Source organism: Phyllobates terribilis, unplaced genomic scaffold (genome assembly GCF_046119375.1).
Source record: "Phyllobates terribilis strain yellow unplaced genomic scaffold, ASM4611937v1 Scaffold_4__5_contigs__length_816908805, whole genome shotgun sequence".
Lineage (NCBI taxonomy): Eukaryota > Metazoa > Chordata > Amphibia > Anura > Dendrobatidae > Phyllobates > Phyllobates terribilis.
Genome location: NW_027362764.1, coordinates 531,142,781 through 531,286,959, shown reverse-complemented (window position 1 = coordinate 531,286,959; position 144,179 = coordinate 531,142,781).

The following is a 144,179-nucleotide window of genomic DNA, read 5'->3' as shown; positions in this document are numbered from 1 at the left end:
ATTGATAGTGAGGGGAAATGCAGCAACCTTGTGAGTAATACATTTCAAGGGAGTGTTATCAATTGCAATCACAGAAATAGGTTATGACAAAGGTTTGGATTTCAATTTAAGTTTTCCCGAAAACCCTTTATCAATCATATTAAGTGTTGAACCACAATCCACAAATACCTGAAATTCAACCAAATTTTCCAGCAAAGTAGTACTCCCAGAAAGAAATACTCCTGCATAGCGTAAACAAGCTATACGAGCGTACCTGACATTTTTTTTTTCTTTACTTAAATGAAGCTCACAATACTTAATCAAATGGTCAGCTTTACCACAATAAAGACACAATCCCTCGGCGAACCTCCGGTCTCTTTCCTGAGAGCGGAGTGACATCGCCCCAACCTCCATCGGTTCTCCGCCGTCTGAGCAGATTTTCTGGGGACTAGGACCTGGCATTACAGGAGTCTTTACCTCATTCACCCTGGACCTCAGCCTCCTGTCCACAGGAACAGCTAATTGCATGGCATCCTGCAGAGTCTCAGGTGCGGGGAATGCAATTAGCAAATACTTAACCCTTTCACTCATACCAGCAAGAAATAAACATTTCAGAGCAGGATCAATCCATTTGACTTCTGAAGCCCCTCTTCTAAAGTGTGTGCAATAATTTTCAACATCACCTGACTCCTGATTCAAACGCCTGAGTTCTGCCTCAGCGGATGAGATTCGATCAGGATCGTCATATAATAGACCCATAGCAGAAAAAAATTTGTCTACCGACCTTAAACATGAATCATTAGGTTGGAGAGAAAAGTCCCACCCCTGTGGTTCATTGCGCAAAAGTGACATAATAAAACCAATGCACTGTGATTCATTCCCAGAGGACCTTGGTCTCAAACGAAAATATAACAAACAAGCATTTTTAAAGGAAAAAAAATCTTGCTGTTTACCATAAAAAACATCAGGCAGTCCTACCTTGGTTCCACAAAATGCGCTCCAGAACAGCTACTCACATGTTGCTGGAGCTCGGCCACCTCCAGAGACAATCCCTGCAAGCGTTGAGACAAATCCTGGACGGAAACCATACTGATCCCCGAATTTCTTTCCTTTTAGTTTTTTGGGCTGGACTTACTGTTATGATCTGCAACAAGTACTAAGGAAAGAAAGAAGAAAGCTGTCCCTACAGTAAGACTAAGCTGAATCCCTACAATGTAGCGGGCTGCCTGTTCCTAGCGAACAGACCCGCCTTAGTCCTCGGCTAGTCTGAACGAAGACCTATAGCATAAAGGAAGGAGTCCCTAAAAGAACTAAGGACTGGAACAAAAATGGGACACCTCCTGAACAGAGAAAGTTGTTGCAGAACACAAAAAGACAAACTGACAAAAAGGTACTACAGGTCCCAGAAGGACCAAGCGAACTGACAGAGATAGGCACCGAAGCACCAGGCTAGAGAAACAGTCAAACACTGAAGTCCAGCACAGCCAGAAGGGCGGAGCTGGAATATAAAGGCAGATGGTCACGTGACTGCAAAACACAAGATGGAAAAAAACAAACAGGAGGGTTCTAACACAGATGACCTGGTCGTACTGCTGACAATGCCGTGACCCAGAAGTGCCAGCGTTCAGGGCTTCAGTGGTACTCGCATTTGAGAGAGGCAAGTAGACGTGAGTACAATTGATTGTGACAGCCGGCACAGAGATCAGTCAATTTCCACTCTGGGGGGGTGGCAAAATGCAGTCACCGGGGAGATATGTCGGACTGCTGCATCAGGCGGACCGAAGGCGCCCCCCTGCCGACTGTGCCCGGGGCATATGTCCCATTCGCCATCCCCTCCCTAGATACATCCTTGCCTTTTGTTACAGACAAATATTTTAAAATTTTAACTCGCCAGGCCAGAGGACCTTTGGCTATTTTTAGCACCCAGTTTCTATCGAGCATAGTTGAATCTGTTGCCATGGTTTGCATGTCAAAGGTATGGCATGTGGCTTTGAACAGTAGATGGGTTTAGCTGGGTCCCACTGGTTGCTGGATATCTTGTAGTTTTGAAGTGAAGTAAGTATGATGTTTCTCATCAGCTGCACTAAGTTTCCTTGGCTGACCACTACATCTGAAGTCCTTCATGTTTCCCATTTCTTGGTGCTCTCAATGCTGAAAAATACAGGCAGATACTTCTACATCATGGAACACCATCAGGGAGGCCTCTAATTACCTCCAAAATCATTCTGTAGCAGTTCAACAACTCCGAACATACAGTCAATATCATTAATAACTATCTGCAGTGTAAAGAATAACAAGCAGTCCTGTAAGTAATGATATGCCCCTCACAGAGCCCTGATCACAATATCATTGAGTCTGTCTGAAATTACATGAAAACACAGAAATGAGACACAGAAATATTTGTGCAAGGCTATATCCACAGACGATTTCTGGCTAGTTCCCCAGATGTTTCGAACAATCTTGCTCCTGGGTTTGTTCAAAAACTGTGTGCAAGTGTATCTAGAAGAATTGATGCTTTGATACTCTTGAAGGCAAAAGGTGGTCACAACAAATATTGATTACATTTAGATTTTTTTTTTGCTCATTCACTTTGCATTTTGTTAATTAATATAAATTAACTATTAACACTTCTCTTTGCAGCATTTTTCCACTGTTGCCTAAAACGTTTGCTCAATACTAAAGAATAAAGAATAATGTCATGAACAAAGACATTTAAGCACAAGATTCAGAAAATGAAGAAAACAGGGGCTACCTTCTAAAAGGATGAGTCTGAGGTGCAGAGTGAACATGACAGATGTAGTTGACCGATATGGGAGGAGGGGATTCATTTCAACCAGAAGAAATTTCACTTGAGGAAGTGAACAGTTAAAATTTCATCAGCATAGAGATTACAGAGTACCAAACCATGATTGTGTGATAACATATAAAAAGAAAACAGAAGGAGGCTCAACACTCAACTATTGCGAACCCCTAACAGCAAGGACTACGCTGAATTGTAAAAAAAATTAAAACTAGGATTAGAATCTAAACATATTGGAGGAATTTATCAATTGCTTTGAGATCCTCTTTTTGTCAGAAAATGGAAAACTATGGCCATGCCATAGGCATCCATCATAATTTGTGATTTTTCTAAGATCACACCTCTTTTTAAAAGTGGCAACAAAATTGGGCATAAGTACTCCTGCATTGTGGTGGGATTTGAAGCCATTGGGTCCCAATGCAAACTCTCCAACGGGCCCCTATGTATTATTGGTCTTTATTAGTATTGGTCTTCTTATATCGGTCAAACTTCCTTAGACCCCAATGCTGATATACAGCTGCCACTCCTACACTCACAATAGTTACGCCGCTGCTCTTACGGATAAACGTAGATGTATCCTTGCACAAGACAGTGAATATTTAAATTTCTGTGCAATTAAAGATATCCAAGGATGGCAACCATAGGGTAATAAAGCAGAGCTTGGCCTTGAAAAAGAGACAGGTGCATAACACTTGCTTCGCATAAATGTCTGCCACAGTTTTGGCGTATTTTTTGGTGTATGGTGTCTCATACTAGGCCATGCCATTTCGGTAAACCATGCTTTTTTCAGCAAGGCCATTTCTCCTTGTTGAAAAAGTCAGAAAGTGTCTAAAACAAATAATAAATATGGTGCAAGTCAGAAAATACATAAAACTTCTACCACATGATACACAATTCTTATTAATCCCCCAACCCCACCAGCTAGTTAAAAGATTGTAAAATTCCAAACATGAAAACCTAATAGGCAATGAAATTCATCCATGACATTGTCGAGGAATGAAGTTACTAACGGTAGCAACAGTCAATAGTGCGCATCTTATTGCTGCAATTTGAACATTTCCAGGTACCCTGTATACTTGAAGAAAACAATAAACAATAAAATTGTATTTTATGTATCATTTATTAAAATTGGCAGTTCATTCATAAACTTCAATGGTGTTGTACAAGTAAATTACGAGAACAAATAAATCTGTATTCAGGAATTGCAGTAGGTGTACAATAGTCGTAATATCTTAAATGTCCATCCAATTGTTAGTGCCTGGGATCATTAATTGATGGTTTGCTAAAATGTTACATATTAAAGTAATGTTATGTTAAATTAGAACAGAAAGGGAATCTGTCACCAGGTTTATGCTTCCAAATTCGAGAGCAGTATAAAATAGGGACAGAGAGCATATTCTGACTGTTTTATCTGCTCTTCTCACTGATGAGCTCTGTATAACCCCACCATTGCCTTTATTGACAGATTTCTGTTTACATTGTGCATATAAAGACACCTGACAATCTGGAGATAGCCAGAGCTGATGAATATATACAACTATATAGCAGGATCTGTCACTGAGAGGACTAGAAGAGCTGCAGCACAATGTTTTATCAAAACGAACGTAAGAAACCCAGTGATACATCGCTGAATTCAGGATCTCTGCTCCTACTTTATGCTGCTCTCAGATGACATAGCAAAAACCTGGTAACAGATTCTCCTAATATCAACCATTCACCCATGAACCTAAAAGTGACTATAAATTTCAGTAGAATAATCACTATACTTGGTGCTCCACGTTTTTAAATTGAGGGTGGAGGGGTCACAGTAGCAAAGAGAATAAATTGGACAGCGGATAAATGAACAAGAGAGAAAAAAAGACACAGAGCAGTTGTATTATATGATAAATATGTAGAATGTCAGCGATAAAAATATATTTTTTAAATTGGCACAAAATTAGATCAGTGAGGCTTTATTCACAGCAGTAAGATTCTAATATGAATTCTATATTTTTATTCCTAAAAAAAAAGTATACTTTTTTAATGTTTTTTTATGGTATTGAATAACCTGGCAGACTACCCTTCTATACTGTCAACAAACAGTATTCAGATTTCTAAAATGTATAAAATATTGATTTCACATTGGAGAATTCTAGCTGGAGAATTGCATGTAGCTGTAATACGGCAGTGTGGATTGGTCCTAATCTTTAATTTAATAAGGATTTTTTTTTCTGACATTAGATTTTCTATATCACATTAGACTTTTTAATTCAGAGGCATGCAGAGAACATTTAGATGTTTGGTGTCTTTGGTAGACAACAGATTAATATGATAATATGATGTATGGTAATTATTATGACTTATTGCCATACGTCATTTAACAAGAAATTTAAGGATCTTCCGTTAACTGTCTCAACTTCATATGGACACTGTCAGTATTATTTGCTGTGGCTTTAAGATAGCACCACATGGTCTGGCAGATGTCTTAACACTAATCTCTGTATTCAGTATTTCATTATAATTAGCTAATTGAAGTAGGTGCTATATTAACGACAGACTATCAGTAGACAGCACCATGACTCCTCCGTGCTTTGCATGGTGAGTTTGATTATTTTTCCTTGCTGTACATATAATCGGGTATACATCGGAATAATACCAGATAATAATTAGGATTTCTATTAATTTCTATCTCCAAAACTATATATGTATGATTAGTAAAAAAAAAACAGTTGCTTAGATATATAGATTAAATATACGACAAGTGAGTGATATACGGGTCGCAGTCCAAGCAATTAGTAGAATATCTACATTGTTTATTCACCTATATCCAGTACAGTAAGATTTCAGCTCCTAATTGCAGCCTTTTTAAAGAAAACATAAATACGGCGCTCAGCCAAAAATCAGCAATATTAAGAACTGAATATTGTAATATGTAAATGACTCAGTATTACATATAAATCATATCACAACTGCAAAGTGGCAATTGCATCTTCACTATCACATCCTTAAAGGGGTATTCCAAAGGCAAAGTCATTTTGCTCCTAATTCCCTATCTATTTGATGCTATAATCTAAGCTATTTTTTAATATACTTGCTTTAAAAATTCCCTATCATTCCTTAACTACACTATCTAACAGCTATTGTATTTTTTTTCTATATTTCTTTTGTGATGACGAGTGCTTGCTGGGGTACTCAAACTAAGCATCATCAGAGCAGTGGTAGAGGCTGCGGTCACTGTCACAGCCCCTGCCTGAAATAAAGCGTCATTAGTGGCACTTGTCTCAGGGCCGGCACTGTCTCCCCCGTGCGCTGACTTCCCTGTGCGATATGCGTAGTGCACTGCTTCCCTTGTGTGTGCTCTGTTGTTTGCTTAGATGAATAGTAATAAGCCGGGAACAGAGCAGTGGCAGAATACCCGGCGGTGCAGAAGACTTGCGCCGCCCCCGCAAGTGACATCACTGGTCTCTGCCGAGTATTCAGACACTTCTCTGTTCCCGTTTTACTATTCATCTAAGCTGACAACAGAGTGCACACACATGCGCACATCGCATAGGGGACACAGAAGGGACAGCACCGCTCCTGAAATGAGTGTCACTGATGATGCTTCATTTCAGGGAGGGGGCAGGGGCCGTGACAGTGACTGCAGCCTCTGCCCCCTGCTCTGGTGATGCTTCTTTTGAGTTTCCCAGCATGCACTAGGGGCTCTCAAACAAATCGTCAAAAAGACAGGAAGTAGAGAAAAAAATACACTAGCAGTTAGACCGTGTAGTTAGGGAACAGAAGGGAATTTTTAAAGCAAGTATGTTCGAAAATTGCTTAGGTCATGGTATCAAATAGAATTTGGAGAAAATGACTTTGCCTTCAGACCACCCCTTAAATTATTGTACAAATTAATTTATCAATAATATTTGTCCTTCTTTTAAGGTCATATCTGTGCATATTAACGAAAAATCCTTTAACTATTGATTAAAAGTGATTACAAATATTGATGATCACATGTAGGGCAGAGTCAGAACGCCATAAATCTATATACTTCCCATGTGATATGAGGTCTCTGACAATACCGAACTGCACATATTTACATGTACAGACACCATGAGGTCACGTACGTTTCCACCCATGTAACCAGGCAACTGCTTGTCCATGGAGTTCTCATGCATAATAGCTCAAACTTTCTATCAATATCTTCAATAGCAGCAAAGTAAATGTTACTGCTCCAGCTTAACAGCACAAGTTCAGCTAGGGTCACTTATGACTGGGGCTGCATCATTGTTTCCATCCAATGTTTAACAAAAACGTCGGATGGAAACTACAAGAAGAACTGATCCCATCATTTTAAATGTGATTGTTCCCACCTGTCGGGATCATTCATTGGCTTCACCGGATAGGTACAGGTACCGATCTGGGGGGTGGATCACAATATTTAATGTAACATTGAGATCTGGTCCTAGACCAATGTCTTGAAGTAAATGGTTAAAAAGCCTGTGGTAATGGATTCATTTTTGCATTAATTTTGACATCAGTTCTGATCTGTTGATTTGCATCAGGCTCAAAATTTTTTGCCTAATGCAACATATACAGGGTGGTCCAAAAGTAGGTGGACAGAAAGTGTAATAAGATTATGAAGGGGGAGATTTATCAAACATGGTGTAAAGTGAAACTGTCTCAGTCGCCCTTAGCAACCAAGCAGATTCCACTTTTCATTCCTCACAGACTCTTTGGAAAATGAAAGGTGGAATCTGATTGGTTGCTAAGGGCAACTGAGCCAGTTTCACATCTAGTTTTCACAGATAGATCTCCCCCAAATATGTTTTCTTTTCAGAAAATTCAGATAACACATAATGGCAAATAATTTAAATACAGATCAAAGAAAATGGATTTTAACAGAGTCTTGGAAATCTCAAAATGCTGAGACCGTTAGAGCAAATTGGGTTGAAACATTTGGTACTCAAGCCCCAAAGAGACAAACCATTTACCGCATTCGTGACAAATTCAATGCCACTGGCTCAATCCTTAATGCTCCAAAAACTGGTCGACCCAAAACAGTCTGTACAGAAGATAATAAACAACTTGTTGCTGAAACATTTGTTCAGAGTCCAAAAAAGTCCACAGAAGAGCCTCTTTGGAATTGGGAATTTCACGAGCTTCTATCATGCGAATCCTGAAATCTATTGGGTGGAAAGCTTATCGTCCACTTCTAATTCATGGTTTATTGGCGGATGATCCAGACAGGCGGCTGCAATTTAGTGAGATTATGCTTAAATAAATTGAAGAAAATCCAGTAATTTTAGATAACATTATGTGGAGTGATGAAGCTTCTTTGAAATTATCCGGCCATATTAACAGACATAATTGTATTTACAGGTATAATGAGAACATGCATTTAACATTTGCGCAACAACTAAATGAGCCTGGTGTCAATGTTTGGGGTGGTATTTCAAGTTTTGGTGTTTTAGGACCAATATTTTTTGATGGAACAGTCACAGGAGATAAGTATCTCGAAATTCTAATGAATCAAGTTGTTCCCCAGTTACAGCAACAGCCTAATTCAAATGTTATTATTTTCTGTCCACCTACTTTTGGACCACCCTGTATTGGACAGTGCTATACAGACCACTGGCAGGAGAAAACAGATTCCAAATTAGAATAATTAACGTTTATTCTCTATATATACATCATATGCTGAAAGATAAATTCCAAGTGGGAGCCATACTCCAACTTATGTCCAAATCCAAGCGATCAGCCTAAACATTGGGAGAAATTTAGAGTGGCAAAAAAGAAAAATTGCTATCCATGCCTTGCACCACACTTTTTTGTTTAAGACATTTTCAGCACTTTATTCCACAAGGGAACATGATTTAGCAAGATAAGGGTGCAGCTTAATATGCTCAATATATTTCTGGAATGAAATAAGCCAACTAATAGGTGATGTAAACTTAAACAGTCAAAAAATGCACCAAATTTATCAAATAGCATGAGCTAGTAGGTTACACAGTAAAAGTGCCCCATTTTTCAAACTGAATCACTGAGCGCAGTGTACACATAAGTGCAAAGTTAGCTGACCCAGCCAATTTTGGTGGGGCCTCCTGACCAGTGCCGATTCTAGTTTTCCTTCTCTCTGAGGCTGAATGTGAAATGGCCCTCTCAGCACAGTGCAATAAAATCCATGATTAAGGATTGGTTTACTGTCAGAAACGCGTAGGAAATTTATATTACATTGTTGGATGAAATTGAAGATCTCATTCATTTTTTAATCGCACTGGAATAAAGTTCTATTTTTTACCTGGATGAGTTTTTTGTATTGGATCTACACAGCGCTGAGTCCAGGAGTGGCAGACCGCATGACGAGGATCTCAGTCATATAGCAGGGTGAGCTAGTTGTTCCTATTTTTATGGTATTTGAGAACAATTCTCCAGGTCAGTGTGAGTATTGCAGTGTACAGGACAAATCATGGGCTCCTATGAAGCTCAGCCTTTGTCGCAGGAAATCCAATTGGCAGCAACAGAGCCCATCGGTACTCAGACCAATAGAAGGTAGGGTGCACATGCACTTTTTTTCTGTACTTAGAATAAATGTGTATGGGCATTTGTATTATTAAGTCAGTAGGTCAGTATTGTTGATGGTCATCACTTATATAGTATTGTTGTCAATGGTTCTCAATTTACATTAAATTAAATAATTTTTTAGATCAACAAGAAAGCCTAAAAATTATTTGCTAATTGTAGTTTCCAACAGGATGGCTGCCTGGTCAGTTTCATATTCAGAAATGTCTATATAATTACTAGTTTGTTTAATCTAAAATACAAAAATCACAAAAAACACCATTCAAATAAATGTGCACATGTATACATATATTGTCAGTACACTTACATCTTTGTGATAGAACAAGATATTCAGTCGCTATAAAAGGGAAGGGAGGAAAGCAGAAAGAAGGAGAAATGTCCAGATCCTACACCTGTGTGAGAAATGAGAAAAGGTGGAATACAGCAGTGTCCTTAGCAATATGTAAACTGAAATATTTCATGTGGTGAAACCATCACCCAGCTGTCATGTTGGATGTGCATAAATTCATGAATTGACTTTTACCAGTTAAATCTCAGCCTGGAAAAGGGTACAATCATATTTATAATCTCCATATACCTGGGTAGGGTTTTTTCCTAGGGCAATCTAAAAAGAATATAAAGTCATTAGCACACAGGCTATTCAGTCCACACAAGTACATAAGTGTATGCCACTATGTGAGGAATTTTGTCTAATCTTAAGTGGTAAGGGCTGGATGACCCCAGCAAGCAGAAATGGAGACAGAAAAGACAAGGAGAGGAAAATAGAATCTAGGAGACCATCAGACAACACTGGAGCCAAATGAATCAATATATAATAAAAACCCACTTTATAAAGTTGGAGCCACAGTGATTTAAAGGGAACCACAGGCAGCACAAATGATAGCCTGGCTGCACAGACACTCCTGCATTTCATAGAAAACAGTTTGAAGAGCCAACTGGAAACTGTAGGGAGAGATCTGTCAATCACCTGGAGTGGGGAGAGAAACCAGCTGGGGGCAGTGCCGGACTAGCCTTCCCCTACAGTCCCTGACAAGCTATATTTTCTGTAGAGAAAAACGCACCTGGCTGCCATTGTGCCAGGCTCTGATTCATGCAGTCGTGGTCTGAGCAGCATGAATTCAGTGTTAGGTTCTCTTTGAGGGCTCGCTCACATCAGCATATAACAAGGCCAAGTACTATCCGATGTTTTATCAGATAGCACTCGGACCAATGTTATACTGCTGATCTGCCAGGCCCTTCTAACTAAAATGTCAGCTGTCAAATTTTAGAAGACCTCCTATGGTGTCCCCAAGGAGGACTTTACAATAAATGTTAGGAGACTTCCTTTAGCCCTGTCCTAATTAAAATGCAATAAATATGGTGCCTTCTCATTCCAGCTACAGACAGTGCTGATTACTGTGTACAGCCTACATACGGAAGCTGGCTCCACACACAGACTTTTTGTAGTAAACATTGTTCTACAGAATAACCAAAATATTAATAAGGGCTTTTTCAAATGATTTTAATAGGATTTCCAAACTAAGGAGCTTCTACATTTACACTCCAAAACACATCACACTAAAATAGAAAAAAATAGATTGTGAACCTCACTATGGCCAGAGACTGATGTGAATAATGACAACTTACTGCAATGAAAAATTAAAAAAATAGTAGTCAACAGCAGGCCATAGACATGAGATAGCTGTGGACCTAACGTTAGTTCGGCAGCTATCTTTCCTGATTCCCCAATACAAATGAAATGTTTGTGTGTTTCAGTGGGAAGTGAGGAGAAAGTTTTTTTATGTTAACCACTTCTAGACTGCCCTTAGACTAAGGGTATGGGCACACATTAAGTGTTTGTTACAGAAATTTCTGCACCATTTATATATCTCTTGGCAAGAAAATTGCAGCGGTAAACGGGCTTTTTTGCTGCGTTTTTGGGGCTGATTTTTCACCACTCATTAGTATGAATGAAATCTGCAGCAAAAATTCTGAAAGAATTGATAGTCTGCAGATTTAAATTTGCACCAAACCTGCAAGTCACAAATAAGCAACGTTTGCATAAGACTCCAGGACTCTCATTCACTTTTCTGGCATCAGGAAACCCTTAAGGTTTTGTGACAAATCTACAGCAAAAATGAAATGTGTGCACACAGCCTAAATGTCTGGGCAGTCCACACATTACTCTGCACTGACATTCTAAAATGTCAATGCAGTGTAAGCAGCTTGCAGAAGATCATGCAGCTGTGGGGTGGAGAGCAGACTGTCAGACACAGCCAGACTCCCAACAGAGAATAAAAGCATGGTTTATTACCATACCTATTTTAATAATAATTTTTATTTCTATAGCGCCAACATGTTCCTTAGTACTTTACATTTCAAAGGGGACTTGTACAGACAATATAGACATTACAGCATAACATAATTCAACAGATATCAAGAGGAGTGAGGGCCCTGCTCGCAAGCTTACAATCTATGAGGAAATAGGAGGGACATAATAGGTAAATGGTAAAAAGTGCTTGTATTGTACGGTCCGCCATCAATATAATAACTAGGGTATTCAAATAATGCTGCATGAACCAATCACCAGCCAGTATGTATACAGTATAGACACAGAGTGCTATTAAGTGCATGGAATGAATGTAATGAGATGATTCAAAGGACCAGAAGGAGGAATATTGGAAGGGCAAAAAGTGAATAGTTAGGTATGTAAGGTAAGGTGATAGGCCAGTCTAAAGAAATGCGTTTTTAGGGCATGCATAAAACTGTGGGTATTCGGAATTAATCGAATTGCCCGGGGTAGTGCATTCCAGAGAATTGGTGCAGTCTGTGATCACTGGGTGTAGGGAGGAAGCAGGAGCTACTGGGTCCTATGAGACCCAGTCAGCTCTGGCATGTAGTTAGGAGGCTGGAGTGTCCCTTAACTGGGGCTAACATACCAGCCCCAGTTACAGGAGAAATCAGCCATTAAAAGAATGTATTAATAAGTTAAAATGCCCCCAAAGTTCTTGTAAGTTCTTCTGGGGGCACAGTGTGTAAAATGTAATGAAAATATAAAGAAATAAAAAAGAAAAATGAGTTTAAATAAATAAAACAAAACCTAAAGAAAGAAAAAAAGAGACACTCCCAGTGTACATCACTTTTTCTAGCCCCACCCCATTGACATGTTTTTAGCGATACTTCGTGGTTTAAAAAAATTAAAGAAAAAAGTAAAAAAATAGAAATGAATCTGCTATTTTTCATTGCAATTTCCCTGATATTAGCAAAAAAAAAAGAATATAAAAATGACATAAAAATTAAGCCTCATGTCTTTTGGAATAAAAGGGCCAAATTTATTTAAATATCCAAAGGAGAAAATCTTTTAGAGCCATTAAAAGTGCATGTGTGATGAAACCCAAAAATGTGTATGGTCAGAAAGGAGGGGAAATGATTCAGTCAAGTTATACAGTGGGGAAAAAAAAATTTAGTCAGCCACCAATTGTGCAAGTTCTCCCACTTAAAAAGATGAGAGAGGCCTGTAATTGACATCATAGGTAGACCTCAACTATGAGAGACAAAGTGAGAAAACAAATCCTGAAAATCACATGTCTGATTTGGAAAGAAATGTTTTTCAAATTTTGGTGGAAAATAAGTATTTGGTCATTTACAAACAAACAAGATTTCTGGCTCTCACAGACCTGTAACTTCTTCTTTAAGAGGCTCCTCTGTCCTCCACTCATGTAGTACTGGCACCTGGTTGAGGTTGCAGACAGGTGTCTTTTATACTGATAACAAATTCAAACAGTCCCACTCCAAACTCCACTATGGTGAAGACCAAAGAGCTGTTGAAGGATACCAGAAACAAAATTGTAGCCCTGCACCAGGCTGGGAAGAATGAATCTGCAATAGGCAAGCAGCTTGGTATGAAGAAATCAACTATGGGAGCAATAATTAGAAAATGGAAGACATAATTAGAAAATACTTATTTTCCACCAAAATTTGAAAAAAAATTCTTTCCAAATCAGACAATGTGATTTTCAGGATTTGTTTTCTCATTTTGTCTCTCATAGTTGAGGTCTACCTATGATGTCAATTACAGGCCTCTCTCATCATTTTAAGTAGAAGAACTTGCACAATTGGTGGCTGACTGAATATTTTTTTTCCCCACTGTAAGCAACTTTGTAATCTATTTTATTAGACAAATTTGCTTTGTTTACCTCCTGGCGTGATCTTTCAGGCTGAGTTCACACGATGCGTTTTTCATGCGTTTCCGCGGCGTTTTTGCAGCTGCGTAAACGCCGCGGAAACGCATGAAAAACGCATGGTAGAAGGGCAGCAATGTTCCCCAATGGAAATCCGCATGTGCTGTGCCCATGATGCGGATTTTTCCGCAGCGTAAACGCTGCGGTCAAAAATCCGCAGCATGTCAATTAATTTTGCGGAAACGCTGCTCTTTTGCCGCCATTGACTTGCATTAGACCGCATGGAATCCGCATCACTGTATATGTTGATGCGCTTTTCATGCGGTCTAATGTGCGGATGGTACCCGGGTGTGGAGGAGAGGACTCTCATCCAGACCCAGGTACCATTAAAAAAAAAAGAATAAAATAAAAAATATATATATTCTCACCTTCTGACGGCCCGCGCTGCGTCCTGCCGGCTTCCCGCGCACTTCGCGGTTGAATGAAGGACCTTCGCTGACGTCAGATTCATGTGACGGGTCACGTGACGCTGACGTCGGAAGGTCCTACAGTCTTCACTGCCGGCAGCCGGGACCGATGAAGCCGGACACCGGGGGCCATCAGAGGGTAAAGTATATATTTATTTTTTATTTTTTGACATCACACACTATATAAATCCATGCCGGTTGCCGGCTGCATGGATTTATATAGTGTGAAGTTGACAAGCACTTTCCAAGTGATGCTAAAATCGCTTGGGAAGCGCTTGTCAACCCGCATGCGGAAATGAAAGTGAAGACCGCTTCATTTCCGCATGTCCCTGGCAGGAAACCGCATGTACAATCCGCATGCGTTTTTTCCTGCCAGAGAGATGCAGAAACGCTCAGGAAAAAATCCTGAGCATTTCTGCATCGTGTGCACATACCCTCACTCTCAATTCATGGGTAAAATAAAATCTGTAAAATTTGTGAGCCAGTGAGAACAGGCTCTCCCATCACTGATAAGAAACTAGCTACTGAACCCCTTCTACGCCTGTGTGGCAAGCATTTTTATTGGTATATGGTCCTCCATCTTGTTATGTGCTGCCCCCATCCTGTTATGTGCTGCCCCTATCCTGCGCCCCCATCCTGTTATGTGCTGTCCCCATCCTGGTATTTGTGCTGCCCCATCCTGTTTTGTGTTGCCTCCATCCTGTTATGTGCTGCCCCCATCCTGCATCCCCATTCTGGTATTTGCGCTGCCCACCATCCTGGTATTTGTGCTGTCCCCATCCTGGTATTTGTGCTGCCCAGTCCTGTTCTCCCATCCTGTTATGTGCTGCCCCCATCCTATCCTGGAATGCATGGCACCCCTCATCCCTATCCTGGTATGCATGGTGTTCCTTATCCCCAATCCTGGTATGCATGGCACCCCTTATCCCAACCCTGGTATGCATGGCACCCCATCCCTCATCCTGACATGCATGGCCTCCTCATCCCTAATCCTGGTATGCATGGCACCCCTCATCCCAATCCTGGTATGTATGACACCCCTCATCCCCAATCCTGGTATGTATGACATCCCTCATCCCCAATCCTGGTATGTATGGCACCCCTCATCTCCAATCCTGGTATGCACGGCAACCCTTATCCCGATCCTGGTATGCATGGCACCCCATCACTCATCCTGGTATGCATGGCTCCCTCATCCCCAATCCTGGTATGCATGGCACCCCTCATCCTAATCCTGGTATGCATGGCTCCCTCATCCCCAATCCTTGTATGTATGGCCCCCTCAGCCTTATCCTGGTATGCATGGGCCCCTCACCCAAATCCTGGTATGCATGGCACTCCTCATCGCCCAATCCTGGTATGCATGGCACCCCATCCCTCATTCTGGTATGTATGGTACCCCTCATCCCTATCCTGGTATGCATGGTACCCCATTCCTCATCCCTATCTTGGTATGTATGGTACCCCTCATCCTGGTATGCATGGCACCTCATCCCTCATCCTGGTATGCATGGCACCCCTCATCCCTATCCTGGTATGCATTGTACCCCATCCCTCATCCCTATCTTGGTATGTATGGTACCCCTCATCCTGGTATGCATGGTACCCTCATACTTATCTAGGTATGTATGGTACCCCCTCATCGCTATCGTGGTATGCATGGTACCCCCTCATACCTATCCTGGTGTGCATGGCCCCTCATCCCTATCATGTTATGCATGGTACCCCTTCATCCCTATCCTGATATGCATGGTACCCCCTCATCCCTATCCTGGAATGCATGGTATCACCTCATCCCTATCCTGGTATGCACGGTACCCCCTCTTCCCCAATCCTGGTATGTATGGCACCCCTCATCCCCAATCCTGGTATGCATGGCACCCCTCATCCCCAATCCTGGTATGCATGGCACCCCTCATCCCCAATCCTGGTATGCTTGGCACCCTTCATCCCCAATCCTGGTATGCATGGCCCCCTCATCCCAATATTGGTATGCATGGCACCCCATCCCTCATCCTGGTATGCATGGCCCCTTCATCCCCAATCCTGGTATGAATGGCACCCCTCATCTTGGTATGCATGGCACCCCTCATCCCAAATCTGGTATGCATGGCGCCCCTCATATCAATCCTGGTATGCATGGTACCACCTCATCCCTATCCTGGTATGCATGGTACCCCCTCATCCCCAATCCTGGTATGTATGGCACCCCTCATCCCCAATCCTGGTATGTATGGCACCCATCATCCCCAATCCTGGTATGTATGGCACCCCTCACCCCCAATCCTGGTATGCATGGCTCCCTCATCCCCAATCCTGGTATGCATGGCACCCCTAATCCCAATATTGGTATGCATGGCACCCTAGCCCTCATCCTGGTATGCATGGCCCCTTCATCCCCAATCCTGGTATGTATGGCACCCCTCATCCTGGTATGCATGGCACCCCTCATCCCAAATCTGGTATGCATGGCGCCCCTCATATCAATCCTGGTATACATGGCTCCCTCATCCCTAATCCTGGTATGCATGGCCCCCTCTGCCTTATGCTGGTATGCATGGTACTCCTCATCCGTATCCTGGAATGCATGGCACCCCTCATCCCCCAATCCTGGTATGCATGGCATCCCATCCCTCATCTTAGTATGTAGTATGTATGGTACCCCTCATCCCCAATCCTGGTATGCATGGCACCCCTCATCCCCAATCCTGGTATGTATGGTACCCCTCATCCCCAATCCTGGTATGTATGGTACCCCTCATCCCTATCCTGGTATGCATGGCACCCCTCATCCCAATCCTGGTATGCATGGCACCCCTCATCCCCAATCCTGGTATGTATGGTAACGCCTCATCCCTATCCTGGTATGTATGGTACCCCTCATCCCTATCCTGGTACGCATGGCACCCCTCATCCCAATCCTGGTATGCATGGCACCCCTCATCCCAAATCTGGTATGCATGGCGCCCCTCATATCAATCCTGGTATACATGGCTCCCTCATCCCTAATCCTGGTATGCATGGCCCCCTCTGCCTTATGCTGGTATGCATGGTACCCCTCATCCGTATCCTGGAATGCATGGCACCCCTCATCCCCCAATCCTGGTATGCATGGCATCCCATCCCTCATCTTAGTATGTATGGTACCCCTCATCCCCAATCCTGGTATGCATGGCACCCTTCATCCCCAATCCTGGTATGTATGGTACCCCCTCATCCCCAATCCTGGTATGTATGGTACCCCTCATCCCTATCCTGGTATGCATGGCACCCCTCATCCCAATCCTGGTATGCATGGCACCTCTCATCCCCCAATCCTGGTATGCATGGCACCCCATCCCTCATCCTGGTATGTATGGTACCCCTCATCCCTATCCTGGTACGCATGGCACCCCTCATCCCAATCCTGGTATGCATGGCACCTCTCATCCCCCAATCCTGGTATGCATGGCACCCCTCATCCCCAATCCTGGTATGTATGGTAACGCCTCATCCCTATCCTGGTATGTATGGTACCCCTCATCCCTATCCTGGTATGTATGGTACCCCTCATCCCTATCCTGGTATGCATGGCACCCCTCATCCCTATCCTGGTATACATGGCACCCCTCATCCCAATCCTGGTATGCATGGCACCCCTCACCCGCAATCCTGGTATGCATGGCACCCCTCATCCCCAATTCTGGTATGTATGGTACCCCCTCGTCTGTATCCTAGTATACTATGCGCATGCGCCAATTCCGGCGCCTCACTCCTGCCCCCGTCTCCGGCCAGAACAGAGGCGCCGCGGTAACGCTCCTCACGGTCAGGTAAGTATGCAAGTATGGTGCCGGAGATCGCGGTATGCGTTCAGTGCCTACGCATACCGCGATCTCCAGCACCATACACTTCTCTTATCTGTAACTGCTCGATGCGTCCTTCTGTCTGGAGTCAGACTGCGCAGGTGTGTCTCGCTTGCGCAGTCTATAAAGGCTTCAGACAGAGGGATCTTTGTAGCGTTATATTATAGATGACATTTGGTGCTTTCAAAATTTTATGGACAGGGGGAGGAAGGAGGAGCTACAGGCAAACACAAACATTCAGCTGCAAGTTCTCCTGAAACAACAGTAACAGTTCTCCATAGAACTTTATGAGCACCACCTGCCATCTCCTATCTTAGTAATGGGAAAATCTGTACTCACTGAATACAAATTTTACCTGTGAATTGAAAATATTGAGAATTAATAATCAGTCCAGGAGGAGAAAGAAGCAGATTTTTCGAATAAGAAATATTAGAAAATTACTTATTTTCATATGTACTATTGACTTATGAAAATAATTCAATGATGGTTACTCTTTAAGTACGGTAGTTGAGAAAGGGTTGTCCAATAATGGATAATCCCTTTAAGGGTACATTCACCATGCTTGTCAATGATGTATTTGGTCCCCTAGACACAGGTATAGAATACACCTTATGTTATAAGCAGACTTTTTTCTCAAGACTCTCATAACACTCATTTATTCATTTTCACATTATAATAAATATCACAATAACTAAAGTCATGGTCAAAAGTTTTGAGATTGACACAAATTTTATTTTTTTCACAATTTGTTGCTTCAGTGTTTTTAGATCTTTTAATCAGGTGTTTCTATAGCTACTGAAGTACAATTATAAGCATTTCATAAGTTTTTAGACTTTCATTGACAAATACAACAAGTTTATGCAAAGACTCAATATTTACCGTGTTGACCCTTATTTTTCAAGACTTCTGTAGATTACCCTGGCAGCTGGATATCAGTTTCTGGGCCAAATACTGACCTATAGCAACGCATTCTTCCTAATCAGTGCTTGTAGGTTATCACAATTTCTTTGTTTTTGTTTGTCCATCTGCTTTTTGAGTATTGACATATAGTCTCAATGGGATTGAGATCTGGGGAGTTGTCATGAACGTGGTTAGTGGAACCTCTGTACCATGGACCGCGGAGAGCCTGGAGGGGTGTGACTAAGCCAGCACCGGACTGTTTAATAGAGCCTCTGATGGTGAGGTTAGACTTGGCTCCTGATGAACGCCAGGTGCCACTACAGGACAGACCAACGGGCGCGCAGCAGCTGGACCCAGGAGGACAGTCAGGATGGTACTCAAGGGAGGCAAGCAGGATAGCACCTGAGTGCAGCAGGCTGTGTTTGCACCTGAGTGCAGCAGGCTGTGTTTGCACCGGAGTGCAGCAGGCTGTGTTTGCACCGGAGTGCAGCAGGCTGTGTTTGCACCCGAGTGCAGCAGGCTGTGTTTGCACCCGAGTGCAGCAGGCTGTGTTTGCACCCGAGTGCAGCAGGCTGTATTTGCATCCGAGTGCAGCAGGCTGTGTTTGCACCGGAGTACAGCAGGCGTAGTAGTGAGGACTAACATGCAACCTTTACAACATAGACTGCAGAACAGGAAGGTTGCTCAGGCACCCCCCGACAGGGAGGAAGCAATATATATGAAATGTCCCACAGCCATTGGCTGGGGAAGTAATAGCAAGTGCGCGTGCTATCCCTTTAAGAGGGCGGGGGCGCGCGCACGCGTGCCCTAAGGACACGGCTGGAAGCCCTGCTGGAAGCAGGCAGAGCACAGGAGGGAAAAGCGCCGGCTGCAGCGCGGGTGAGTGTGCTGACACACTGGAGTCCCTGCCTGTCAGGGTGGGGATCCGGTGTGGTACTAACAGGAGTTTCTTGGTCATGGACCCAAAATTGTAGTGTTTTGAACACCGAGCCACTTAGTTATCACTGTTGCCTTTTGACAAGTTGATCCATCGTGCTGCAAAAAAACATTGTTTATTACCAAATTGCTTCTGGATCATTGGGAGAAGTTGCTCTTGGAGGACGTTTAGACACCGTTCTTAAATCATAGCAGTGTTCTTAGACAAAATTGTGAGTGAGCCGACTGCTTTGAGTGAAAAGGGCCCACTCACACATGAATGGTTTTAGAATGCTGTACTGTTGACATGACACAGGACTCATGGTTGCTCTCACTTTTTTTCCTCTGGACAATCATTCTTCTAGATGTCCCAAACAGTCTGAAAGGGACTTCATCATAGAAAATAACTTTTCCCTAGTCTTCTGCAGTCCAATCCCTGTACTTCTTGCAAAGTTATTTCCTATGATGAAGCCCCAATCAGGCTGTTGACTGTTCATGACAGTCTCAAATCTTTTGGCCAATACTTTATATGCAACCTAAGTTTAAAGATAATAAAAAATTCCATAATGCTAAAAAACATTGCACACACAATGGTTATGTATACTATATATGCACACATACCCACTTAACAGACAGGCCCACCTGTGCTCTTTAACTTTATACAGACATGCTCATTTATCCAAACTCAGTGTACGTACAGCATATGCACATTCACCAAAATGCCGGCAAATCAACATTTACACACAACACATACACAAATTCATACACAACATATAATTGTAGTCAGACAGTGAATGCTGCTCTCATTTCTCACTTTCTAGGGTTCACCGCAGAGGTTTTGTCCTTATAGATTATTCTGTTGTCAGATGTCTTACTTTATAACACTACAAACTGTTAATATTTTACTTTGATGTAAAATGATAGCAAACCATAGCAACCAATCAGTAAATTGGCGTCCCTGTTATCATGTTCATTGTAGACACTAGCTAATTACTGAATGGTTTATATTGCTTACTATTAATTGCGCCTAAATAAAATGTTAACCCTTGCAGAATGAAGCCTATTTTATCCTTCACAGCCCTGCGTTTTCTTTTGTTTTTTTTCATCCCTGTATTCTGAGGACTATCACTTTTTTATTTTTTCATTAATATTACGATATGAGGGCTTGTTTTTAGGTTTTGGTAGCATTATTGGGTACCTTTTAACATTTTGATTAAAATGGGTTTCTTCTAGCCAGGGCAAATTTTCGGCAAGCACTGTAACATGCCGAACCCAAACATTAGCTATAATATGCACACTGTTAGGATTTGGCTATGCTTGCTGATTCGAGCAATTGTCACATGACCTCAAGTATGCAATTTACACACTTGAGGTCTCGCGATGACCGCTCAATCTGCCAAGCACAGTTGAATCTGTTGTTGACTGCTTGCACTGTTAGACCGGGGTCAGATGGCCATGTTGAAAACCAGACAAGTCACATCCACAAATTGTTGTTTCCCTGTGCAGATCCGTGTCCTCATCCACATGGCGGATGGTTGCTGCAGCCGCCTCTACATTGCAGATATTATTATAGTCTGGACCAGAATAATGCATGCTGTTATTTTTTCCCATTGGCGAATGTGTAAAATCAGTCATGAGCACTGGCACATTGGCTATAATGGATCTGTCTGCACACGATTGATTGTACGTTCATCTGAATGAACCCTTAGAATTTGGCTTGCTACAGCGCTTGCTGAAAACTTGCCCTAGCCTGGAAAAGCCCTTAAAGAGAACCGGTCAGCACAATTTTGTAACTGAAAGTAAAGACATGGCTGGAATGGGGCTGTAATACTGATTAAATTGATAACTATGTTGCAAAAATTCACATTGTGGTTCTTCTTTAATAACAATTTGAAGTTTTCTGCTGAGTAGATTTCGGCGCACAGGGGCCGGACTGTAAACGTGGTCTTCAACTCCATAGGTAGCAGGGTACTGAAAATGCAGTGACCTGTCATTCAGGGATGGGAGACAGTAGGTGTCACAAAATGGATATTAGATGGATATGACACTCTGTTTTCTTTTTTTACATTAAGGTCTATGGAAACGGATCATAGCGAATAATTATTTGTTACACTTTCCTTTGAACAAATCAGTTATTTAGCACTGTCCATGCAAACAACACTAGAGGTATCTAGGGACGCTTACTGTAAAAATGGACCAGTTCAGAATGGAATAAAAACAAATGTAAATGGATAGCAAACATATAACAAAATTTCTGATTTAACATTAAAAACTGAATCTTTGGCAATCCCGGTGGGACATCATATGGGTATCCATTGCTTACCCCCTTATAATGATCATGGGGTGCAAATGGGTTGCCAAAGGAGCAGGGGCCCAACTGAAGGCATCGATTGCCCCCAATTTTTTTAACTTCTATGAATCCTATAACTGGCCTTCATAATAGGTTGTTAATTTCACTCTCTACTGCAATACCAAGTGTCCTTGGGGTACAAAAGTAAAAAGGAAAGAAAGAAAGTAAGAAAGAAAGAAGGAAAGAAAGAACATTTGAATTACACCTTTTTCCCAATACAAAAAGAAAGAAATTGTATGACCACATCGGCAAACATCTGATCAATAAAATATATAACACAATTTTATCTGTATGTTAAATTAAAAATAGGGCCAGAATTGGTGTTTTTGGTCACTGCACCTCATACAAAAGATGCAATAAGAAACAATCAAAACATTGTATGTGCTCCAAAATAATACCATTGAAAATTACAGTTGGCCATTTTAACCCACACACTGAGTGCCATGAAAACAAAAGAAACAATGGCAGAATTGCACTTTGTTTTTCACCATTTCTCCTCACTTAGAATTTTCTTCATGATTTTCAGTACATTATATGATAAAATGAATGGTATCATTCAAAACTACAACTTGATGCGCAAAAAAATAGCTATGGAGATGGAAAGATAAAAAAGTTGCACCTTTCGGAAGATGAAGAAGGATTAATCAAATTATAAAAACAAAAATAGCCTACAGCAGGAAGGGGTTAAAGTTCTGTTTTTGACATTCGCTGTGACATAAAAATTACAATGTAACTTTATTCTGCAGGTCAGTTCTAAAATATCAAAGTTATATCAAATGTGTTATATCAAATGTGTTATATTTTATGACTTGTGCAAAAGAAAAATAGCCATATTCAGAGAGCCATATTTTTTTATTTCAGTTTTTACAAGAATTCTTTTACATTAGTTATATGCGTTTTTCTTACAAATTTTAAGTCCTAGTAAAAGCCTGAGTGAAAATTAAACCCCCACCAAGCCCAGAGCATGCTATTTAAAAAAAATACAAGCCTAAAAAAAGACATCAAAACGCCATTAATGCTGAACATTTAGACTTTTCAAAAATTTCCAGTAAACTTTAAAGTAACATCCAACTACAGTAATCTTGTCTTTAAAAAAAAAAATAAAAAACACCAACAAAAAAAATACTTCATCACTCGATCTTTGTATCCAGAGTCCAGACCTAAAATGAAAGCTAAATCCTCAGAATGCATTACTTGTCTAATTGTACATATTCACAGTGGTCATTTCACAACTTGACAATTAGTTTTATGACACTTTTTGTATCAATTCCTTGTGATTTTCCAGATCTTTGTGCTTGCCTTCATTCAATGGGAACTTTCATTGTTCACTCTGAAGTGATAAAAATGTGCCCCAAATCATCTAATGGCCATGAAGTTGAACCTGGCCATACACATCAGATAGTTTGCTGATACCAACATGAATCTCATTTTGTAAAGGCTGTCAGACAGCCCCAGACAGAGACATTGTGGTGGAGTTTAACTAGTCTAATCTTGTTGTTTCCCAGAGATAAGCAGGGCCAAAGTGTCCGACAAGTACTTGGAAATAATAGAGTTAAAAATATTAAACCCTGCAGGTAGGTAGAGTTGCTATTAGCCTCGCTGACAAGGTTAGTATTTTATTATAACTTCTTTTTTTTCCAGAGCTCCCACTATAGAAAACAGAGGAAGAAATAAATAATAATTAGTAAAATTTTTGAACTTAATGCCCTCACCCCAGGCAATTTTTTTTTTGGCCATGTATAGCTAAAATCACAGCTATTAAAGGCACATGATGGCTGATTAATTAATTCAGCAATCATCAGCCGGTAAAGATGCGAGCTCGCACATCGGTTAAAATAAAGATAAGTCAGCCTACTCTATAATTTTGCTTGTGACTTTGTTGACTTTATTTGCACCAAATTTATCAATGTTTAATACATTTTGCATAACTTAAGATATTACACTTCTGTCTAAAAATGTTACCCCAATTTTTATGCCAGCTCCTTACCAGAGTGAGATTGCCAATTTTTTTTTTAAAGTCACAATTTATAAAATCTTGTTTTCACAGCTAATCACCATCTTTGAAAAGTGGCAAGAGTGGGGTAAAATGTGAAAAAGTCACAAACTTTTGCACAAAAATAGCATTCGCCAAAATATGCAACTTTTTGATAACAACGAACTGATGCCAAACCCAAAATGAATTCCCAACTATATGCTATTCATCTGCCGATGTTTTGGACAAAGTGTTTACACAGGGCTAATTTTAATCACTTAAAGGAAGCTGGTCAGCACAAAAAATGACAGTTCAAACCAAACTGGGGCACTTGTTGCAACTTTGGTGTAGTTGATCAGCTCTTATCTGCTTGTATACCACCTTTTTTCTGCCCCCCATGCCTGTTCATTGTCATTTCTAACACTACAGCAGCGAGAGATGGAAAACCAATAATTGGCTCATTTAGACGCTCAAGCAAATCAGTCCGAGCATGAATTGCAATGCACAAACGGGCCGCGAGTCTCCCAACCCGAGCTTGACAGCTTCATAGAAATATATGAAGCTGTCATACTCTGGTCGGGAGGCCCGGGACCAGTCCATGAATTGCAGTCCATGCATGGATGCCTGCATAAGGCCTAAGTGGGAAGATGTACTGAAATACTGGGCAACCCCAATGTTACACCGAGAGCCTATTTGAATAGTCATTATTGTGCTGTTCCCCTAAGGATAATTACTATTCAGCTGTTTGGTTTGCATATCTTAAAAATCAGTTCTGCATTTGTTTATCTGCTAAATGTATTATCTTGCCATGCCACCATCTGCTGGCCAATATTTGATTACTGCTCACTCTTGTTCATTACAATTACAGTGGTGGCTAAAAGTATTGGCACCCCTGCAATTCTGTCAGATAATACTCAGTTTCTTCCTGAAAATGATTGCAATCACAAATTCTTGGGTATTATTATCTTCATTTAATTTGGCTTCAATGAAAAAACACAAAAAGAATTATCCTAAAGCCAAATTGGATACAATTCCACACCAAACCTAAAAAAGGGGGTGGACAAAAGTATTGGCACTGTTTGAAAAATCATGTGATGCTTCTCTAATTCGTGTAATTAACAGCACCTGTAACTTACCTGTGGCACCTAACAGGTGTTGGCAATAACTAAATCACACTTGCAGCCAGTTAACATGGATTAAAGTTGACTCAACCTCTGTCCTGTGTCCTTGTGTGTACCACATTGAGCATGGAGAAAAGAAAGAAGACCAAAGAACTGTCTGAGGACTTGAGAAACCAAATTGTGAGGAAGCATGAGCAATCTCAAGGCTACAAGTCCATCTCCAAAGACCTGAATGTTCCTGTGTCTTCCGTGCGCAGTGTCATCAAGAAGTCCATGGCACTGTGGCTAACCTCCTTAGATGTGGACGGAAAAGAAAAATTGACGAGAGAGTTCAACGCAAGATTGTGCGGATGGTGGATAAAGAACCTCGACTAACATCCAAACGAGTTCAAGCTGCCCTGCAGTCCGAGGGTACAACAGTGTCAACCCGTACTATCCGTCGGTGTCTGAATGAAAAGGGACTGTATGGTAGGATACCCAGGAAGACCCCACTTCTTACCCCGAGACATAAAAAAGCCAGGCTGGAGTTTGCCAAAACTTACCTGAGAAAGCCTAAAACGTTTTGGAAGAATGTTCTCTGGTCAGATGAGACAAAAGTAGAGCTTTTTGGGAAAAAGCATCAACATAGAGTGTACAGGAAAAAAAAGAAGCATTCAAAGAAAAGAACACAGTCCCTACAGTCAAACATGGTGGAGGTTCCCTGATGTTTTGGGGTTGCTTTGCTGCCTCTGGCACTGGACTGCTTGACCGTGTGCATGGCATTATGAAGTCTGAAGACTACCAACAAATTTTGCAGCATAATGTAGGGCCCAGTGTGAGAAAGCTGGGTCTCCCTCAGAGGTCATGGGTCTTCCAGCAGGACAATGACCCAAAACACACTTCCAAAAGCACTATAAAATGGTTTGAGAGAAAGCACTGGAGACTTCTAAGGTGGCCAGCAATGAGTCCAGACCTGAATCCCATAGAACACCTGTGGAGGGATCTCAAAATGGCAGTTTGGAGAAGACACCCTTCAAATATCAGGGACCTGGAGCAGTTTGCCAAAGAAGAATGGTCTACAATTCCAGCAGAGCATTGTAAGAAACTCATTGATGGTTACCGGAAGCGGTTGTTCGCAGTTATTTTGGCTAAAGGTTGTGCAACCAAGTATTAGGCTGAGGGTGCCAATACTTTTGTCTGTCCCATTTTTGGAGTTTTGTGTGAAATGATCAATGATTTGATTTTTGCTTCATTCTCTTTTGTGTTTTTTTCCTTGCAAGCAAATTAAATGAAGATAATAATACCCAAGAATTTGTGATTACAATCATTTTCAGGAAGAAACTGAGTATTATCTGACAGAATTGCAGGGGTGCCAATACTTTTGGCCACCACTGTAAGTTGGTTCAAACTGGGCGTGGCGTCGCATGGCAGTTGGTGGGTCACTTGCTCTAGGCAGCCATTTTATAGACAGAGTTGCTGTGAAACAGGGACCACTTGCTGGGCTTGTAAAGTTATTAATTTCTGACCAGCAGCAACCAATGCCAGTGGCCTCAGAGAAAGTTACAGTATTGTACCGACAAGTATTATTTCTGTATCTGGTTTTAAATAAACCAAGTCTTGAATTGCACCCTCGCTGTGGTTCTACATTCAAGTCTACGGTCACTGAGCCTGTGCTGGTCCTGTCTGCTCCTCATCATGGATACGGAGATGAGGGAAAAAAATCTCACAGCAGCTTATCAATCAGCTACACCTGCAATCACCTTATGTGGAGACAGAACAATTACATGTTGACAGAGTCCCTTTAGAAACAAATGATGGATATATCCATCATACGTGGGTGCCAGATCTCATAAAATGACATATACAGTACATCCGTCAAAATAATCTTGTAGGTACTACCAAGTGTACACATAAAATACCATGAAAGCTCAGTGACTTCATTATCTAAGGCGTCTTATAGAGGGAGAGAGCTCTTTTTCTGTGTGCAGCTCATGACCCAATCCCTGAGTTGCAATGGATTAACATTAGATATTGGCAAATTGAATTCTACTCAATATGTTCAAAAATTCGCATTCTGGAGAATATTTATTTATTTTTTATTTTACTCACTTATATAGCGCCATTAATTCCACAGCGCTTTAAAATACATTATCGCCATTGTCCCCATTGGGGCTCACAATCTAGATTCCGTATCAGTATGTCTCTGGAATGTGGGAAGAAACCGGAGAACCCGGAGGAAACCCATGCAAATACGGGGAGAACATACAAACAAATGTCCTAGGTGGGATTTGAACCCATGACCTCAGCGTTGCAAGGCTGCAGTGCTAATCCCTAAGCCACTGTGAATATTTTGTAAATTCAGCAAAATGGTGGCCAGCTAGGGTCATCATTTCGGTAAACAGTAGAAAGCTGGCAAAAGGTTAAAAATAAAAAAAAATAGTCACCTCACTGCTGACCTCTCTGGCTGCTCCCTGCTCGCTGCCCAGTCCTCCAAGCCTCTGTTGCATCACATCTCTGGATTGGTGGTCACTCTAGGCCAGGGCCTCTAGCTGCCAGCAGGCTCTGGAGTTCACTGTGCATTCTTTAGGGCCTACACACGACCAGTCTAGAGTGAATACAGGGCTGCAACTTCCTGCCACAGGACCCTTGAGGTCACTGCACTCTGGGGCCTTCCCGCAACTGGAAACCTCTGTCTAGATTGAACATGGGCCCGGAGAAGTGACATGATGGAGGCGCAGAGGACAGGAGAGGAGGCAGGCAGCAGGGGGGACATGCAGCAGCGGGAACAGGCAGCAGCGGGGACGACTATGAAAGTGAGCGGTGGGGTAAGTATGTTTTACTTTTATTTTTAACCTTTTTACAGGCCACATACCTATCTGGCTGTCCTCGACGTTCCCTGCCCACACTTCTGTGCCTCTATCGCGTTGCATCTCCGGCCTGGTGCTCACTCATTATACAACCATTTTGGAGTAGATTTTCAATTTAAGTATACCAGCTTCACCAGGTCAAGGAGATCAATTTTAAAACACGCAGTTGGGAAATCTGGTGACAGATCCACTGCAATGAACCTAAGATGAAAAGCAGCAAGCATCTGAGAGCAGCATAATGTAGAAAAAGGGACCCTGACTCCAGTGATGTATCACTTAGTTTAATGGCTGCAGCAGTTGTGATACAATCAGAGTTTTTAGATGCATCATGTATCAGAACTCAGAAAGCTAACCGCTTATTGGCCGCTTTTTGTGTACATTGTATATTGACAGTAAACTGCTAATCAGTGGTGGGCGTGTGGTCAGACCAGGATGCATGTGTGCTGCTAGTCTGGCAGTGACAATCTCCTGCTGCTAAAACACTCATTATATTGAAACAACAGCACACTGCCTAATAAGTGACACATCGCTGAAATCAGTCTCTTAGCCCCTACCTCATGCTGCTCTCAGATTTCATAGCAAAAACCTACTGAAAGATTCCCTTTAAAGGAGAAAAAAGGTAACCAAAAAAATTAGTAAGGCATTGCTCATGACTTCACAGTCTTTGGGTACATTCAGACGTCTGTACAAATTGGTCCGAGATTGGAGTGCAATGCAGGGACTGGCAGTGAGGTTCCCAACCCGAACGTGACAACTTCATATATTTCTACGCTCGGATGGGGAGACCCATTGCCAGTCAGTGCATTACGGTCCGATCTCAGAGCGATTTGTGCGGACTTCTGAATGCGTCGCTTCACAGCAGTGCCAAAGTATCCCATCATACAGAGAACTGCGACAAGTGAATGTTGTCCCTTCCCCTCCCAGTTGTCCTTGTGATGCACCGTCATTTTCTGTGATGGGAACACCCATTTACCTGTGGATATATGTCATTATACAATAAACTAAACAGGTTAATGTTTATCTACTATTATATTTAGATTATTTATATATGATGTTTTTACATTTATTCTAGATTTCAATATTTTTCAGTTAGCCAACTTTTAGCTTTCCCATTCACAGAAACAAACTATCTGCTAATTTAAAAGACCGTTTCCACATCTTATACAATTACACATCTTAAATAATTTTTGAATAAAAGGTTTGTATGTCAGTGTAAATGTTACAGACTTTTCTCTGAAATTAAAGAAATGTGAATCTGGCTTTAATCTCCCGTCACAATGAACCTTCCATTCCCACAAAAGCAGTAGGCATCCATATAAGTCTCATCGAAAGACCAAATGTGAATTTATTAGATGCATGTGAATTTCACAGCAGGTAGAAAATTTATAAACCTGTTTCTAATTTGCCCGAGCTTGAAAGAATTTCAGCAGCAGATGGTAACGAAAATAGCTAATACAGCAATGCACAGATGTGGCCTATGTCTGCTTTGCTCGTAGGAAGGGAAGAAAGGGTGCTATAGATTTCCATGATATGCTTAGTACAGATAAACCCCAGAAATGAAGTACAAAGTATGTCACTGGCCTAATAGTATGGAAAGTATTGGACTTTGGTGTTGCAATGCAGGCAGGGGGTGTATATATAAACTGGTAAGGCAGAATTACCAGCCCCTAGTTGCCGCTTTCTCACACAGTTCACTGTATAAATATTACAATGGAAGTTTCCAAACTAAACACTTGTAATCAGTATTTACTTAGGCAGGTTCAATGGTAAAATGCGCTCTCTTAACTGAATACATTGTATTAGTATAAGACTTTTTAATACAATTTCATAGAGTGCTTTCCTGCAGGGAAAAAAAAAGAAAATCGCTATTGTCTGCATATTTTAGGCACACATGACTGTTTCCCTCGGGCATGCAAAAAAAAAAAAAAAAAAATGAACATCAAAAGAAGAACATTTTAGTGTGGGAAGTTTTCAGACAGAACTGCAAGCATCACACAGACCCTTCCTTAACAAAACCAACAGAGCAGCACTGATGTGCAAACCAGTAAGCCGAGAAATGGCCGTGCTCCTGAATGAAGCAGCTGCTCAGGGCCGCGGCTGCCATATATATTCCTACAGGCCCAAGTGAGTTTTACCTGTAACGACTGTTGTGCTTGTTTTTTTTGCAAATGTCACCACACCTGTATCTTCGTAATATAATCGGCCAGTTCTCTGAATTGTCAGGCAAGCGGGCAGGGATTGTGTAGTCAGGCAAATGAGGCAAATACAATAAGGCCGGGATCACATGTCGCAGGTTTAACTCAATTCTCGCTCTCCCAAAGAAGGGCCATTTCACATGTCTTCATGTGCAAAATATGGGACACGTAAGATATTTGTGCAGCACACGTATCCCTTTTGGCTTTGCATTAGGTCTCATTCAGATAGATATAATGCTGGCAAATTTTAGAGTCAATACTAAAATCCACATACTAACCAGACTGGTAGCATATAAAATAGATCCATCCCTATGAGCTTGTTAGTTTAAGAAACCCCCCATGAATATTTTGTTTTCATTATATCTGTGTATAAATGCATGTAATGTAGTGTGTGTGTATTAATATACTCACCTACTTCAGCTTTCTCCAGCGCAGTTCACGTCTGCTTCTTTCACCACATTTCAGTCTATCCGGCTCGCTCGATGCTCTATGTGTGAGCCGGAAGTCTCTTTTACTATTTAAACCTATGGAATCTCGTTCTGATGCTCCAAATACTTACTTCATAAGGCCACGTTCACACTATCAGTATTTGGTCAGTATTTGGTGAGTTTTTTACATCAGTATCTGTAAGCTAAAACCAGGAGTGGGTGATAAATACAGAAGTGGTGACTGGTTTCTATTATACTTCTCCTCTGATTGTTCCACTCCTGGTTTTTGTTTTGATCCCTGGGAGTATATTTTTTGTGGGGTAATGTGTGGCTTCATTGTGACGCACCCCTTTCTCCAGCATGTAGGATCTGCATTTGATCTATCTAATAAAGGGATCTGACCTAGACCTATCTATCTAGGATACCACCTGAATACACGTGAGATCGTTCCTTGATATATCTATATACTGTTCTTGCACATCACCAGGATGGGTTTATCATTATTAGCTAAGATCTTTTTTCTTCAACCTCATCCCGACTAGTGATGATTATTGTCGAAGTATAATGTATGCCTATATATTGTGTGTCCTTAGCCTGTGGGCTTTTTATTGAATATTAATTAAAGGTTATACTTTAATATTACACTCAACCTTGCTGACTCTCGAATTGCTACATTGATTGGTAGTACACCCACTTTATTTCTTCACTGATGTAAAATACTGACCAAATACTGAACGTGTGAATGTGATCTAAAAGTCACTTCTGTATCATAGAGAGCGCAATGTGACCCAGTCCATCTGCAGAGCGGTGACAATACTGAGAGGAAGAGCGGCGCGGAATACCAGAGAAAGCGGCGGTAGGTGAGTATATTAACACACTCACACTACATTACATGCACATATACACAGATTTAGGCTATGTGCAGCATTTCTGCATCTCCCTGGCAGAAAAAACGCATGCAGATTGTGCATGCGTTTTTCCTGCAGAATACATGCGGATTCACATGCAGATTAACATGCGTTAACGCATGTGTTTCCGCATGCGGATTGACAAGCACTTTCCAGGCGATAGCATCACTTGGAAAATGCTTGACAACTAGGTCACACTGTATAAATCCATGCAAAAGGCATGGATTTATATAGTGTGACCGGAAAAATAAAAAAATAAAGCTATACTTACCCCCGATCCCCCGCCGCGTGTGCTGTCGCGCTCGTCCTGGCTTCTTCCGGGTTGCCGGGCTCTCGCGAAACAGCCTGCGGTCACATGACCGCGACGTCATCTCAGGTCCTGGAAGATAAGCGCTGCAGGGGCCGCCGGACAGGTGAATATAAACTTTATTTTTTATTTTAAATTCTTTTTTTTACAGGTACAATGGTACCCAGGTCTGGAGGAGAGTCTTCTCTCCTCCAGAACTGGGTACCATCCGCACATTGAAACGCATATAATCCACGTGTACAAATGTACAGACACGGATTCTATGCGTCTCAATGCAAGTCAATGCCGGCGCTTCCGCAAAATTAATGAACATGCTGCGGATTTATGAGCGCTGCAGAAACACTGCGGAAAAATCCGCAGCATGTGCATTGACATTGCGGAATGCCATTGGGGACCATGGGGTGCGGATTACCATGCGTTTTTGATGCGTTTCCGCTGCGGAAATTCCACAGCGGAAACGCATGAAAAACGCATCGTGTGCACGCAGCCTTAGTTAAAAAAATAAATAAAATGAAAGTGCTTCTTTAAGATCAAAAGACCCAAAAGTAGGCAGAGAAAAGTGCAACCCTAATATTCTAATCTGACACCAACCAAGTTTATGTAAAAAATAAATGTGTATTTGGGTGACATCAGTGTTTCTAGCCATGTAGCTCTATATTCCCAGTACCCTCACTAGCCCTAAGCTTAGGTTCTCATGATGAGTTTCTGTTGCGTTTTTGACGCTGTGTATTTCCGGTGAGCAAAGTACACAGCTTCTTAGGCTGTATTTAGACGCTGCTTATTTTTAAAAAATGCAAGTAACCCATCTTACTTAATGGGTGTAGAAATCGTGAAAAACTCAACAAAAATCTCATTGTGGGAACATAGCCTTCAGTTCCAGCAAAGAGGATGGGATTTATATAAATTTCATGCCCACTGCTTTTTTTTATTCAGGGTAAACTGCCCTGTGGTGCTTGTTGGAAATCCACAATGTGTCAATTTCTCTTCCATGTACGCTGAGTTTTATGTGCAGATTTTTCTCATAGAATTGCATCAGATGCGGAAAATCCGCAGGTTAAAAAGATATTTGTTTTTAGTGCATTTCCACTGTAGAGACCATCTAAAAACACATATAATATGCTCATAACTATATCCATACATTTTAGTCAAAGCCAAATACCAGGATGTATCAAAAAACAAAGCAGCTTTATTTAATATGTGACATACCAACAAGAGTCAAAACCCACAGCATCCAAAGCACATGTAAAAAAAAAAAAAATAACACTTAAAAACACAATGAAAAAAAGCACAAGTAACCTAATTTCGCTAATAGGTGCAGAAAATCTGCAACATCAAAAACTCACCAAATACTCATCGTGGGAAGGTAGCCTCATGAAAAATAATGGCAATATATTATATGATGCATTATAATGCAGTGCTAGGAAAATTCAGGGAACTGTTTCTTTAAATACTGAAAAAATTTACCCCAAATCACAGAAAAAAAAACATATTAAACCTATGTGCTCACGATGCAGAAATGCTCCGGATTTTTTCCTGAGCATTTCTGCATATCCCTGGCAGAAAAAACGCATGCGGATTGTACATGTGGATTGTACATGCGTTTTTCCTGCAAGACACAAGCAGATGTGAAGCGTTCTTCACATGCATTTCTGCATGCGGGTTGACAAGCGTTTTCCAAGCGATTTTAGCATCACTTGGAAAGTGCTTGACAACTTGGTCACACTATATAAATCCATGCAAACAGCATGGATTTATATAGTGTGACCGTAAAAGAATGGTAAAAAATAAAAAAATTAAATATATACTTACCTTCTGATGGCCCCCGGTGTCTTTATTCGATGCATCTCGGCTTGCTGGCAGCTCACGATACACTGAAGGACCTGCCCACGTCAGCGGTCGCATGACCCGTCACATGACTAAATGACGTCATGGCAGGTCCTTCAGTCCACCGCGATCTGCCGGCAAGCCAAGATAAAGACACCGGGGGCCATCAGAAGGTAAGTATAATGTTTATTTTTTATTTTATTCTTTTTTTTACAGGTTCTATTGTATCTGGGTCCGGAGGAGAGTCTCCTCTTCTCCAAACCTGGGTACCATCCGCACATTGAAAGGCATGGAATGCGCATGTACAGAAGCAGTGATGTGGATTCCATACGTTCCAATGTAAGTCAATGGCGGCGAAAACGCAGCGCTTCCGCAAAATAATTGGTAGTGCTGCGTATTTTTCCGCAATGATAATCTGCAGCGGAAATTTCTGCAGCATGTGCACAGCACTTGCGGATTATCATTGGGGAACATGGCAGACCTTCTACCAAGCGTTTTTTAAGCGTTTCTGCAGCGGATTTGCGGCTGCGGAAATGCTTAAAAAACGCATTGTGGGCACACAGCCTAAATGAGCTTGTATTACTATCACCCAGGCTCTATTGTTATTGAACGCCACCTAGAATGCTCTGCCTGCACTTAACCTAACACTCCTTGACTGTAATAAAATAATAAAGCAATAATTCCTTACACACGTTCAATAGGACTATGGCCACTAATACATAATGTAAATAATAATAAATAACACTATTTGTATTATTATTTTCATTTTATTTTTCCTTTCGTTCACTTTTACATGCAGCTCATTTACCACTGATAAATAAATGAGTCTCCGGCAGCCAGGAGAGGCAATCACAAAGACCATTCATCCCTCTGACAGCTTGCTCACATGGCCCACACTGACTATTGCTATAGATCAGCCATGGTCATAATAGTCGCTGGGATGTTTTGACTATACAGCAGTCATCCCTGCAACAGATGCATCGTTCTAGAGGCAAATCTCTTCTCATTATTTGGGGGGAGGGGATGACTACATTTACTACTGCAGAAACCTGAACTGCACTGAATTAAATGATTAGAGTGGGATGACCTGAAACGTATAAAAGGGTAAAATACAGTATTTTTCCAGTTACTTATAGGCTAAAAAGTTGTGATTTTAGATATTCTGAGTGAACTTTGAAGAGGAGTAGTTAAATTGTAACAATTCATGTATGTATTTATTGAGAAACATTAAGGCTATGTTCACATGTTGGGTTTTTACTGCATTCTTTGATTCCTTTTCATTCAAATGAAAAGCTGTTTTTTATAGTACTAGCAAAAGCTATAAGATTTAAGAAATCTCATACACACACACATTGTGTTTTTTTCCTGACTGAATTGGAAAACTGCACCTTTTTTGAAAACTGCAGTATGTATATTCTTTAAATGTTTTGAAAGAGTTTTTGCACTCATGGAAGGCAATGAGTAAGTGCAAAAAACAGCAAAAATGTTGCTATCAGTTTTTGCAGTGTTTTTGGTGAAAAAAAAACCCACAGGTACAGCAGGATGTGAAACACATTTATTTTTGTAATTTTCCCAAGTTTAAACCATGATCTTTTGGTGTCCTTACCTGAGCATGGCAGTTAGTATTAGTACAGTTTAATTAAATTAGAGATATGTGAGAAACTAAACAATGCCTGACCAACTCAATGCCCAACCAATGTGTAAAAGTATACAATGCTTAACCACCTCAATGCCCTACCAATGTGTGAAAGTGAACAATGCTTTACCAACTCAATGCTCTACCAATGTGTGAAAATAAACAATGCCTGACCATCTCAATGTCCTACGGATGTATTAAGTAAACTATGACCGACCAACTCAATCCCCTTGCTGTTATTACAAAATGTTTTATGGTGTCACATACATTGGTGGCTTACCACCTAATATTGTTCATGCTTGCTAGGTGAAAGCGAAGCTGAACTTTGGTATCCTGATAAACGCAGTAAGAAAAGCAGCAAAATAGACATCAAAACCTACATTTTGTCTGCAGCTTTCTTACTAGCAAGAGATCTGGTTTTGGCTGCAGAAAGAAAAAGTAGAAAAAAAGCAATGTGTGAACACAGCCTTATACTATATTGCACAATAAAGAAAGTACGAATTCATAATAACAACAGTAAAAACATTAAGGCCACATTCACACCTACATATTTTGTACATAAATAATGACTAATCCATGAGTGAATATAGTTTGGCTAACAGCTTTAACCTATCAGTCCCATCCCTCCCATACACAGGATCACTCAGCCGAGTGCTCCTGCATTTTCAATGAGAGAGCTGCTGCCAGACTCCTCTACCATATATAAGCATTTTTTACCTGTAGATTTTCTGCAGGTAATGCAATTCTATGGGGAAAATCCGCACATAAAACTCAGCATATACACAAGAGAAATTGACATGTTGCAGATTTTCAAACACGCACCGCAGGTCAGTTTACGCTGAGTGAAAAAAAAGCACAAAGGGTATGAGATTTTTATTAATCCCATCCATTTTGCTGGAACTGTAGGAAAATATGCAGTGTCAGAAATTCACCAAATACTCGTCTTGAGAACTTAACCTGAAATAGATTAGAAAAAGAAATGTTATCATTATATACATTTAATAAAAACATATACAAGATCAAGTACAGGCCATTTTCACTTATTTAAAACCTGGCTTATTTTCAGTATTTTTGTGCATGCAATTTTAAGTGCACTCATTTTTTTCTTGAGTGGGTACTCTAATAATTTTTGCTTTTTTTCCACGATACAAGGGGCCTAATTTTTATGTAATTTTGTATATTCATATATTTTGTTTGTCAATTTTTTCAATACTACAGGTCCTTAAGATACATTTTAAATTGTATTCCCCTTTCCTTAACAATTATTGTCATTACTATTTTTTATGTATTTTTGGGGATTTGAGATTTTGATTTTTCATCAGATGTACAAACCGGAGTTCAGACTGGATTTCGCTGTTAGTAAATTTATTTTGTTTTTATTTATTTTTTACTGCTTATTTCTTTTTTAACTTATTTCAAACATAATCCCCCACACAACCCATAATGCCTTTAAAAAAACATTGGGAGACATTTTGACAGTTAAATACATTTTTAATATTGCTGATTTCCCCTGTAATTGGGACTGGTATATTAACCCCAGTTACAGAACAAATTTTCACTGCAGAGTTGATCTGGGTCTCCTAAGTCCCAGCAGCTCTTTTTCCACTCCAGCACCCAGTTATTAAAAAAACGCTATGAAAGGAAGAAGTTAATGCTTCTTAAACTGTATAAACAGTATCTGCTCAGCATTGTGTATATTGTGATCAGAAAGACAGATAAGGTTATAAACCATCTCTACCTTCTCTATAAGGAGTCTGTGGCATCAGGACAACTGGCTCCCAACAGCTGCACCTGTACAGTCACCATACATCTACTGACTGCAATAACTTTCTAAAATATCTTTGCATAGTCACCTGCGGACCAGACCAACAGGGTTTGTTATATATTTTTTCTTTAATGCAGCGAAATCAATCTGACACCAAAATCTCTCTAACACCTAGTTTGTGGAATTTTTTTTTATAAAAAAGGAAAACATTGTGTGTATGAAGTGTCATTCACATGGCAGTAATTAGGTCAGTATTTTGCATTTGTAAGTCAAGACCAAAAGATGTGCAAGTACATTGACATTGAAAATATTGACCAGAATACAGCTGTCTAAAAATTTCAGAATGTTGCTTTGTTGGATCAGAGTAAGGATAAGCTAGGCAGATACACTATAGTTCAGCTGACCAAACACAATTTAAGTCTATTCTGTGATCATAACACTTATGTGTAATAGACAAATAGAAGTGGGGTTTATCAACAATTATAATCTGCTGGAACCATAAAAATGTGACCAGTCACATAGTATAGTCATGCCCACCGAGCCAAGTTTTCTCTATGGACTCCCATATTGAATTTTGGAACGTTGTTCCATAAAGCCAGGGGTCTCAAACACGTGGCCCAAGGGGCCCCTGAGCACTGGAGCTCCCGTGATGATCACAACAGAAATTACTACAAGATGGTGAACAGGATGGGGATATTACTACAAGATGGGAACCAGGATGGGCACATTACTAGAAGATGGGAACCAGGATGGGCACATTACTACAAGATGGGAACCAGGATGGGCACATTACTACAAGATGGGGACCAGGATGGGCACATTAATATAAAATGGGATCATTGCTACAAGAGGGGGACCAGGATGGGGATATTACTACAAGATTGGGGTATTACTAAAAGATGTTGGTCAGAATTACAGAATTATACTATGTTGCTAATTTTAAGACAAAATTACTGTTTGTGGCCAATTAGAGGACACAGAAAAATAAAATAAAAATGCAAAAAAAAATTCAAAATAAAGTATGAAAAATGTTTTGACATCAAAAATGCTGTTTTTTGTATAAACTAAAGTAAACAAAAAAAGGTGCATGTTTGTTATTTTTGTACTAAATAGTTTCATCTGAATTGTAAAGCACTGCGGAATATGTTGGCGCTATATAAATAAAGATTATTATTATAGCACAAAAGACAAGACAAGAGCAAAGTCAAAAAACAACTAGGTCCCAACTAAGGCCAAGAGGTCACCCCAAAACAGGAAAAGGAAGTAGCAAACAAACGCTAGCTGAAAGACTAGAGATAATTTTTTCATAAAAAACTAATACATTTAAAAAACTAAGGAGATTACAAATGTAATTACTGAATAGCCAATAAAAAAAAAAATCCAAAATTATTATAGGAAGTACAGTCTAGTTAAAATGTCACATTTTGTGATGTTATTAGATAAGTGTCATGTAAGAATTGTAATTGTTTGCAATGTTTAATAATTTCTTTTTGTGCTCAGATATACATTTGTGTTTTCCCTGATGATCTCTGTTAAACCTCATGGTCACAGACAGCCATAGCACTTCATTTAGCTAAGTGAAATGGATCCTAGGGCTTAACATACAGGATATCTTTTGATTTTGACCTTGAAGCATGTGGTCAGTAGCTTTTTTGCACAGTTTTATGTCTTGTGTTATCATTTCTCACTTTAATTTATGGTATACATGGAAAACAGAATGATCAGCTTGATGAATTACAGACGACCTATGAACACAGAAGTGACACCATTGCCATATTTTTTCTTAAAACCAAATGTTCCGTAGTTTAGGTCAAGAAGAGTGGTAAAAATTAACATTACTAACAAGTTTCCCAAATAACTGAGTAGTAACTAGTCCAAAGCAATTTATTAATCAAATCTTGAGTGAATTCTTTATAGTAGCGTTCCAGTAAGAACGATTAAACAGATATGTCTATTATTTTTAATTTACAGTGTTTGTCTCATGTCACTAAACCCTACCTCTTCCAAATGCCATTTATTATTATTATTTATTATTACAGCGCCATTTATTTCATGCCGCTTTACATGTTAAAATATATATGCCTCTGAATATCAATTGGGGGTCTGCTGACCCCTCTTTATTATCCAGAGCGCATAGCTACTAAGAGCAGCATCCACTGCAGAGGAAATGTAAGGCTGGACAAACTAAAAGTTCTAGAAGCGAATTTATGATGGCCATCTGAACGCCAGGGCAACTGTTATTAAAGGGAATCTGTCAGCAAGTTTTTGCTACATCGTCTGAGAGTAGCATAATATAGTGAAAGAGACCATGATTCCAACTATGTATCACTTAGTTTACTGGGTGCAGCGGTTGTGACACAATCAGAGTTCTTAGATGTAGCATGAAGCAGAGAAAGCCAACCACACTGGGCTCTGTATGTACACAGTCTATTAACAGTGAGCTGCTCATCAAAGGAGGGGGAGTGGTCCGACTAGCTGTTACTCTGGTGGGTGTGGACCCACTGTGCCACAGGCCGGGCTTACCTAGGAGGGGCATGACTAAGCGACTACCTGGTTTTCGCTAGAACCTCTGGTGATGGGATTAGGCTTGGCTGTAGGCAGTTGGCAGTTACCACTCCAGGGCAGTCACCCCGACTGCTGCAGCTAACTGGAGGGTCAGAGGCACTGGCTTGCGGTACAGGACGGCAAAGACAAAAGCGTGGTCAAACGGTCCAGGGTCGGGCAGGCAGGAAAAGATCAGTAAATGGAGCCGAGGTCAGGAGCAGAGAGCTCAGGCAAAACGGGTAAACAAGCCGGGTCAGTACCAGTAAGCTGAACAAAGTGGAACGCATGAACGAGTGCTAAACACATAGGGTCCAACTTTGAGGCAGGGAGTGATAGATGGAGCCGCCTAATAAAGGCACTGCTAGCAGAGGATAGGTTGGTGAACCTAATTTTTGCAGGACCTAGCAGGGTTAAATTCCTGCAGAGACCGGCCACGACTCCCTAAGGCTAAGGAAATGCCACAAGTAATGCAGCAGTACAGCATGAGGCAGACTACCCAATGCGGGAAGAAACCACACGGTGAGTAGAGGGGCGCTGGGAAGGTATGCGATTTACCGCCAAGACACTAGCAGTCGTGTGCACATCAGACCTGGCAATGATAATGTCCTACTGATAAAACCTTCATTATAAGTAAACAAAAGCACACAGCCTGATAAGTGACACATCCCTGAATTCTGTGTCTCACCCTCTATCTCCTGCTGTCTTCAGATTACATAGCAAACACCTGCTGACAGACAGAACCCCTTTAAAAACCCTGTCAGGATTTGAATCCAGGCACTCCTGTGCCCCAGGCGGAAGCTCATCCTCTTCAACTATTGAGCTCTCTGGACAGCTCCTTGCTAACTCAGACACTAGTACCTGTGTTGTCCCTGTGATTTCCTATTTATCTCCTCCGTGTGACTTCCTGATTGAACCCCCTATTTAAATCTGGTCTTGCTCTTCATACCTTGTGAGATTATTGAGCTCCCAGAATTAGTCAAGCTCTCTCTCTACCCGCTGCTTCTCCATAAGATATAGCTGCTCCAGTGTACCAACCTCTGGCTATCCCCTGACTACGCAACCTGCTTATCCTCCATTTGGATAGTGCTTCTCCTGTGTACCGACCTCTGGATTTACTGACTATGCTACCAGCCTCTGCTTTCCATAGTGGTTACAATACAGATACTCCAACCCTGGCCCGGATCATAGCAAATCCTCACCAATTTCACTGGAATGCACTCCATAGTTTTCAGTTGGTATCAGTTTACTACAAAACAGAGGCACAGAAATCCAGTTTGCAATGATATTTTTTATGGCACACATCTCCAGTACAAACAGTAAAACTATATATTCACCATACGATTGAAGAGTTCGTGCAACATAACTACCTTCACAATGTCAAAAATAGTCCTCATGTGTATACCAGTTAGTGACAAAGGTGCAGCAACATGCTGACCTGCTAGGTTTAGGGGTCTGACACTTTTCTCATGCTTAAGAATGGAGCAGACCCCAAAACATATAAGGTCAGCATGCTGCCTCTTGAGAAAGGGGCCAGACCCGGAAACACAGCAAATCAGCATGCTGCTGAAAACGCACTGGAATGCACTTGACGAATATCTTTGATCTTAGGGATGTTATTATATTGCATGGACTTTCAGATGTTTTGATGAAAATACTATTTTATCGTTGTACTGATGATGCTTGCTATAAAAAATATGATTGCAAAATGGATTGATGTGCCTTTCAATTTATCCTTATTTTGCAAAATAAAAAAAAAAAAACAGAAGTAGTTGTCATGTTCAGTGAATATATAATTACATAAGAAAACAATGCAGAAATGAGTGCCATGCTTTAACCACGTGGGTGGTTTAAAATATATTTGCACTTGGTCTCCATCGTTTTAATTGTAACAGCTCAAATAAAACTTGTAATCATATTGTATTTAATATCATATTTGTTGTAATTCGTTCCTATACACTGCAATTGTTAATTGGTGTTATTATAGAAAAGATTAGGGCAATGTAAAACCGTGGTTACACTTGTATCTCAGTCTCTCGTTGTATCTGTTCACTGTCGGTAGCCATATGGTAAATGCAAGGTAATTAAAGTTTCATTTCAAACTGGAATACCATGAGGCTGTTGCATTGTTTTGTAAGTGCAGCATGCCCTATACTTTGGCTTTACTGGCTCTCCACCTCCTCCAATTGACTTCAATAGGAAAACTGCAGCAGTAAAAGTCAAGCTAATAGGATATATAAAGAATAATATTGAGGTGGAGCATCGATAAGAGTCAGTGAAAGGAGAGCTCCATGTCCTTTCATTTGTTTACAGGCCATTAAAAGTTACAATTTGCTATAAAATCCGAGCAGTGAGAATGAAGATTGTGAACACTAAAAAAGCTGAAAATTTTAATTTATTTTATTTTTTTTTAATGCAGATTTGTGGAAATGCCATTCTGATACAGGGACTACAATTTCCTCCATTTGTAAATCATTATTTGACAATTGTCCTCTTCATTTTTATTATTGTCGTACACTTTCATTAGTAATCAATTATTGAAAAACTAGCAGCTTGAACATGAATGAACTCATTTTTTTAGAGATGATGCTCAGGTGGGGGCTTTATAGGTTGTTTGTTTTTTTTGCAGTAATGGTAATTTTTTTAATTTTTAGTTGTGGAAAGGGAAGTGAAAGTTAAAGACAACAGTTTTTTTTATTAATTTTGAAATTACAAAAAAATAGCATTTCCACATCTTGCCATTGGGATTTTTGCCCATTTCTCAAGGCAAAACTGCTCCAGCTCCTTCAATTTAGATGGTTTCCTCTGGTGAACAGCAATCTTCAAGTCTGACCACAGATTCTCAATTGGATTACCATCTGGGCTTTGACTAGGCCTCTCCAAAAAATGTACACGTTTCCCCTTCAACCACTAGAGTGTTGCTTTTGCAGTATGCTTTAGGTCATTGTCTTGTTGGAAGGTGAACCACCGTCCCAGTCTCAAATCACTGACAGACTGAACAAGGTTTTCCTCAAGAATATCCCTCTATTTTGCACCATCCATCTTCCTCTCGATTCAAACCATTTTGCTTGTCCCTGCTGCCGAAAAACATCCCTCACAGCAAGATGCTGCCATAACAATGTTTCACTGTGGGGATGGTGTTCTTGGGGTGATAAGCTGTGTTGGTTTGGCGCCAGACATAGCGTTTACCTTGTTGGCCAAAAATATCAATTTTGGTTTCATCTGACCACAGCACCTTCCTCTGTACATTTGGGGAGTCTCTCACATGTCTTTTGGCAAACTCAAAACGATCCTTACAATTTTTGTGTGTGAGTAAATGCTTTTTTTGCCCACTCTCCCATAAAGGCCACCTCTATGAAGTGTGCAGCTTATTGTGGTCGTATGGACAGATACTCCAGTCTCTGCTTGGGAACTCTGCAGCTCCTTCAGGGTTAAGCTTTGGTCTCTGTTTTGCCTCCCTGATTAATGCCCTCCATGCCTGGGCTGAGAGTTTTGGTGAGCGGCCTTCTCTTAGCAGGTTTGTTGTGGTACCATGTTCTTTCCATGTGATGATAATGTATTTGATGGGAATCATTAGAGGTTGGGATTTTTTTTAATAACCCAACCCTGACTTGTACTTCTCAACAACTTTGTCCCTGACTTGTTTGGAGATCTTCTTGGTCTTCATGGTGTTGTTTGGTTAGTGGTGCCTCTTTCTTAATGGTGTTGCAGCTTCTGTAGCCTTTCAGAAAAGGTGTGTTTTTCCTGCAGACCACGAGACATGTACAGTGAAGGAAATAATTATTTGATCTATTGCTGTTTTTGTAAATTTGCCCACTGACAAAGACATGAACAGCCTATAATTTTAAGGGTAGGTTAATTTTAACATTGAGAGATAGCATATTCCAAAAAGATCAAGAAAATCACATTGTATAAATTAGAGAAATGTATTTGCATTTTGCAGTGAGAAATAAGTATTTGATCCCCTACAAACCATTATCAGTTCTGGCTCCTACAGACCAGTTAGACGCTCGTTACCTGCATTAAAGACAGCTGTCTTACATAGTCACCTGTACAAAAGACTCCTGTCCACAGACTCCATTAATCAGTCAGACTCTAACCTCTGCAACATTGGCAAGACCAAAGAGCTTTCTAAGGATGTCAGGGACAAGATCATAGACCTGCACAAAGCTGGAATGGGCTCCAAAACCATAAGTAAGACGCTGGGTGAGAAGGAGACAACTGTTGGTGCAATAGTAAGAAAATGGAAGAAATACAAAATGACTGTTAATCGACATCGATCTGGGGCACCATGCAAAATCTCACCTCGTGGGGTATCCGTGATCATGAGGAAGGTGAGAGATCAGCCTAAAACTACATGGGGGGAACTTGTTAATGATCTCAAGGCAGCTGGGACCACAGTCACCAAGAAAATCATTGGTAACACATTACGCCTTAAAGGTTTAAAATCCTGCAGTGTCCGCAAGGTCCCCCTGCTCAAGAAGGCACATGTGCAGGCCCATCTGAAGTTATCCAATGAACACCTGGATGATTCTGTGAGTTATTGGGAGATGGTGCTGTGGTCAGATGAGGCAAAAATTGAGCTCTTTGGCATTAACTCAACTCGCCGTGTTTGGAGGAAGAGAAATGCTGCCTATGACCCAAAGAACACTGTCCCCACTGTCAAGCATGGAGGTGGAAACATTATGTTTTGGGGGTGTTTCTCTGCTAAGGGCACAGGACTACTTCACCGCATGAATGGGAGAATGGATGGAGCCATGTACCGTAAAATCCTGAGTGACAACCTCCTTCCCTCCGCCAGGACATTAAAAATGGGTCGTGACTGGGTCTTCCAGCAAGACAATGACCCAAAACATACAGTCAAGGCAACAAAGGAGTGGCTCAAAAAGAAGCACATTAAGGTCATGGAGTGGCCTAGCCAGTCTCCAGACCTTAATCCCATAGAAAACTTATGGAGGGAGTTGAAGCTCCGAGTTGCCAAGCGACAGCCTCAAAATCTTAATGATTTAGAGATGATCTGCAAAGAGGAGTGGACCAAAATTCCTCCTGATATGTGTGCAACCCTCATCATCAACTACAAGTATTAAGTGTTGTTTGCAAGAGGGATCAAATACTTATTTCTCACTGCAAAATGCAAATAAATTTATCAAATTTATACAATGTGATTTTTCTTGATTTTTTTGGATATTCTATCTCTCAATGTTAAAATTAACCTACCCTTAAAATTATAGACTGTTCATGTCTTTGCCAGTGGGCAAACTTACAAAAACAGCAAGGGATCAAATAATTATTTCCTTCACTGTATATTGCACACAGGTGGACTTCCTTTCACTAAGCATGGGACTTGTGAAGGTGATTGCTTGCACCAGTAATTTTTAGGGGCTTGAAAGCAAAAGGGGTGAATACATATGCATATGCCAATTTTTAGTTATTTGGGCCCATAAATGTAATTTATGCCTATATGTTATTTATGCCTATATGTTTCTCACTTCACCTACTTAGACTATTTAGTACTGATGCATCACAGACAAATCGGATTACAAAAATATTTAAACACAGTTTGTAATGTAACAAAATAGATAAAAAGCCAAGGGGGGTGAATACTTTAGCAATCCATTGTAGATAGAAAGCAATAATCTTGGTGTGGTAGGCATGCAATCCTCCTTCACTTTAATCTTCTAATATTTGTTTCAATAATTTTTTATTGAATTTTTAAGAATATCTTCTAATATTTGTGACCTCAGAAAACAAGACTGAATATAGTGCAGCCCAGTGAGTTTTCTGGGGTCATCTGCATTGAATATTGGAAGACTGGAAGAGAAGGAGGATTGCATGCCTGCCACACCAAGATTGTTGCTTTCCATCTATGTGCCAGTGTTGTAAATGTGGAAGACGAGAGGAATTCTGAAGGATATTTTAGGTGCTTCAAAGATCATGTTTTCAGTAAAGTACAATCTACTTCTTTAATTCTATGGAAGTGTTTGGACGACCTCTTTGAACTTTGCCTGCACCCGTCTCATTTTTACATTTGTGAAGTGGGTTTGTGCTTGACTATGGTTTAATCATTTACATCAGTGGGTGACAGTTCTCTGTGCTCCTGTAGAGATTCAGCCATGATAATTTTTTTATTACTGGTTATTGTCACACATTGATACCAAGTAACCAGCACTATCTAATGGGCAGCTCTGAGTGGTATATTTAGTGCAGATGACCTAGTGGAAAGGTAATATTGGATGCAGGGAACTTATCGTTCACCTGCAGGACTGTTCTTTTTTTAATGTAGCTCAAGAACCTATTTCTTCTTGGTCTACTGACACATCACAAATCTGGAGCTCCATAAGAGTAGTAATTTATCACTCCAGCAACATGGTAATGAATGCAAATATTGATGTTACGCGACCTGTGCTGCCATATATGTTGTCCTTTACTGCCTCCACATTGTGGAAACACAGACATGGGAGGCATTAAATACTAATTAGATAAATGAAGTATCTATAATACATATCCTCAACAATGTACAGTACAATGTGTATTTACAGTGTCATAGTATATTAAAGTATATATATATGTGACCATATCATAGTATCAGTCATAAATATAGAAAAATATTTAGATTTGAGAGTCCTAAGTGGTTGATACCTTTTAATGGCTAAAATTTGCTAAAAGGTATCAACCACCGAGGACTCTCAAATCTAAATATCTTTCTATCTACCGGCTAACACGGTGCAAAAAAAAAAAATAAATAAAATAAAATAAAAAAAAAATATATATATATATATATATATACATATTATTATTATTTTTTTTTATTTTTTTCTCCCTGAGTCATAAATATAGAAATGTACATAACCATTATCCATACAAGGCTGACACAATCAGAGACATTTTCCAAGGGATGTGTGATAAATACAATAAAACTAACAAATTGGGAGAAATACCCTTACAGACACTGCAACAAAGGACCGTTTGCATTTGTATGCAGCACTATCTTTCCCAGCAAAGTATGGGAAACGTGACAGACCCCATAATAGGTCAATAAGGTCTGTCGTATCTCAGATCCAGCACTGTAACATGGCTTTGGTTATAACGTACTCGTGACCTGAACCTAATTGATGGTTGATAAAGATTCTTAACAAGTTCAGCAGGGTGAAGACAGTCATCTACTGGCTGGTTTTGGAGAAAGTCAAATTTAATTGATTTTTTTTTTTTGCAGCTGGGGATAATTGTATATCTAGTGACCACAGTACTTGTGAAAGTCTGTTATGACTACATTGATATTTAATAAATTCTCAATATGTGTTTTATGCCATAGCTCACAAAGGCTGTGCTGAGGCTGTGATGCCTGGTCGTGCACAGCTGTCATAGCGCTGTGATGGCCTCTGCAATGTCCCTGCACAGTAGTATAGCAATTTTGGACACCAGGCAGGAGGTAAAGAACATTATTGAAAGGTATCCTAATGCTGTGTTCACAGGGTGCAGTCTAGGTGTGTTTTTTTTTTCTTAACTAGGATTAGATCCAAAATTGAGAACCTTGGAGCTTTTTTGTCCCAGGCTTCATGTATTCAGCTCATATGGTAAGGCTCGGATTAACATGAAAGTTCTATGGAGCCATAATAAAGCACTCAAGGTTTTGCGGGATCTTACCGTACCTCTATAGGATCCTGAATTTATATGAAGGCATACACAGGTTTTTTTTATCAGATTCTGTAGGCATCGTAAAGAAACAAATTGTGTCACATTCTATCGAGCTCCATATTATGAAGCTATTATTTGCTGTTACATAGAGCATCGTTAAAGTGCTTAAAGAACCTCTATCTGTCACAAGGTTTTAGTCTCCCATCTGAGAGCAGTATGAAGTAGGGGCAGAGACCCTGATTCCAGCGCTGTATCACTTACTTTGGTGGTAGCTGGAGTTTGAGTAAAAACTGTTTCATCAGCTGCAGATCTACCAGTTCTCTCAATGCTGAGCTCCGTATAACTCCGCCCACACCATTGACTGGCAGCTTTCTGTGTACACTGTGCATAGGCAAAAAAGAAGCAAGACAAAAATATATCTCATACCCTACCATAATTATATATAAATGTAAAGCAAAATTGCATAATAAATATAGGGTACTTAGTGAACTATTTTTGATCAAAAAAAGTATACAAGCCGTCCCACCAGCGGCAAGGTGACCCTAAATTGGGACGGTACCTATACTGCCTATATTAAAAACCTTACTGTATATCAAAGTTGAAGTAATGCATATAAAAGGGTAGACAAATAGGACCGGGTCCCAACTCCAGACCACCTAGGCCCATGGTAAGCTACATATATACCAATCAGCTCAACAAAGGGCATGCCACACCCTTAAATTGCACAGAATGCAAACAAGTCAAAAAACCAGACAATGTGAACTGAGGTCTAAGATGGCAGACATACAAGAAACAGAGGCATGTTCACACTAGCAAAAAAGAAGCAAGACAAAAATATATCTCATACCCTACCATAATTATATATAAATGTAAAGCAAAATTGCATAATAAATATAGGGTACTTAGTGTGGCATGCCCTTTGTTGAGCTGATTGGTATATATGTAGCTTACCACGGGCCTAGGTGGTCTGGAGTTGGGACCCGGTCCTATTTGTCTACCCTTTTATATGCATTACTTCAACTTTGATATACAGTAAGGTTTTTAATATAGGCAGTATAGGTACCGTCCCAATTTAGGGTCACCTTGCCGCTGGTGGGACGGCTTGTATACTTTTTTTGATCAAAAATAGTTCACTAAGTACCCTATATTTATTATGCAATTTTGCTTTACATTTATATATAATTATGGTAGGGTATGAGATATATTTTTGTCTTGCTTCTTTTTTGCTAGTGTGAACATGCCTCTGTTTCTTGTATGTCTGCCATCTTAGACCTCAGTTCACATTGTCTGGTACTGTGCATAGGCAGAAAACTACCAATCAATGTTGGGGGTGGAGCTATACAGAGCTCAAGAATATGGAGGACCCGCAAGCAGCAGATTTACTAGTCTTCTAGTGGTAATCTCCTGATAAACAGTGATTTTATGAAAACTACAGCAAGCAGCCCAGTAAGTGACACATCGCTGGAATCAAGGTCTCTGTCTCTACATTATGCTGCTGTCAGTTTAGGTGTCAAAAACCTGGTGGTAGATTCCCTTTATGGCTCCATAATGTAAAAACGTCCCAATACATGAGACACTAGGTTCCGCTCTAGTTTTGGGTGAAAAAAACTAAACAAAAGCACTCAGAATCCAACCTTCTGATGCCTTCGTAGTTTGTTTTTCCTTCAATCTTTTTAATTGCTTTTAATTTATAGACAACGCTGACTGACAACTGACCTTGACACTGCTGAACCATATACTTCCCTTGGCTACATTTATGCAATTAATTGTTGTATTTTGTGGAGCTGCTGATCGTTGTTGACTTTATTTTGACCCCCCTTGCCTTCTATTTCTTTATTCTCCTGATTTAGATGTTGCTGATATGCTATTTAGGACCTTTATTTGCTGCCTACTCTTGTTCTTCTGGCTGCCACAGTTTTCTGGACACTACCTGTCTTGCAGTGACTTGTCCTCCAAATTCTAGTTCGTTCAGAAGGAATAGTTACCATTGAGTACCTGGAAATGTGACTAGCTCTAATGAAAAGAGAAGCACAAAAGATGAGTTATTAAATTATATACTAGGCTACTGTGTGTAGCCTCTACAAAGAAAAGTTGTAAAAAACTTCTTTAATGAGTAAATGAATATATTTGCATGAGATATTTTTCATATAAATATTTTTAGTAATACCAGCAGACTTTACAATAAAATGAACTAATAAAGGAAGTACACCAGTACAGAATGCACAGAGAAAGTAGTAATGTATTACTGTACAACTTGGTGGCTCAGTGGTTAAGAGTCTTGGGTACCAATCCTACAAAGGACATCTGTGTGGATTTCCTTTAGGTATTATGGTTTGATCCCACACTCCAAAGACCTATTATTAAATTTGACTGTGATCCAAACTGGGGTCAGTGACATTGCAGAATATGTTTTTTTTCTATATAAGCGACATAAATAAATAAAATCCTACAGTAAAAAATCTTAAAACTATTTTTCTTTCATTACAGTTTTTGCTTATTTTATTTCTGCAGTGTAATAAACATCCCCTGTAAGTGAAAGCATGAGCACTAGCGACACATCTATCCATACAGTAGTCACTGGATTAGTGGAGGATTTGAGAATAAAACAGGGAACTCCTTGTGTATTAGAACGGTCTTAGAGAAAAAGTGGTCTTTTTCATGTCAATCTTTTGCGGTATTCTTTCATATGTAGACATATTGTCATAGCACTGTTAGAAAGCAACCAGGCAGCTATTGTCCCCGGGAAATAATAATTACAGTTGCTTTTCTGGTTCAAAAATGTATGATGCATAAGCTTGCATGGTATTGTATTATATAAAAACCTACTGTCTATTTAACTGGCTTTGCTAAAGACTAGAGACTTTGCTAATTGTTTTTTACAAGTGCCTACATAGCCTAACTTCCCCTTTTAAGTCTATCATAAGGAAAACATTGGACACCTTGGATTTCAACCATTTCTACTGTAAAGTGCCTGGTTTGGCTTCTCATCCTAAGTTATGTAGCAAGGCTCATTAAGGGATCGATATTGACTTTTTAGGATTGCTACATCCAATAAGTGGAGCTATATTTCAAGTGTTCCTCCTTTCTGAAGAGGCTATTTGCATATTAACGTTCCCAGAGAATTGCATGGCCTTTAAGTCTCCTTACGCCAGCTTGGAACACTCCACAAGGAGAAACATTACCCTTTAAAACAACCATTTCTATTTTGTGAAAACAACAAAAAGAAAAAAAATAACATTTGGTAGCCTCTAATCTTCTCCATATTCTTTGAAACAACACTGGAAACTTATAGATGGAAGGCACAATATAGTAGTGTCAAATGGTGTTTTTAAAGCTTTTCTTATTTTGTTTTACTTTATTTTTGCGCCCCCCAATCGTTTGTCTTTTAAAAGGCAAAGTTTTAATTAACATATTTATTTATTATTCTTAATTACATAGCACCATCATATTCCATAGAGCTTTACAGACATTATCATCATCACTGTCTCTATCTTGGCTCACAATCTAAACATATATTAAATAGAAGCTATTCTAGTAAAATATACTGAGTATCCAACAATCTCTTCAAAGTGGTTGTTTCACTAGAAAATGAAAATATATTTGGGTGGAGGCAAACCACAATACTAGAAGTGAGTATTTTTTTTACGTATTTTTACATTTCAAAAGGGGTATTCTATTAAAATATGTAAATGTACAAAAATCATCTCAACAGAAAAAGTTTACAAGGGCACGCTCCCCCACCAGCTAGCAGAGTACACTGGAAAGTCTAAGTCTTAAAACTTATCTTCTGCTACAACTTAACAGTTGTAGCTGCAAAAAATCGAAACATGTTCTGCGTTTACTAGAGCTTAACACCCACCAGCCTTCATTCTGACTCACCAGACATAAAAGTGTTCTTCTGTCATCTCAGTCATGTTTCTCAGTCATTCTGACTGGTTTCCTGAACGTGAAAACAATTTTTAACCTGCATGTAGAGGAGTGTTTGTGCCTAACAATGGCCCTATCTAAGCATGTTTCATTAAAGGCTTAGCTGTGTGTCAGGCTTCTGTCATTTCTCTTTAAGAATGTGGTCATCCACACTAGAGTAATGCTATTAAAACAACATCCTTTATACACCCAAAATGTCTTTATATCTTTATATAGTAAATGCATAATTTCTCTGACTAAAACTTCTAGAGCTGTAAGGGAATGACTATTATTAGTAAACGCTGCTAAAGACTGCCTTAAAATATATGCATTAAATATATATAAAGTGCTCAGCATATACAGTGCCTACAAGTAGTATTCAACCCCCTGCAGATTTAGCTGGTTTGATAAGATGCAAATAAGTTAGAGCCTTCAAACTGCAAACGAGAGTAGGTTTTATGAACAGAAGCATAAATCTTACAAACCAAAAAGTTATGTTGCTCAGTTGAATTTTATTAAATTTTAAACATAAAAGTGTGGGTCAATTATTATACAACCCCTATGTTTAATATTTTGTGGAATAACCCTTGCTTGCAATTACAGCTAATAATCGTCTTTTATAAGACCTGATCAGGCCGGCACAGGTCTGTGGAGTTATCTTGGCCCACTCCTCCATGCAGATCTTCTCCAAGTTATCTAGGTTCTTTGGGTGTCTCATGTGGACTTTATTCTTGAGCTCCTCCACAAGTTTTCAATTGGGTTAAGGTCAGGAGACTGACTAGGCCACTCCAACACCTTGACTTTTTCCCTCTTGAACCAGGCCTTGGTTTTCTTGGCTGTGTGCTTTGGGTCGTTGTCTTGTTGGAAGATGAAATTACGACCCATCTTAAGATCCTTGATGGAGGAGCGGAGGTTCTTGGCCAAAATCTCTAGGTAGGCCGTGCTATCCATCTTCCCATGGATGCGGACCAGATGGCCAGGCCCCTTGGCTGAGAAACAGCCCCACAGCATGATGCTGCCACCACCATGCTTGACTGTAGGGATGGTATTCTTAGGGTCGTATGCAGTGCCATCCAGTCTCCAAACGTCACGTGTGTGGTTGGCACCAAAGATCTCGATCTTGGTCTCATCAGACCATAGAACCTTGAACCAGTCTGTCTCAGAGTCCTCCAAGTGATCATGAGCAAACTGTAGACGAGCCTTGACATGACGCTTTGAAAGTAAAGGTACCATACAGGCTCGTCTGGAACGGAGACCATTGCGGTGGAGTACGTTACTTATGGTATTGACTGAAACCAATGTCCCCACTGCCATGAGATCTTCCCGGAGCTCCTTCCTTGTTGTCCTTGGGTTAGCCTTGACTCTTCGGACAAGCCTGGCCTCAGCACGGAAGGACACTTTCAAAGGCTGTCCAGGCCGTGGAAGGCTAACAGTAGTTCCATAAGCCTTCCACTTACGGATGATGCTCCCAACAGTGGAGACAGGTAGGCCCAACTCCTTGGAAAGGGTTTTGTACCCCTTGCCAGCCTTGTGACACTCCACGATCTTGTCTCTGATGGCCTTGGAATGATCCTTTGTGTTTCCCATGTTGACTATGTCTGAGTGCTGTTCACAAGTTTGGGGAGGGTCTTAAATAGTCAGAAAAGGCTGGCAAAAGAGATCTTTAATCCACACATGTGAAGCTCATTATTCTTGGTGCCTGAACTACTTCTTAATACTTTAGGTGGACCAAACAGAATTCTTGTGGTTTGAGGGGTTGAATAATAAATGACACTCTGAATTAACTTTTAACGTTTTTAATAAAAAAAAAAAAAAAAAACAAAAACAAAATTTGCTGCAGTGCATTTCCCACTTCCAGGCTGATCTACAGTACAAATGTCACAATGCCAAGTTAATTCCGCATGTGTCAACCAACAGATTTGTCGGAATACCTTTTAGTTTACAGAATCAGCATTTTCTACGGGATACTACATTACAGAATACTCCCACAAATGTAGGCCACATAAGATTTGTTATTTTGCACACCCAATAAAATAATTTTCAAAACAAATTCATTCGTGACCTTGTTACAAAAATGAGTACACCCCAATGAAAGTCTTAGGAGCAAATCTAAAGTTTAGACTACAAAATTCTAACTAGAAAGAATTCAACAACAGGTAAGTCTAATTATTCATTATACAGGTGTCAAGTAGACAGTTCACTATAAAAGAGCATTACTTAACAAAGAAAACCCCCTTCCCAGATCATGTTGTCAGCAATGGCACCACATGGAAGAGAAATGTCACAAGGCCTGATAAAGAAAATAATTTTGTTCACACAAGAAAGGTGAAGGCTACAAGAAGATAAAATCAAACTTTACTGATCAGTCAGAATAGCAAAAGTGATACAAAGATGGAACTGCCACCATCTCACAGAGATGTGTAGGCAGACCACACCTAATAGCAGCTTCTTTTCTTGAGATGCAGTTAGCTAAAAAAGTAGAAATCCAAACCAGGGTGTTTCCCGTGACCACAAGATACTGAAGATATGGCATGCATGAGTGTCATCCACGAAGGATGCATATGCACAAAAAACCCACCTACAATTTGCCAGAGGCCATACTGAAAAATATGAAGACTACGGGGGCTCTATACTCTGCAGTGATGAGACCAAGATAAATGTTTTGAAAATTGTTCTTGTGTTCAGTGATATTGACTAAAATGTTACTTTTAAAAGGGGGTATACTCATTTATGCTGGGTAATATACATACAATATACAGTACAGACCAAAAGTTTGGACACACCTTCTCATTTAAAGATTTTTCTGTATTTTCATGACTTTGAAAATTGTACATTCACACTGAAGGCATCAAAACTATGAATTAACACGTGGAATTATATAGTTAACAAAAAAGTGTGAAACAACTGAAAATATGTCTTATATTCTAGGTTCTTCAAAGTAGCCACCTTTTGCTTTGATGACTGCTTTGCACACTCTTGGCATTCTCTGGATGAGCTTCAAGAGGTAGTCACTGGAAATGGTTTTCACTTCACAGGTGTGCCCTGTCAGGTTTAATAAGTGGGATTTCTTGCCTTATAAATGGGGTAGGGACCATCAGTTGTGTTGTGCAGAAGTCTGGTGGATACACAGCTGATAGTCCTACTGAATAGACTGTTAAAATTTGTATTATGGCAAGAAAAAAGCAGCTAAGTAAAGAAAAACGAGTGGCCATCATTACTTTAAGAAATGAAGGTCAGTCAGTCCGAAAAATTGGGCAAACTTTGAAAGTGTCCCCAAGTGCAGTTGCAAAAACCATCAAGAGCTACAAAGAAACTGGCTCACATGAGGACCGCCCCAGGAAAGGAAGACCAAGAGTCACCTCTGCTTCTGAGGATAAGTTTATCCGAGTCACTAGCCTCAGAAATCGCAGGTTAACAGCAGCTCAAATTAGAGACCAGGTCAATGCCACACAGAGTTCTAGCAGCAGACACATCTCTTCAACAACTGTTAAGAGGAGACTTTGTGCAGCAGGTCTTCATGGTAAAATAGCTGCTAGGAAACCACTGCTAAGGACAGGCAACAAGCAGAAGAGACTTGTTTGGGCTAAAGAATGCAAGGAATGGACATTAAACCAGTGGAAACCTGTGCTTTGGTCTAAATTTGAGATCTTTGGTTCCAACCACCATGTCTTTGTGCGACGCAGAAAAGGTGAACGGATGGACTCTACATGCCTGGTTCCCATCGTGAAGCATGGAGGAGGAGGTGTGATGGTGTGGGGGTGCTTTGCTGGTGGCACTGTTGGGGATTTATTCAAAATTGAAGGCATACTGAACCAGCATGGCTACCACAGCATCTTGCAGCGGCATGCTATTCCATCCGATTTGCGTTTAGTTGGACCATCATTTATTTTTCAACAGGACAATGACCCCAAACACACCTCCAGGCTGTGCAAGGGCTATTTGACCAAGAAGGAGAGTGATGGGGTGCTACGCCAGATGACCTGGCCTCCACAGTCACCAGACCTAAACCCAATCGAGATGGTTTGGGGTGAGCTGGACCGCAGGGTGAAGGCAAAAGGGCCAACAAGTGCTAAGCGTCTCTGGGAACTCCTTCAAGATTGTTGGAAGACCATTTCCGGTGACTACCTCTGGAAGCTCATCAAGAGAATGCCAAGAGTGTGCAAAGCAGTCATCAAAGCAAAAGGTGGCTACTTTGAAGAACCTAGAATATAAGACATATTTTCAGTTGTTTCACACTTTTTTGTTAAGTATATAATTCCACATGTGTTAATTCATAGTTTTGATGCCATCAGTGTGAATGTACAATTTTCAAAGTCATGAAAATACAGAAAAATCTTTAAATGAGAAGGTGTGTCCAAACTTTTGGTCTGTACTGTACATACACATGTGCAAAATATGTATAATGTGTGTGTATATATATATACACTCCTCAACATTGAAATTGCAACACAAAAAAAGAAAAGTCATGGAATTTTGGAAATCACAGGATTGATAGACATGTTAATTATATGCAAATTATGAAGAACTGGAAACTAAATTTTCAAAACATCTCGATTTATTAGGCATTAAGTGCCAAATGCAGAAAAATGCACTTAAGGCCCCGTCACACTAAGCGATATCGCTAGCGAGATCGCTGCTGTGTCACGGTTTTGGTCACTCACCAGCGACCTCACCAGCGATGTCGCTGTGTGTGACACTTTGCAACGATCAGGCCCCTGCTGTGAGGTCGCTGATCGTTGCAAAGTGTCCTGGACCATTTTTTGGTCGTTGGCCTCCCGCTGGCCAGCACACATCGCTGTGTGTGACCAGCGGGACCAACGATCTGGCTGGTAACCATGGTAAATATCGGGTTACTAGGGGCACGCGCGCACTTAGTAACCCGCTGTTTACCATAGATACCACTCTGCTACGGTGAGCGGAGGCTCCAGCGCACCATAGCAGAGTGGTATCCATGGTAAACAGCGGGTTACTAGGGGCACACGCGCACTTAGTAACCCGATATTTACGATAGTTACCAGCCTGCTCCTGCTTAAGCAGCAGGCTGGGAACGGGAGCAGGACATCGTGGAACGATTCTTTCCACGATATCGCTGCTCCCCTGATCGCTGGTGAGCCCGCCTGTTTGACAGCTCACCAGCGATGTATTAGCGACGCAGCAACGATCCCTGACAGGTCGTATCGTTGTCGGGATCGCTGCTGCATCGCTTAGTGTGACGGGGCCTTTACACGCCTTTTCATACTATTAATGACCACTGTTCTCAAAGGCTATGATGGTGTAGAGCAACATGACAATGAAGGCTGGAATGGAATGTTATCCTCTTCAGCAATGAGACCCGCTTTTGATATTGGATACATTGAAAGCCAGAAATTGGTCTGGAGACTACACAGGCAATGTCATGAAGAAGCTTTCAAGAGAGAAAAAAATGTCCCAAGAGCCATTTTTCAACACAATAATGCCAGGTAACATGTTGTTCATAGTACTGTTAACAGCCCACATAGCCTAAACCTGCTATCAAGGCTTGCAGAATCTTCAGTCTTATCTTCCATTGAGAACATGTGGGACATCAGTCATTGGCAATTGCATAGAGAGCAAAGGGAGCTGCCAGCGGAGCTTTATGATTTACTTGCGCAAGTGTATTCAGTGTTGCAGAAAATTTCTCGAACAGCCATTAATGATAGCACAAGAAGGCGTGTAAGTGCATGTGTGGTGCTCATACTTGATACTGAATAAATCATGATGTTTTGAAAATTAGTTTTTCATTTTTTATCATTTGCATATCATTAAAATGTCTATTGATCCTGTGATTTTCATAAATCCACGACTTTTCCTTCTTTGTGTTGCAATTTCAATGGGGGTGTGGAGCGCTGTTGATAGTATATAGTGTATTCAAGTGTATAGGTAAAGCCATTTACTCACCGGTGACGGCTCTAATTGAAGTCACTAATATTTTCTTTTATTCTTCATCCAGCACAAACCACTATGACTTTTTCCAGCCTCTACTCATCTCTGTAGAATGAAACACACAGACGTCTACGTCTGATAGCATCTAGAGCACCCTCCCTACTGTTTACCCCACTTCTACACTGCGGCAGATGAAGAAGAAATCTGGTGCCCTGCGCAGAAACAGTACATGCCATTTGTTTCCCCCACAGTAACAGCATCCCCCCCAAAAAAAATATTTTACAATAGCGATGTTCCCCTTTGTGACCCTCTCACAGTAAAAATGCCCCCTCGTCCACATACAGTATAATGTCCCCCTCTGTGGTTCCATATAGTGTAATACCCTCCATTGTGTTCCCCATTCAGCATAATGTCCCCCTCACTTGCCCCATATATTATAATATCCCCCTTTCTGGCCCCCATATAGTATAATGTCCTCCATTGTTGCTTCAATATTTGGCCTTCATATTGTATAATGTCACCCTCTTTAACCTCCATATAGTATAATGTCCCCCTCACTGGCCCCCATGTAATATTATGCCCCACTCTTTGGCCCCCATGTTGTATAATGTCCCCCTTTGTGTCTCCCTTACAGTAGCAGGTCACCCTCTCTGACACCTATAACATATAATAATGTCTCCTTTTGTGGTCCCATACAGTCTAAGATGCCCCTCTTTTGTGTTTTTTACATGATCATTAAAAAACCCAACAATTCTATTCACCTATACTCACTCTATCCACGAGTGACTCCTTCCTGCTTCATCACATATCACAGGCGGCACAAAGCAGAGACCATCATTGTGCCATCACCTGCTGTCACTTGTCTCTGATGGACCAGAGGCATGTACAGGTATTGCAGGATGGGTAGCCATTAGATCTCTGCATCACAATACTTTTAAACTGGATTAGTGCTGGCACCAGCTGGCCTCCTCTTTCTTGGTCGCTCCATCTCCAATTTCGATTGTTAGACCCCGGGTCAGGGGCTCACTTGTAATGGAGGGCTACCAGAGAATTCCTCAGTCCCCTGATGGGCCAGTCCGAGACTGACTGCATAGACATATTCTGTGATAACCTATCCACATACATACCAGTGATTCAAATTTAACCAAGGAATGAACTTGATAGCCTTTGTTGAAGTCCACAATTAAAGAAAACTGTACAAAATAGAATGTTTATATTGTTACTGAATACTAACTTTTTTTTGCACAGCAGTGAAGTGTAAAATTGATCAGTATATGCATCATTAGAAATACAGGTGTCAGGTTAATAATGTTCCTGTCATCAAGATATGGATAAAAGTGATTGCCTAAATGTTTCTATTGTATATTTTTCAAGCCATTCTGTAGACAAAGACCATGCATAAGCATTAAGCTGCCATCTTTTGCTGAGAACAAGTTACCACCAAATTCAGTTTGAGCTAGGTTCACACAATCTCTGGGGTGAATAAACATATACACCAGGTAAATCTATCAACATATACATCTGTGTTGAAGAGTGGAGTCAACTATAATTTTCTGTACAATGCAAATTGTCTCTTCAGAGAGGAAGAGGACTAGAACTTTAGTGCCACCTATAGGGAATAAGCAATCCTAAAAGTCAATATCGACTCTCTAACGAGCCTTGCCACATGACTTAAGATAATAGCCAAAACCAGAATCTCAATGAGTTTTTGGTTTTGGCTTTTATCCGACGTGTGACTCCACTCTTCAACACAGATGTATATGTTGATAGATTTACCTGTGTATGTGTGTATATATGGTGTATATTGCAACTGCTCACATTCTCTACCCTCTCCTCTCCAGGGTTACAATCCCCACTCCACAAACTTGCACACCCTCGCAGAATTCTTAAACACTTTGACCTAAACTCACTCTCTGAATCCCTTCTCCCTCTTACAGACATTAGTTCCTTACAAGATGCAGATGTTGCCAGTGGCGTACCGCTGGTGCAACTGCGCCGGATCCCCACCATGCAGCTGCACCAAGGGGCCCGCAAGGTGCAGCTGCTCCCTGCACGCGGCGGTCAGGGAGCAATCCCTGCAACTCCGCTGCTGTCAGGAGGAGAATAGCAGCGGAGCTGGAGGGTTCGTCCTCTGCTTCCTCCCTGACCCAGGCGTGCGCAGCTTGATGACATCATCATGCAGCGCGCGCCTGGGTCAGGAAGAAAGCTGCCGGCAACCAGGAGGATGCTGCTGCAGGAGAGCGAGCTGAGGTAAGTTGTTGTTTTTTTTTTCTTTTACTGAAATGCTGGGGAGGGGAGGTGGGGGGGGAGCAATGGTGGGATGGTGGGGCTGGGGAAAGGAATGATGGGGCTGGGAAGAGCAATAATGGGGCTGATGGGACTGGGGAGAGAAATATTGGGGCTGGGGAGAGGGCTGATGGGGCTGGGGAGAAGAATAATGGGGTTGATGGGGCTGGGGAGAGCAATAATGGGGTTTATGGGGCTGGGGAGAGGAATAATGGGGTTGATAGGGCTGGGGAGAGCAATAATGGGGCTGATGGGGCTGGGGAGAGGAGTGATGGGGCTTGGGATAGGAATAATGGGACTAATGGGGCTGGGAAGAGCAATAATGGGGCTGGGGAGAGGAATGATGGGGTTGATGGGGCTGGGGAGAGGAATAATGGGATGGTGGGGCTAGGGAAAGCAATGATGGGGCTGGGGAGAGGAATGATGGGGATGGTGGGGCTGGGGAGAGCAATAATAGGGCTGATGGGGCTGGGGTGAGCAATAATGGATTTTTTTAAAAAATAGCAAAAGGCAATGGTACTCACCAGCCAAGGTTTCAAGAAAAATGCACACCAGGACACGGCCTGCCCCCTTTTGTTAGAAGGAGGTAACACAGGTGCAGAATGCTAATGAACAATCGCCCTCATCCACTCTTACTGGAGGGGCGATTGCCCAGCACTAAAACTGCACACAGATGAAAGTAGCAGTAGGGTGCAATTCACACACTCGCGGCACCGTGCCAAGCCCGCATCCTATTACACGCCCCTACTATTCGACTAGGCGGGATGCCCGGCACCCTATCCGTGCATCGCAGAGTTGTGAAGCCCCAACTCACAAGGTCACCATTACTGGGCCTGGCCGTGCCCTGGCAGATAAACAAAGTGCAAAAAATATATCATATGAGGTATTAGTTAATATTTTGGCCAAAATACGTAAGCTCGCAACCCATCGTCAAGGGTCCTCACGGTTTTGCGAGTCCCTACTCTAACATTAAAAACAGACAGCATAGCCAGAACAATAAGCAGCATTTTTAAAAAAATAGCAAAAGGCAATGGTACTCACCAGCCAAGGTTTCAAGAAAAATGCACACCAGGACACGGCCGGCCCCCTTTTGTTAGAAGGAGGTAACACAGGTGCAGAATGCTAATGAACAATCGCCCTCATCCACAGCAATGGTCGGATGGTGGGGCTGGGGAGAGGAATGATGGGGCTGGGAAGAGCAATAATGGGGCTGATGGGACTGGGGAGAGAAATATTGGAGCTGGGGAGAGGGCTGATGGGGCTGGGGAGAAGAACAATGGGGTTGATGGGGCTGGGGAGAGCAATAATGGGGTTTATGGGGCTGGGGAGAGGAATAATGGGGTTTATGGGGCTGGGGAGAGCAATAATGGGGCTGATGGGGCTGGGGAGAGGAGTGATGGGGCTTGGGATAGGAATAATGGGACTAATGGGGCTGGGAAGAGCAATAATGGGGCTGGGGAGAGGAATGATGGGGTTGATGGGGCTGGGGAGAGGAATAATGGGATGGTGGGGTTAGGGAGAGCAATGATGGGGCTGGGGAGAGGAATGGTGGGGCTGGGGAGAGCAATGATGGGATGGTGGGACTGGGGTGAGCAATAATGGGGCTGATGGGGCTGGGGAGAGGAATAATGGAGTTGATGGGGCTGGGGAGAGGAATGATGGGATAATGGGGCTGGGGAGAGCAATAATGGGGCTGATGGGGCTGGGGAGAGGAATGATGGGGCTAGGAAGAGCAATAATGGGGCTGATGGGGCTGGGGAGAGGAATGATGGGGCTAGGAAGAGCAATAATGGGGCTGATGGGGCTGGGAAGAGCAATAATGGGGCTGATGGGGCTGGGGAGAGGAATGATGGGGCTGGGAAGAGCAATAATGGGGCTGATAGGGCTGGGGAGAGAAATGATGGGGATGGTGGGCAAGGGGAGAGCAATGACGTGTTGCTGGGAGAGAGCAATGGTGGGGGGCTGGGAGAGATCAATTATGTGGGGCTGGGAGAGAGCAATGATGGAGGTTCTGGGACAGAGTAATGATGGGGGTGCTGAGAGGAAATGATGGGGGTGCTGGGAGAGATCAATGATGGGGGTGCTGGGAGAGAGCAATGATGGGAGTGCTGGGAGAAGCAATGATGGAAGTGCTGGGACAGAGTAATGATGGGGGGCTGGGAGAGTGCAATGATGGTGGTGCTGGGACAGAGCAATGATGGGGGTGCTGGGACAGAGCAATGATGGGGGCTGGGAGAGAGCAATGATGGGGGTGGTGGGACAGAGCAATGATGAGGGTGCTGAGACAGAGCAATGATGGGGGTGCTGGGAGAGAGCAATGATGGGGGTGCTGTAAGAGAGCAACGATGAGGGTGCTGGAACAGAGCAATGATGGGGGCTGGGAGAGAGCAATGATGAGGGTGGTGGGACAGAGCAATGATGCGGGTGCTGAGACAGAGCAATGATGGGGATGCTGGGAGAGAGCAATGATGGGGGTGCTGTAAGAGAGCAACGATGATGGTGCTGGAACAGAGCAATGACGGGGGTGCTGGGACAGAGCAATGACGGGGGTGCTGGGACAGAGCAATGATGGGGGTGCTGAGAGAGAGCAATGATGGAGGTGGTGGGAGAGAGCAATGACGGGGGTGCTGGGAGAGAGCAATGATGGGGGTGCTGAGAGAGAGCAATGATGGAGGTGGTGGGAGAGTGCAATGACGGGGGTGCTGGGAGAGAGCAATGATGAGGGTGCTGGGAGAGAGCAATGATGGGGGTGCTGGGAGAGAGTAATTATGGGGGTTTCACTTTGCTTGTACTGTGAAGCATTGTATGTTTTCCGTGTGCACATAGCCTTACAGTTAATTGTGGAGAGTCACAGAGACTGAATAATTTATATTATTGGCCGGTGCAGATTATAGTTAATGGGGGGCACAGTGCTGCTTATCACTTTATATTTTGATTACTAAGTGGCTAATAGTATATTAATGGGTGTGTACATATCTGTATTTGAGGACGCAGAGCGGGGGAGACACATGTATACATACAATATGTGACCTTGTTATTTTCTAGGCTGGAGATCATCGTGACAAGCCACATCGTGGCTGGGAGATGTGGACATGAAGGTCTGACCAGATGGAGAAGAAGCAGCAGAAACCGACTCTGATCAGATGAGACGTCAGCGGTAAGTGCTTGGATGTAAATATTATTCTGTATCTGCACTGTGTGACTTGGAGTGATAATGTTATCTGTAAAATCCCTTAGGACACATTCTCACATTTGTGTGAAATGTCCGTGTGCTGCCAGATCTTTTTATCGGATGGTCCACGGACTCGTACAGTTTTATAGATCCATTCACACATCCATGAAAATCACGTATCTGAGAATGAGATCTAAGAGGGTCAGAGAATGTCCTGTTCTGATCCGATTTTGAGGATTAGAATAGGACATGCTCAATGCGTCAGTAAAACAGGGCAGCACACTGACACTGCACACAGATGCAGGAATGTAGCCTTATTATGTATAGCACAGTCCCTTAGTATATAGTGTACTCACTTATTATGTATAGCGCCATCCTTAGTTATATAGTTTCCTCTTTTATTATGTATAGCGCCGTCCCTTATTATGTACCATCCTCTCTAGCGGCTCACAGTTGGGGGATCATACTGTGTTGGGGTCAGCATACTTTACCCTGGGAGTTGAGGTGGGGTACAGTAAGGTCATTATACTGTGCATGTGGAGGAATTCACCATGGGGGTTTCATACTGTGTTTGGGGGGCCCTTTTATTGGCATCACACTTTATGGGGCAATGAAAGAGAGATCTAGGACGTCAGCAGGAGGAAAATTACTATGTAAAGGATGGAAAGTTGTGAGATCTGATCTTTGGTGACGCCGACAATTATTTAATTTTTTTTTGGGGGGGGGGGCCCAATTAGAGCTTCTGCTATGGGGCCCCATGATTCCTATGTATGCCCCTGGATGTTGCTGCCACTTTATACAACACCACAACAGCTGCAGCTCTCAATTCGGTCGCCCCCCTCACACATACCAAAGCTTGCACAATCAACAGGCAAACCTGGCACACCAGCCTAACCAAAGAACTGCGACGGGCCTCCAGGGTTGCTGAGCGTAGATGGAAAAGGTCTCATTCCAATGAGCACTTCGTCACATTCAAACAGTCCCTCACTACCTTCAAGTCCACACTCACTGCAGCAAAACAAACATACTTCTCATCTCTCATATTCTCCCTGTCTTACAACCCTAAACAGTTATTTAACACTTACAATTCTCTCCTCCGTCCCCCAGTGCCTCCTCTCTCTCCTCTCATCTCAGCTGAAGACTTTGCCTCATTCTTCAAGCAGAAGATTGACACCATCAGACCAAGCTTTTGCCTAAAGTCCCCCCAGCCCCTCCTCACACCTACTCAATCCTCCTCCTCTAAGACCAGCTTCTCCACCATTACAGAAGATCAACTTTTCTCTTTACTCTCCAAATCACACCTCAATACCTGTGAACTTGACCCAATCCTGTCCCACCTCATCCCCAACTTTACCACTATCCTCATCCCAATCCTAATCCACCTTTTTAACCTGTCACTAACAATTGGTGTCTACCCTTCATGCTTCAAACATGCCTCAATCACACCCATCCTCAAAAAGCTCTCCCTCGACCCATCCTCTCTGACTAGCTACCGCCCCATATCACCTCTCCCCTACGCCTCAAAACTACTGGAACAACATGTCCACTTTGAACTGTCCTCCCACCTCTTCTACTGCTCTCTCTTTGACCGCATCCAATCTGGCTTCCGACCACAACATGCTACTGAAACTGCCCTGACCAAAGTCACCAACGACCTACTAACCAACAAATCCACTCTGTCCTCCTCCTCCTTGACCTGTCATCCACCTTTGACAAAGTGGACCATTCCCTCTTACTACAGACTCTCTCATCTCTTGGCATCACGGACTTGGCCCTATCTTGGATCTCTTCATACCTAACAGACAGGACATTCAGTGTCTCCCACTCACACACCACTTCCTCATCTCACCCCCTATCTGTCAGTGTCCCCCAAGGTTCAGTTCTAGGACCCCTGCTCTTCTCCATCTACACCTTTGGCCTAGGACAGCTCATAGAGTCTCACGTCTTTCAGTATCACCTCTATGCTGATGACACACATATCTACCTCTCTGGACCCAATATCTCCTCCTACTAACCAAAATCCCACAATGTCTGTCCGCTATCTCATCCTTCTTCTTTGCCAGATTTCTAAAACTTAACATGGATAAAAAAGGAATTCATCATCTTTCCATCATCTCATTCAACCCCCCCACCTGACATATCTATCAACATCAATGGCTGTTCACTCTCCCCAGTCCTGCAAGCTTGCTGCCTTTGGGTAACCCTGGACTCTGATCTCTCCTTCAAATCACATATCCAAGCCTTTTCCACTTCCTGCCGACTCCAACTCAAAAATACCTCCCGGATCCGCACATTCATCAGCCACGAATCTGCAAAAAAACTAGTGCACGCCCTCATCATCTCCCGCCTCGACCACTGCAACCTCTCGCTCTGTGGCCTCCCTTTCAACACTCTCGCACCCCTCCAATCTATCCTAAACTCTGCAGCCCGACTAATTCACCTGTCCCCCCGCTATTCCCCGGCCTCGCCTCTCTGTCATTCCCTTCATTGGCTCCCCATTGCCCAGATACTCCAGTTCAAAACCCTAACCACGGCATATAAAGCCATCCACAACCTGTTTCCTCCATATGTCTGTGACCTAGTCTCCTGGTACATACCTGAACGCAACCTCCGATCCTCACAAGATCTCCTGCTTTACTCCCCTCTTATCTCCTCTTCCCAGAATCGCATACAAGATTTCTCCCGCGCATTCCCCCTACTCTGGAACTTTCTACCCCAACACATCAGACTCTCGCCTACCGTGGAAACCTTCAAAAGGCACCTGAAGACTCACCTCTTCCGACAAGCATACAACCTGCAGTGACCACTGCTGCACCATACCACTGCACGACCAGCTGTACCCTCACCTACTGTATCCTCACCCATTACTTGTATACTGAGTCCTCGCGGTCAGGGTCCTCGCTCCTCCTGTACTAGTCACCGTCATGTTTTGTTCAAGATTATTGTAATTGTTTTTGTATGTATACCCCTTTCACATGTAAAGCGCCATGGAATAAATGGCACTATAATAATTAATAAATAAATAATAATAATAAAAGTATTTTATTTTTTATATTATATTCTAAAATTATATTTGTATAATGAATTTTTATATCAAGTTTGATACCACAAAAACCTAAAAAATATATAACTTTATAAAAGAAAAATTACATACTGGTTTGTACCATATAAGGCATCTAAATGCTTCTCGACAACACTAAAGAAATTAAATGGTTTCGTTCCTAAATTGTTTTAACAATTGTTTATTGGAAAGTTTATTAAATGGATTTATATAGTGATTGCCTATAGTTAGGATATGCCATCACTTTTCCCTTCTGTTGGCCCATTCGGGGTCTCAAAGGTCTCATCCCAACTTATCCTACCAATACGTCATAACTGTATAAGATGGAAAGATAAGATGGGAATGTAAAATAAATATAATAACAACATATCTGTAACGCGCTGTGGAATATGATAGCGCTATATAAGAAAAACATAATAAATAGTGTTGCGCGAACATGCTCGGATAAGGGGTTATCTGAGCACGCTCGAGTCCTAACTGAGTATCTTCGGCGTGCAGGGATTGCTTGTTTGTCAGGCAATCCCTGCATGTCTCGCGGCTGTCAAACTGCCACGAATCATGCAGTCACTGCGAAGCATACATATTTTCTGAGCATGCCGAAGATACTCGGTTAAGACTTGAGCATGCTCAGATAACCCCTTATCCGAGCATGTTCGCGCAACACTAATAATAAATAAATAATAATAACATACACTGGTGTGAAAAAGTGTTTGCCCCTTGCTGATTTCTTATTCTTTTGCATGGCTGTCACACTTCAATGTTTCAGATCACAAAACATATGTAAATATTAGACAAAGATAACACAAATAAACACAATACGCAGTCATTTAAATTAAGGTCTTTTTTTTACTAAGGGAAAAAGAAATCCAAACCTACAGGATCCTGTGTGAAAAAGTGATTGCCCAAACATAAAACATAAATTAACTGTGGGTTATAACTTCTTTGCGAAGCTGAGTTCAATTTCCCTAGCCACACGCAGGCCTGATTACTGCCACACCATGCAAAAGAATAAGAAATCACTTAGGGGTCAAACACTTTTTCACATCACTGTATAAGGAGGGGAGGCATAAGATGCCCTCTAGTGGCATGGCAATTTTATTTTAATAAGTCACAGTGTGCTTATGACTATAAACTTTTTATTTAGGCTTATCACATTCTTCACTTAATAAGTAGAGAATCAGAGATAGGACATGTGAGGAAAATAATACCCGAGTCCTTTATTCCTGCCTGATGCCAAGATAAAGCTGACAAACAGGTAGGGTGAAGCAGGCAGCACACAAACAGTGCGTGAAGCCATCTGGAAACAAATCCTAACATAATACAAGCTTACAGCTCTCTTACTCAGAGCAGATTCTTTGCTACACTGTATGCGTAATGTTTTGAGGTGGAGTCCACACAGTTCCGCATAATACTCCTCCGCTCTGGTGGTTATGGTGGATTCATTCTCCTTTATTAAATAGCTAATTCCATTATTAGTGCCAATGAGTGATTACAACAGATACATTTTGGAGAAATGTGTTTTCTTTCTCAGACCAAGGAGTGCTGATTTACTGCACTTACAACAACCAAAAATGTGAAACTAAGGATAAATCAAGAAAGGCATCAGTAATTGCTTTTTTTCAGGGTGAACGCAGAGGAGGTATTTAACCTATGAACCTCTGCTAAAAATACAGTAAACTGTTTCTTAAGATCAGATACTTAGAATCAAGTGCTCGTCACAAATAATAATAGCAGCACTGTCTCTTTTAGAAGTATGAGGGTGTATTTTTTAATGTATTCCACTATACTTCACATTGTTACATGTTGTGTTGTTTAGATGTGTAATGTATATAAGTGCTGTATGACATCCATTTATTTAAGATTTATGCCCTTTGAACATGTTCTATTGGAAAATACCACAAGACCCTAGTAAAACATACATTACTTACATCGCTCACTTCCATCCATTTAGATAGTTCGCTTTAATCCTCATTTTGGGATTGTGAGTGAAGACATGCATTCCCACCCCACCCCCAGCCCAGGACAATAATGTTTCCAGAACTACTAGTGTAGAGCTCAGAAACTGAGCACCGCTCCAATTATGGTACAGCAGATTTACTTCCTATGAAAACCATGGTTTTCACTGTAAAGTGATTCCTAACATGAGGTTCCGAAACTTTTCAATTAGATTTTTTTACAGGTTTGTAAGTTACAAATAGAAAGGGGAAATATATAAGAAAAAAATAAATTCTGCCATTTAACTATTGTTTCCGGTGATATTTTTTTAAATACTGTTTAGTATGGGGTATACCAATATTTCTTTTCTGAGTCATTATGATAACAGTAGTAATATATATGTATATTATTTTTATGCTTTACTTCTTTTGTGGGAAAAATCAGCCAACTAAAAAAAAAAAATTATCTTGTGGTATCAATAATGAATCAAAGTTTTTTACTCGCCTTTAATATTGCAGCAATACCAAATATGTATTTTTGGTAGATAGCTGTTTTTTCAGTTACAATAATTTTTAGTAAAAAAGATGGTTAATATTTTTTTTTACCATGAAAATATTTTTCACTTACACTGAACTCTATTTCTCAGAATACTTAGCCTCACAAACCATTAGCACATATCTGTTTATTACTGACGAGCAATAACATAAGAACATAACTATGGCACATCTGAGGGCCTTTGTTAGACTCACGGCTGCTATTGTATGTAATCTTTCTCTTTTCTAAATTCACACAATCGCATAAAAAATCATTCAATTGTCATTCTGAAAAAAATGACGCTTTTGATCTGTATAGTCATCTGTATGTCCGTTTTTATATCCGTATGGCAGCTTGGCATGTTAAAACATCATAAGTTATAGGAAAAAAAATGGGATAAAATACCTGTCGGGATTTCTGCTACCGTTCTACAGTTTGACCACTATTGACCACTATTGTTCACTTTAATATTGTGCTGCAGTTCCACTCCTTACCACTGGAGGCTGCTATTGTGTTCTGCAATTGCCCTTTACCAAGATGGCGGATTCTGAATCTATGAAATCCATCTTGTTTCCTGTTTGGGCCTACTTAAAGCCGCATGGATCTCTCACTCATTGCTTAAGTATTGTGTCTAGCTGTTAGCCTAGTTTCAGTCTCCAGCTCTGGAACATTCTTACCCAGACCGTTCTATTCATATGAGGATTGTTTCCTACAAACTCCTTTTTATCTCCAAGAACTTTTACATCCACTTGCTGTTCCTACTTGTGCTCCTACGGCCACTGGTTTCCAGCAGTCCTACACCTTATCATAACAATACCTTAAAATTGTGCTCTCCTGGCTACAAAGACATACACTTCACACAAACATATATTAATAATAATAATAATAACAATAATAATAAAAGACCACTCCATTAGTTATCCAGCACCCTAATGTTATCACACCACCCAAAGGTGATAATTCTGTCTCTGCTAGTACAAGGGAAGATAAACTATATTGTTAAGATAAAAATTCATCATACATTAGTCATATTTTTGAGAAAAAGGAACAGTCTCATGCACATCTATGAAGAATACCATGGGTTGCTCAGAAGTGGTCCCTCACATAGTTGGGGGGGATGCAATTGTCCCATGTTTACAATCCACCTTCACCTGAGGGGTCAAGTGCCAGATAATCCCACTTGACCCCTCGGGTGAAGGTGGATTTTGGGCATGGGACAATTGCCCCCCCCCCCCCCCCAACTATATGAGGAACCACTTCTGAGCAACCAATGGTACACTGTTCTCCCACCAGTAGCCCAGGAGCCACAAGTGATTCTCATGCTGCCTACAATATAAAAAGATAAATACTTGAGAAGAGCGAATGTGTCGAGATTTGAATTTGGTAGATCACTGGAATTTGGCAGGGAAATTCGATTTTCACTGAGGTCATTTGATGCAAATTGAATGCTCCTCATTATGCCGTAGGTTATCTCCAGACCATTGAGCATAATAAACAGTGTTAAATAAATATGTACCCCCCTCACCACTTCCCAGTCCTGACGCCGCACCCCATCATCCGGTGTTCTATGCCTTTTATAATTTTCAATCAGAGAAGCACTTATGTTGCCGAGTAGGTTTCCGACGTGATGATATACGTTGCCCGAGACCAAAGAAGCACTAAGGGTAATGTGCGTTATGACGTCATGACCCACATTGTGCGTCACGAAGCGCATAACCTGAGGCATGACATGTCTGATCTCTACTTAGCTTCAGAAAGCCAGATGCAAAAGGAGACATGGAACAATGGATGGTGGACTGCGACGACTGGACAAGTAAGCTGTGATATTAATATTTATTATTTTCTACTATCTTTCTCCATTTTACAAAATTTCAGCAAAGTGACCCACAAAAAAAATGTAATTATGGAGAATTTGATTTTTTCCAAGGTTTAAGTCAAAATCTATTTCGCCATGAAAAGATTAGCTTATCTATAATAAATATTATTCTATTAACATAATATCACTGAAATTCAACAATAAGATACAAATCATAGCACCAGTAGTTAATTTGATGGTAAGAGCCATATTGATCATGTTTATCAATAATATCTTGTGTTTTGCCTTTCAATAACCAGTGTGGCACAACATCACTTGTCATCTTACAGCGCCTTCTGCGAAGTCAGCAAACCAGGCCATCTCTGCCCTATACCAATCCTATAAGACAACTGCCAGTTAAGTAGCATGTTGAAGGGCATCAACAACATTACTAAGAGCAAATATGCCAAACAAAAGTATAGACATTGTGACGATACAACTTAAAATCTTAATTAGCCAGACAATTTGATTTCTTAATCCAAGAGAAATATTGTGTTTTATTAGAGATTGCTGGCTGTGTTTTATTAATGTTCTGCTTGCTCGTCAGTTTATGTACACTATGTTAACTTGTAAAGTGTCCAGAATTCCACTAATCTCATTAGTATCTCAGGAGCCTCTAACCATTGTTCAAAAATCGTCTAGGCCCATTGTGTAAGTGTTGAAAGAAGATCCCGTGGAGCCTTCAACACAGGGAGTCTCACATGTAGACCCAGGTGATGCGGTCGACCTGAGAAAGATACCTCCAGTAATGCACACTTAGCTTTGGGGAAGGAGGGTGAGAGCAGTTTTGCCATTCAAGGGACTGAGCCCAGAGTAGCAGAAGGGACATGTGCTTCTGTAGCTGAGAGTCTTGAAACAGAGATTGGAGAAAGACTTTAGAAGGAGAAGGAGAGACATCCTTCAGGAAAGTAGATGGATAGCATGGAATCCAAAGAGACACAGATTTGTATTCTACATGATTCTAGCCTAAGGGTATCGGCCCTGACTGGAAAGATACAGATTTGCTTGATTTGACCATCAAAGAGACCATGGATATGTTGTTTGGGGTTGCCAGGAGGAACCCACCGGTCGCCTGCAACCCACGGAGACATTCGGAGAAGCCAGATTGGGACCCATCGGTCATCTGGCTCCATGGAAACTCTCGGAGAGGCCAGGTTGGGACATTTGGATTTCTTGGCCTTGTACCTCGATGGACTGCTAGCTTCCTAAGCTTGCCGCTACCTTTTCTCTGTGGGGACCCGCCAGAAGCGGGGGTCCACTGGTTGTGGTAGTCGGCCCTGGAAGTCTCCAAAGTCGCAGCTGTTCTATCCCAGGCGGGCGGAAAAGGAAGGGTGAGAATATGTAATGTTTTACCATCTTGGGTATTTGCTGGGACTGTTCTAGGTGTCCTCTTTGCGGTTCAATAAAGTATTGCCACGCTGTTTTACCCTCACCCTGTGTTGTCTGAGTAGCGTTATGCCCACAGAAGACGCCTGGTCTTCATAGACATAATACAAAAATCTAATTTTATTCATATTAAAAGTTATTATTATTATTAATAATTTATATACCGCCATTGATTCCATGGCGCTGTACATAAGAAGGGGTTACATACCAAATACAGATATCACTTACAGTGAACAAACTAACAATGATAGAACGGTACGGAGGGAAGAGGACCTTAAATCAAATATACAGTAAAAAACCATCAGTATATCAGAAATAACAAATGCACATGGGTGGGTGAATGTGGCTGATTGTTGTCGTCTTCTCTCTGGTGTCTTCCCAAAGCAAAGTGTATCCCCTTGTCTGTTTTCCTTGCTTGTCTTTAGTTGCAGTGGGGGCTGACTAGTGCTCACTCCTTCCCCTCCCTACCTAGGGCCTAGCTCTAGGGTCAGTTAGGGAATAGGTATCCTGCTCGGCGATAGGAGCGGAAACTATTTAGGGACGGTAGGGGAGTCAGGGTGTTGTGTTGTAAGATCTGCCTAGGAGTCTCCACTCTCCCTTTCCCTAGTTGTTGGGCTTTCCCCCTTTTCCCATCGTTGTACACTTGGTCCTCCCCTAACCCAGCGTGACAGTGAGGAAGCAAGAGGCTAAATAGCCACAATAAACAAACAACTACATATACCTACACTGGTGTAGGAGGAAAGAAACATCAGTGAAAAGTATAAAGAAAATTAGTGCTAAAATCAGAAATCACTGAGCTATGGCTACTTCAAGATGCCAAAAAACATAGAATTTATATCAAGAGATCAAGGGACTAAATAGTCATGATCAAAGAGATATCCGATGCATGTTTCACAAATGCTTTGTCTGGAGCAGTTGTTAGAAGGTCAAAGGAAGCTCTTTAAAATGGGGAAGACCAATCAGAAACAGGGTTTGTAATTTTGGCAGATTCCACTTGTGAAATAGGGCGGTAAAACATCAGATGTAAAGATGAACAAAATATATACCTGTGCTACAGGAGAATATCACCAGAAAGATGCCAACACCTGCGCACTAGTAAGTCAGGAAGTGAACTGGAAGTAATATAATCACATGACGGCAATCATGATGTCAGCAGCAGAAGCAGAACTGTAAAGATCATGCTTTATAATCAGATGTCCTATGTAATCTTTTCAACAAATAAATACCATTTTTACTTAAAAATTAGATAAGTGTGATATTACATGAGATAATATATAGAAGTTTGAATGAGCTGAACAATGCTCCTATATATGTCACATCAAATCAAAACTTGGTTTACCATCACCATCATTGTCATCTACAGCATAGTAGCAGCCAATATGTTTGTCCCAAAGTAAACCTATTTTATATACTAACATATACATACACGATGTGTCAGCACACTGCAACTAATGACCATTTTATATACTATGCCTTATTCCAAATGTGCCATTTTATTAGGTATACTTATTTTCTGTTTATTTCCACAACATATTTACTGTTCCTGATTCTACTATAGGTTCATATATTAGTAAAATGAACCTTTACAGATGGAAATTTTTGAATATAGAGTTTTGGCTTTCTTGCTTTTTACCATTGCACATAATTGTAACTTGGTTCCCCATTTTAAACCATTTTATCTTCACTTGACTGTTTTTATGTGGCTTGGCAAAATTACAAGTTTAGTTTTCAGTTAGGGAATTTGAGAATTGCTCTTCTAATTGTGTCATTTGTTACAAACATGGCCTCATTTGAACATGTAGTATAAATTGATTAACTTTGTCTTTATTCTTTAGTTATGGGAAATAAATACAAAAATAGAATGTTTCATTAGCTATGTTTCATGCAGTAAATTGTTTATCATCATTGTCAGAAGCCTATAACAGCTGTAAGAAGTAGATTATTTGTCACTAAACATTTCATATTGTAGTCGTGGGTATTAGGCAGAGTGGGAGCAAGAAAAAATGGGTATTTGTAACTAAGTACTAAAGGACATTTGCTGGGCAGAACTTGTGTACACTGTTTACCTAGAGCAAGCTTGTACAACATACGGTGAGCAGCATGCGGCCCGCGGGAGATGCCGCTTCCTTCTATTTAAATTCAAATGTATTTGTGGATTTCACAGAGCGCCTGTCAGCCCCGGCCTCGACGCTCAGCGGCGTGATGATGTTTGCACGCTGCTTATGTCATCACACTGCTGCCATAGCACTGCAGAGGAGAAGAGACAAGCTTTCCATCAAGGAGCCGAAGATTAAATGAATTACCATTGTGGATGGGGGGTTTATGTTACTGAGAGGGCACATAATGGGGGTGACAATTGTGACAGGGGGCACAGAGGGGCAGTATGCAGGGGACATTTTGCAGAGGTCCAATGTGCAGGGGACATTTTGCAGAGGGGCAGTGTGGGGAGATAATATAGAGTGGGGAAGTGTGGGGGAATATTTTGTGCAGAAAGCACAGTGAGTGTCAAGACTCAAACCCATCAGGTCTTGTGCACCAGGCGGCAGCTCTTCCCTCCGGGCTATTCTTCTCGCTGAACAGTACCTGGCTAATCTAGATTCTAGTAGCTGTGTTGCTCCTGAGTGGCTCCATCCTGTGTTGTTCCTGATTGGCTTCATCTTGTGAGTTCATGATTGCACACCCTATTTAAACCTGGCCTTGCACCTCCTTCCTTGCAAGATTATTGAGTTCCCAGCTTTTAGTCAAGCTCTCCCTTCACCTGCTGCCACATACAAGATTACACTGCTTTTCCTGTGTACCGACTCCTGGCTTTTCCTGACTACGCAACCTCCTAAATCCTTCAAGACTATACTGCTGCTCCTATGTACAGACTCCTGGGTTTTCCTGACTACGCTACCTGCTGGTGCTGCTCCTAGTGGTTGCAATACCACTACTCCAAATCAGGTCAGCTCCTAACAGTGAGGGGCAATTATTTATTCAGAGACACAGCATGAAGATACTGTATCTTTATTTATGGAGCAGTATAATGATACTTTAATTTCTAAGGCCACCGTTTCGGGAAGCGCTGCAGAAGACCGGAGAAGTGGGAAGTCTGCAGAGACTAGCTCTGTGCGTGAAATCTCATTATGTCGTTTGTATTACACGGAGACAAAAGGGATGGGAACGACTTCAATCAGAGAAGATGTCAAATATAAGGTACCTTGATGTAACTGTTTATTTGTGATCCTTCCTGCGTCTCGTCAGCAAGGTGGTTCCTGTATGGTCCACAGGCTGTTGATGACTGTTAACAACACCTCCCAGTATCTCCTTACCATTGTTAAAGACATAGTGAGAGTTGTAGATTCATGCAATACAATTTTACATGGGGCTGACCTGACACTGCAATTGATCGCTCTTTTAAGCTTTGTGATTTATTCATGTACTGACGTTGGTTCTGGAGCTGCATTCATGTGCTGGAGGCAGTTTTGACACTGCATTCATGTGCCGATGGTGGTTCTGATATTGTACACGTAGCAATCCAAAATGTGCTTCATGACTATGTTAAAACTTAAAAATCCTCAAAACTTGGTGAGATTCTGCTCAGTTTCTACTCCAAAAACTCGGTGAATGTTCACACATTTTTTGAAGCAGAAACTGAGCAGAATCTCTCACAATCCACCTCAAATACTCAAAATTGATGATCCAGCATCACGTCACGGCAGATGGGCAAACAAAGTTGTAAGCAGTAGATTTAACTGGAGGGCAGAGACATATATGTAATCAGATATCTTGCAGCAGGGATATAGTTAACCGCAGAAATAGTAGAGACATACATGCAATCAGGAACGTGCAGCAGGGATAAGGTTAACCACAGGAATAGAAGAGACATATGAAATCAGGTAATAAGTTTGTAACATGTAGGTTGATTCAGCAAAGCTAAGAGAGCAATAGCAACAGGATTCACTGGATGAACTGAGCTAGGAAGTAGTAGTTGGATGCTGGAAACCATTCTGCAATTGCATGGAGGAAAATGAACCAACTGAGTAGAACAGAGTCTAGAGGAAGATGAAACTAACTCCTGCAAAAGTACATGATATCAAGATGCTATATTCTCTAAAATACTCAGGCAACTCATGGCTGCCTGAGCTGGCCTTAAAAGCCCTTGGGTGAGGTCATTAAAGATACCAGCTGTGTTACCAGAGTACCATGGCGCATACTAGTACAGAGGGAGCAGGCCATAGGAGTAGGAAGCAAGCCCTAAAACGGAGGTGAAGCACATAACAGATAAGGTGTAATGCCTCGCAGCAGCCAGTAAACAATGTACAGGGGTGCTGTGTTCCGCCTCATGCATTGCTAATATCCAGCAACCATTGGAACAGACTTCAGCTGATTGGTGAGGGTACTGGGTGTCAAACCTTCACCACTCTCATATTCATTTTTGTCAATTATTTTGTTATGATCTGCTACAAGCACTAAGGAAAGACAGGAGATCTGTCCCTACAATAGAACTAAACTGGATCCCTACGATGTAACGGGGAACCTGATCCTGCGATCAGACCCGCTAAAGTCCTCAGCTAGTCTGTACGAAGACCTAAAGATGCAAGGGAGGGATCCCTACAAGAACTAGGGACTGGGATAAAGTTGGACACCTCCTAGCAGAAATTGTAGCAGTAAAAGACAAACACACAACATAGAACATAGAGGTCAGAAGACCTAGCAAAACTAACAGAGAAAGGTAACAGAGCACCAAGCTAGCTCAAGAGTAGAAATTACAATGAAGTCCAGCAAGGCCAGGAGGGCGGAGCCGGATTAAATAGGCAAAAAAGGTCATGTGACCAGCAAACTAGAAAAAAAACAACAGGAGAGTTCTAACATATTTAATGTTGAACAACCCCTTTTAAGGTCTAGAATTTACAGTTTCATCTTGGGGAAACTGCCAGTTGGTAGAGATAGACTTAAAGGCCAGGCAATGTGCCCTTGCATTCTAGCTTTCCTACATGAGGAGGAAAGCTGGGTTTCTATTGACACCTTTACCGAGCCTTGCAATGTGACCAATATTTAAAGATGACCAGAAAAAGTCCCTGTGCTATGCGCCACCCCCTCAGGGCTTAGACCAAGCATGATAAAGTACGGTATATAAATTTTGCCTGGATTCTTCCAAATGTCTAAAAAAGAAACTATAGGAAGAACTGAACACAAACTTATTTTCTCTCTTTAACCACTTCTGTACATACTATTCTGCAGATCTTCACCGGCACATATATCCACCTCTGTAAAATCCTACAAAAGTGGTCTACAACCTCTGGCTCTCCATTAGTTACAAAAATAAATCTCCCAGCAAGGGTATGTCAATGCATTCTGGTAGTTGTAGTTTAGCAATAATTGGAGAGCCACAGGTTGGGAGACCATTGTCCTACAGGATCCTATTCAGTCAGGCATATAATCTGCCATAGCAAAACTGTTTAGTGGGTTCTCAAGAGCTGATACTTGAGAGATAATCTGTTTTGTTGGAACTGAAGCACGGTAAATCTTGTTTTCTATTGCAAACATCGCGTACACATCTCCCATTCTCCTGTTTCAATCATTGACCACAATAATTGGGAGACTGAATCGTCACGACTCTTTAAACCCTCTAACTTGTGTATTTGCGTTTGTATTCTAGACTATTTTGTTATTGTAAGTTTTATTGGGATTTTACCTCTGCTTTTTACTATGACAAAATGCAAATATTAACCATCATTAGAGAAAAGGAATGTACAGCATTTATCATAAGAATTAAGTGGTAGTCTAATAGAGGCTAATAGAGTTCTGAACCTGACCGGCACCTGTACTTACAGTCTCACTGTTGGGAGGAAATTAACTTTATTCCTCTTGGCAGTGTTCAGGCATGGAGGTGGTGCCGGCGTGGGTTTAGTCACCACTCTGTGTATAGAGAGCTGCGGCTGTAACCGCGCCCTCGGAACTGACTGATAGCCGGCTCAGCATTAGAGCTCAGCATAGGAGCCGGCTGTCAGTCAGTGCTAGGGGCGTTGTTACAGCTGCCACTCTCTATACACAAAGCAGTGATTGAACCCGCGCCGGCGCTAACCTATGACTAAACATTGAACGCTGCTGGAAGGCATAAAGTTAATTTCCTCCCGGCAGTGGGGCTCAAAGTGCCAGCGGCAGGCAGGATCAGAACACTATTAATCTGCAGATTAACCTCATATTTGCAGGTTAAGGGCTCACTCACACTAGCGTATAAATTGGACGAGTGAAATCCGATAAAAAAAAATCGCATTGCACTCGGACTAATGTTATTCAATGAGACAGCGCAGATCTCTGTATTTTTTCTCAGCTGTATCCGGCATAAGAAATTAATTGCAGCATGCTTCGATTTTACTCTGAAATCTGATGGGTGTGAGATAAAAAAAAAAAATTGCATGCCATATGGACCATCAGTATGGAATCTGATTTTATGGATACATTACAATTCTGGAGCATAGGAAACTGTAAATGGCCCTGTATGTGATTAATAGCTGCTGAGTAAAAAAATGGATTGTATACAGACTGCACACAGATGACAAGTGAGAAAAAATAGTTCCATTCTCCCGGATGAGAACAGGACAAATTTTTTTATACGCTAATGTGAGCGAACCCTAATAGCGTTTTTTTCTAGTATCTGGTTCCCTTTAAGTGAATCTGATAGCTGACACATGCTGCTCAATCCTTGGGCAGCATGTATCAGGTAATGGCTGTATGAAATCAGCCAGGTCACTGAAATACTGAGGCGTTTCAGAGAAAAACATACTTTAAAAGCTACCGAGGATCGAACAGTGCTCTACACAAGTCCGACTAGTACCCACCTCCTGCCCTGTCACTCCAGGGCAGCAGGTGGGGAAAAGCCGCTGAGCACTGTATGTTTTCCTCTGAAAAGCCGCAGAGTAGAACATACCTGGCGGAGTTCGCACAGCCGGTGCTTGATACATGCTGCCCGTGGATTGTGCAGCATGTACCAGCTGTCAGGTTTAATTTGAGTTTTTCGAGTCATGTGTAACTTTGTAAGGCCTACTTACATGAGTCACGACTAGTCAACCCCGAGTATTTCTGGGGTTGCTCGACGGGAGCTCGGGTCCCCTCCCTGCATGTTTGGCGCTCTTTACAGAGCCAATGAACATGCAGGGATTGCCTGCCACTCACTGTAATGCCGCAGCCATATTGGTTGTGGCATTGCAGTGATTGGCTGGCTGCACAGCGTCATCAGGTCTATATCAGACCTGGCACCGCCATGCTCGTCACAGTCACTCCGGAATCAGACAGTGTAGGGAGAGGTGCTTCTGAGCTAGGGAGAGATTCGCTTGTTTATTAGGTAGTTTAGGTAGAACAGAAGTATATTACACAGATCCATCTCAACAAACAGTCCTTCTGAGGACTAATCAGGCAGGCAGTGTATATAGGCAGGCAGTGAATATAGCAGACTGCAGTGCATATAGCACAAGAGGCTCCATTCCAGTTTTGTTTGCTGCTGCTGCTGTTAGATATTTCTAGACATAGGCCCAGGTCTCAGGGGCCAGGAATAATTTTCTTTTGGATCTTAATTCTCATTATTTCCTTAAAAAGCAATCCAGAGAACACGTTTTTCTGCGCCTTTTGCTTGTTGGCAGTGCAGAATACAGCCAGGTCCTTTCCATATTACAGCGCTAAAAATCCAGCTATTTAAAACTGTGGTTTGTCCGTCACATGGATCACATATAAGTGCGCTGAAAATATTGCCTTTTCCGGCCTCCATTGAAATTTTGTTTTAGTGTGTCAGTGAAGTTTTTGACACCGGTTTGCTGTTCAAAATAGTTACCTACAGGCCACCTATTTAAAACTGTGGTTTGTCTGTCACACGGATCACATATAAGTTCGCTCCAAATTCAGCCATTTGTAGTGAGTGTGGAAGATATTGTCATCCATTTAAAATGGGCAAGGCACGTGGCAAGGGACGGGGAACTGGAGGTGATGGTGATAGTGCATGCAAAGGCCGTGGGCAAGCTGAAATTGTGCCACAACAAACAGCCACATCTTCTCACTCGACCTTCCTGTCCCAATTAATAGGGGACCGCAGAACACCACTATTGAACACAGAGCAGTGTGAAAAGGTTATTGTTAAAGTACGCCGCCTGTGTGCCCATTTTAGAAAGTCACCTACAGCTTCCGCCGTCCTTGCCATGTTTCAGCAGTGTTTGCAGCTTCCGGCTCACAGACTGATGTGTGATGTCCTCACGCGTTGGAACTCTACACTGCAGATGTTGGGAAGGATTTGTGAGCAGAAGAGGGCAGTTGTTGACTACCAGCATCAACAAGGCCGTTGGTATTCAATTCAGACTCCACACATAAGACCTCAGGCGTGGACATGGATGTCAGACATATGTACCATCCTCCAAAACTTTGAGAACTCCACCAAGATGGTGAGCGGCGATGAAGTCATAATTAGCGTCACCATCCCACTTCTCTGTCTTCTGAAATGCTCTCTGCTCACAATCAGAGAGGATGCATTGCAGGCGGAGCACGATGAGAGCAAGGAACCATACAGGGTGATTACACACAGCCTAGCCTCATCTCATCCCAACGTGGATTGGGTGACAATGAGGAAGAGGAGGGAGGAGGAGGAGGAAGAACAGGAGCTAGTTTCATGTGCTATAGATGGTACTACCTGCACAACTGTCATACCGTCTGTTCAGCATGGATGGCCTGAGAACAGAGAGGAGGAGGAGGAGAGCATGGTCAGTCGTCCTCTTGATGAGGACACGGAAGTCTTGCCTGTTAGCAGTCTGGCACGCTTGGCTGAGTTTATGTTACGCTGCCTTTCCCATGACCCTCGCGTTCTCAAAATATTGGGTGACATTCATTACTGGTTGGTGACATTTCTAGACCCACGCTACAAGGAGAACTTTATATCTCTTATTCCTGAGGCGGACAGGTCTACAAAAATGGGACAGTACCAGAAGGCCCCTGTTGCAGAACTATTAAAAAAATTCCCATCTGAAAACGCTGGCAGCAGAGGTCACAGTTCGTTGGACAACCAAGGACTACAGGTGAGAGAGACACAACTCCAATCCAGCAGAGGCAGGGGAACACTGTCAAAGTTCTGGGAGAATTTTCTCAGCCCCTCCCATCGCACAGGCCCTGAGGCGTGGGGTACTCTCACAAGGAGTGCAAAGTCTGGGAAGATGCTGAGGGAGTATCTTGCCGACCGTACCAACGTTCTCCGTGATTCCTCTGTGCCTTATAATTATTGGGTATCCACGCTGGACACATGGAATGAACTGGATCTCTAAGCCTTAGAGGTCCTGGCCTGCCCTGTCGATAGCGTTTTATCAGAGTGGGTTTTTAGTGCCGCTGGTGGAATTATAACTGATAAGCGCATCCACCTGTCAAATGAAAATGCTGACAGGCTGACTCTTGTAAAAATGAACAAGGGCTGGATTGGGCCAGACTTCTCAACACCAACGAATGATAGCAGCGTAACATAAATTCAAATCCAGTGTCTTTTTTTGGGAGGTGTATTCCCATGCACCTTTTCACACCCACACTTGGGTATACGCTTCCTGATTTTGGCTATTTGCTCTTATCCTCCTCCTTCTCCTCATCCTCATCCTCCACCACCATATCACCAGGGTGACTGTGGTCCGTGATGCAACACCCACATCATTTTTTTAACGGGTGTTTATGATGCCCGTCAAAAAAATTTTTTATACAGTATGTTCAAGTATACCCCCCAGGGGTAAATGTTTGTCAGCCCATACACTTAGTGCATGGGCATTACAAGTATAGGAGACCCGCTCCTTTCTAATGGGAACATTTTTTATGAGGCCCTCCTCCACGTCTCTTCCATGGGGCATTGGAGTGCCTTGCACTCACTGCATAGGCCAGCACTATGGGAGACCCACTTCCTAATAATGGGAAATTTTTTTCATGAGGCCCTCTACGTCTATTCCAAGGGGCATTGGAGTGCCTCCCAATTTTTGGCAACCCTTGCATTCACTGCATAGGCAAACACAATGGGAGACCCACTTCCTAATAGTGGGAACATTGTTTTCAGGAGGCCCTCTGACCTCCACGTCTCTTCCAAGGGGCATTGGAGTGCCTCCCAATTTTTGGCAACCCTTGCATTCACTGCATAGGCAAACACAATGGGAGACCCACTTCCTAATAATGGGAACATTGTTTTCCGAATGCCCTCCTCTAAGTCTCTTCACAGGGGTATTGGGGTGAGTCCAAATTTTCAAAGGGGTGTTTGGGTGTGTCCAAATTTTGGGCAGCCCTGCCACTCACTGCATACGCAATAACAGTATAGGAGACCCACTCTTTAGTAATAGGAACAACAAAGCCTAGCCGGCTGATGGTTCTCTAAGAATAGTGACGGCCGACTGCTGGCCCCTTAAGAATAATAAATGCAGCCTGATGGCCCTATAAAAATAGGCTTTGCGACTTTCAGAGTCCATCCTTCATAAATGAAACACGATGTGTCTGATGATATCTCACACACCACATGGCCAGATAAGGTAGTAAAATGTTATGACATTTCCTGGTGAATGCATTTTTCTCGGTTGAAAGCAATACAAAAGTGCAAAAAACGCATCAAAAACGCTACATGTGAACATAGCCCAAGGTGTGGAGGAGTATTTTTGTTTTGGGTTATTTATTTTCCTTATATACAAGTCATTACCCTGGAAAGGATGTTCCTTAACATATTTTCCAGGAAAATCCATTTTGGTTTTGTTTTAGTATGTTTTATTGTGGGTCCGTAAAAGTGGCGTAATACCTCTGACAACGTTGTTCACAGCAGTGACCTGATAGTCAGAAATGCTTCCAGGGGTCTTCCCCATGCTGTTCCCATGCCATTTGAGCACTGTTCCCAATGATTTGGGCAATTTTTAGGCCCTCTGCAGACCGCCGGGGGGAGCCGCCTGAAAAATGCTCGAGTTTCCCATAGACTTACATTGGGCTCGTTGCTCGGGTCAAGCATCCAAATATTCCAATGTGCTCGACCCGAGCAACGAGCACCCAAGTATTTTAGTGCTCGCCCATCATTAGTCACAACATAAAAAGATATGCCACTAGTTAATAAAAAAGTTTCACCGGCAGGAAATTTAAAAAATGTCCATTGCATTATAGTATTTGTATAGCGGCAACTTTTGTTAAATAGGGAAACACAAGATGAAAGCGAGAGTGTATGTACAATATAGTATTAACCTTATTTATATTTTTCATCACTTGGAATTTTTTGTCCCTTGCAGAGGCCAAATATTCTGCAGTGCTGTCCACAGGCCATTCTCATCCGCCCCTGACACCAGTGAGGCTCATAATATAATTCTCCTGAGTCAGACATGAACTAGGGAAAAATAGGGAGCCAATTAACCTAATAAGTATATGGGTCAGAAAGAGCTGTTTTGCTAGAACCGTAAACCTGAAATATGATCTACATAACTATTTGGTAAGAATTTCATTGAACCATTTGCTTGAAAGGAGATCAAATGCAGACCAGACATGGCAAATGGATAAAGAGAAGCATTTGCATCAGCCATGTGCAGATTGGCCATTGTTTAATAGCCTGTTCAGACAGGCAGATCGTGCTTCAGATACATGATCAGAAATAGATTGTTCTGTGGACATAGACTGTTATTGTCCTCGGCAGCATAGGTACTGTCTGCACAGGACAATGTGCTGTCGAGAATGATGATCTTTTAGCCAAAAGATCATTTCATCCGCCAAACGAGCGTTTTGTTTATTCATTGGGTGATCTACCACCTGTTTACACTGCACAACTATACGATTATCAGGAAATGTAAATGCAGTGTAAATGTTCCCTAAGAGTGATGTTGTTTGGAATAAACCAAATCATGGTGTTTTTTTAATTTGATGAAACTTTTATTGTTGTTATTATAATTATTAAAGAGGTTGTCCATGCTTGGAACAAAAGTTAGCAGTCGCCCTATGTGGCTGCCAAATCATGACGGAGAGCGGCGCGCACTCTGCCACAATTCCCCATTATTTCCAATGCGAGCGGATGGTCACGTGACCACATGTTTGTGATTTACATACTTGCAGCCATGTGCCGGTTAGACTCCTGTGCTGCTCTCAACAGAAGAGAAATGAGAGAAACAGAAGAGAACGCGCGATCGCATGTATGCAAATCAAATACATGTGGGCACATGAACGCCAACTTACACAGGGAATTACAGGAAAATGTGACCATAAGGCAATCTAGAGTGATTGTAATAATATTTAGAGAATAAAAAATAAATAATCTAAACACGGGTCTCTAGGCAAAAGTGCTAACGTTAACAATGTTACAGACTAATCTAGTGCTTTTACTAGTTTAAAACCATGTTATATTATTAATTCTTTTAGGAAAACTTACCTACTTAAAACTTACCTGTCTGATCCCTGACTTTCCCAAACCACTACTATATCAGGATGGATGCAGATTTGTATATTATGATAAGGCGTTTCATGTTGGACAGTAGCGATCCGGTCTTTAAAAAATGAACTTTTATTCTACAGAATAAATAGACAGAACTAAGTGGTGAGGCGTTTGTTTCCGGACTAGGTGTGGGTCCTATCTCTGAGATCACATCATTTTGGGAGAATGTGAATTTCTGGCCCCTGTCTGTAAACCGAGGTCACAGCATACAGCTGAAGACTATATGTAAGGGTTGGGTCACACGACCGGATAAAAAAAAAATCGTTAAAGAGTTTCATCCAGAAAATTTGACGATTTTTTTCTCACTGGTCATACATATACAATCAGTTTCTCCTTTTACAGCAGCAGCTTTTAATAATTTACAGGACCATTTTCAGTTTCATATGTTACGGAATTGCAATATATCTGTAAAGATTTGATGCTGTATTTTGGATCTGTATAGCATCTGATTTTTTTCCTTGCACTCATAGACTTGAATGTGTGAGTCTCATCCAATTTCTGGAAGAAAGTCATGCTGGCTGCGATTTTTTTTCACAGATATGGTCAGTGAAAAAAAATCACTCATCTGCAAAAATATGGTCGTGTGCATGAGCCTTAACAGTCATGAATGTGCACAGCTCTCGCCTTTGAAATCTATAGGGCATAAGAAAAAAGGTGAGCAGCAGTTTTTAATGGGTGCTTGCTTTGTTCTGGGGATCCACCCTATCAATCATATTGTCATATTCTATTGAGAAATAATTATTTATTTTTGAACATGATATGCAGTACAGGCCAAAAGTTTGGACACACCTCATTTAAAGATTTTTCTGTATTTTCATGACTATGAAAATTATACATTCACACTGAAGACATCAAAACTATGAATTAACACATGTGGAATTATATACTTAACAAAAAAGTGTGAAACAACTGAAAATATGTCTTATATTCTAGGTTCTTCAAAGTAGCCACCTTTTGCTTTGATGACTGCTTTGCACACTCTTGGCATTTTCTTGATGAGCTTCAAGAGGTAGTCACCGGAAATGGTCTTCCAACAATCTTGAAGGAGTTCCCAGAGATGCTTAGCACTTGTTGGCCCTTTTGCCTTCACTCTGCGGTCCAGCTCACCCCAAACCATCTTGATTGGGTTCAGGTCTGGTGACTGTGGAGGCCAGGTCATCTGGTGTAGCACCCCATCACTCTCATTCTTGGTCAAATAGCCCTTACACAGCCTGGAGGTGTGTTTGGGGTCATTGTACTGTTGAAAAATAAATGATGGTCCAACTAAAAGCAAACCGGATGGAATAGCATGCCGCTGCAAGATGCTGTGGTAGCCATGCTGGTTCAGTATGCCTTCAATTTTGAATAAATCCCCAACAGGGTCACCAGCAAAGCACCCCCACACCATCACACCTCCTCCTCCATGCTTCACGGTGGGAACCAGGCATGTAGAGTCCATCCGTTCACTTTTTCTGAGTTTCACAAAGACACAGTGGTTGGAACCAAAGATCTCAAACTTGGACTCATCAGACCAAACACAGAATTCCACTGGTCTAATGTCCATTCCTCGAGTTCTTTAGCCCAAACAAGTCTCTTCTGCTTGTTGCCTGTCCTTAGCAGTGGTTTCCTAGCAGCTATTTTACCATGAAGGCTTGCTGCACAAAGTCTCCTCTTAACAGTTGTTGAAGAGATGTGTCTGCTGCTAGAACTCTGTGTGGCATTGACCTGGTCTCTAATCTGAGCAGCTGTTAATCTGCGATTTCTGAGGCTGGTGACTCGGATAAATTTATCCTCAGAAGCAGAGGTGACTCTTGGTCTTCCTTTCCTGGGGCGGTCCTCATGTGAGCCAGTTTCTTTGTAGCACTTGATGGTTTTTGCAACTGCACTTGCGGACACTTTCAAAGTTTTCCCAATTTTTCAGACTTACTGACCTTCATTTTTTAAAGTAATGATGGCCACTCGTTTTTCTTTACTTAGCTGCTTTTTTCTTGCTATAATACAAATTCTAACAGTCTATTCAGTAGGACTATCAGCTGTGTATCCACCTGACTTCTGCACAACACAACTGATGGTCCCAACCCCATTTATAAGGCAAGAAATCCCACTTATTAAACCTGACAGGGCACACCTGTGAAGTGAAAACCATTTCCGGTGACTACCTCTTGAAGCTCATCAAGAGAATGCCAAGAGTGTGCAAAGCAGTCATCAAAGCAAAAGGTGGCTACTTTGAAGAACCTAGAATATAAGACATATTTTCAGTTGTTTCACACTTTTTTGTTAAGTATATAATTCCACATGTGTTAATTCATAGTTTTGATTCCTTCAGTGTGAATGTACAATTTTCATAGTCATGAAAATACAGAAAAATCTTTAAATGAAAAAAAGTGAAAAAACCTCCCAAGGGTATCCATATTGGAAACACACTTCCAGCAATGTCCATATAGACAGTACAGCTGGGCATATGTGCCTTACGGCAGCAGCAATACACAGGAGATAATGGGCAAATTTTGTGAAGTGCTGAAGTACAGCCCCTTCCTAGATATAGAACTATAAATACATATGTATATATATATGTATATATATACACAGTGGCTAGCAAAATTATTAACCCCCTCCGCTTTTTACCTGTTTTGTTACATTACCACCCGTGTTTAAATATTTTTTTAATCCGATTTGTATGTCTTACATCAGCACTAAATAGTCTAAGTTGGTGAAGTGAAGTGAGAAAAATATAGGCATAAATTAAATTTATGGGATCAAATAACTAAAAATGGCATGTGCATATATATTCACACCTTTTGCAATGAAGCCTCTAAAAATTTCTGGTGCAAGCAATTACCTTCATAAGTCACATGCTTGGTGAAAGGAAGTCCACCTGTGTGCAATCTAAGCATTACATGTCTGTCAGTATATACACTTTACCTTTTCTGGAAGGCCACAGAGACAGCAAAACCATTAAGCAAGAGGCACCACTAACCAAACACCATAAAGACCAAGGAGCTTTCCAAACAAGTCAGGGACAAAGTTGTTGAGAAGTACAATTCAGGGTTGGGCATAAAAAAATATGAATATAAAAAGGAAAAAGAAATTCAGCCTACCATATACAGTACAGACCAAAAGTTTGGACACACCTTCTCATTTAAAGATTTTTCTGTATTTTCATGACTATGAAAATTGTACATTCACACTGAAGGCATCAAAACTATGAATTAACACATGTGAAATTATATACTTAACAAAAAAATGTGAAACAACTGAAAATATGTCTTATATTCTAGGTTCTTCAAAGTAGCCACCTTTTGCTTTGATGACTGCTTTGCACACTCTTGGCATTCTCTTGATGAGCTTCAAGAGGTAGTCACCCGAAATGGTTTTCACTTCACAGGTGTGCCCTGTCAGGTTTAATAAATGGCATTTCTTGTCTTATAAATGGGGTTAGGACCATCTGTTGTGTTATGCAGAAGTCTGGTGGATACACAGCTGATAGTCCTACTGAACAGACTGTTAGAATTTGTATTATGGCAAGAAAAAAGCAGCTAAGTAAAGAAGAAAAAGTGGCCATCATTACTTTAAGAAATGAAGGTCAGTCAGTCCGAAAAATTGGGCAAACTTTGAAAGTGTCGCCAAGTGCAGTTGCAAAAACCATCAAGCGCAACAAAGAAACTGGCTCACATGAGGACCGCCTCAGGAAAAGAAGACCAAGAGTCACCTCTGCTTCTGAGGATAAGTTTATCCGAGTCACCAGCCTCAGAAATCGCAGGTTAACAGCAGCTCAGATTAGAGACCAGGTCAATGCCACACAGAGTTCTAGCAGCAGAAACATCTCTTCAACAACTGTTAAGAGGAGACTTTGTGCAGCAGGCCTTCATGGTAAAATAGCTGCTAGGAAACCACTGCTAAGGACAGGCAACAAGCAGAAGAGACAAGTTTGGGCTAAAGAACACAAGGAATGGACATTAGACCAGTGGAAATCTGTGCTTTGGTCTGATGAGTCCAAATTTGAGATCTTTGGTTCCAACCACCGTGTCTTTGTACAACGCAGAAAAGGTGAACGGATGGACTCTACATGCCTGGTTCCCACCATGAAGCATGGAGGAGTTGGAGGTGTGATGGTGTTGGGGTGCTTTGCTGGTGACACTGTTGGGAATTTATTAAAGATTGAAGGCATACTGAACCAGCATGGCTACCACAGCATCTTGCAGCGGCATGCTATTCCGTCCGGTTTGCGTTTAGTTGGACCATCATTTATTTTTCAACAGGACAATGACCCCAAACACACCTGCAGGCTGTCTAAGGGCTATTTGACCAAGAAGGAGAGTGATGGGGTGCTACGCCAGATGACCTGGCCTCCACAGTCACCAGAGCTGAACCCAATCGAGATGGTTTGGGGTGAGCTGGACCGCAGAGTGAAGGCAAAAGGGCCAACTAGTGGTAAGCATCTCTGGGAACTCCTTCAAGATTGTTGGAAGACCATTTCCGGTGACTACCTCTTGAAGCTCATCAAGAAAATGCCAAGAGTGTGCAAAGCAGTCATCAAAGCAAAAGGTGGCTACTTTGAAGAACCTAGAATATAAGACATATTTTCAGTTGTTTCACACTTTTTTGTTAAGTATATAATTCCACATGTGTTAATTCATAGTTTTGATGCCTTCAGTGTGAATGTACAATTTTCAAAGTCATGAAAATACAGAAAAATCTTTAAATGAGAAGGTGTGTCCAAACTTTTGGTCTGTACTGTATGTGCCATGAGGGTCCACTGGTGCATGGAAATCCTTGGTAGCAAATCCATGGATGAGAAGCAGGTAAATGATTAGAAAAAACTCCAGCACCTTCTCCATTTCCATCACAAGAAATATTAAATTAAAATGTCCATTTTATTAGTTCCATTAAAAAAAACACATGAAAACATGTGTAAGGCAAACCTTACGCGTTTCAAACCAGGCAAGGGTTCTTAATCATATGATTAAGAACTCTTAACTGGAGCCAAACCAACACAGCTCATCACCCCAAGAACACCATCCACACCATGAAACATGATGGTGGCAGCATCATGCTGTAAGGAATGTATTTTGGCAGCAGGGACAGGGAAAATAGTCCGAGTCGAGGGGAAGATGGATGGTGCAAAATACAGGGATATTCTTGAGCAAAACCTGTTTCAGTCTGTCAGTGATTTCAGACTGGGATGGAAGATTCACCTTACAAAAGACAATAACCCAAAGTATACACTTGAGTGATTAAAGGAAAAACGTGTAAATGTTTTGGAGTGGCCTAGTCAAAGCCCAGACCTTAGTTCAATTGAGAATCTGTGCTCAGACTTGAAGATTGCTGTTCACCAGAGGAAACCATCTAACTTGAAGGAGCTGGAGCAGTTTTACCTTGAGGAATGGGCAAAAATCCCAGTGGCAAGATGTGGAAAGCTCATAGAGACTTATCCATTGCGACTTGCAGCTGTAATTGCTGCAAAAGGAGGCCCTACAAAATACTGATTCTAGAGGGGTGAATATCTTGTTTAAAAGACACCCTCTGCAATAGGGAAGTGCCAAGCAAGACAGTAAATCATTAGTGAGTGAGGTGGTCTCCTAGTGAGTTGTGAGGTCCCCTTGTCCTGATGTGGCCAGCGTCCTGAATCCGTAGTCTCTGGTCCTTGTGTGTCCAGTTCTCAACCTGAAGTCCCTGGTCCTGGTGCGGCCAGTACTGAACCAGAAGTCCCTGGTCCTAGTGCGGCCAGAGCCTGAACCTCGTCCCTCGGTCCATGTGCAACCAGTCCCTGAATCAGTATCTAAGACCTGTGCGTCTGAACATGTGCCTATTGGAGTACCCAGTATATGCGGACTGCTACAACCAGTCTCCGAATTAGCCCTAGTCCATGTCAGTAATCGTTTTACAGAGGATAAAGAATTTAGTAGTCTGAACGGAGCCCTAGCCCTATTTGTTTCAGCATACCTGACCCCTGGGGTCATCAGCTGCAGTACTGTGAACTGCCTAGAAGTGGTACCTGTCGTCTACCTGCAGCAAAGCCTGACTCCACCATCAGGCGCTCCAGTGAACACCTGGAAGCTGCTTAGCTACTCCCCTCATAGGTAAGCCCTGCCCCGAGGCACAGTGGGTTCACGATTGCATAACAATCAAGAAATTTACAACCCATGGCACTGTAACTAATCTCCCTTGACGTGGATGGCAGAGAAAAATTAATGAAAGGTTGCAACGCAGGATAGTCCAGATGGTGGATAAGCAGGCCAAGTTAGAGCTTTTTGGTAAAAGCACATTATTCTACTGTTTCCCAAAGAGGGAATGAGGCCAAAGAAAAGAACACTACCTACAATCAAATATGGTGGAAATTCAAAGATGTTTTGAGGTTGTTTTGCCTCAGGCACTGGGTGCCTTGACTGTGTGCAAGGCATCATGAAATCTGAAGATTACCAAAGGATTTTGGGTCACAATGTAGTGTCCAGTGTCAGAAAGCTAGGTTCGCATACTAGGTCATGGGTCTTCCAGGAGGACAATGACCCCAAACATAACTCAAGAAAGACCCAGAAATTGTTGGAATCAAATGGCAGGAGAGTTCTGAAGTGGCCAGCAATGAGTCCAGATCTAAATCCCATTAAACACCTGTGGAGAGATGTTAAAATTGCTGTTGGGAGAAGACACCCTTCAAATATGAGAGACATGGAGCAGTTTGCAAAAGAAGAGTGGTCCAAAATTCCAGTTGAGTTGTGTAAGAAGATTGTTGATGGTTATAGGAAGTGATTGATTGCAGTTATTTATTCCAAAATTTGTGCAAGCAAATATTAACTTGAGTGTGCCAACAATTTTGTCCAGCCCATTTTGGGGGTTTTGTGTGAAATTATGTCCAATTTGCCTTTTTTTCCCTGTGTTTTTTTTGTGTTGTTCAACCTATGTATGCCTCCATTACTATTACAGAGCTTGCTATCAGGGGTGGATTAAGAGTAGCAAGGGCCCCGGGCAGTTTAGAAGGCGCGGGCCCTCCCCCCCCACACACACACCTGATGTATGTAGCGTCGGCGTCCCTGCCTCCTGCTAGGCAGGGACGCTGTTCCCCTCACCTCTTCGCTCTGTGCCCGGCGTCTTCCTCCCGCTCTGCTGGCAGCGCGCGCTGCTTCCCGGCCACGGTGCTTAGGGCGCGCGCGCGCTCCCCCTCTCTTAAAGGGGCCGCGCGCGCCGTCCTAAGGAGTCCCCGGCCAATGGCCGGAGGACTTCACCATATATAAGGCACCTCCTCCAAAATGGAGGTGCCCGAGCAATGTTGTTGCAAAGCCTTCACTCTGCTTCAGCCCTCAGGTCCCGTTTCCAGTTACCTGCCAGTCACCTGCCAGATTCCTGCCTGTTACCTGCCAGTCACCTGCCAGATTCCTGCCTGTTACCTGCCAGTCACCTGCCAGATTCCTGCCTGTTACCTGCCAGTCACCTGCCAGATTCCTGCTTGATACCTGCCAGATATCCGTTTACCTGCTGGCAAGCCTGCGGTCCGACGGTCTGCCTTCCGACACCTGTCAGTCTGTCTATGGACCAGCCTGCCCGCTCACCTGGGAGCGCTCGTCTGCTACCTGCCTGCTAGCCTACCTGGAGGCTCCGCCGTCACTTGCCATGACCACCTGCCTGTCCAGAGACTCTTGTCTGCTCACCTGGGAGCGCTCATCTGCTACCTGCCTGCTAGCCTACCTGGAGGCTCCACCGTCACTTGCCGTGACCACCTGCCTGTCCAGAGACTCTCGCCTGCTCACCTAGGAGCGCTCACCTGCTACCTGCCTGCTAGCCTACCTGGAGGCTCTGCCGTCACTAGCCGTGACCACCTGCCTGTCCAGAGACTGTCCCTGTCACTTGCCGTGAGTACTCGTCCTTCTACCCAGAGACTGTCCCTGTCACTTGCCGTGACTACCTGCCCTACTACCCAGAGACTGTCCCTGTCACTTGCCGTGACTACCTGCCCTTCTACCCAGAGACTGTCCCTGTCACTTGCCGTGATTACCTGCCCGTCTTCCCTGGGAGCCACCCGCTTCCTTACAAGGACCGCCCCCTTGTATAGTTGCTCAGAGGTTCCGCCTCCCAGACCCGTTACAGTTTGCTCGGGCCATGGAATCCGGTGGCACCCAAGCTCCCTCGCTCTTGGACCTATGTCATGAACTGTCAAGTCAGAGGTCCCAACAGGAGTCCATCCTTAGTCACCTGCGGAGTGTCAACTCTCGCCTGAACACTCTGTCTGCTCCACCTGCAACCACCGCTAGTGTCATGACTCGCAACCCGGCAGCGCCGCTGCCCACCAATACCATGGTATCCTGTCCCGGACCCCGGTTTTCTGCACCTCCTCGTTTCGGAGGTGACTCCGCTCAAGCTCGGGGCTTCATAAACCAGTGCACCCTGCACTTTGAACTCTTGTCCCACCAGTTTATCTCCGACAGGTCCAAAGTAGCCTTTATCATGTCCCACCTCACGGGGGAGGCTCTGGCTTGGCTAAATCCTCTGTGGGAGAGAGGAGATCCCCTGGTGTCCGACCTGCCAGCCTTTCTCACGGCTTTCCGGAAAGTCTTCGACAAACCCGGACAGAAGACCTCATCCGCATCGTCTCTGCTACGCCTCCGTCAAGGAGATCTCACTGTGGGCCAATATGCCATACGGTTCCGTACCCTTGCTTCGGAGCTGGCCTGGGATAACGACGCTCTGGTGTCTGTCTTCTGGGAGGGTCTGTCTGGCCGTATTAAAGATGAACTCGCCGGTCGGGACATTCCTACCATTCTCGACGACTTAATAACACTTGCCACCCGGATTGACATCCGATTCCAGGAGCGCGCCAAAGAGGTCACCCGTGAGAGGAGGTTTCCACGTCTAGCCCCCACCTTCCAGAAACCCGTCACTCCCTCCGTTACTCCCCAGGCACACTCACCTGAGCCTATGCAGGTCGACCAGACCAAGATGGTCAAAACCCGTCAAGACTTACGCCGTGCCGAGGGGAGCTGCTTCTACTGTGGCAGTAAGGAGCACCGGATCCGTTCCTGCCCAGAGAGGTCGGGAGACGCCTGTGTCTAGGATCGCTCAGAGAGGTCGCCCTAGACAAAAGTACCCTCTCCATCTCTGATGCTGTCAGTCTCTATCACCTGCGGAGAGAACCGCTATTTCGAACTGGCTCAACTTGACTCAGGAGCTGCTGGAAATCTCATTTCTCAGTCTCTGGTAGAGAAATACCGCATTCCCACCAAACCTCTGGCCGTACCTTTATCTGTCGCCGCCGTGGATGGGGGCCTCTTACCACATCCCATCCAACTCATCACCGAATCCATAACTCTGCAGGTGGGAATGCTGCATTCTGAGAGCATCTCCTTTCATGTTCTGCCTGGACTCTCTCACGCACTCTTGTTAGGCCTACCTTGGCTCCAGAAACATGCACCCGTGCTTGACTGGCAGACCGGAGAAGTCCTTCGCTGGGGACAGGACTGCCATAGGACTTGTCTAGTTCCCATTCATCCTGCTCGTCCTTCTCCTACCCCAGACAGTCTACCCGGTCTACCGGTTCCCTATTGGTCTTATGCGGATGTCTTCAATAAAAAAGAAGCAGAGACATTACCCCCTCATAGACCATACGATTGTCCAATCGACCTGATACCCGGCTCTACTCCTCCCCGTGGGCGTATCTACCCTTTGTCCGCAGCGGAGACCCGGTCCATGTCAGAATATATTGAGGAGAATCTGGCCCGGGGATTTATCCGGAAATCTACCTCCCCGGCGGGAGCAGGCTTCTTCTTGGTCAAAAAGAAGGACGGCTCACTCTGTCCATGTATAGATTATAGAGGCCTTAACCAGATTACAGTGAAGAATAAATACCCCTCCCGCTCATTCCTGAATTATTTGACCGCCTGAGGGGGGCTAGAATCTTCACCAAACTGGATCTCCGTGGGGCGTATAACCTGGTCCGTATCCGTCAGGGGGATGAGTGGAAGACGGCATTCAACACCCGGGACAGCCACTATGAGTACCTTGTAATGCCCTTCGGTCTCTGTAACGCTCCTGCCGTCTTTCAAGAGTTGGTCAATGACATCTTCCGTGACCTTCTCTACTCCTGCGTGGTGGTGTACCTGGACGACATCTTGGTCTTCTCTCCGGACCTTCCTACTCACCGGAGGGATGTTCGTCAGGTCCTGCTCAGGCTCAGGCAGAACCACCTCTACGCTAAATATGAGAAGTGCATCTTTGAGCAGACCTCTCTTCCATTTCTGGGCTACATAATCTCTCAGACCGGCCTACAAATGGATCCTGAGAAACTGTCTGGCCCCGACCAGAGGGGTTGAAGGCTATTCAGCGGTTCCTGGGCTTCGCCAACTATTACCGCCTCTTCATACCGCACTTCTCTTCAGCGGACTGCCCCTATCTCTGCGCTCACCCGTAAGGGTACTAATCCCAGAAGATGGCCGCCCGAAGCTGAGGAGGCCTTTCTTTCCTTAAAACAGGCCTTCTCCTCCGCCCCGGTGCTGCATCGTCCGGACGGCAACAAACAATTCTTCCTAGAAGTTGACGCTTCCTCCTCCGGAGCCGGGGCGGTACTTACCCAAAAGTCATCTTCCGGGAGAATGGTAACCTGCGGTTTTTTCTCCAAACTCTTCTCCTCTTCTGAGCGCAACTATTCTATTGGAGACCGTGAATTGTTGGCCATTAAGCTGGCACTGGAGGAGTGGCGTTACCAGCTGGAGAGGGCTCTTCACCCGGTAATAATTTACACGGACCACAAGAACTTGGCTTACCTTCAGAGCGCCCAGAGACTTAACCCGCGCCAAGCCCGGTGGTCCTTGTTTTTTGCCCGCTTTGATTTTGTTCTTCATTTTCGCCCAGCAGACAAAAACATCAAAGCTGACGCCTTGTCCCGATCCTTCCTGGTGTCTGATCTAGAGGAGGAACCTAAGCACATCATTGATCCCGCCAGAGTAATGCAAGTGGCTCCCGTGAATCTAAATCGTCTCCCTCCCAGTAAGACGTTTGTAACTGTACCTGATCGGAAGAAGGTCCTACACTGGAGTCATTCATCTAAGCTAGCTGGCCACGCCGGTCAGAAAAAGACCTTCAAGCTCATTACCCGCCATTACTGGTGGCCTACCCTGCACAAGGATGTAATGGACTTTGTTTCTGCCTGTGTGTCCTGCGCCCGCAACAAAGTTCCGAGACACCTGCCAGCCGGTCGCCTTCTTCCTCTTCCAGTACCTGCTACCCTGTGGCAGCATATTGCTATGGACTTTATAACGAATCTTCCTGTCTCTGCCGGTTGTATGGTCATTTGGGTGGTCGCTGATCGCTTCTCCAAGATGGCGCACTTCATTCCCCTGCCGGGTCTCCCGTCTGCACCCGAACTGGCTAAAGACTTTATCCGCCACATCTTCCGTCTCCATGGCCTGCCCCTCCACATCGTGTCAGATCGTGGGGTTCAGTTCACCTCACGCTTCTGGAGAGCCACATGTAAGTTGCTTGACGTCACTCTGGACTTCTCCTCCGCTTACCATCCACAGTCCAATGGTCAAGTGGAGCGGATCAATCAGAACCTGACCAGTTACCTCCGGCACTTCGTTAATGCCCACCATTCGGACTGGGTGGATCTCCTACCATGGGCCGAGTTCTCTTACAATAATCACGAGAGCGAATCTTCCTCCAAATCCCCGTTTTTTGTAGTCTTCGGTCAGCATCCTCGGATCCCATTTCCCGTCTCCACCTCGGTGGACAATCCGGCTGCGGAATCTCTCGTTCGCGAATTCTCCTCCATTTGGGAGAGTACCCGATCCACACTCCTTCAGTCGTCTGAACGAATGAAAAAACACGCTGACAAGAAACGCCTGGATCCTCCACAATTCCGTCCTGGAGATAAAGTCTGGCTCTCGTCCAAATATGTCCGGCTCAAGATTCCCTCCTACAAGTTAGGGCCTCGGTTCATCGGCCCACTGGAAGTTATCAAACAGATCAACCCGGTGGCCTATAAATTAAAATTCCCAGCCAACTTACGGATCCCTAACTCCTTCCATGTATCTCTCCTCAAACCCGTGGTACTTAACTCTTTTTCCAAGTCTACAGGTACGCCTCCTGCTCCGGTTTCCGCTGAGAACGAGTTTGAGGTAGAGAACATTCTGGCCACCAAAAGGGTAAGAGGAAAAACCTTTTTTCTGGTAGATTGGAAGGGGTTTGGTCCTGAGGAGAGAACGTGGGAGCCCCGGGAGAACATCCATGCCCCTCTCATCCTTGATAAATTTCTCTCTGGTCTAAAAAAGGGGGGGCCTAAAGGGGGGGTACTGTAGCGTCGGCGTCCCTGCCTCCTGCTAGGCAGGGACGCTGTTCCCCTCACCTCTCCGCTCTGTGCCCGGCGTCTTCCTCTGCTGGCAGCGCGCGCTGCTTCCCGGCCACGGTGCTTAGGGCGCGCGCGCTCCCCCTCTCTTAAAGGGGCCGTCCTAAGGAGTCCCCAGCCAATGGCCGGAGGACTTCACCATATATAAGGCACCTCCTCCAAAATGGAGGTGCCCGAGCAATGTTGTTGCAAAGCCTTCACTCTGCTTCAGCCCTCAGGTCCCGTTTCCAGTTACCTGCCAGTCACCTGCCAGATTCCTGCCTGTTACCTGCCAGTCACCTGCCAGATTCCTGCCTGTTACCTGCCAGTCACCTGCCAGATTCCTGCCTGTTACCTGCCAGTCACCTGCCAGATTCCTGCTTGATACCTGCCAGATATCCGACTGCGGTCCAACGGTCTGCCTTCCGACACCTGTCAGTCTGTCTATGGACCAGCCTGCCCGCTCACCTGGGAGCGCTCGTCTGCTACCTGCCTGCTAGCCTACCTGGAGGCTCCGCCGTCACTTGCCGTGACCACCTGCCTGTCCAGAGACTCTTGTCTGCTCACCTGGGAGCGCTCATCTGCTACCTGCCTGCTAGCCTACCTGGAGGCTCCGCCGTCACTTGCCGTGACCACCTGCCTGTCCAGAGACTCTCGCCTGCTCACCTAGGAGCGCTCCCTGCTACCTGCCTGCTAGCCTACCTGGAGGCTCTGCCGTCACTAGCCGTGACCACCTGCCTGTCCAGAGACTGTCCCTGTCACTTGCCGTGAGTACTCGTCCTTCTACCCAGAGACTGTCCCTGTCACTTGCCGTGACTACCTGCCCTTCTACCGAGAGACTGTCCCTGTCACTTGCCGTGACTACCTGCCCTTCTACCCAGAGACTGTCCCTGTCACTTGCCGTGATTACCTGCCCGTCTTCCCTGGGAGCCACCCGCTTCCTTACAAGGACCGACCCCTTGTATAGTTGCTCAGAGGTTCCGCCTCCCAGACCCGTTACAATGTATCACGTGACATGCCACATGATCCCCTGTGATAGTTCACGTGAAATTAATTTGGCACAATATTAATTATAATAATTTTTTTTAGGCTGTGTGCCCACTATGCGTTTTTTAAGCGTTTCCGCAGCGGCAATTCCGCGGCAGAAACGCTTAAAAATGCTTGGTAGAAGGTCTGCCATGTTCCCCAATGATAATCCGCATGTGCTGTGCACATGCTGCGGAAATTTCCGCTGCGGATTATCATTGCGGAAAAATCCGCAGCACTACCAATTATTTTGCGGAAGCGCGGCGCTTTCGCCGCCATTGACTTGCATTGGAACGCATTGAATCCGCATCACTGCATCTGTACATGCAAAATCCATGCGTTTCAATGTGCGGATGGTACCCGGGTTTGGAGAAGAGGAGACTCTCCTCCGGACCCGGGTACCATAGAACCTGTAAAAAAAGAATAAAATAAAAAATAAATATTATACTTACCTTCTGATGGCCCCCGGTGTCTTTATCCAATGCATCCTGGCTTGCCGGCAGCTCGCGATGGTCTGAAAAGGACCTGCCGTGACGTCATTTAGTCATGTGACGGGTCACGCGACCGCTGACGTCGGCAGGCCATCAGAAGGTAATTATATATTTATTTTTTACCATTCTTTTACGGTCACACTATATAAATCCATGCCGGTTGCATGGATTTATATAGTGTGACCAAGTTGTCAAGCACTTTCCAAGTGATGCTAAAATCGCTTGGAAAGCGCTTGTCAACCCGCATGCGGAATTGCAAGTGAAGAACGATTCACATCCGCATGTCCCTGGCAGGAAAAACGCATGTACAATCCGCATGCGTTTTTTCAGCCAGGGAGATGCAGAAACGCTCAAAAAAAATCCGGAGCATTTCTGCATCATGGGCACATAGCCTTACATTAATTGTATGACTCAATATTGAGCACACGTAGCCATCTATACACAGCAGGAGGCCGCACGTAGCCATCTATGCACAGCAGGAGGCCGCACGTAGCCATCTATACACAGCAGAAGGCCGCACGAAGCCATCTATACACAGCAGGAGGCCGCACGTAGCCATCTATACACAGCAGGAGGCCGCACGTAGCCATCTATACACAGCAGTAAGCCGCACGTAGCCATCTATACACAGCAGGAGGCCGCTCGTAGCTATCTATACACAGCGGGAGGCCGCACGTAGCCATCTATACACAGCGGGAGGCCGCACGTAGCCATCTATACACAGCGGGAGGCCGCACGTAGCCATCTATACACAGCGGGAGGCCGCACGGCGCCATCTATACACAGCGGGAGGCCACACAGCGCCATCTATACACAGCGGGAGGCCGCACGGTGCCGTCTATACACAGCGGGAGGCCGCACGGCGCCATCTATACACAGCGGGAGGCCGCACGGCACCATCTATACACAGCGGGAGGCCGCACATAGCCATCTATACACAGCGGGAGGCCGCACGTAGCCATCTATACACAGCGGGAGGCCGCACGGCGCCATCTATACACAGCGGGAGGCCACACAGCGCCATCTATACACAGCGGGAGGCCGCACGGCGCCGTCTATACACAGCGGGAGGCCGCACGGCGCCATCTATACACAGCGGGAGGCCGCACGGCACCATCTATACACAGCGGGAGGCTGCACGGCGCTGTCTATACACAGCGGGAGACCGCACGGCGCCACCTATACACAGCAGGAGGCCGCACGGCGCCACCTATACACAGCGGGAGGCTGCATGGCGCCATCTATACACAGCGGGAGGCCGCACGTAGCCATCTATACATAGCAGGAGGCCGCACGTAGTCATCTATACACAGCAGTAAGCCGCACGTAACCATCTATACACTGCAGGAGGCCGCTCGTAGCTATCTATACACAGCGGGAGGCCGCACGTAGCCATCTATACACAGCGGGAGGCCGCACGGCACCTCCCCCCCAGAGACAGCAGGAGGCCGCACGGCGCCATCTATACACAGCGGGATGCCACACGGCACCTCCCCCCCAGACACAGCAGGAGGCCACACGGCGCCATTTATACACAGCGGGAGGCCGCACGGCGCCATCTATGCACAGCGGGAGGCCACACAGCGCCATCTATACACAGCGGGAGGCCGCACGGTGCCGTCTATACACAGCGGGAGGCCGCATGGCGCCATCTATACATAGCGGGAGGCCGCACGGCACCATCTATACACAGCGGGAGGCTGCACGGCGCCGTCTATACACAGCAGGAGGCCACACGGCGCCACCTATACACAGCGGGAGGCCGCACGGCGCCACCTATACACAGCGGGAGGCCGCACGGCGCCATCTATACACAGCGGGAGGCTGCACGGCGCCATCTATACACAGCGGGAGGCCGCACGGCGCCATCTATACACAGCGGGAGGCTGCACGGCGCCATCTATACACAGCGGGAGGCCGCACGGCGCCCCCCCAGAGACAGCAGGAGGCCACACGGCGCCATCTATACACAGCGGGAGGCCGCCCGGCACCTCCCCCCAGAAACAGCAGGAGGCCACACGGCGCCATCTATACACAGCAGGAGGCCGCACGGCGCCATCTATACACAGCGGGAGGCCGCATGGCGCCATCTATACACAGCGGGAGGCCGCACGGCACCATCTATACACAGCAGGAGGCCGCACGGCGCCCCGCCAGAGACAGCAGGAGGCCACACGGCACCATCTATACACAGCGGGAGGCTGCATGGCGCCATCTATACACAGCGGGAGGCCGCACGGCGCCCCCCCACCAGAGACAGCAGGAGGCCGCACAGCGTCATCTATACTCAGCAGGAGGCCGCACGCAGTCACGTACGCACACAAACATATACAGACATATACATACACGCATAAACACATTTGAAACACAAAAATACATATAAACTGACATCACACAATGATATCTGCCTGCACACACACACACACACATACACACACACACACACACTCACCATCCCCCGGCTCGGCTCCAGTCCTGCTCTTTTCCGGTGCAGCACTGCAGGCCGGGTGCGCACTGCGTGACGTCACAGCTAGGAGACACGGCCGCGCACAGGGCCGTGTCTCCTAGCAGTGACGCGGCGGGCCAGCACAGGGAAGTTAACTGCTGCAGTGCTGGCCTGGCCGAAGAAGAAGCAGCGGCCGCACATATAATGAGGACAATCTGGCAATAGACACCCCGGAGCCCCGGGCCCCCTGGAGGTTCGGGGCCCCGGGCGGTAGCCCAGAACCTCCTCATTATAATCCGCCTATGCTTGCTATTCTGAAACGGCCCCAGTGCACACGGCAAAGGTTATAAGTAGGCTGAAGAAGTCTGGAAATGTCAGTCTATAATGTGCAAACTACAAGCCAGTATGAAAGCTGGTATATTCCAGGATTTTTTTTTATTATGACTGGTAACATGAAAATAAAAAACAGAAATATTTAATTAGGTTTTCATGAAAACCTAAATTACATAATGCATCATTTTTCATGATTTATTCCATTGAAATGAAGGTGGATACTCATGATTCTTTGTAATGCTGTATACTTATCTAGATATAGGTTTTCTACTGACTTGTAGAAAGAATTGTAGCTCTGGTTATGATGTCATTGAATATTTCAGCTATTATTTATAATTATAGTAGCTATTACTATTCCAGGAGTGAAGTGTATTATTGTACTGTTCCAGGAAATACAGTGAAGTGTATATAGTGCCTCTACAGACCAAAAAAGGAATTACTTATGGAATGGACTAGGCTGCAAAAATAGTAGGTATTCTAAATAAAGCTCATTCTTCTATTTTTTTCTGAATTCTTAGTAGTTATAGTGTTAATGGAGAAATGCTAGAGTACAGCTATATTACTAACTGACATGTTATTATAATATAGCTCTAAATATTTCAAGCAAAACTTTTACATTCCCCACCCTGTTATGCTCTGCCTTCCAAAATGCAGCACAGCTGCAGCCTACAGTTTCTAAAAATGGATTGAAAGGGAAACTGGCCAAACCAAACTCTCAACCACTGACATGTGTTACACTATACCAGTCCCCTCCTAGGAGGCAAAACCTGAACCCTAACAAAGCTTTTGCAAATTGAGCATTTTATTTATCCACTTGTATTACTTTATTTGTGCCACACACTTTCTCAGTTAACAGGCAACATGTGCTTCAAGACAATGAGAAAAAAAGGAACTATAAGTGAAAGTATTTTAAATTTTGAAAGTATTTATCATTAAATCGGGTATACATAAAAACAGAGGACTTTACAATTATTTGCACTCTAAAAAATGTTTATTGGACATGCGTCATACTCATAAAAAGAAATCTAAAATATATGTACCAACAAGTATATCACAATGCCAAAAATATTTAATTTAAGCACAACCTATTTCTTCTAGGAATAACAAATGACAATGAAACCACAACTAACATAAGATAACTAAACTCCAAATATTATACAGTTTGATCAACATGAGCAAGAAGAAACTAATTTTTATTTTAGAAATAGTTTTCTGAGACGATATAGTGAAAATTGAATAAGCAGACCATGGTTTTCTGCTTTTTAACCACTTCATTAGATAAGACGTATATGTATATCCAATGTTGGGTGTAGATGAATGGAGCTGGCTCTATTTTAATGGTTTTGTTGCATGTTTGGACATTAATCGCACACACACTATGCAAAGGTGTTCTGGTATTTGGATGGGCTCCCGAAGGCCCCCTATCACCTCCATGTGGCTAAGTTTCATAGGAGATTGTCATTTTTACTATTTACTGCAATAATGAAGTAAAAGTAATGAAATGATCAGCGGGTTCCCTAGGTAAACTAAAAATAAGTGAAACTTAATTTAAAAATAAAGTTGAAAAAAATATTAAAATGATAAAAACTTATAGAAGTTTGAATTCCCTCCCTTTTCTCAAATCTAAAATTAAAGAAATTAAATTAAAAAAAATTAAAATAAAATGTGGTATTCCTGCAATTGTAAAAGTCTGATCTCTGAAAATGCTGTAAATAGAAATTAAAATTAAAATTACTCAAATGGCATTTTTCAGTCATCTTGTCTCCCCCCAAAAAAGAAATGAAAAGCGATCAACATGGAAGTTACCTGAACCATGCAGGTTTAGTATCAACATAATTGTACTGCAACTTCCAGGTCATTTTTATTGCACAATGAACACCCCAAAACAATGGTGAAATTGCATTTTTTTTTAAATTTCACCCCAGTTGAAATGTTTTTACAATTTTTCAGTAGATTATATGATAAGATTCAAAACTACAACTTGTGCTGCAAGAATGAAACCATAATATGGTGAGGTTTACAGGAAAATACAAAATGTTATATGTCTTAAAAGATGGGGACGAAAGAATGAAAGCGCAAAGAAAATGAAAATGTGCACTGTCAGGGAGGGATTAAAATAAATCTAATGGAGAATACAGACTAAGTCAAGCTTTCTGAAAAGGTCCACAATTCTCTGCCAGTTGACAATATGTATTTGTTTATTGTATAAAATATAATTTCATATATTTTTCTATTGTAAAAGTCCAAGTGTCCTGTATATATAGAGAGAAATAAATGACTACATTCCATTAATCTGCATCCACCACTAAGGAGAGTTCCCTATATATATGGAAGTACACAGCTCTCATTGATCTCAATATTATGATTATTATTATATTGATGTCACGATTCCTCCTCTCAGTGTGGTGTGTTGTCAGTATCGCGATAGACAACTCAGCCGAAAAATCTGAGGCTGTCAATGTGGTGAGTGACAGTTCAGTCACCCAATCAGGGCCAGGATGTGCAGGGCTTCCTACTTGTGTCTCCCATTTGGAATGATTCCCAGACTATTTATCCGGCTGTCTGCCACTTGTAGCTCTGCTCTGCTTTGTGTGAGTTTGATCTGTGCTGTGAGTTCTGTATTTTGATCTTTTGCTGACTGACCATGGATTTGCCTTTGACCATCTGTTTGCCTAACCCCTTTGCCTTGAACTGCTATCTTCTTGAAATTCTGATCCCGGACTGTGACCTAACTACACCTTTGTCACATCCCTCTGTTTATGACGTACCCTCCTGGCTTTTGATCTCAGACTCCCTGACTTCCCTACCTCACGGCATGTCCGTAAGTAGTGACTAGCATCACAATTGATATCCAGTAAGCTCTAAACATCCCATTACCCAGTGGTTGCTACAGGCAAAATGTTATCCTTTGAAAGGTTTTCCATTACTTCTAAACATGCCCCCATTTCATTTTATAGTGCAAGATAGACAAATTCCTAAATAGTTTTTAAGATCACTGCACAGTATGTCTGTGCACCTAGCCAACAGTATACGTTGTGAGCTTTTCCTTATGTTTACTGTAATATGGCCACAGGACCCAATTTACAAAATGCATATATGCATCTGCATATAGTTTATCTGTTCAGGAAAGTGCGGCAGACTGCTCTTTCCTATACAGGTGAATACTGGAAAGAAATGTAAACCATGGTGTATACATTTATTTACAATGGGTCCCTGCAGTGGACGGATGCCTCAGCATTCATGCTGACGTTGATCCACCCTTCATCATCATCGACCGCTGGTTCAGTAACGGTTTATAGTGGGGTCTTCAGGGCAAGCACCTCTTCCCGCTTTTCTGCCTCAGAAAGGCATGGGCGAAGCATATTTCTGTGCAACACTCGCGTCGGGGCACTCTCTTCACCTTTCGGTCGAAATTCATAAACCAGGCTATTTGGGTGGACTCGCCTCACAATTCGATAGGGCACTTCTTCCCACTGGTAATCTAACTTATTCTGGGGTCGCTTGGCTCGTAGTAACACCCGCTCTCCTGCTCAAAGGGGTGTTGGACTTTTGACGTGGTATTCTATCTCATTAAGTCTCAGTTTCACCAAGCGTCTTAACATTTGAAGTCGATGACAATGTCCCCGAACCCAGGTAGTTGGGTGACTTCCCAGATATTCATCCTCTAACTCTAGTCCTAATTCTGTAATTTCACATGAACCCGATTGTTATACACCCACACCAGCTCGGAGAGAAACTCTGGCCACTTTATTTTCTGATCTTCTTCCAGTTTTCGTAGCATTTGTAACAGAGTTCTATTGAAGCGTTCGTAAGCTCCATTTCCCTGTGGGTGGTATGGCGTGGTCCAGGATTTGTCTATACCGTATAGAAGGTGCACTTCCTCCATTATCTTCCCTTGGAAGCAGGCTCCTTGATCTGAATGAATTCTCTTCGGGCACCCATACACGCGGATGAAATCTCGGCAAATTGCTTTGGCCGCTGTTTCTCCGGTCTGATCTCGAGTCAGAGTGACCACCGAAAACTTTGTGAAGTGGTTAGTCATTACCAAACAATGATCAGAACTTCTGTAGGATGTTCTGATCATCAAGTAATCCATCATCAATACTTCCAACAGGGCAGATGTCTTTATATTTTGAACTGGTGCCCTTTGTTCTGGAGGCTTGGTTAACTCCCACTGATGGCACCTTCGACAGGCTTCTTCCACTGTCTGTCGCAGCTGAAGTAGACAACCAACAGAAGATTAGACCCCTAAAATATAACTTTTATTCGAATATGCTAAAAAGGACTCAGTAGTCACCATAACAACAAACACAAAAGCAAGACAAAATGCCAGGGAACAGGGATAAGTCACACATCAGTCAGGAAGGATTACAGGCTCTATCTGTCCCTATTTTGTCCCTAAATTCTCTCCCTTCCTGACAGCGGAGGTTGGCACCCTAATTTTTGCTCCGTGGCGCCCCCGCTCAACGTCGGTGTCCCTAATATCCCTGGTAAATCTCTATCTTTATATTTAAAAAACCACAATCGTGAATAAAAGATAGAGAAAAGTGAACATACAGATTAAGAAGCCGACAATTCATCATAGATATGCATTTAAGGAGACCCAAGTCTATATATTGCGACAATAATAATAGCCCTGGGAATTTTTTTAGAAGGTAAAATTTGTCTCAAGATAGCTGGTTTATTACATTCATACACAAACCAGCATATACTAAATAACCAAAGCTAATAAAGCAGGTTCTGTTATATATGAGACTAATCCCCAGAAGTAATGCCCACAGACCGGTATCACATGTGCATCCTGCTCTATGTCGTTCTAAATTGTCAGAGCCAGAATGTGATAGAGACTGTAACACATACAAGCAAAACAAATGACCAACTCTAAATGCATTATAACAATCTCAATATCATTTAGTAAGGAATAGCATTTATCATTGGTAATGCATTATGTCACATCTCATAGATATCAAAGAAATAACACAAATCATTAGTGATTCCTAATATCTTATGTCAGAAAATACAGGAACTTAGCACTTATCATAGATAGTCCCTCATATCATGTTCCAAATGCAAAGACAGTCTGATATCATATAAATAGACAGGGAGCAACACTTATCATTGATGATCCCTCATATCTCATCCCAACGCGTTTCTCCCTGGTACTCTCCAGGGTTCATCAGGGGAACTGGAGAGGCAATCAATCCTTCTCTCCAGACGCTCAGTCAGTGCTGCATATGAAGAAATGGGAACATCTTCCACATATATAGACACCCACACTCATCTCCCAATGTTCACTAATTGTACCTGTGATTAGACGCCCCCTTTTTCCACCATGTCACTCACCCTGGCAGTCCAGCGCACGCCATTAAGCTCTCACCACGTGAGTAGTGTACATAAAGCACACACCCACAGTCTGGAAATGTGAGCCCCTGTCTCCGCCAGCAGCACATACCGGAAATGATGTCACTGGAACGCACGCCATGCTGCGTGGAACGCAAACCGGAAGTTCCGCCCCCTAGTGATGTAAACCGGAAGTGAGGTCGCTGGAACACATACCAGAGTCAGTGGAACACACAGCATGAAAGCACATACATAAATGGTTCTGGCAGCAACACCAGAAGGTGCCCATAATCGTTTTGCAGTACCAATCTGCAGATAACCACCTCAAATAATCATAAACTCATAGATGGTTAACAAAAGGTACACATATAGTCAAACTAAGGGTATGGTATATTAGATTCACCACTGTGGAAAGCACAAATCTATAAAAGGGATACAGTAAAATTTATTATTGTGTCTCCATTCAAAAATAATGGAAGGCAGGAAAAAATCCCATTTCTATTGTAGGTAAGTCTCAGTGTTATTCACACATTCTAACTCATCTGCCCTTAAATATTTGTTTATTGTTAAGATAGGGATAAAAATAAAAATAAAAAATTCCCATCGTAATAGTGGGTGTAAACAAGTGATAGCCCTCACGGGCGATTGTCACCAAAGCTGATTTCTTCTTGCCCCCTAATATCCTACTCTGGATTAAATGAAACTCGAGAAGCTCAACTGCTCATTAAGACCCCCTGGGGCCATCGACTCCATCCAAAAAATCCAACGGGCTTCCCGCTGGAGAATTCTCTTATTCCAATCTCCCCTCCTGATAGATTGTTCCACAACCTCCAAAGCTCTAAATGAGATACATTCAACGTCACCCCCATGCTTTGAATTCACATGCCTGGCAAGTGGTGTGTCCCTGCCGTGTCTTATATCTCCAAGATGTTCACCAATTCGAACACGTAGTTCATGTTTGGTTTTCCCAATGTAATCCATTGGACATGTACACGTACAGAGATATACCACTCCTGACGTTCTGCAGTTCGCAAAACCTCTCATGTCGTACACCCGGTTTGTCACTGCACTTTTGAAGCTCTTTGATGGTGTCACAAATTTACAGAAAGAGCAGTGCCCACACCTAAACGTTCCATTAGACCTGTTTTGTAGCCAAGTATCCCCCCTTTTTTTCCTTGGAGTAAAGTGGCTATGTACAACGGCATCCCTAACCGATCTCCCTCTCCTATACGTCACCGAGGGTGTTTTGGAGACAAGGCTCGCCACATCTGGATCGACCTGCAAAATACTCCAATGTCTTTTAAGGATATCCATGACTCGTCTCGACTGATCATCATAGGTACCGATCAGGCGTGTAATGGATTCAGAGTCAGGTCTATCCCTTGGGGTAAGAAGGGATGATCTATCTATTTCCTTTACTTGCTGATACGCCCTGTTAATTACTCGTTCAGGGTACCCCCTCTCATGGAATCTCCCTGATAATTTACATGACTCAGACTGGAAATCATTCCACGTGGAGCAGTTCCTCCGTATTCGAAGGAACTGCCCCTTGGGAATGCCCCTCTTGAGTGGGGGAGGATGAAAGCTCCCCCACTCAAGGAGGCTATTTGTTGCCGTTGGTTTCCAATATAGTGACGTTTTCAAGGTGCCATCTCTACTCTTTGATATCTTTAAGTCAAGGAAGGAGATATCCTCCAACCCTACCTCACACGTGAAGGATAGTCCAATGGTATTCATATTCAGATGCGCCACAAATGACCGAAAGGACGCCTGGTCACCTGCCCACAGGACGAGTATGTCGTCTATATATCTACCCCAAAAAAGTATTCGTGGGGCCCAGACAACATCCTCGTCCCTGAACACAATGGTGTCCTCCCACCAGCCCAGGAGCAAATTAGCATAAGTGGGGGCACAAGGGCTCCCCATTGCTGTGCCCCTGAGCTGGTGGTAACACTTCCCATTAAATAAGAAAAAGTTGTGACGCAGGACAAAGTCCAATAATTCCAAGAGGAACTTGTTGTGTGGTCCAAAATGTGTCCCCCTGCTCCTCAGATAATACTCGACAGCCTCCAACCCCACTTCATGCCGGATACTACTGTACAAGGCCTCGACATCAATCGAGGCCAAGATGGTTTTGGAGTCAATGGACACACCCTCTAGCCTATTAAGGAGATCCATTGTGTCCCTCAAATAGGACGGGAGGGCCAGCACAAATGGTCTCAGGACCTAGTCCAAGTAGATGCTCGAATTCTGACAAAGGGCGTCAATCCCTGCAACAATAGGTCGCCCCTTTAGGGGACTGACGCCCTTGTGTATCTTGGGAAGTGAATAAAATGTTGCTGTTACAGGCCACTTTGGGAGAAGGAAGTCAAACTCGTTTTTAGAAAGCAGGTTCATTTTCAATGCACAGGTCAATATCTTGGATAGGCCTATCGTATACTCTTTTGTGGGATCATTACGCAAAGTTTCATACGTGGATTTATCAGATAGAAGTCTTTGACACATTTCAATATATTGTGTGTCATCAAGGATGACTGTGTTGCCGCCCTTATCTGAGGGCTTCAACACTATCGCGCTGTTAGAACTCAAAGATTCAAGAGCTCTTTTCTCTTTTAGAGGCAGATTTGGGTGAGCTGATTCATGTCTTGGGTTGGTACTCCGGATCTCCTCCGAGACTAATTTCAAAAATATGTCAATACCTCCTAACTCACTCGATGGAGGCATCCTACTGCTCTTGGGTTTTAAGTTAGAGAAAGGTCCTGCACCAAGTTCTCTGTGTCCTTCCTCTGATAGTTCTGATAATATCATCACGTCTGGAAGGTCCTCTATAGATATACCCAATTGTTGGCATTTCACTCTATCATTGTTCAAAAAGAATTTTCTCCATTTCAATTTCCTGGTAAAAAGGTTAATATCCTTTATCCATGAAAAAGGATCAAATCTTGTTGTCGGCACAAATGTGAGGCTTCTTAAGAGTACAAATCTCTCAGTGTCAGACAAAACATAAGAGGAAAGATTCACTATCTGATTACCACAACTCTCCAAAGGTTCTGCAGTCATCGCCCCCACTATCTGCGTGTTTGAGGCCCAGTGCGTTCCCGAAGATGGTATGGGAGCAGGCCCCTCGTTTCTAAAAAAGAAGAAGACGATTGAGCAGATGAGGGTGCAGAGGTACCCGCCCGTTCCATAGTCTGTCCCTGCCATCTCCTTTGGTTGTTCCTCCTTCCTTGTCCTCTACCTCTCTGATTAATTTTTACACCTGAGAACCTTGGTCCCCCTTCTGCGTCTGAGGACTCAAGGTCGGATGAGGAGATGTCCACAGGGGGACATTTATCATTTATATGATATCAGACTGTCTTTGCATTTGGGACATGATATGAGGGACTATCTATGATAAGTGCTAAGTCCCTGTATTTTCTGACATAGGATATTAGGAATCACTAATGATTTGTGTTATTTCTTTGATATCTATGAGATGTGACATAATGCATTACCAATGATAAATGCTATTCCTTACTAAATGATATTGAGATTGTTATAATGCATTTAGAGTTGGTCATTTGTTTTGCTTGTATGTGTTACAGTCTCTATCACATTCTGGCTCTGACAATTTAGAACGACATAGAGCAGGATGCACATGTGATACCGGTCTGTGGGCATTACTTCTGGGGATTAGTCTCATATATAACAGAACCTGCTTTATTAGCTTTGGTTATTTAGTATATGCTGGCTTGTGTATGAATGTAATAAACCAGCTATCTTGAGACAAATTTTACCTTCTAAAAAATTCCCAGGGCTATTATTATTGTCGCAATATATAGACTTGGGTCTCCTTAAATGCATATCTATGATGAATTGTCGGCTTCTTAATCTGTATGTTCACTTTTCTCTATCTTTTATTCACGATTGTGGTTTTTTAACTATAAAGATAGAGATTTACCAGGGATATTAGGGACACCGACGTTGAGCGGGGGCGCCACGGAGCAAAAATTAGGGTGCCAACCTCCGCTGTCAGGAAGGGAGAGAATTTAGGGACAAAATAGGGACAGATAGAGCCTGTAATCCTTCCTGACTGATGTGTGACTTATCCCTGTTCCCTGGCATTTTGTCTTGCTTTTGTGTTTGTTGTTATGGTGACTACTGAGTCCTTTTTAGCATATTCGAATAAAAGTTATATTTTAGGGGTCTAATCTTCTGTTGGTTGTCTAGTTTTGCAATTGGGCCCCGCTTATACATTCCTTGTTCAGGTGTTTAATCTGTCGCAGCTGAAGCCAGTATACTAATTGTTGCAGCCATCGGAAAGTCTTTTAAGTGCCGAAATGGGCCCCTCGTTCATGAGCTTCCTTTGCCAGACTCAACGCCATTTCTTCAGAGATCACCACTTGCCAGGTAACGTCCATCTCCCGAGGCAGCTGAATCCTTTGGCACAGCAGACCATTCTTCATGACAAGTTGTTTCCATTGGCAGAAGATCTGCAACGTGCTAGCTGATAGAGACGCTCTTAACTCCTGATCAGGTTTCTGCCCCAAGGTAACCCACTTCTTCAGCTCCGCAAGTTCAGGATTGGACTGCTAGAGATAAATCCACTCATCCAATTGGCGTCCCAGGACCTGGACAGGTTTACGCTCGCCTTCTTTTTCTTGAGCAGCCACCATGGCGTCTGTGAAACGAATGAAATCTAGGATCTCGTCGCCTTCTAGATCTTCATTTGTGTCTCCCTTTGAACTTATTGGAGTGACTCAAGAGAGTGTATCGGCATGGGTATTCTGAGCTTTTGACCGATACGCGATTCTGTACCGGTGCTTGGACACTCTGGCAACCCATCTTTGTTCCAGCGCTCCTAACTTTGCATTTTCGAGATGAGCAAGGGGATTGTTATCAGTTCTCACCTGAACCTCGGACCCTGACGGATACTCAGCAAACTTTTCAGTCATAGCCCAGACTAGCGCTAGTAGCTCTAACTTGAATAAACTGTAGTTATCAGGGTTCCTTTCGGTTTCTCTCAGTGACCAACTAGAATATGCAATCACCTGTTATTTGTCTTCTTGAATTTGTGCTAACACTGCTCTCAAGCTGTACAGACTTCCATCGGTGTATAGCAAGAAGGGTTTCTGAGAAGTCGGCATAGGCCAATATGGGAGCATTGGTTAATGCCATCTTCAGGGCACAAAAGGCTTCTTCCTGTCGGGGCCCCCACTGAATGGCCCATTGTGTATGTACCCCAGCTGATCCTCTCAGAAGCTCGTGGAGCGGGGTCGCTATTTTGGCAAAATCTTTGATGCATCTTCCATAGTAACCTTCCAGGCCCAGGAACACTCTTAGCTCTCTTATATTAGTCGGAATGGGCCACTTCTGAACAGCCGACACTTTTTCGGGGGTGGGGTAAACCCCAGCACTGGAGACGATGTGCTCCAGATACTCAATCTCCCTCTGGAACAAGTGACTTTTCCGAGGTTTAATCTTCAGCCCATGCTTTTGGAGCCTCTCTGGCACTTGTTATAACAGACTGAGATGTTCCTCGAAGGTGGAGGAGAATACTACAATGTTGTCCAGATAGATTAAGGTCGCTTCGAAATTGAGATCCCAAGACATCTCTCCATCAACCGTTGAAAAGTTCCAGGTGCATTAGTTAGGCCGAAGGGCATCCGGTTGAACTCGAATAGACCCATGGGGAGGATGAAGGCAATCTTCGACCAATCCTTATCGACCATAGGAACTTGCCAGTAGCCGCTGGCCAGATCGAGGGAGGAGAAATATTTAGCTTTTCCTAAAGCAGACAGGGATTCTTCAATCTGCGGCAGGGGATAGGAATCCCGCACCGTACAAGCGTTCCACCATCGATAATCTACGCAGAACCTCAAGGTTCCATCCTTCTTCCGAACTGGTTGAATGGGTATATTTGTGGCGGAATCTGACGGTATCTCTCTCTAATGGGAACAATGTCTCCCATAGGGATCTCATGCTGGATAGCCTCATGCACCCGAAATCGTCTTCATGACGAGAAAACTCACTGTGATAACGCTGCAGTAGGCCCTCAATTTGTTCTACTTGCTCTGGGTAAAATTCTGTAAGGTCAGCCTTCATCTGTTTCAGGAGACAGCCACCAACCTGTGCTCCCCCTTCTTTCACTCTCTTAGCGAGAGACACTGATAGAGTCCATGGATCGCCTTTCAGGGGTGTCAACTCAATGGAGTCGGGTTTAGGAAGATCCTCTGGCATTATGTTCACCTGGGCATTTTCTTTCCGATGGTTCAACTGTAAATTTATTTCACTCAAGTTGACGCAGCATACCGACAAATGCCCGTGCTGCACTGTGGCGAGAGTTCGGGCGTCCTGGAGCCCTGGCATTATTTTGTTTCCTTCTATGGGCTCAATTTGTACCTCTACCCCCTCGATTGGTACATAGGTCATTACAGAGTGAGTATGGTTTGTCCAATGGGTAGAGTCATGGCAGCCTCCGGAGGTATAATCACTTTGTCAAGAAGCTGAGAGGTGTCTGATAAGTTCTGGACCTGATTCACTCGGATGAGTTGTTGAAAAACCCTTCGTCTAGCGTGATGCCTGGTTACGTGACTCCAGATGCCTCTTCGTGATTCACCAATCAGGAACTCCCCTACTTCCTTCAGGATATTCATTCCCAATGTCACTATGGGCCGTGGGCTTATTGGGCCTTTCACGAACACAATCCCTTTCTTTCCTAATTCTCGTCCGCACATACGGACAGTCATCCACACCACCCTGGCCACTGGAATGGGGAGCTGGTTGGCAGCTATTAGTCTAATTTTCGGCCTCTTTTTGGACCAGCCTACTGCAGGGAAGTGAGCGTGGAAGTATTCTTCAGGCATAGTGGTCACCTGAGACCCCGTGTCCATTAAACATTGAATGTGTTTCCCATCAAATTCTGCCCAAGTCATGGGCCTTTCAGAGACCATATTTTCAGAGACTTCCTCCCTTTCTTCTGGGACATAGTACCCCATGGTGTGCTTCTCAACCATGGGGCTCCTTAGTTTAAAGGATGCCCCCTTCTTAATTGGCTCTGGCTTGGGCACTCTCGGTATATATGTCCTCGGCCCCCACAGTTCCAACATTTAACTCTTTGCTCTTCTGTCCGGCGACGGGTCTGAGACGAGGAATTCGAAGGTATAGCATCCTTTCCTTGGTCCTTCTCCTTATATCTAGCTGAGGGGCCATCCCTTAGCAAGTTACTAGAGGCTCCTTTGAGATTGCGTAACTCTCCTTGAATATCTCTGATGTTTTGACGTAATTCTCGTGCCCAATCAGGTTCCCTGCCGGTGGCTTCCGAGGCGGTAGCTACCTGGTGACTCTGAACCCTTCCAAACAAGGCGGGTACCTCTCTTTCTCGAAATCGTGCCTCAGCCCCGGTTTCCAAGAAAGTCATGTCCGGATTAGTCCGTAACCGCTCCTTCATAGCCTGTCGCAGGCATGGGTCCCTTAGTCCGGCAACAAATTGATCCCGCATTACATCGTCTAAGGATCGCAGCCCTTGATATTCCTCTTTAGTCTTCTTGGCGATATGGGAAGTCACCTCCTGCAGAGCATTGATATACTGCGCAATAGTCTCACCTTCCCCTTGAATTTGTTTAAATAAGTGCATGCTAAGTTACCAAGGTCAGTAGTGTCACCGTGCATATCTTCCAAAATCCCAATCACTTTTTCTATTGTGTCACGGTCCTTAGGTTGTCGGTATATAACAATCTGTCGTGCCTTCCCATCAAGAGTCAGTAAGGCTAGCTCTGCCTGCATGGCTGGGGTCATAGAGTACATCCTAACCATGCTCTGCATTCTCTCCACCCAATCCCACAACTGTATATTATTCCCTGTGAATTTTGGGAGGTTACTGAGCAGGGCCCCCAGGGGAATACTTCCCCTGACAAGCCCGCCATCACCCTGTTCTGCCATTTCCGCACTGGAATGTTGCATCCTGCCGACTATGCCAAATATAATGCAGGTATACAGTATGCAACAGCGGAGACACAGGCAGAACAACAGTATATTTCTTTTATTTAACAGCTAATATAAACTGTAAAACATGTATTATATGGTAACAATTTCTTTACAACGTTTGACAGTAAAATAAGCAGTAAATCACATAATTTATTCTGTTATCAGACTACACTAGAATTCAGGGGCTGGTAGTTTAAATGATCTATTGGAGGGAAGGGTAACTACAGTATATTAACTTTAGTGGGCAAGCTTTGGCAATACTCTGTGTAACATCCCTGGCGGCGTGCTTGCATGGCTTACCACCTCCCACCATGCAAGACCGCAATCTTACCTATCAGGCCAGGCAGCACACTTTGCTCCAGTACCTGCTGTTTGTATGTCTCTTGTCTGCTGGCTTAGGGCGGTGGCACTATTACTTCCTGATTCTTAAAGCTACAGTGTGCGCAGTCCTAATGCATCCCCAGCCTATTGCTGTGAGTCACTGGATACTTAAACCCCCTCCACCCAGAAGGAGGTGCCTGATCAACACTTTCATTCAGTGTGTTCTGTGCAACTGAGTTGCCAGGTCCTGTCCTGTATCTTGTCTGTTCCGTCACCCTGGGGGCTGTATACCCAGGCCTGTTGCCTGTATCTGTGATTTCTAGTCTGTTTCCGCCACCCTGGGGGCTGAGTTACCAGGCTCGTTCCTGTATCTTGTTCCTGGTTCAGTTTCTGTCTGAACAGTGTCCTAGCCTGTTACCTGTTTGTCTCTATGTCCGAACCTTCTCTTTTCCTGCAGTGTCTGAACCTGCAGCTAACTCCAACTCATTGTCTCTGTACTTCTGTTAGTGAGTTTTGTGTCCGCTTGCTACTTCATTGTAAGTACCTTGTGTGTATCTGGTTCTGCTTGTCCCGTTTCCCTGCCTCCGTATCTACCTCCTGTGTTCTAACTATCTTCCTGTATTTTCCAGTCTGTTCCATGTGAACAGAGCCCTGTCCTGTCTGCCTGCACCTTCTGCTCTGCTCTGCTTGTTCACCGCACCTGCGGTTCCGCTCTGCTTGTTCACCGCACCTGCGGTTCCTCTCTGCTCTGCTTGTTCACCGCACCTGCGGTTCTGCTCTGCTCTGCTTGTTCACCGCACCTGCGGTTCTGCTCAGCTCTGCTTGTTCACCGCACCTGCGGTTCCGCTCCGCTCTGCTTGTTCGCCGCACCTGCGGTTTTGCTCTGCTCTGCTTGTTCACCGCACCCACGGTTTCGGTTTGCTCTGTCTGTTCACCGCGCTGGTGGTTCTACTCTGCTTGTTCACCGCATTGGCGGTTTCGCTCTGCTCTGCTTGTTCACCGCATCTGCGGTTTCGCTCTGCTGTCCACTGCACCTGCGTCCCAGTCTGTACTGGTCCCTATCCTGCCTGCGTTCCTACCTGCCAGTACCCGCCTGTCTGCATGCCAGCCGTGCCTGCCAGTGCCCACCTGTCTGCATGCAGCCGTGCCTGCCAGTGCCCACCTGTCTGCATACCAGCCGTGCCTGCCAATACCCACCTGTCTTCATACCAGCCGTGCCTGCCAGTACCCACCTGTCTGTATGCCAGCCTAACCTGCCTGATCCTGCATTGTCCGGTGTGGGTCAACAGCTGTGACCGGGGTCTGACCTGGAGTAGCACCTGGTCGCTCTGCTCGGTTCCTCCCTGGTTCACGGAGTCGACTGAGCCGCCGTGTGACCTTGGTCGGACCGAGTCGATACTTAGTTACGCCCCTCCAGGCACTGCTCAGTTCATGGTCCAGTGGGATCACTAACCACGCTCACGCCAGTTAGTCCGGGCGTGAGCGTAACACTCTGTTCCTATCATAGCTCGCTGCCAGTTTACCCTGTAACTCTCTATCCACTTTCGCGATGCCGCTCTGGCGTCTGCTGGTCCCCTTGTGAAAACTGTCTTTCCCTCTACCGTGCCCGGTACTATATGTCCCTTTCAGAGGTAATGGCCCATCTCGCGCGTCCTTCATGGTCGCCGACCCGACCGTGAATCTCCGATCTGACATCTCCAGAGCTTCTGCGACGTTCTGTCACTGGCGCACACATCTGAGAACCGTGCCGCCGCAACCTGTTTCCGTTCTGTCGACCGACGTCACCCGGGTGAGGAACCTTGACTGGCGTCGCTCAGGTCTTCGGGGCTTGACTGTCGAAGTCTGGGCTGGGAACCTTGACTGGCGTCGCTCAGGTCTTCAGGGCTTGACCGTCAATGTCTGGGCTGGGCAGATATGCGGCAACTTTCTTCCTGACAGGAGCTCCGGAAGCTTCTCTCTCCAGCGTCAGAATCACCTCAGAACTCGCACACGTGCTGTTTTTCTCTTCAGCTCGTTTCCCTGACAACGCTGTCCCCAGAGACCTGATCAAACTCCTCCCCTCTGCCACGCCTCCATGCTGTTCTGGTTCTGGGGTAATCCAGGGCACAGGGATAGCCTAGGGTGCCCCTAGTTCGAGGGATCGGGTAGGTGCCCATAGTCCCTGGTCACTATGTAACAACACCCTAAGAGGTAGCAGATGCATTGAGGATATTATACAGCAATACTGAGCAGTATAGCTGTGAATCCAGCAATGAGGTAAGAAAAACAGAACAAGGATATACGTTACTCTGTAAAGGTTAGTGCTGTGATAGAATACCACTCCATATAAACAATGCAAAAGAGAATCTGGCACTCTCAGTGTGCAAAAAAGAAAAATTGTTTTATTTGAAATACAATCCAAAAAGTGCTGGATTTTCTTTTGCATTGTTTATATGGAGAGGCAAGATAAACATTTACTAGGAAGCTGCACATGCTTTGTGTGTATGTGTCTATTCTCTCTTTCATACTCCTCCTCTTCCCTCCTCTCCATAGACTTCAGTATGCAGCTGTAATCTGATTTTAGCTGTATTTCCTAATAAACAATGAGTTCAGGAGAAGGGGGAAGAAGTGGCTTATAAGTGGAGAAAGCAACATATTCTCTAATAAGATACATGACAAAGTTTCTTATATTCGCTCGCACTATTGAATAATGTAAAGTTTGTTGTAAAGATAGTGACCGTTTACATCAGGAACTGTGACCCAACAAGTATGTTCCATGCTTTACATAACTGGAATTTATGGCAGGGCTGCTGTTTCAGTAACCCTTTGTATCTAGGGATAAGACACAAAGACACAAGCCAGGTGGAAGAAGCACAAAAAACAGATTCCTGAGTCATGGAAAAATAAGGTCTGATGACATTTCCTTCTCCCTGTTTCTTATAGCCAGATATGTTCATGTTTAGAAACTTCCAATGGATGCCTTAAATGAAAAGATATTTGTTGGTGTATATATATATATATATATATATATATATATATATATATATATATATATATATATATATATATATATATATATATATATATATATATATATATATATATATATATATATATATATATATATATATATTCTATGGTAACATTTGCCCAATCTGTATTAGATGTTATATAAGCAATCTGGACCATATGTAAACACTCTAAAATGTTGTATATAGATATTATTAGGTTTCTGCATTTGCTTGGTGAGTGGTGCCTGCCATTGTAAACCTTCTGTCTACGGCTTTCCACCTCCACTGTATCTCAGACTCATCATGGGCCTGTTTTAGAGAAGCAGCTTGAAGAAGTTTTCATGCTAATTTCATTCAAACCCAATGACTTCTGTAATTCAATAAAACACTATTTCAACAGGATCCAAGGCTGCGTTCAGCATCTGGTTAAAAGTACAGCCACCTGTCAGAATATACTCAAATAAAGGGAATGGATAGTGACCTCTCTGTGTACTAAATACGGGTGTGATAGGTCTAGTAGAGCAATACACTCCAGCAATAATGCTAAGGCAGATGTCACAGCCTTGGAGATATGACAGAATCCAAGCAATTAAAATATCCATAGCTTTCTGCTTTGTGTATCAAGTCTATTCAGGTCTGCATAGCATTCTATACAAGATGACATGATAAAATCACCTTGTCATATTCTTTTATCACTGTATTTTTAATGGGATCTGCCACCGATATTAGATAATTATAAGGATGAGTTCACAGTGGTCTTATCCTTCCATTTTTATAAAAGACTCTATAAGGGAGATCTTTCCTGCTGCCGGTTCGCATTCTGCCATTCTTCTTCTTTCTTGGTTGAAAATCGGTAAATGAGTAATTTGGACCCCACAGTAAGCATTATGTGCATTGACAGTGCAAACTATATCAGGGCTTTAAATAATAAACTAAGATAGGGAACGAAATAAATATATAGGTACTGCATAAAACATGCTATTGTTAAGTCAGTAGCCCCCTGCCGGATCCTGCAAGCTTCAGTTCAATCCTGAATGACAGATCTAGGAATGTACAGTGCATATGGTTAAAAAAAAAAAAAAACTCTGCATTTTCTAATATTTAGCTACTCCACGTAAACTACGTGACAGTCATAGACAGCTGCTTCGTATACAATAAAACCTACAGCATACCGTGCATAAAAAAGAAGGGTTACAGAAAAAGCACAAGTAGCCACAGAGGGTTGAGCATGAATCAGTGCACAGCTGCCAGTACCCCAGCATGTGTATAACACAATGATTAGTGTGTTAAGCAGGCTGAGGTCAAAACCGTGTATACAAGGCGGATTGTAAAGCCGCAGCGCAGGCATATAATAGGTACTGTACATTTCAATTAGAGCAGGAGCCTTCTGCGCATTGGGAAGGATTGAGCTGAAGATGAAGCAATTGTTAGGCTATGTGCCCACGTTGCATTTATGAAGCAGAAAATTTCTGCTGCATAAATGCAAGTCCTCTCCCGGAAAAACGCATGCGGAATTCCGCACGCGTTTATCGCGCATTTTTCGCGCGTTTATCACGCGTTTTCCACATGCGGAATTGCCTTGCGTTTTTTATGCATTGGACAAAGGCAATTCCGCTTGCGGAAACGCAAAATTAAATGACATGCTGCGGATTTTTGAACGCGGCATAAACGCTGTGGAAAAATCCGCAGCATGTGCATAGAACTTGCGGAATCCCATTGGGGACCATGGGGTGCGGATATACATGCGTTTTTCAAGCGTTTACGCTGCGGAAATTCCGCAGCATATACGCTTGAAAAATGCTACGTGGGCACACAGCCTTATTCCCATTCGCGGGTTAACTCTAAGCATTGCCTTGTGCTGGATGAATGTTCATCAGTAGTGACAGTTTCCCCCTGATATTTTATGACACTGATGTCCGCCCCTCCTTTAACGCCTGTTCACCGTCTTTTCTTGCTGTGTAACCAGAACCACCGCCCTCACATTCATTCACTGTTGATATACATCCATAAAAATACCCTTGAAAGGTGATACACCAGACACAACCTGATCCGTCATGTATGAAGCATGGATATGGCGCTCTGTTACAAGTTGTCTATTGTTTACGAGCTTTTGTTATTATTTGTACAAATATTGATACAACTCTGTAAATAAACAAACATAAATACTTCAGAGGTTGTATGTGGGTTAAAGCCATACACAATGGCATTAAATGGGATGATATTGAGCTGCTGCTTGTCTGCCTTAGTTGCCAGGTTTAACGCTGCCCCCTCCTCCATCTAACAGATTTCTGAAGCTGCTATGTAAGCAGAAACATTCCTTCCTTCCCTGGGAGTTTGGTGTGGTTACTAACATAAACACAGGCAGGAGTATTCCCTCTCTCACCTATGTATATTCATGTCTCCTCCCTGGTTTGTATTCCTTCCTATCACACCCCACACTAAATATCCGCTCCAGCTCAGCAGACAATAAGCGTTTGTCTTAGTGATAAATGACATTGTTAGCTGCTGATATTTGTATACATGTGTGACGTATATTACACAGGAACATGCAGGAGTAATGGGAAAACGAATAGTTAGACTTCTCCTGCAGTAATGTTTTATTTGTTATATTTAGTAATAGGTTTGCTTTATGAAGGTGGTTTTATAACATAATTTATAGACCTCTCTTCTGGGAAAAACCCTTATGATAAACATGTGGCAGGAAACAGGCTCATATCATACGAACTATTGGACATCCCTGTACTTACCTGGCCTCCCAGGGGAAACAAGTCAACTGCTCAAGGCAAGATGATATCATGCAAGCAATCTGCCTTTGTTAGGCAATAAAAATATGATATCATGCTAGACTAGGAACCTGTCGTGTCACAGTTATTCTGGTCATACGGTTGAAATAATTCTTGGCTGACAGCCATTCTCCTTGCGTTCCCCCTATATAAATGCTGGCTCTGCTCAGCCAAGCATGCATGTGTTGTCAGAAGGGAGTTGTCAGGTCTTCTTTAAATGGATTGTCCGGCCTTGGGCTACAAATTTGTAGTGACTCCATGTGACTGCAGACTTGTGAATCCTCACAGTGTGTGTGCTGTCAGGATTTTCTGGTACCGGCACTGGGAGCTGGTGGCTGTGTAACCGCAGGTATGCAATTTGTATTCATGGGGTCACGTGCAGACTAGACGTATGCGGCCTTGTTCAATGCAAGTAAATTGAGCAAGGCCGGACAAATCTAGTTAGAATGTGGCTGGAAGTATGCAAATCACATTTGCGGTCACATGAACGCCCGCTCCCAATGCCTGCACCTTAGAATAGTGACAGTACGCATTGCAGGTGCTGTGAGGATTCACAAGTCTGCAGTAATATGGAGTGACTGTAGGCTTGAGCCCCAAGCCTGGACAACCTCTTTAAGCTTAAAATTTTATGCAAATCTCATACTTGCGGTCACACTTCCGTCACCAGAACTAGAAAATCCTCACAGTGTGCAGTGTGCGTGCTGTGAGGATTCACAAGTATGCAGTCACAACTCTCCAACCCCCTTTAAAAATGCTATTTTTATGTAAGAAAAACAAAAAAGTGCACAATATTGGTATCACCATATCTTGAACAAACCAAGCTATAACACTGTCACATTATTAAACCCATATAGTGAACACTATACAAACCCGCCCACCCCCAAAAAAAAATGCTGTATGTTTATCAAACCACCACACAAGAAATTGAATTAAAAGCAATCAAAAGTCAGATGTAAGAAAAATGGTCTGTTGGTGAAAAAATAAAAAAAGTTATAGCTCTCAGAATATGGTGCTGCAAAAACAAATTATATTTTTTTTTAAAAATTGGTTTTAGTGAGTAAAAGGAGCAGATCATAATAAACCTAAAGAAATCCGGTATGGCTGTAATCGTTCTGACTACAAGAACAAAGTTGTCTTATCACTTTTACTGCACAATGAATGATGTAAAAAAGTAAATAACTAAAAACAATCTCTGTATTATTTTTTTTGTTCATTCTGCTACCCAAAATTCAGAAAACAAATGGTATCAATGTAAGGTTAAACTCGTCCTGCAAAAAAATCCCTCACATAGATCTTTCAGTGGAAAAATGAAAAAGTTCTAGTTCTCAGAATATGGCGATGCAAAAACAAGTACATTTTTGCACAAAGTTGTATGTAAGTCCCCAATCCCCTCTGCACAGCACAGAAAATACCTTTTATTACATAGTGCGGTCCAATGTGCACGGATAGTCTTGACTCAGCGCTTCCTTTTTCGTGGCAATTGCTATCCTCCTGCTAGTTTCATGTGGATGTAATGTCTCTCCTACGTCATCCACACAGTGTCCCCCCAATTCTGCTCCTGTGGAGAAGTACTTTGCTCTGCCCTGCTGACGGCAGAGCAAATTCCGGTAATGAATATGCGTCAGGAGAGGCCAAAGAGCGCTCATGACCCAGAAGTAAAGCTGGTGCATGCACATTACAGTACTTTGCTCTGTCCTCAGCAGGGCAGAGTAGTACGCCTGCACAGGAACGCAATTGGGAGACACTGTGTGGATGACATAGGACGTCATCCACATGAAACAGGGAAGGGAGACGGCAATTCCGACTAGAGAGGGGGCACCGGATCAAGACCAGTGACACTCATTGGACCGCACAGTATTGTGCTACGTAGAGTGGATAGGAACTTACATTCAGCTTACTAGAATACTATTAAAGAGGCCTTAAAAGTGGTGGCTGTACTTTATATTGGGAAAACGTGGTTTACAGGTTCCCTTAAACTTGCAAAATAGGATCACTTTTTGAAGTATTTCGGCTGGTCTGGAACCTTAGAGCTCTAAAAATGTCACCAACAAACTATTCAAGGAAAATCTGCCCTCCAAAAGCCAAATAGCACTCCATCCCATCTGAGCCCTGCCATGTGCCACAGCACTAGTGTATGACCCCATAGAGGGTATTTGGAAAAAAATAACGTAAACATTTAGAGAGTAATTTAATTAAATTTTTTATTAGTCCTTTTCAAAAATTAAAATTTTGAACCAAATCTATTTATTATCGTAACAAATGTAATGTTTCATTTTCACAAAACCCAGTGGTAAAGGAATCGGTGAAACGCCTCTGGGGTAAAGATGCTCACTACACCTCTAGATTAATTTCCTGAAGAATGTAGATTCCAACATGGGGTCTCTTTTTGGGGATTTCTGCTGTTCTAGCACCTTATAGTTCTGCAAACTATTCTCAAATAGCGTTCCATCTGTTCTGCGTCCTGCCATATGCCCCAATGACAGTGAATAACCCCATTAAGGGTATATCTGAACTATAGCGTAATAAATTAAGGGGTACTTTTTTTCTTATTAGCCCTACTAAAAATTAAATTAATTAAGCCAAATCTGCTTATTGTTGTAAAAAATGTATTTTTTTATGTTCACACAGCCCAATGGCAAAGGAATCCGGGAAACACCTGTGGGTTAAAAATACGCACTACGCTCCTACATTAATTCCAAAATTGGGTCACACAAACCTGAAATGGCATCCACAAACTATTTCAGTAAAATTTGCTCTAACACCCTATCATGTTCTCAAATTGAGGTTTCCGAGCAAATATATGTTATTTTTACATTCGGTAGAAATTGCTTTACAAATTGTGGAGTCTGTTTTTTCTTATTAAGCCTATGAAATATGTAGGTTTTTTGGGGAGTGTTATATGGGACAAATAGTCATATAGTATTACATTTTAGGAGTTATGAAGGAATTAGGAACACTGTATTACTGCACTTATTAACTTTAGGTAGGGCATGGAATATCAAGAATTATGAATGATTGCATAAGAGCTTATATAATAGTGGTCCTAAATGATATGAGATAAAGCAAAGTATATCAAGATAAAATATAATGAAACATAAGGGCTTGTGATGCTAAAAATCACTGAGGCTAAATAGGGAACGAAGATTGGAATAAGATCTCTCTGAGAAATAAATAAAATGATGATTAAGGAAAAGTTCATTTAAGAAAGTGAAATAATCTGTTAATGATATACAGGTGAATAGCAAGACATATAAAAGACATAAAAACATATATAAAGGATGAAAAAAGACATATTTCCTGAGATTATTCTATACAGGCAGTCCCTGACTTACAGACATCCGACTTGACCGCTCTACCTTCTGTCCAGTCCTCTTTTTTCCGCCATTGCACGCCGCAGTTCCATGACTTCCGGCTGTGTTCAGGCCCGGAGGTCACCGTGCATCCCAAGGTCACAGCGTTTATGCAGCCAGACGTTTTTTATTCCATAGTGAAGAGACTGGAGATGAGGAGCGTGACTGTGGAAAGAAGAGAATCGAATGGCAAGTGTTGAACGGGGGAAGGCTGGACCCGTCAGTGGCGAGATATTATTATTTTCCCTGGTCCTTCTCCAACTTACATACATATTCAGGTTACCAACAAAGTTAGAGAACGTTTCTAGTTTGTAACCTGGGAACTGCCTGTATGTCCTAATAACCGTCCAGGGACTAGAAGATGTTGCTGAGGCTCCATTATTCACAAGACATTCAGACTACGTGTTTCAGTACTGAATTGTTATGTTCATCAGGACAAATTTTATCTTTTGCTGCAATTATTGCTAACCTACAATAAACCAATAACAGGTCATATCTTTGATCATTGCTGTATAATTACTCCCATGTACATACTCGAAGAGATCTTAGATAATGACGGGTGTGTATTCACTAATGAATTGTATATCTTTCTTACATAATTAAAAAATGTACTTTGAATTATGGTTCTGCCCTAATATATTTTCTCTATATACAAAAACCATTAAGAAGAAGACATGTAAAATAGCGTAATATTTTTATTGAGGTAGTGGTAGCTAAATACACAGTGCTAGTTTTTAAAGAAGCACTCCTCCCATCAAAGTTTTTATCCTCTTAATATATTGCAATCATCATATTATATAGCACTGTGTACTTACAATTGCTCATTTTGCCTTTCTACCCAGCTAATTCTTCTCTTTTCTCTTCTCTATGTAGAAACATGAAGTCTCTTGTCCCTGCAGAAATTGTTTCCCTCATCAAATCCTGACCAGCTGCTTCCTCCTTCCCCCTGCCAGGGCCTTTTGCAGTGACTCATGAGTCATACAGGGAAAGTTTACCTCCTGTTGCTACATGGAGCTTAGAAGGATTCAGCTAGTCAGTTTTTAATCACGTGATATCGTAGAACTAATGGAAAAGAGAATAATTAGCTGGGTAGAAAGGCAAAATGAGCAATAGTAAGTACACAGTGTCAATAATATGATGATTGCAATATATTAAGAGGATAAAATTTTTGATGGAAGTGCTTCTTTAATGTAAATTAAAATAAAAGTTAAATTTTAATTGTCAATAGTATTTTTCTATTTTTTGTTTTGTAAAATAGGATGAACCAGTCATCATAAAATAGTGCCTTGAGGGGTGTGACTTCCAAAACGAGGTCACTTTTTGTTTGCTGCTGTTCTGGAACCTCAGTGGCTCAGTCATAGAAAACAATATTTTTCATCTAAATTTGCGCTCTAAAAGTGAAACAGGGCTTCTAACCTTTTCAGCCCTGTTGTGCATCCAAATAATAGTTTCCAACCACATAGTGGGTAATGTTGAACTCAGGAGAAATTGTGTTACAAATTGTGGTGTTCTTTTTCTCTTGTTACCCCTTGTTAAAATGAAAAAATGTGGTCTGAAAGCAACATTTTAATGTAAAAAAATGCAACATGGCGTCTGCAGGCTATGCCAGCCAAACTTGCACTCTTATAGCCAAATGGTGCTCCTTCCATCCAGATTCCTTTCCTGCATCCAAACACTATTTTCCAACCACATAATGGGTAACGCTTTACGCTAGAGAAATTTCCCAAGAAATTTTGGGGTCCATTTTCTCTTACTACCACTTGTGAAACTAAATAGTTTTGAGGATAAATCAATGTTGTAGAAGGTGAAATTGAATTTTCCATTTTTATGACCAAATGTGTGAAGCATCTGTGGGTCCAAAATGCTCAGTACACCCCTTGATGAATTCCTTGCGTGGTGTAGTTTCCAAAATTGGTTATTGGGTTTTCTTCTGCTATTCTGGCATTTCAGGGCATTTGCAAATGCACCATAGCGTCCACAATATTTTCCAGCTATATTTGTGCACCAAAAATAAAATAGCACACCTTCACTTCCAAGCCCTGCCCTGTGGGTATTACCATGTTTGGTGGTAAATTTCATACTAGTTTGATGCATCCATTTTCTCCTATTACCCTTTGTGAAAATTAAATATTTGACGCAAAAGCAACATTTTAGTGGAAAAAAATTACGTTTTTCTTATTTTCATTTCACTTTGCATTAATTCCTGTGAAGCTCCTGAAGGGTTAAAAAACTTCTTGAATGTGGTTTTGAATACTTTGAGGGGTGCTGTTTTTAAAATGTGCTCTTGTTTGAGTTTTTTTTTAAGCTTATAGGTCTCTCAACTTCACTTTAACAATGAACTGGTTGCTAAAAAACTGGTTTTGTAAATTCCTTGGTAGAAATGAAAAATTGCTGCTAAACTTTTCAGCCTACTAACAGCTTAACAAAATAAAAGGACGTCTGAAAACTGATGCTGTAGACATATGGGAAAAGTTGTTTATTAACTATTTTGCATGGTATGAAGATGTGTTTTTGTGGCGCCCCTGAGGGTTCAGCCGCCACAAAGGTACTGCACCTCACCCAGAGGTGTGGTGTCTCCTTCTCTCAGGTAAGGAGGGAGTGCTGCCTGGAACCCCAACACCCGCATTCAACACTACACTGCTCCAGGCCAGCTAGAAGAGCAAGATGCATTGTGTTTTCCTGCTGAGCCCTGTCCCTGACTGGAGTGGGGGAACCAAAGGTAGGGGGAACCAGTAGTGGGTGTGGGTGGAGGAAGTAGAGTAGGGGAGCACCATCATAGGAGGTATATAAAGGGAAGCCATCTTAGGGTGGCAGTTCAGTAGATGAGTGAGAGAGGACAGTCAGTCAGGGAGCAGAGTCTCGTCAGGAGCTCTGCTCCACAAGTGGGGAGTTGTGATAGAGGCCCAGGAGGGGAGCAGAGGAGAAAGGCTCCGTTCTATAGAAGGGATCCCAGGGGGTACGGCGAGTGCAGGACGGCACCCGTACGCCCCGAATCTGTCAGGTGTCAGGGGGATCAGGCCGCAAGAAGGGGACCGGCCCCTGGACCAGCCGTGTTACCGAAGGCTTCTGACTTTTATAGTGCAGTTGCCACAGCCTCATCCTAGTCACCGTGAGGGTCAAGTAGGTCCGGGAACTCCAGGTTGCCCAGAGGGACTTCAGAGCACCCGAGCGGGACTGTGAGTGGGGAAGCGCAGGGCAGGAGGGAGAAGACCCAGCGTGAAGTCGGTCAAGTAAAGGAACATAAGAAAGCGGGGTTCTGTCAAGCACTCCTGACACATCTGAGGAAGAGCTGAACCCCCGGTCTGGTAGACGCAGCGCGACGTGGGACGCTGGCACCCACGCAGTGTACCTGTGGAACTTACATGAGAACTGTGAGTAAAAACTCGGATGACTGCACTGCCTCCGTCAGTTATTTCAGCTGCGCCATCTCTCCCTCTGCACCACAACGCCCAGCATCACCACCATCTGCACCTACACTGCCCCGGGGGCCCGCTCCGCCTGTGGGGAGCAGAAACATCCCAGCTGCCATCCCATCACCCCCGGAGGACTGCAGCAGCACTGGTAATCCTTACCAGGTACCACAGGTGGTGTCACGAACACTTTCTAAAACTACAAACCCCATATAAATAACATTCCCCTTTTTGTTGACCACCCTGGTCCACGGACCGGGCCAGCCGCCGTGACATATCCCTTTTCTCAGCGTCCACCGGCCCGGCACAGAGTACCCCCCACAGCCCTGGGGGTGCATCATCTCAACCCTTTACCACCTTGGGTTTTTCCATTTTTGCTTTTTGTTTTTTGCTCCTCTTCTTCCTAGAGCCATAACTTTTTTATTTTTCCATCAATATGTCCATGTGAGGGCTTGTTTTTTGCAGGACAAATTGTTATTTTGAGCAATACCATTGGTTTTACCATATCGTGTACTGGAAAAAAATTCAAAGTGCGGTGAAATTGCAAAAAAAGTTCAATTTCACAATTGTTTTATAGTTTTGTGTTCACTAAATGCTAAAACTGACTTGCCATTATGATTCTCCGGGTCATTACGAACGAGTTCGGAGCAAACAATCATGGTGTGTAAATAAAAGAACAATATGCAGCCATGGGCATCCCCAAAAGGAAGCAAATGTGACCAAAAAAATCACCACATATGAGTTATATGCTAAGGGATCACACCAAGGACCAATAGGATCTATGTAAGGCCATCAATTACCTAGTATAGTAACATACCCATGAGAATAGTTGAGGCAACAAGATAAGGAACTGTTGTCAAACTCATGCGAACATGATCGCAAGAGGGGAGCGCAAATATGAAGAGGAGATAGAGACAGGGGTGCGGGGTCAGGCCCACGCGTATTGCTGCAGTGCCGCTTCGTCAGGGCAAGTGAGTCCATAAGGCATCAATACACATATTTAAGTAATGAGCAATCAAGAACAGGTCAGTTACCGGTGTGCGCGCTGCCAAGTCCTGGCGGTGAGGAGGTGGAGCAATGTGGATCATGTGATAAGGATCACCTGACAAGGTCATGTGAGAGTGCGGTGACAGCTGGCACATGCGCATTGGAGACCGAATGCAAGTAAGGGCAAATATATCTGCCCTTAGTGCAGAGCATATAAATAAATGCTTTATGCAAGCGGTATACAAATGAAACCACTGGACATGAGGGTAACATGAATTGAAGCCCCCAAATAAACATAAGGGGCAAGTAGATGTGATGACAAATATGCATGAGAGAATTGTGAATGAGCAATGTCCAAAATATGTGTTACAGTCAGAGACACCCAGGATGGTAGAGATTGGACTCCCCTAATCATACAAGAGTGTAAGTGACACCGTGAAAAACGGCAAAGAGTCCGCATTACCAAGGTGACCATTGACAACAGAGCAGGGTCTCCCTTGAACAGAAGGGGAATATCTGATGTGTAGAGTAGCTGAATATGAGTTTCATAGGTTCAAAATAGGGAATAAGACAAAATATTGGGCCCCCTCCTGTTGGTGCCAAGGTAACATTAAGATAAGCGTCAAAAATAGAATGCATCCTCCTGAGGAGGTCATATGTGTCCAGGTGCACATGGGTACATATGTCCAATGTGGCTCAGGAGGTATCAGAAAGCCATAGTTAACGTGCCCAGCGACGATATTATGGGCACGGGCCATTATAATTATTAGATACCTCGGCTTACTATTTAGTGCACCCTATCCTTCATGCTTGTCATAATTTCATAAATAAACGCAAATCTTATTGAACTAAATTTATCACTAACAAATTAAAATGTAAAGTGTTAATGTATAATGTGAATAGTGTAGGGTAAGCACAGAGTTAGACCTGGGATAGTATTGTACTGTTCATTTAGTTAAGTGGCTTAGCAACAGCATAGGACATAAGATAAGGACAATAGGTTTAGTCTATAGAATAGGATATTTTTAATGGATAGAACTAGCCCAAGGGTGGGAACTAGTGTTAGTGAAGAGTGGGCACTTCCTGATAGTAGATCAGATAGGGAAGTACCATGACAAGGTCAAGTTCAGGTGCAGTGGGCTGCTAGGGCCAGCATGTGCCAATCATTCGAGGAAGTGGGAGGCGGTACTGATATCCCTTGTGGACATTCCTGTGACTGCTGAAGTGGACAGGAAATTCCCGAGGCTGACTGAGTCAGTGAGCTTAGGGATAGTCCAGGACGAGAAAGTGGTAGAGCTGAAGATATGTTGTAATAAGGAAGTTATAAACTTGAAGTGCTGTGCCCTATCCTACTTGTTACACCATGATGAACTTGAACTGACCAGTAAAGGTTTGCTTGTTGCAATGAACTTTGTGTCCTCTGAGTTGTGTGATTCAGACGGAGGACGGAAGCCTGGAGGCAGCGGAGGACAGAGACCTACAAGTGAGTGTGACGCACCCCACACTTGACAGCATACTGGGACTGGAACACTGTTTTCCTGTAAAGTGGTTGAGCTGCTAGGCCAAGACTATTGCTCTCGGCCACTTTACACTCCAACTTACCTTCCATTACCAAGGGTGACAGACCACAATCTTCTTAGTCCTTAAGCTCCCATACCAGAGGCATAGCTTGGGGTTCAGCTCAGGGATGTGGTCTTGTCTCACACTGATAACTCTGCCTCCTGAGCTTATTTTAAATAGAAGGAGGTGTTATCTTCCAGGCAACATCTTCTTCACGGCCTGGAACAGGTCATTTATATATATATGAAAACTGTGGATTTCTCTGGAATAAGACATCGGACCGCAGATACCAAGGTATCATTTTATTCAGCTTCCTATGACCTGTATGCCCATATAGACGGCGTAGGAGGGTTGATCCTACTCACAGATTCCCTTTAAAACATCCTAGCAATTAATTGTTATATGAATTATACCCAGAATAAATATGACTATTTATTAGTAACCAGCTATTGCACATACATATGTGACGCGCCCCCTGGGCCAGTGTTGTTTGGGGGATACCCGGAGCCGGATCAGATGGGGGTTGTAGTCTCCGAGTGGCGGTGACCCGGTCCGTGCCCAGGGTGTCAAGCTCAGTGTGTGGCAGTCCTACAGATGTTACTGGATGTTCTTTAGTGTCGACTACGCCACCCTTTGATTTGCGGTCAATACGGCCGCCGCTGCAGCAGGGTCCGCTGAGTCTGGTGGTGTGTGTGCAGCTTCTGGTAGTATAACCCCCAACGGGAGGGGTATAGCCTCAGGGGGGTCAGGTGTAGAGGATGGTGGTTGTGGTGGTGCAGTGAGGATGGTAATGAAACTCAGAGTCGGGCTGTGCAGTTCAGGGTTTTTACTTACTGCTTTTGTGTTGGTCACTCCGGCCTTGAGTGACCACCCGAGCCGTGCTGCGTCCACCAGGTCCTGGACTCGGCCAACTCCCAGGTGATTCTGGAGCATGTTCCTGAGCTCCCTTTCTGACTTGTCCTTCTCTCTGGCCTTCCCCACCAGGGATCCACCTAAGTCCGGCTCCCTCGGGCCTCTTGTTGGTAAAACCCTTGTCTCTGGGTTCCCTGACCCTATTCTTGGTTTGCCTTCCGGGTGGATTTAGTGGGTGGTCGTGGCAGATCCTGCCCACGACCTCCGGTCTCTGGCTAAGGATTAGTGCCCTCCACCAGCTTGGGATCCGGTACCCTTGTGCCAACTCTTCACCCTCTGGTCTAATTTTGGGTTCTTGGAGTTCCCTCTTCTCCCCCTCTGGGTCCTTCTTTTCTCCTCTCTCTCACTCTCTTGGCCTTGGAGCTGGCTGAGCTGCTCTGCTTGTCGGACCAAACCTCTACAAAAGACCCTGTTCTAAGATGGTTCCCACCTTATATACTCCCTCTATGTGTGAGCTCAGGTGACCAGCACCCAATGAGCTCCTAGCATTACCCAGACTGCTCCCCCTATCTGCCCCTACACTACTGGGATGTTCCACCCCCCTCCCACTCCAGCCAGGGACAGACGCTGTCGTACCTGCACATTTCTCTAGTGGGAGTACCATTGGTCTGTCCCCCGGAAATGGGATGTATGTAGTGCATGCAGCCTACTGAGCTCAGTTCCACACTCCATCCTTACCCGGGAGTGGAATACCACACCTCTGGCTTGAGGCGTAATACCCCTGTAGCAGCCGAATCCTCAGGGTGCTACATATGTTTTAATGAAAACTTACTTTGACTTTTTGGACTCCTAAGAGGTAGCTATTTACTTAGAAGTATGTACAAACCACAGCCTCATCATTGCAACATGGGTGAAAATTTAGCTTTCGTAGGAATTGAAAGTGTCTTTTAAACATGTGGCAGGAAACATTGAATCAGGAATCAATACATTTGGAGAGTACGGGCTCAGAAGTAGCGTTAAAGGAAATCTAATTAAATATGAAATTTCTTCTGCTTGTCCACATTCTTCCCTACAGAGCATAGCATCATGTTAGTGCTGATTAGTGTTTGATATTCAACTTTTGCAACCACTTTTCTGAAAATGAAATGTGCAGTCCTCCTGATCATTTACTTCAAACTTCTCTGCTGCCCATTTCCCCAATGACATATTTTGCTATAATCATAATCATTTGCCATAGAAAATCATTCTCATGAAAACAAAATAACATAATAATGGTGGCTTTGATCATAGTAACAGTGCTAAACTGAAAAATATCAGGTCCGGTCATAGAACTATGTTTTCACCTGAAAGTGAAGCGTTATCACAAGGTCATGAATAAAGCCTGGCAAATAAGTCAGATATTGGGACCTATTCTATTCTGCTCTCTTTTCCTGACAACTCAGCAGCACTACCTCGGTCTCTCCAGTGCAAAGCCATGGACATTAGGGTCTAGGTAGCATACAGTATCCTGTGCACCCCACAGAGCAATCACTAAATAAGCAAATGAGTAGCACAATGTAGTACTGTTAAGGGCATCATGCATACTACAACAGTAGCATAAGTGGCCCCACATGACAATTAAACAAATGAGTTTGCTAATCCTCAATTTTTAAAAATCCTGTTCATGCGCAGTTTCCTGTCCATTCAGAGAAGGGTGAGACAGGACACACTCTTGAGATGGGTGTAAGAACCAGAGGTGAGACTCTATCAGACATACTATGGATATTGCTCTGCTTCCTTCCCCTGGGTCTGTTGCCCTCTGCTCTGCTCCATGTGGGGTTTTACCAGTTGCCCGGCATGGATCAATGATATCATCTACATAGGCATATTTAAGGCCCTAAGGACAGACACCTGTGTCTTGGGCTTGGGTCTCTAGACGTCTATGTTTAGTGTACTCCACCTTCTGTGCATATCGTGCTTTAACTTGTTTCAATCCCAGGTGGGTTCCATTATATCCATCCATCTTGCTGTTCCCAAGATTAAGTCCTCGATTCCCACAAGCCCTCCTACATCAATGCTCAGGGTCCGTGTGCCTACCCAGACCTGAGGCTTAAAAGATCCACCTCACACGATGAGCCTTACATATGCCATAACTATCAGAGATCAGAAATCCCATTAGCTTCATGATCTTACAGACGATGTAGAGCTCTGTATCCAAGAACTGACCTCCATGCCCTTGTGGTTCACTAAACACAAACTCAGGTGTCTGACTGCATACCTGTAAGCTCGCATAGAATCCATTTCTGCATTAAGTGCTTAGCACATGTCCAAGTATCCTAAAAAATATACCACAGTTTGCTATGGTTAGTGTTGATTACTACTGCCTTAGGCTCCAACATATGCAACAGCATTGCACTGTAAAATACATAATATATACTGTGCACTGTATGTACCTGGCTGCTTAAGTAAGTGTAGCAGGCTGCCAGAAGAACACACCTTCAGTGTTGACACTATGGGCATTACTTGGTGCATATGATGAAGTTTCCATAATAAGTGCAGTGTGAACATAGCCTAAGGCCGCGTTTATACAATGCAGATCACAAATGTTGAAATCTGAGCAGCTTTACTACAATAAGTCTGTGTGTAGTCCTTACATTTGAGCTCATACACATGGCGCTATTACCTTTCTGTGCATGAGCTGCATATATCGAGCCTAGGGAGGACCAAATTCCTTACTGGGTTCTGGAGAAGCCTTACCTGATCTCAATAGAGGGGACCTGGATGTAATTTATTGTCCCAATCTGCCCATGTGCATGTATTCTTTAAATATAAGTCCATTCTTGAACGCCACACTTTGTTTATGTTCTGTTCACATCTTATATAAGCCGTCTGTTGGAGGTTATCAGGAGAATTTCCCCATATATACCTCCATCGGAAGGTTCTGTTGATGCCACTGTATAAACATACAGCTCATATGTTACAAATAGTGTTGAGCGATACCTTCCGATATCAGGAAATATCGGATCGATACCGGAAACCAATGCAAGTCAAGTCAATGGGACACAAATATCGGAATGAAAATAAACCCTTTCTTTCCTTGTAGGTTAATTCTACTTGAAGGAAAACAACTAACAATAATGTAGAATGTATTGGGGGAGGTGGTTGCCCAAATCGATGGGAACAGTGCTCACAGTGAGACATGAAAAGCCGGCAATTCAGCAGCGGCATACACCGGTACCCGACAATTTAGAATAGAAAGAATAGAGCATCACAAATAGATTAGATACAGAGAAACATGTCAGTCACATATATAATAAGTACAGTGACAGTGTTGCTTACTGTACTTGTCATTTAGTGTAAAGGATTTATTTAAAAAAATATTAGTGTTTTCATGCACCGTCTCTTTAAAAAAGCCGGCCAGCAATTCAGCAGCGGTACCCGACAATTTATAACAGAAAGAATAGAGCATCACACATAGATTAGATAGATATAAACATGTCAGTCACATATATAAGAAGTACAGTGATAGTGTTGATTACTGTACTTGTCAGAAAGCTGCCATCCAGCCTGTCATCCCGCGGACACTGAGAAGCGCAGGCATGCTTGCGCTCCTCAGTGTCAGGCTGTGACGGCATCCAGATGAGCCGAGTCTCTCACGCTCACCGCATGCGCAGGAGAATTCTCCCACGCTGTCAGTGACGTGCATGAGGTGAGCTGAGTTCATTGTCGGCTCATCTGGATGCCGTCACAGCCAGACAGTGAGGAGCGCAAGCATGCCGGCGCTTCTCAGTGACTGCGGGATGACAATCTGGATGGCAGCTTTCTGCTGCGATCCAGCCTGTCATCTCGATGTAGCAGAGCTGAAGCTGTCCTGGGAACCATGGAAAGGTAAGGATGATGTTGCTTTATTATTTTACTTTTATTGCAGGAGATCGCTGGCTTCAGCTGGAATGGGCGTGACGGTAAGTATGGTTTAATTTAGAACATTAAAGAATTGTGTGTTTATTTCAATTAAAGGACTTTATTCTGGTTGTTGTGTTTTTTTTAAATACTTTACTAGAAATTCATGGCGGTCATGTCTAATATTGGCGTGACCCCATGAATTTCGGGCTTAGGGCCAGCGGATAATACAAAGCTGGCCCTAACCCCTTTATTACCCAGTGAGCCACCGCACCAGGGCCCTGGATGAGCTGGATACAGCGCCAGAAGATGGCGCTTCTATGAACGCGCCATTTTCTGGGGTGGCTGCAGACTGCAGTTCGCAGCAGGGGGGGCCCACAAAGCTTGGGTCACCCTGCGCTGTGGATTCCAGCCCCCAGCTGCTTAGTTGTACCTGGCTGGACACAAAAATAGGGCGAAGACCCATTGTATTTTTTTTTTTTACTTATTTAATGAAATTCATGAAATAATAACAAAAAAGGGCTTCCCTATATTGTTGTGTCCGGCCAGGTACAAATAGGCAGCTGGGAGTTGGGAGCAGCCAGTTCCTGGATGCTGTACCTGGCTGGCATACAAAAATATGGCAAAGCCCACGTCAACATTTTTGGGAAAAATTTATTAAAAAATAAATAATAATTTAGGGACTGCATCTTTATTAACCCCTCAAGTGTCATTTAGTGTTAAAATAAAGGATTTATTAAAAAAAAAATTGGCGTGGGATCCCCCATAATTTTAGTCTCTAGCGGAGGTTAAGCAGACGGCTGGGGCAGATGTTTGAAGCCTGGGAAGGGGGTAATACCCACGGAGCTTCCCAGACTACTAATATCAGCCCCCAGCTGAATACCTAGCCTTTACTAGCTATTAAAATGGGAGACCCCCCCAAAAAAATGACGTGGGGTCCCCCCTATTTTAATAGCTAGCAAAGGCTAGGCAGACAGCTGGGGGCTGATATTAATAGCCCAGGAAGGGTGCCATGAATATTGGCCCCCTCCCAGGCTAGAAACACCAGCCATCAGCCACCCCAGAAATGGCGCATCCATAGGAAAATTGGACACTACAAAGGATCAATACAATTAATCATATTGTACTTCATATTCCCTATTTAATCCCTTAGGGGTGAGGGTCTGTAAGGTATGGATCCAGTATAGCTCTCGTTTCTTGAGTTTTTTAATCCGATTGCCTCCCCGTCTATGTGGTGGAATATGGTCAATGACCTGATACCTTAGCTGTGAAATGCCATGTGACATGGCCAAAAAGTGTGCCGGTATAGGAAGCATTGTACGTCGGCATCGGATCGTAGATTTGTGTTGTGAAATGCGGTCTCGGATATGTTGCGTAGTTTCACCAACATATCCGAGACCGCATGGGCATTTAATCAAGTAGACTACATAGGTGGAGTCACACGAAAAGTATTCTTTTATGGGAAACCGTTTGCCAGAGAGAGGGTGTGTGAATGTATCACCCTTGGTGACATTTGAACATTGTAAGCATCCCAGGCAAGGGAAAGCGCCCCTACGTGGTGTGGCCAAGGTTCGTTGAGTGGGTCCTATATGTGTGGACCCTACATCAGCCTTAATCAAATGGTCACGAATATTTCGGGGTCTTCTGTGACACAGTAATGGTGAATCACTAAACTCTGGTACCTCAGGATAGGATTGACCTAACAAGGGCCAATGTTTTTTAATACATTTAATTATTGATCCACCAAAGGGATGATAAGTGCTCACAAAAACCAGTCGTGATTTCTCCTTCCGTTTTGTGTTGGATTGGGTGGATTGGTTAAGAATACAGGGTGGATACCCTCTCTGTCGAAATCTGACATTCATTTCTTCGTGTCTAATTTTTTTGGTGTCAACATCGGATACTATACGATCTACTCGATTATGTTATGACTTGGGCAGTGCCCTCTTAACATGTCGTGGGTGACAATTGGAGTATAGCAGTAAACTGTTTTTATCCGTTGGTTTTAGATATAAATCGCTAATTAAATGTCCAGTGTCAGTGAGCGTAATACATGTATCCAAAAAATGTATTGAGTGTGAGTCTTGCAGGATGGTAAATTTTAGGGAGGTCACTCGTGTATTGAGATCCGAAAAAAAAGTTTTTAGGTCATTCTCTGTGCCTGTCCAAATAAAAAATATATCATCAATAAATCGTTTCCAAAATAATACGTATTGATCAAAGAGGGGATGAGTGTATACATAATCATTCTCAAATTTATCCATAAATATATTCGCATAAGGGGGCGCCATGTTTGAACCCATCGCTGTACCTCTCTTTTGGAAATAGAACCTGTCTTCAAACATGAAGAAATTTTTAGTGAGGATCAAAGTTAATAGATCCTTACAAAAATCAATCTGTTGCACCGAATATATAGTGTGGGTTCTCAAAAATTTTTCCGTGGCTTCAATGCCTTCCTCATGGTCAATGCTAGTATACAGGCTATTGACTAGAGATGAGCGGTGTTCGACTAGAACTGTTCGCCAATCTCAAATTCGAGCTGTTTTGGGCGGTGTTCGAGTTGTTCGACGAACCCGAACGATTTGCAAAAAATTCGGCTGTTCGAGGTTATGTTCGATAACTGTTCGTGCACCAAAAGCGTGTCCTGCATGTCTGGCGCTATTTAGAGCACCAATCATGCAGGGATTGTCTGCCACTCACTGTAATGCCACAGCCATGGTGGTTGTGGCATTAGAGTGATTGCCCAAATCGATGGGAACTGTGCTCACAGTGAAACATGAAAAGCCGGCAATTCAGCAGCGGCGTACACCGGTACCCGACAATTTAGAACCGAAAGAATAGAGCTTCACACATAGATTAGATAGATAGAAACATGTCAGTCACATATATAAGAAGTACAGTGACAGTGTTGATTACTGTACTTGTCATTTAGTGTAAAGGATTTATAAAAAAAAATATTAGGGTTTTCATGCACCGTCTCTTTAAAAAAGCCGGCCGGCAATTCAGCAGCAGTACCCGACAATTTAGAATAGAAGGAATAGAGAATCACACATAGATTAGATAGATAGAAACATGTCAGTCACATATATAAGAAGTATAGTGACAGTGTTGATTACTGTACTTGCCATTTAGTGTAAAGGATTTATTAAAAAAAATAATAGTGTTTTCATGCACCATCTCTTTAAAAAAGCCGGCCGGCAATTCAGCAGCGGTACCCGACAATTTAGAATGGAAGGAATAGAGCATCACACATAGATTAGATAGATAGAAACATGTCAGTCACATATATATGAAGTACAGTGACAGTGTTGATTACTGTACTTGTCATTTAGTGTTAAAATAAAGGATTTATTTAAAAAAAAATTGGCGTGGGGTTCCCCGTAATTTTAGGCTCTAGCGGAGGTTAAGCAGACAGCTGGGGCAGATGTTTGAAGCCTGGGAAGGGGTAATATCCACGGAGCTTCCCAGGCTACTAATATCAGCCCCCAGCTGAATGCCTAGCCTTTACTAGCTATTAAAATGGGGGACCCCCCAAAAAATTGACGTGGGGTCTCCCCTATTTTAATAGCTAGCAAAGGCTAGGCAGACAGCTGGGGGCTGATATTAATAGCCCAGGAAGGGTGCCATGAATATTGGCCCCCTCCCAGGCTAGAAACACCAGCCGTCAGCCGCCCCAGAAATGGCACATCCATAGGATGCGCCAATTCTGGCACTTAGCCTCGCTCTTCCCACTGCCCTGTAGCGGTGGCAGTGGGGTAATAGGGTTGGGGTTGATGTCAGCTTATAATGCCAGCTGACATCAAGCCCAGGTTAGCAATGGAGAGGCGTCTATAAGACACCCCCATTACTAACCCCATAGTCAAAGTTAAAAATAAAACACAAACACCCAGAATAAAGTCCTTTAATTGAAATAAAGACACAATTCTTTATTGTTCTAAATTAAACCATACTTACAATCACGCCCATTCCAGCTGAAGCCAACGATCCCGTGCAATAAAAGAAAAATAATAAAGCAACATAATCCTTACCTTTCCATGGTTCCCACGACAGCTTCAGCTCTGCTACATCGAGATGACTGGCTGGACCGCAGCAGAACGCTGCCATCCAGCCTGTCATCCCGCAGACACTGAGAAGAGCAGGCTTGCTTGCGCTCCTCAGTGTCTCGCTGTGACGGCATCCAGATGAGCCGAGGTCATGTCCAATGAACTCGGCTCACCTCATGCACGTCACTGACAGCGTGGGAAAATTCTCACACAGAAGTGCTGAGTGCAGGAGAATTCTCTCACGCTGTCAGTGACGTGCATGAGGTGAGCTCATGTCCAATGAACTCAGCTCACCTCATGCACCTCACTGACAGCGTGGGAAAAATCTCCTGCACTCAGCGCTTCAGCGTGAGAATTCTCCCACGCTGTAAGTGACGTGCATGAGGTGAGCTGAGATCATTGGACATGAACTCACCTCATGCACGTCACTGACAGCGCTTCAGCGTGAGAATTTTCCCACGCTGTCAGTGACGTGCATGAGGTGAGTTCATGTCCAATGATCTCAGCTCACCTCATGCACGTCACTGACTGCGTGGGAAAATTCTCCTGCACTCAGCGCTTCAGCGTGAGAATTCTCCCAAGCTGAAGCGCTGAGTGCAGGAGAATTTTCCCACGCTGTCAGTGACGTGCATGAGGTGCGCCGAGTTCATTGGACATGACCTCGGCTCATCTGGATGCCGTCACAGCGAGACACTGAGGAGCGCAAGCATGCCTGCTCTTCTCAGTGTCTGCGGGTTGACAGGCTGGATGGCAGCGTTCTGCTGCGGTCCAGCCTGTCATCTCGATGTAGCAGAGCTGGAGCTGTCCTGGGAACCATCGAAAGGTAAGGATGATGTTGGTTTATTATTTTATTTTTATTACAGGAGATCGTTGGCTTCAACTGGAATGGGCGTGACGGTAAGTATGGTTTAATTTAGAACAATAAAGAATTGTGTGTTTATTTCAATTAAAGGACTTTATTCTGGGTGTTTGTGTTTTTTTTAACTTTCACTATGGGGTTAGTAATGGGGGTGTCTTATAGACGCCTCTCCATTACTAACCTGGGCTTGATGTCAGCTGGCATTATAAGCTGACATCAACCCCAGCCCTATTACCCCACTGCCACCGCTACAGGGCAGTGGGAAGAGCGAGGCTAAGTGCCAGAATTGGCGCATCCTATGAATGCGCCATTTCTGGGGCGGCTGACGGCTGGTGTTTCTAGCCTGGGAGGGGGCCAATATTCATGGCACCCTTCCTGAGCTATTAATATCAGCCCCCAGCTGTCTGCCTAGCCTTTGCTAGTTATTAAAATAGGGGGGACCCCACGTCATTTTTTTGGGGGGGGTCCCCCATTTTAATAGCTAGTAAAGGCTAAGTATTCAGCTGGGGGCTGATATTAGTAGCCTGGGAAGCTCCATGGGTATTACCCCCTTCCCAGGCTTCAAACATCTGCCCCAGCCATCTGCTTAACCTCCGCTAGAGACTAAAATTACGGGGAACCCCACGCCAATTTTTATTTTAATAAATCCTTTATTTTAACACTAAATGACAAGTACAGTAACCAACACTGTCGCTGTACTTATTATAAATGTGACTGACATGTTTCTATCTATCTAATCTATGTGTGATGCTCTATCTTTCTGTTCTAAATTGTCGGGTACAGATGCTGAATTGCCGGCCGGCTTTTTTAAAGAGACGGTGCATGAAAACACTATTATTTTTTTAAATAAATCCTTTACACTAAATGACAAGTACAGTAAGCAACACTGTCACTGTACTTATTATATATGTGACTGACATGTTTCTATCTATCTAATCTATGTGTGAAGCTCTATTCTTTCTGTTCTAAATTGTCGGGTACAGATGCTGAATTGCCGGCCGGCTTTTTTAAAGAGACGGTGCATGAAAACACTAATATTTTTTTTAATAAATCCTTTACACTAAATGACAAGTGCAGTAACCAACACTGTCACTGTGCTTCTTATATGTGTGACTGACATGTTTCTATCTATCTAATCTATGTGTGATGCTCTATTCCTTCTTGTCTAAATTGTCGGGTACCGGTGTATGCCCCTGCTGAATTTGCCGGCCGGCTTTTTTAAAGAGAGTGTCTTCTGAGCAGTTTGTCAGCTTTTGGACACCTTTGCAGGTGTTTTCTATGTGTTTCTATGTGTTTTTGTTTGCCTGCCATTGGTTTTAACGGTGTTCGACGGTGTTCTAAGGTGTTCGACGAACAGTTCGACGAACAGTTCCTTGAACATCCCGGTGTTCGACGAACCGAACCGAACCCGAACACTACGGGGGTGGCTCAACACTACTATTGACGTCCATCGTTGTTAGGATACTATTATTGGGAATAGTTCCCAGCTCTTTAATGCTAGTCAAGAAATGAGTCGTGTCCTTGATATAGGAGGCAATCTTGTGAATATGTGGTGTCAAAATCTTTTCTAACGTGATTGCCAAGGGGGATAAAATTGAGTTAGTGGAGGCAATGATGGGTCTTCCTGGTGGCTTATGTAGATTCTTGTGTATTTTTGGTAACGTGTAAAAAACTGGCATAATAGGATCATTGTTAACCAAGAATTGTGACAATTTGGTATCGATAGTACCCATCTGAGAATGACATGTGACTAAATTTCTTATGAGGTTAGCTACCTCTGAGGTAGGGTTCTGGGATATTGGTAGATATGTCTCCCTATCATTTAATTGAGTATGTATCTCTGATATATAGTACGTCCGGTCCATAATAACAATGGCGCCCCCTTTGTCAGCTGGCTTTATAATGAGGTTTTATCTCTTTTTCAATGTGGAAAGGGCCATACTTTCCTCTGGATTCAAATTATTTTTGTTATGCAGGTCACCTCTCTTGATCATTTGCAAACAACGATTAATATCCTTTTGGACCAGATCGATATATGTCTCGACATGATGATATGTACGGGGTGGTTGAAAATGACTCGGGATACGTAGTTGAAGACCCCGAAGAGAAAACATTTCCACATTATGACTGTCTATAGGAACGTCCAAGTGTTCTCCCTCTGTTGAAAAATGAACCTTCAATCTCAAAGTTCTGTAAAAGCGTTGAAGTTCCTGTTCTAATAAAAATGTGTCAAAAGGTGGCGTAGGGCAAAAAGAGAGTCCTTTTTGTAATAAATCTAGTTCAGCTGGTGCTAATGACTGTGAGGAAATGTTATACACGATATTGGTCCTATCTGCGAGCGAGTTGTCATCCGAGTGCTGTCTCCTTGCCGATCGCCTCCCCCGCCTCGTCTGATTCTGGGTGGACGATTCCTTCGCTGGTCCAAAAAATAATTGGGTGTATAGGTACCTCTCTCGCTGTCGGTAGAAGAGTTTCGGCCTGGTGAAGAATTGTATCCCGGTCTGTATGGTCTGCTGCTTCTGCCCTGTACGGAAAAACGCCATCTGTACACTTGATTATTAAGGTAATCCTCAGCGTCACGAAGAAACTTAGATTTTTTTCTAAGTTGAAGTTCGTTACGATATTCGGAGATGGTTTTGTCCACTTTATTCTGGAGATGGTGACAGCTGTGCATGGCTGCTGTAAGCTCACACTGCCGGGAACACGTCCGCTCCCGGCAGCGTGAGCCCCTGACTGAGGTCACCGGAGTGCATTCAGTCAGCGCAGCTCCGGAGACCTCCTTTACGGCACTGCTGTACCGTGGGAATTTCTCACGGTACAGCAGGGCCGTAAAGGAGCTAACCGGAGCAGCGCTGCCTGAACTCCGGCGAACCTGCTTATGCAATGACGGGGCTGCTGTACGGCCCAGACATTCTAGCGGCGGCAGCGGTTCAGAGCGGTCACATTTTATGTGGCTGCTCTAAACTGGAGATCATCGTGGGACACTCGTGGACTACTACGGAGGGGTAAGGATAAGGTTGTGGTTTATTATTTTATATTTTATTACAGGAGAGCGATGGCTTCGGGGAATTAGGTGTGTAGGTGAGTATAGGTGTAGTTTTTTATTTTTTACTTTATTTTAGGTGGCGATCGGCGGGAACAGGTAATGTATAAACTAATTTATTTTAGGTAACCACTGGCCACCAATGACATGTATTTAAAATTTATTGGGGACCAAAAACAAATATATATGGGGGCCTAAAAGAATAAAAGATGTATAGGGGCAAAAATAACAGGATCAGGCTGATGGGAACTACTGCTCCCATCAAGCTGATCCTGCTGGCACGAGTGGACGGGGGACAGACATAGGCCGATGGGAGTAGTAGTGTCACATCGGCCTATGTCTGCCTGCACGCACACACCCGCAGACATCGCACAGACACCGCGCACACCTGCAGACTTCGCACAGACACCGCGCACACCCGCAGACATCGCACAGACACCGCACACACCCGCAGACATCGCACAGACACCGCACACACCCGCAGACATCGCACAGACACCCCGCACACACTCGCAGACATCGCACAGACACCGCGCACACTCTAATCATGACGGGTCTGGGAGGTGAGGCTGACCTGTGTGGCCGTGGGAAAGTTCATGTGAGTTCATGCAGTCAAGCATGAACTCACATGAACCCTCTGAGGGCACCGCGGCTACTTCAAATGAACAGCTGATCGGCATCACCTGATACCTCAGCTGTTCATTTGAAATAACCGGCGGGAAAGCGCAGCACAGAACGGGAAAGCCGGCGGTGAAGTCTTTTCACCGCCGGCTTCCCCGCCCGGGTCCTTCGCTCCCCGCTCCTTGGTGCTGCGCTCTCAGCCCGGTCCTAACTTACGATCAGGATGGGGGGAGCGGAGGATCGGTGTGGGAGGCTGCGGGGAAGCAGTATGGGGCTGTGTGATTGTTTAAAAGCCGGCGGCTTTTTACCGCCCGCCGGCTTTTAAACAATCAGGAGAATTCTCCCACGCTGTGATGGCATTCTGATGACAGGCTGGATCGCAGCTGAGCGCTGCCATCCAGCTTGTCATCCTTCAGAGACACTGCAGAGCGCAGGCATTATGGGAACTTCCGATTCCGGTATTCGATATTCTAAAAGTATTGGAATTAAGTATCGGAATTCCGATACCGCGAATATCGGCCGATACCCGATATTTATTAGTTACAAATAATACGCCACTCAGTATAAGCTTCTTTGACCAGAGTACAGTGGTTATAAAAAGCATCTCTAGCTCTGGAGGACATGTCCTTTTCTTCATTAAACTGACAATCTATTGATTGAATGGGCACTGTGTAATACTTAAAGGAAACCTGCCAGCTGATTCATGCTGCCCAAACAACGGGCAGCATGAATCAGAGCCTGGCTGCATTATCACTCCGGCGTTTCAGAGAAAGTATAGTTCTGAGATCTTCCCAAATAGATCGGTCTCTTGCTATTGGAGAAGCTTGTCAATCACTTGTAGCAGTGCTGAGAGAAGCCGGCCAGGACCATATCCAGCCAAAGACAAGACTAGTTTGGATCTTAAAACCATATTTTCGCAGAAACACTGAAGCATTTCAGAGGATATTATACCTGGCAGCAATAGTGTAGCCAGGCCCTAAGCTTCCCGCTGTTTAGGCAACATGAATCTGTTGACAGGTTCTCTTTAATTTCCACTGTGGTGGTACTACAGGGAAACCAAACACTAAAGGCTCCCATATACATTAGATGAAAGTCGTTCATATCCACTGGTTTCGGCAGAACTGGATCTCCAGCTATGTGTACGTGGACTCCTGACAGAATCATTGTGTTCTCTCTGGAGGTAAGCCACTGCCAGATGTGTCTAGAAGCAGTTTCCTATGCTCTACACTTTGAAAACACATGAACGCATGGCCAAACTAATATATGGGCATCTTTACTGCCAGGTTCCCCACAGATTACAGCTCATTTTAGTGGTGCCCAGTAAGGGAGACACTTTGTGGTCAGCTTAATGTCAAGGGATCCTTCTAACAAGTAGGGATTGTTCAGAGGTTCAGAGTGAAGAACCCTTAGTACACCCTGATGTATCTATGTCACATAGCCAGGGTGTGCATGCATGGTGCAGGCCCAGAAGCTCAGCTGTTTAACCATTTTAATGGCACTGTCAACCACTGACAGCACAATTTAGATTGGTGTCCTCGTGCATCCACTCTCATCAGCCATCCTATGAGGCAATTGTGGGGTGCTGATGAGCACCAAGGCAGCTGGGGAGCCCAAACCACTGATATGTTGGTCTTCCTATGAAGCCCAGCCCATGACTGGGCTTCATAGGAGAATATCAATTGTACTATATACTGGAATACTACAGTACTGCAATGTGTAGTATACATGATGAACTGATCGCACGTTCAAGTCCCCATAACAGAAGAAAACAATGTAAGAAAAAAAAAGTTTGAAAATTATTAAAAAAAAAAAAAAAGATAAAAATTTAAATCACCACCATTTACTAGGTTAAAATTAAAGATAAAAAACATATTTGGTATAGCTGTGTATGTTAAAGTCTGAATTTTCAAAATATAAAAGTATTTAAACCGTATGACAACAGCTAAATAAAAAAAAATCAAATATTTGCAGTTTTTCAGTTGCCTCACTGCCCC